We start from the raw sequence: 144,179 nt of genomic DNA, 5'->3' as shown, positions 1-144,179 counted from the left end.
CAAAATTGTAATATAACTAAAGCTATGTGTTTTGTCTGACTTTGCTGGTCTAATGGGGCCAGTTAACGGTGTCCAGTCTTTTAACGGTGGCCAGTTACCACCAGTTACATTTTAGCAAGGCCACCCCTTTGACAGTAAAGCAATAACAGGACAATTTAATTTATTTATTTCAGCTACAAAACAGCAATTGTGCATGTCTTAAAATGTAGCTATATTAAATAATAACGCAATTCCAAAAAGCAACTCAATGCAGAAACTAAGTAATATTAATTTCAAGAAGAAAGGAAATAAATTAATGAATAATTTTTAAAAAAACAAGAGGGGTCAGTCTAAATGACATATTCGGAAAGGAGTATAAGCTGAGATAACAAATATTTAGAGATTTAAGTTGTTTCTTGAAGTGTCCAGTGGGATCAATTATCTCCAAATTTGCCTTATTGGTTAATCCTGTTGTCCTTTTATAGTAGTGGTAACATCGGTAATTTTGATGGTTTTAACAGTGGAACATTTTCTAATGCTCTGTAGTCTGGTCGATGCAATCAAATTTATTTTTGAGACTAACTTGGAGGTATAAATAGTACCGTTTAACATCCTGTTAAATAACAGTAAATCGGCTTTAATTTCTTTCTTTCTTCCAGCGTTTCAAGCCCAAAGATTTCACACACCACTCGTGATATGATTTGTTATTATTGTAATCCACTCTAAAAACAAACGTAGTGTAATGTTTTTTTTGGATATTTTATATTTATAATTTTTGATAGACTTCATGGGGAGATCAAACGTGTGAAGCATGTGCCTAGGGCTTGCTTAACACAAATTTTAAAAAAGAAACATGAATAATGCCAATTGATTAAAATCTCTGCCTAACTCTAAGAAAACCTAACTTTTTGCTAGCTACCTTTACAATGTTTGAGACATGAAGATCAAAGGAGAATGATTCTCGATTATGAAAAATTCCGCTTGTTTTTGTGTCTGTTTGCCTTTCTTCGTCTAACGCTAGAGATATGTCTGATACAGTCATTGATAAATCCATGAGCGTAAGTAATCCCAAAGATTTAAACAGATGTTTCTCTTCAATGGATTCTATTATCTTTGAAAGTGTATTTAATTGACAACTTGGTCTGTGGTTGTTCGGTAAAGAGAGTCTCCTTTTTTGTATATAGGGGAGACAAATACCCCCTTTTTTTTTTTTAATTCCTTGGAGAACTAGTGTGGATAATTTGAATCTGCAACTCTATAGCATGGTACAAGGCAGTTTATTACTTCATTAATGATTTGATAAAATAATAAAAACAGTCTAGTGCTTCCGAGGATCATTATTTTTAAATAGGAATTTACAATTTCAGTTTTTGAATACACAATTGAAATCAGGCAATTACATTTTATTAAAATTTAACTTTTGTTTTTGTACCAGACTGGTGTAGTATATTTAATTAATATCTTCTTTATAGAAAAATATATGGGACTGTGATCTGATTTAAATAGTTTTATTAACTTGTTAACCATCAATGGAAAATTAAATCCGAAGATTAAATCCAATTAGTATCTAATTTCTAGTTGGAAATTTACAGTTCTGATCCAAAATTAAAGATAAAAATACGTTTTGAAATTTTCCTTTCAGTATCTAGCCATTGGTTTGAGTGGCATTACATCCACTGTAGAAATATAACATTAAAGTTCCATGAAATAATCAAATGAACCAGTCCAGATGTTGATCACAAGTTTGATCGATAGGGTTCTCAAATTCAACTATTAGAAAATTATCCAATGTGGAAGGTAGATGAGCGTAATATATTAGGAACAAGGACCACTGCCCAATTATAACAAAGAACCTTCACTTTTTAGTTTGTTGTTACAAATCTTATTCTTACAAATAAACACGAGCCCAACACCTTTCTTATCCAGCCTGTCCCAATTTACGAGAAAATTGTCTCGTAAATGATTATTATTTTTCAAGACTTGTATTCTAATTTCCCGTATTTTCTTGACTGTCTGTAATTGCTATTTATTTCTGATTTCAGCATTATTGGAGGAAAATGCGTTGAATGAATTTGTCCCTCTTCTAACATTCTGGCGAAAGGCAATATCAGTGCTCCTTCAGTCCAATTATTAGTGTCTGTCGAGAATTTTTACTTCGTGGTCCATTATCTATACGAGATGTGGCAATAAAGTTTCTGGACTAGGTGCAATAAAAAGAAAACAAAGTGAAGGAGCTCAAAAAGGTTTTATTTTCAGCCAGTTTCTGAAAAGATTCAGTGAAGGCATCCAAACAGATGACGTTCAGTTTGGAGGTTACATTATTCTTTACGTTTTTCATTTTTCTTGACGTTTTTCTTTAAGTTTTCCTCTGGTGCTGGATCAGACAAGTAGGGTGGCTGGCTGATCTGAAAAATGCCTTGTTTCGCCAAAAATGTCTTCACAACAACTGTGGAATGGGAGAGGACACTGTCGTGCAACAAGAACCAGCTGCCTTTTATCTCGAAATTCGGTCTCACACGGGAATTCAAGTCTTTGAATCACCTATATGTGGAATGCAGCATTGACTCTCTCCCCTTCAGGTAAAAATTCCTATTAAATTACACCGCGTTTGTCAAAAAACATGATCAGCATCATATTGATCCTGGACTTGATACGGAAACACCCAACACTCACCTCCAGTGATAATACAGTCGTGGAAATTAGGATTGTCTTGACAAGTCTGGATGAAGTCTTCTCATGATCTCTTCATTTCTTCTATTCAGCAGCGAGACTGTGGGGCAAAATTTTTGCACAGACCTTCCTTTTGCCTAAATCTTCATGCAGAATTTGTCCTTATTCATATCCAACTCATCAGTAATCATTCTGAGATCAAACGACGATCTCATTCAGCGGAGAGCTGGTTGGGGGTGAATCCCCCAACCAGCTCTCCGCTGCACTCCCAAGCTTCTTGCTCTTCCTTCGAGGCTACATTTGAAAGATCGGTTCCTCCCTTATCAGAAGCTTCATCTAGTTCAATGGATGCTGACTTATTTAAAATCATAGATGATAAAAAGTATAGACGGCTCATCCTAGATCTGCACGCGGTCTCCACAACTACCAACTGATTTCAGATCGTTACGGTTGGACAAGAATCCTACAGAAAACCGAACTCAAGGAAACTATCTTTTGTTATCGCAATTTGTATTATTTTAGTTATTTATTACTGTATTAGTTTTCTTCCAAGTTAATATTATCTGCTCTAAGAATTTTTTTTTATACATAATGTACCTATAAATAATCTTTAAACATCCGGCGAGGTTATCTCTACCGCTTGTTAACCCTTGGCACGTTGCCGTGAAGGGTATTGTAAAGTCGTGTACCTGCGTGTACCGGTGAACCTTACAATAAAGATCATATTTATTTATTTATTAACATTTCATACGTTTCTGTTGTAGATTTTCCCAGTTTAAAGCTAAATTTTATATTCTTTCGTTAGTCTATTGCAAAATCTTGACATGGAACGTTAACGCTACTAACTAAACTGGTTGTTACTTGCAACTTGTCAGCCAACTAGACAGTCTCTGTACCACCATCTGTTGGAAAAGTTTGAACTGCAAAATACCAGTTCCATGTATTTTCAAACCCATCGAACATGACCGCAACAGCACCAGTCCAGGAACTTTACTGCCACACTCCATATGATACTTTAAAGGGTGAGTACTCCTGAGAAAATCTTTATTTAAGTTTAGTTACCTTAATATTTGACTTACGAAAGCTGTTAATGTAATCTTGTAATTCTCTTTTGTAAATGTGCTTCCTTTTACATTCAACCTCATTATGTTTACGTTTTGAGGTTGATTCCCTGGAAATTTTAGCTGAGCCTAGATGCGTATGTTTTCAGTATATGTAAATATATCACTGTTGGACTGAGAACCATTAGGAATTTTCAAATTCTTCTTGTTTACATTATTAATAATGTATTAATATTTCCAAAAGCAATTGAGAAGAGCCAGTGTGCATCATTAAAAATTTGTTCGTTGTTCAGTTTGGTTTCTAGCTCTATCCAGTTCAAACAATTTCACTTAAAAGATCAAGCTATGTCCAGTTCAAAGAATTTGGATTAAAAATCAAGTTGTGTCCGGTGACACAGCTTACATGTGTTATATTTTTCGCATATAAGAACTTTCATTTCTTTCTTTTAGTGATAACTCTTATTTAGTAAACTTCGTAACTGAGCACGAACTCTTGCAGATTTCAGCTGTGTGACTAAAGTAGGTAGAAAAACAACAGGCAGCTCAAGACCAACAGCGGAACAGCAGGAATTTCACAGTAGTGCAATACACAGGGTACAATGCGAGATAGAACAGAACACTCTGTAGCACCACTGTTCGACGTACTGTCCATCGAATTGGATATCAGAACAGCCCTCCCTCCTGACACTTGCGTCTCACCTGGTTCCGCGAACACCGCGGATGAACAGCGGATGATTGGAAGAAGATGTGTTCTGGTCCGGGGAATGTGTTCTGATGGACACCGTCGAATCCTCCGATCCGTTCAAGGGCGTTTGGCTTTACATCTAAATAAAAGATGAATATTGCATATCAGCATTAAATCAAAAACTAAATGAATATAAATTGGCATGCATACAATTAAAAATGGCGCCTCTGTAGCCAGGTGGGAAGGAGCAGCAGTGCGTCGCACACGCTTCTTGATTAGACCGGGGTTCGAACCCGTCACCACCAAATACAGAGGATGCGGAAAGGTCAGGGAATGACCACCGCATATCCCGGAGCAATATGGCCTTAGTTGCTAATGCTCCTAAAAAACCAAAATAACAATAACAATTAAAAATCTCTTATTATACACTGAACGAACATCGAAATAGGACCACCTACCTAATATCGAGTCGGGCTTCAGTGAACTCACAGAAGTTGCATACATCGTGGTGTGGACGGTATAAGGTTCTTGAACACATCTGTAGAGATTTGAATCACCATGGTTTCTGTACGATGTCCGGTTTAAAGTCTCGCATTAGAGGATGGTCGATCTACGTGCATACAGATTACAATCACCCAGCCGAATTTTTATTCCAGTGTTGGAGACCACTTCTTATCATTAGAGTGTAGGTCTCGCAAAGTTTATAGGCGCAGAATTGCTTGAGGCAAGGAGCCTCCGTAGTCAGGTGGGCAGGAGCAGCAGTGCGTAGCATACGATTCTTAATTAGACCGGGGTTCGAGCCCGTGACCACCAAATACGGAGGATGCGGAAAGGTCAGGGAATGACCACCGCATATCCCCGGAGCAATATGGCCTCAGTTGCTAATGCTCCTAAAAAACCAAATAACAAACAAACAACAAACAGCTTAAGGCAAACACGTGACTTAGATTCTTCCCGTTATTACTCTAGAGAACGACGTATTTCTCGGATTTTTATCAGATTTGCTTAATTTATGATTACATTTATGATTAATTTATGATTACAGTAGCATTTGCATTTTCAACAATGATTTCAACTTACTGCAAGAAAATAAAATTTCTCTAAATTTAATAACTTAATTGAAATTTTCGTTATTTAAATAATTCAATGAACTGAACTGAACTAAATATATTACAAACTAATTTGCTGTTTACTGGACGAAAAACCCGAGTTTCTGGGAGAAAAACCATGCTATCCTCGCCTGAGACCGACTAACTCAGCCACGTTGTGAAAAATACCCATAAAAATTGCTCTCGTCATTGACAGAATTCGAACTGCCGCTTTTCCACCCGGTATGGGGGAGGACTGTGATTATACCAACTGTGCTACCACTAGGGCTAGGTGAGGTTATAGTGTGGGGCTATTTCTCATGGTACGGGCCAGGACTTTTGGTAGTTGAGTAGAGAAACCATGCTCCCTACGACGTGGAATTTCTTTCTTATAGACTCATGTTTGTTCCAGCGGGGTACTGTTCTTATGCTCTGATGCTGTTTGAAAATGCTTTGTGTCCATGAATCACTAGTTCAAGAATTGGAATGGCCGGCACAGGGTGCTGGTTTGAACACATGGAACACCTATGGGATGAACTGAAACGTCGGGTGAGGGCCAGTCCAACACGTCCGACAACGGTAACTCAACTGGTCGTTGTTCTCGAAGATGAATAGAGGACTGTACCTGCTGCAGTCTATCGTCCATTGGTGGAAAGTCTGCCTTGGAGGGTGGAATGTGTAATAACGGCCAAAGGGGGAAACCAATATGCTATTGAGTGGGTGGCAGGAAAATTTCTATGAAACGATGTGTGCCAGTTACATTTCGGAAAAATTCAAATGTATTCAGCATAAAGAATGCTGGATATATCCAGCATTTCGTTGATGAGCTCCACGATGCTCATCAACGAACAGCACCGTGGAACATTGCTCTTTGGTCCAGTCAACATGTTCGTGACACCTATCAGAAAGGGCTTTTTGTGTCAAGGAAACACAGATAGTTGGTCGTCGTACGTAAAAACTTCTCTTTTTAAGACCATCTTCTGTAAACGGTATGCCTGGATACAAACCTTCCTGTAGATCCGGCAACCTCTGAAGCATATTTTGATACTGGATCCTCATTCTGCTTACAACTGCGAGTTATATTCAACCGTGTGGCCACTTGACGTTTATCGTTCTTGTTGCTCTCCACCTTAAGGAATTATCTGTGCGGTGTCCTGTGACAGTTTCACAATGATGGCGGGGACCAAACATACATTTTATTGCATTCACGTGTACAAACTGAAATGACAAGTTAACGTGATAGTATTATGTATTGTAAATCAGCAAAATAAGTCCTCAATATTTTGTTGTTCCTCCTCGAGCTGCAATTACAGCCTTGTGACACATAAACGAAAAATACAGCGGTTCCGAAAATAGGCTGCTTTTATTTGGTTACTCGATTTGTGTTGTAAGAGATTGGGCATTTTACAGCACCAGACAGAGACCGGACAAAATATTAGTCACTTGTGCTGTTTAGGCAAATAACAGATTGAGCACGCGCATCCTATACGCTTTCTTTCTTAAAGCACTGAAATTAGAGTATAAGGTTAACTCATTTTCTATATTTGCAGGTTTATCAGCTGTGACTGAAGGAGCAATGGCTTCCACCAAGGACAATGACAAGCAGAAAAGATGTTAGTGAGTGGCAAAAAGGATGATAGAATTTGGCAAATCTCGAGGACATTCTGTGAAAGTAGCCGAAATTGTGATGTTTACAACTGTGCATAAAAAGCCAGTCTAATATGTGGCACAAAGCATAAAAACTGGCTGCTGATTACCGGAAAGCAGCTGTAATATGCTCTGACAATTCAGATTTTAACAAACCATAGATGCTTAGCTACAGAGTTTAAAGAAGAAGCAATAAGCCGTTTCATACAGACTGTGTGCAAGGTGTCGTTAGCTGGTGATGAATTAGTGATGCTTTGGGGATGTGTTAGCTATTATGAACTGGGTCCCGTACTTGAAATACCATCCAGGATGAATGAGGTTGTCTATACAAATATTCTAGATGATCAAATTGAAATATCTTTTGTCGAGGAACATTCATAATTTCGATACTCCTCTATTCCTTTATGACAACGATAGTTCATACAGTCCAGTTTTAAACTGCCACGAGGGAACGGTAGGACATTTAAATTGACCAACTAAATCACCAGATTTAAATTCTATAGAGAATTTAACTCCTTTTTTCTTTTTAAAATACGAAAGTAAAAATACAACGAAACCTGAATGAAAGATGGGCTAAGTTGTTTGCATCTGCAAACAACTTAATTAAACTCCATTTCATAGATGCAAACTATTAAATGGCGCTTATCCCTGATGGATAGCACAGTTGGTAGAACCACTCGTCCCTACGCGAGTTCGAATCCCGTGAATAAGGCGAGAAATTTTTAGGGTATTTTTCACAACGTGGCTGAGTTAGTCTGTCTCAGTTGAGGGTATCGTGGTTTCTTCTCCCGGAAACTCGGGTTTTTCGTTTAGCAAACAGAACGACCATAGAAATTTACAGACATAATATACATGGCCTAAGTTGTAGATGCGCCTAAGCCCTACAACAACAATTGATCTTACTGAACCTCTATAAACGCAATTCATGCGTTTCATGGAGAGCTCTCAAACTGTTAATTTAAAAATTACGCCATATTTCGTCAATATTTTGGTATACAGTGGCGGACAAAAAAACTGCATTACTTGTGAATTTTGAAAATAATGTGTCTTGCGCTGCATTGTGGGTTGCAGAAATGTTCTAAATGCATTTGTTAGACGGGATATCTCTGTTAATGAAATCCAATAAAAAGACTTCACCTAAATGCCATAAATATCTTTCCAAAGGGTAAAATGCGTAATTAATGGAAATATGAGAAATCATTGTAACAAAACATACATTTTATTGCATTTACGTGTACAAACTGAAATGACAAGTTAACATAATAGTACTATGCACTGTAAATCAGCAAAATAAGTCCTCCATATTTTGTTCTTCCTCCTCCAGCTGCAATTACTGCCTTGCAACGATCTGGCATAGAGTTAATCAACTTCTGGATATGCGGTTGCCCAATTTCATGGTACCACACCCTTACAATGCTCTCCTGCAGCTGAATCTTACTTGTTGGCTTCTTCTGAGCAATTTTAGACAACATTGTGTACCAGCAATTTTCAATAGGGTTCAAATCTGACTATTGCCGGGCCAGTCCAACACTGTAATGCCAGCATTTCTCAGCTATGACTGCCTTAAGGGAGAAAAACGAGGGAAAACATTGGTGTAAGTATGTTTTAAGCCTTGTGAGAGAAGAAGACAAATTCATCATTAAATCTAAATAGCATAAATCTTACCAATTTTGCTCTGTGGCAAGGTGCTGAGCTTGTTGAAAAATGCAGTTTTGGACGTCTGTGTGTTGATCCCTAATAACGGGTTTCAGGCACTCCTCCAAGATAGCAGTGTAAGTTTCTGCATCCACCGTTCCGTTAATAAAGTTAATTCGCCCCACCCCTTTACTTGTTATGTATCCCCAGACCATCTGACCGGGGGAGAACTTTACAGTCGGTGTTATGCAGTCAGGAAGGTATGCCTCCGATTTTCGTCTTAAGACATATCGCTTCCCATCTGAGCCATGCAGGTTGAATTTCGATTCGTCAGAAAAGATGACGTTTCTTCTTTTGACCATGAAACATACGTTTTATCCCAAGCAAGTCGCTTCTTCCTCATTTGTTGGGTCAACAAAGACCTTCTTGGGCCGATAGGCATGCAGACCACATTCCAAAAGCCGTCTTTGGACAGTTCGTGCACTTGTTTCAACACCAGAGACCATCTCAAAGCCAGTTTTAGATTAGGAGCACTAGCATGGCGATTACGAAGGCATAGCCGTTTCAAATATTAATCTTGGGAAGGTGTAGCCACTCTCTGATCCATGTCTTCTCTTCACATCATCGGTTTCACGCTTTAATTTCAGCACCCGGGATACTGTTCACTGCTGGCAGCCTATTTTATCAGCGATACCACGTAGAAAGTCCTTCCTGGGACAGAGCAACGGCTACACTTTTTTCTTGGTGTCAACTGAACATACGGAGCCATGCTTACACCTCCGCAAAACAGGATAATTTGAGCGTGTATACCCTTGCAACGCCGTATTTATAGAAACGGCTGATGCAATACCTTGCAATTACTGTCTGATGCAATAGAAGCGTTTTCTGACGCAATTCCTTTGTTTTGCGACAAACAAAATGACTAATCAAACAATATCTTACACGTTTCACTACAAATGTTACTTTTTTAAGGTGATGCAGTTTTTTTATTATAAAATTATTTATAATAATTTTTTTTTTCCAGTTTTTTCTTTGGATTGTTAATGAGGCAATAATTAAGAAGAAGGAAATTTTTAAATGAAATGATTTTATAAAATTAAATATCCTCAGTGTTATAAACACGATAAATGTAAGATTAACATACATAGATTCTTGGAAGGCAGTTTTCGTGCCAAAGTATATTCAGGATTGCGTGTTTATCAATGTTCACGTACAGTAAAGTAAAGGGATTTTTTTTTTAGCAGGTTGCGTTATTAAAGTTCGATCCGATACTCCCCTAAAGACATCTCTCGAGTAATTCTCCCTTACAGCTGCGTAAGAAATCCGCCAAGACATATCGGACGCACACCTACAACGACAACGGCGGCTGCAAATAAAATTATCTGGGCTGAAATTAAGCGAATAAAGTTACATATCGAGCAGCTTACTGAAAGACAAGCGATCTTATTCTAGATTTCTTGAAGAAACGTACTTATGGGGGAGTGAATATTACAATTTATACAACTCTGAGAAGCAGTTCGTTAAAGTGCCTCGAGTTCCGAGTTGATAACCTCACGTTGGCAGCTGACCAAGAATTTCGTTCTCTATATATAGAAGTTTTGCTCTCCTTTGTTAGTCCTAAATGTCAGGTAGACGAATATATCGCTACAGAAACGGTTTTAACACGGTTGCTCTTCACTCTGTTTACTAGATTATTTTGATTGCACTTAAAGAAAGCTGGCTAAATTACACGGTGGTTATTGGTTGCGAATATTTGCAGTTATTGTGGACGCCGTTTTAGCGAATGAGACTTCTAAAGACCGGCCCGGTGCAAAGGGAAAAAGCAGCTCCAAGAATAACCGAAGTAGTGAAAAAAGCAGTCTTGAAGACTGGTTAGAATATAGCTCAGAATTTTTATCTGTGCCGAGAAGTGGAGGGAATGTGGCACAAATTATATACCGGCTCTAAAAAAATACGAGTACCTAATCATCGAAGATAAATATGTTGGGAAAAACATGATAATTAATAGCCATCTTCTCACTTCAAAATGCACACCAAGCAACAAAAAGTCCGGGTCTTGCTGTCAATAATTTCTATTCTTTGTGATTGAATCAAAGTGGCAAGCGTTTTACATTCACTCTTTCCCACGTAGCAAAATAAATTTAAAGCTATTTTTCCGGTGCCTGATCTGATTATCGCGATGCTTTGACGAGCTTGGACCAGGGTGCCAATGGTGCACCCGGATCCAAGCTCGTCAAAGGATTGTTCGAATCCCTTTCCCCACGAGCACTTTGAGGTCATATAATTTAAAGGGCGCATTTAATTAAGCTCGTGCAGGTGGCGAGGGGTGCTGAAGAAGGTGGGAATGCGCAAAAGAACACCTGAAGCGGATGAGAATTGTAACCCAAAAAGGACAAGGCAGTCATGTGACTGCGATTACTTCGCCAATTTGGTTCTCGGGTTTCCGTCCGTCCTCAGATGAAGCGTTGGTCATCACTCGATTTATAATCCGCGAATAGACGCGGCAACCCTAAACAGGGATCGTCATTTGTGGCAAATTTCCAGTGTCTGTCGCCAGGCTCGTGCAAGTTGACATCCTTGATCACTGCGGTCAGGGACGTTGATATCAGTCAATGTTTTAAAGACGCTTTCCGTGAAGTGAGTCCCGTGGCTTGGAAGAAGGTCAAAGTGTGATGCACTGGGGTCAGACCTGTACGGTAGCGACGGAAAACTTTTCATTCATTCAACGACGTCGCGCTACTGTGAAGGAAGTCTCGACAGAATACTGATGCAGCATTCGTTCCCAGAACCGGACGATTGGGAAGAAACAGAAAAATAAAAATAATAATAAATAAAATAAAATAAAAATCAAACTTACAAATACACGCTTCAATATTCCCATCTCTGGAAACTGCGCGACATTAAAAACATTTTCTAGCTTTGCCGATTTCTGGATGCAATAATCGATCGTGGGAATCGCTGCAGACTTTTGGTTACCATAACAACGACCAATAGCGATTTCAATTAAAATGCGCTACCTTATAAATGTCTTTAAATATAGACCTCGGTTGGGATTTGCTCTACCGCTACTATCCGGTCAACGCAGGTAAGGTGGCTCCGAAAATACCGGCGATGATAAAGCCGGGTGCCCCCCCCCCCCCCAATAACTAATCCGTATTTCACAACGAACCCCTAAACAGCTTCTTCCCACTTAAGGATGTCTTAATTCAGGGGTCTTGTCCAATTTGCAAATAAAGATCTTCCGAGATGGCAATAACAATAAACTGTCCGATGAGATATCACGCTATAAATGAATAGCTTTTAGATATATACACTACCCTCCAAAAAGAATCCGGTCACCTATGTTTTCATTGTCCATTTGACCTTCCCGGATAACTCGAATCGCACTTTAACGCGAAAAATCTTAAACCCTGCATTAAGACGAATCTGTTCATTCTTTAGTGGGACGTAACTGCTTTCTTTAAAAGTTCTTAACGCACTTTCCAAAAAAAAAAAAAATCAAGTTTGTTAACTTTGTCTCAATTTGCATATAATCACCTTAAGCGCTTATTATTGTATTATTACATTTTGTTTATCGTTTTTCATTTTGTTCGTTCGGCAATCTTTCTTTCTTTCCCCCCCCATTTTTTTTTCTTTCGCAACATCTTATTTTAAGGTCACCGACCCTCACTGACAATGATGCAGTGCTACTCCAAACATCGTCACAGAGAAGCAGCTCTTCCGCAGAAAGCAAGGCGAAATATAGAAAGATAAACTACGCATTTCTGTTTTTATTTTATTTTCTTCTTTCCTCGATGTTTGCTAAATTAACTAATTGGAATTGCGCGCGTGTGTGTGTGGGAGCACGCGCTCACCGAATATATTTTCGCCATTTCGCTAAAAAGGCAGAATGGGAAAGTTATTGCCAAAGCACTGCTACACTTCGCATTGATCAAGTCACAGCGATCTCCAATATTGCGGTTCAAAGGATGAAAAACGACTTTCGAATTCAGATTGATTGACGAAAGAAGCGACAATCCCGAGAGGATGGATGCTTTGCGAATATAAAATCACTCCTCGGTTGTATCGGCGTGTGGAAAATTCAGGAATTGCGATTCTCTGGAAATATCCATGTGCGGACAGAACCGATCATCAAAATAATATAAATTAATCGAAAGAACAAATCGTAGCAAAAAAAAAAACCAAAAAAAAAGATCGAAACAGCAATATTCCGTAGAATATTAGATGTCTTTTAATTTTAACATTAATCTAGCATTTAAGATGCTTATTAATGATATTACTCAAGTCGTTAAAATGAAAATGCGTGAGAATTTGGAGCCCTTTAAAGAATGGCGCCCCGGACAAGAGCCCCGCTAGCTCATACCTTAATCGGGCATTGTCTCTGGTGATTTCAAAATTTATCACGTGGTCACCAAATTTTACAAATGATGGGGTAAAAAAAAAAAAAAAAAAAATATATATATATATACACTGAAAGGACAGAATTCGTGGATACCTGATTCCTGGGCAACGGGACGCTGTAATCCCTCTCGCTAGTTGACCAACCCACCGCTTGGCAGGTATATAGGTACACTACATTCACGTAAACGGTAATTCGATGCAATATGGATAAACGTCGTGAGTTAACCGACTTTGAAAGAGGGACGATAGTGGGTGCCCAACGCATGGGTCACTCTGTCGCGGAAGTGGTACAGAAATTACACTGTTCCCGTTCGACACTATCTAGAATGTATCGGGAATGCGCCATTTCCGGAATAACATCTCATCGTGGACAACTCTGTGGGCGGAGAAAGGTGGTGGTGGATGACCGTGGCCGTCCACGTCTATCTCACATTGTTTCAGCCAACTGGAGAGCGACAGTGGTACAAATCACCGCAGACTTCAACGAGGGAGGTGCCAGAAACGTCTCCACCAAGACCATCAAACGATCATTAGCCGCAATAGGTTATGGGACCCACCAGAGTCCCATTGCTAACACTACGACACAGGACTCTACGCCTAAACTGGGTGAAAGAACATCAGCGTTGGACCTTAGATGATTGGAGACGGGTCCAATGAATCCTGGTCCGATGTCCCGTTTCCAGTTGTTTCGAGCGGACAGGAGGGCGCGTACGAAGCTATGCACCCGTCATATCAACAAGGAACTGTTCAAGCAGGTACGCGATCGGTAATGGTCTGGGGCATGTTCAACTGGCACACGTTGAGACCTCTGGTACGTCTAGACGCATCTCTGAACGTTCCAGGTTTACTTGTCCATCCTTGCAGACCATCTGCATTACTTTATTGTCATCGTGCACCCACAGAGCAATGGATTCTTCCAGCAGGACAATGCGCCTCCCCACAGAGCCATGATGACTAGAACATGGTTCGAAGAGCATTCCTTTGATTTTACCACCATGGAATGGCTTCCCCGTTCAGCGGACATGAACCCTGTGGAGCATCTTTGGGATTGTGTGGAAAGGTCCGTTCGAACTTTGGATCCTCTACCAAGGAATGCGACGGAATTATGGACAGCGGTGCAGCAAGCAAGCATGGATAGAAGTAACTGTTGAACGATTTCGTGAAGTAGTGGACTGAATGGCTCTCCGTGTGACTGCCCTTATCCGGGTGAAAGGTGGGCCTACCCGTTACCAGGTAGGTATCCCATGATTTCTGTTCACTCAGTGTGTATATATATGTATTTGAATAATGAAATATAGTTGAAAAAAGGTGGTAAAAGAAATAAAGCAATCATCAGAGGCAGCAAAATGTATTTTCCTCTACACGATGCCTAAAATATAACTAAAAATAAATTTAAAATAAAAACAGTCGATATGGGGCATACTAGTGTCAGTCTATTTTTGTTAATTTGGTTTTATTTCATTGTAGTTAGCTGCAATAGGTTACCACTCTATTTGTAATATTTCACGCTATTTGGACCTGGTACCCTACTAGGATGCGCCGTTAAATTTTTATATAATTAGTACTAAAATTTAATTGATTTTTATGATTATTAATTGGATTTTCTAAATTATTCTGGAGAGTTTCTACTACAATTTTTAGTCTTGTTACCTTCCCTGTGGATTAAATTATTTTGTTTAATTTATTATTTTTTTCGCTCTACAATTTTGGCATGCTATTGGCATTAGTTTTTATTTTAAATTTACTTTTAGTTATATATATATATATATATATATATACAGTATATATTAATGAGTTGTAGTTGTAATAAGTTTGTGTACATTGTATATCCTTTCGTCTTCATTTTACATTACTTTTTTTTAAAATTCCCCTCGTGTTGCTTGCTATTATAATTTTAATTTCATTATTTCATTTTATCTTGCTTTTTTACTTTTATTTTTATTTTAGATTTTATCTGGTTTTTAGTACTTTCCGTTTCGGTCTTTGTCGGGTCGGCTATGAAATATACGTCAGCTGACTTTTTTTTATCTCTTGTTACATTTCATATCAGAAACAGAGGCCTTACTTCTTGCTGTATTTCCTATGGTTTTGGCTGCTGACCCTTCATGAAGAAGTTGAAATCATCGGATCTATAGCATCAAGTACTATTTGTATTGTTTATTTTATTTTATTTTACTTTTATTTTACAGGTACCTATTTAATATTTTCCATTGTAACTACATCTGATGTGGTCCGCATTTCTCCGCTCATACTCTAATCTACTTATCTATTTTAATGATATATATACACTGAGTGATCACTGAATTATAACCACCCCTATGAATGCTGAATTCGACCCGTTGACCACGTGAGGTAAGAGAATGCGGAGGTAGTCGAACTACGTAGCATAGATAAGCTGTCAGTGGTTCAGTAGGTAGTAAAATTCCGAGCATGATGGGTAAAAGGAAGGATTTATCGGACTTTGATAAAGGACAAATTGTGGGTGCTAGGCGAGATGGTGCCTCGATTTCCCAAACTGCTGAACTGGTGGGGTGTTCAAGAGCCGCCGAAGTTAAAGTGTACCACTGGCGTCAATATGGTCAAAAAACGACCCGACGGCAAAACTGCAAAGGTCAGCGAAAGGTTGATGTTAGAGGTGAGCGCCGGGTCCGACGACTCGTACAGGCGAACAGGCGCAGCACTGTTGAAGAGTTGACTACCCAATACAACATGGGCCAACCCGGAACAATATCTGGCATGACCATGCGTCACATGTCGCACGTATGAGCTATATCATCAGTAAATAACGTGATGAGTCACGTTATTTACTCCACACCGTGTATGGTCATATACGGATTTGACGTCAACAACATAAGGCTCTGCATCCATCATGCCTGGCATCAAAAGTGCAGGCCGGTCGAAGCAGTTGTATGGTGTGGGGCATGTTTCACCGGCAGGAACTTGGACCCCTGGTGCATGTAGAACAACGTATCAGTGGTATCCGCTATCGTCAACTGCTTGCTGACTGTGTACACCCCGCTATGTTACACTTTTTCTCTAATGGCGATGGTGTCTTCTAAGATGACAATGCGCCGAGCCATCGGGCACTTGTGCAGGAATGGTTTGAAGAACACAGTTCTGACTTCCAGCATATCGATTGGCCTCCGAACTTCCCCCCAATATCAATCCCATAGAGCACTTGTGGGACACTATGGAAAGGCATATCAGGTGTCTGGATACACCAATCACCTCCATACCTGCATTGCTGACCATACTGCACACAGCTTGGTTGGCCATGCCTCTCGAACGTTTCCGACATCTTGTTGAATCAATGCCACGTCGGATAGTTGCTGTACTGAGGAAAAAAGTAGGACCTACGAAGGATTAGGTAGGTGGTCATAATTCAGTGATCACTCAGTGTATATATATATCCTTATTAAAGTGGCGCCGAAAAATCTTTCAGCCCTGGTTACAGAAATATCTTGGTTCGGCCCTGACTAGAGACGATCGTGAAGGGAAAATTATAAAATGATGAATATGCAATACACTGCCATCCCAAAAGCTCTCAGACATCTCTATTTTTATTGTCTGTTGGACTTTCCCGTATAAACAACTGACTCAAACCAGTAAGTATAAAGGGAAGGTATGCTCCACACAAGTTTTGTTTGTTTGTTTTGTTATTTGGTTTTTAGGAGCATTAGCAACTAAGGCCATATTGCTCCGGGAATATACGGTGGTCATTCCCTGACCTTTCCGCATTCCCCGTATTTGGTGGTGACGGGCTCGAACCCCGGTCTAATCAAGAAGCGTGTGCTACGCACTGCTACTCCTTCCCACCTGGCTACGGAGGCGCCTCCACACAAGTCTTGTCATGGCACAGAGTCAAACTGATTGCTTCCAGGGGGAAGTTATTATTGCTGGTTTGTGGATTCCTGAAATTTCTGACAGCCACACCATCTAGAATTAGTCGACACTGATGTAATGAAATGGAAATTTTATTTTAGATTTCTCAGCAATGCACAGAAAGACCACGGACACTCACTCCACGTAACCAGATGGTATCGGGGTGCGCGACAGACAACCCTGCAGAATATCAATAAGGTGTTTAACGCATCAATGAGGGTTGATGCCCGTACGAACATACTATGTACGTAGCTCAGCTTCGGATTTCATGGGAGAGCGGCGACGCATAAGCCAAATATTGCCAACCACAATCAGCGTTTCTTGCGTAGCATATTGCAATGAGCATCGTGACTGGTCCAAAGAGCGGTGAAAATCGGTTCTAAAGGCGAGCATCTTTAATGTTACTCTATTTTACACTGAGTCTTAAAAGCAAATGCGATGCGAGTTGATAGGAGTGCCGGATTGCTGTCTTAATATTTCGCGATTTTAAAACGTTGTTTTTTTTGTAAAATGTGCCGAATTCCAAAGAAGTTTACTGTATTTATATTAATAACACGATGTTACGACCAATTAATGAAATGTCAGTAAAATGTGAAGAGCGTAGTAACAAAATTTAGGCGGTTTTTGCTATACCTTACAAGTGATTTGACTCTGTAGTTTTAATTTAGCGCGTGCTTGTGCACGCGTGACTTTTCTATTTGTAGTTCAAAGTGCGGTTGAAGAAAAACGTTGTTTGGACCCCCTTTAAAGAAACGTACAACCGGAGAATGCATCTTCAACGTAAACAAATGCGTATTTCGAGAAAATTGAATAGACTGGTTTCTTACTTCGGCATCTCCACCGATTTCGACAAAATCGATGACGCCAAATTTGCTCACCACGAAAAAGTTGCATCGTGTACGTCTTGCATTCTCCGTATAAAATTCCCGAGACAGTCTCAAGCTCTCGCATTAAGGCGCGTGACTGAAGTAAACCCAGTATCGAACAATGCGCCGGAAATAGTGAATTTTCGCCACCGCTGTCCTCTAACTAATTCTCAAATAGTTCCAGTATTATTTGAAGAAATGGTCATCTTTCAAGGCTCTCTACTGACCAAATGCCTCTCTCTCTCTCTCTCGCGAAAATACATTTGCGCTTTCTAAACAGTTTCGGTTATTTTTGTGACTCGCAAAAATAACTGGAACTGCTCCTTTTACTTTGTCACTCGTACGCAAAAAGAATTTTCCAAAGTCTTGCATATTAAGGAGATGTTTTTAATTCATTTTCTCTCTAAATTATGCTATAACTGAAATGTTTAGCTTTTTCTTTTCAAAAGGAATACAATACTTCTGAATCTCTCTCTCTCTCTCTCTCTCACTCTGTGTGGTTAAACCGGCAATCAAGCAACTTCCAAAATTACACCGACTAAAAACGTGAAGCACGTGCCATCCTATTGTGTTTTATGTTTATGTCACCGTTATTTATATTCAAAGAATCCGATAGCTCGTAATGACACGTCACTGTTACGTAAAAACTTAGGTATGGCCGGTACACCGTAATTTGCTATTTGACTTCTTTTTTTTTTTTCTTTTTCAGCTTCTCTTTTAACTCAGAGTCCTGGCGCTGCCGCATCGTACGATGGTTCGCCATTGCTGACCATTTGTTCTTTAACCTCTGTTAAATTTATTTTAGCTTTAATCCACACTAAATAAACATCAATCGCAACAAGGCTCACTGCACCGGCCACAAATTAAATTTAATTTGTTAAATTTATTTAAATTATTTAATTTGTTAAATTTATTTTATAAAGGTAATTTTTTTTTAGTTTTAATCCACACTAAATAAATATCAGTCGCCACCAGGCTCACTGCACCGGCCACTGTCTGGTTGTGAACAACTCTGAATTTTCCCTCACGTTGGCAATGATGATATGTTCCCAGCAAACTGTAGTGATCTGTATTTTAGACACTTTGCCAGGAAAAGCGATTACTTTAAAAAATCAGAATTTAACTGCCAAAAGCGAAGAGTTCGTTTTCAGTTTGTGTAGCTTTTTTAATTGTAATACCGCCATTGCACTTTTCCCACTGTGCATAATTTTAAACATTTTATGGCCACTATTATTTTTTAACTTTTGTAAATATGTATTGATGAACTTGGATCCAAACGCCATCAATACGCTTGGAAGCCCACCATGTTTTGTGGCTGGCCCGCAAGCGTATCATTGGCCGTTAATTAAGGAATGTCTGTTTATTTATTTAAACAGTTTTAAATAAACAAACAAAACAACAGGCAAACATGCTTTAATGTGCAGCAACAAAAATAAAGTTAGACAGCTGCAAAGCAGAGAAGTGGAATACAAATTTCATCAGGTAAAAAACGAAAAAAAGTACATAAATGAAGAAAAAAATGCAATTTAAATGCTCAGGTAACGGGCCTTTAAAGGCCGTTAAAAATTTCAGCTCTTTTCGGTGCGTTGAAGTTAATTTGTAAGACGGAGGTAAGAGCAATTTACGGTACTATTTAAGCTGGTTAAATGGGGGTATATCGGCTTTGTGTCTTCTTTCTTCCAGCGTTTCAAGTCCAAAGAGTATACACCACTCTTGGTAAGATTTCTCAGTATATTCTAATCCACTTTCGAAACAGATGTATTGCATTACTTTTTTTTGGATATTTTCAATTTCTAGATTTTGGTAAGCTGCATGGGACCAGACCTGGGAGGCATATTCTAGGTCTGGCCGAACAAATTTTGTAAATAAATATGGATAGTGCTATGTCTGGCTAGGCGTCCTCACAATGTTTGAGACATGGACATCAAAGAAGAATGATTCTTTAATGAAAATACCCAAATTTTGGTAGAACTAACTTTTAAAATCGCCTTGTTGTTGATGCAATAAGAAAAGTTAGAATCTTATTTAGTAGAAATGTAGAATCTTATTTAGTAACGCAGAAAAAGATTTGATTCCGGCTGAAAGCTGAAAATGAATACGAAAAGGAAACATCCTCGTACATCCAAAGGAATGTGACCGACCAACTCAAGAAAATAAATTTGGAGGAATTTCAAGAATGCTTTTCAATGATTTAAAGACATTTATAACAGGTGTACAAAGTGATCATTTATTTACAGTTTTATTTCCAATAGATTCGTAGATTTACCTACGATTCGGCAGGTAGGACCAATCGAATTTTAGTTATGTAGTTAAAATTAAAGAAACTAAATAAAATTAAGTTTTTAGAGGGAGCAGTACAAACTACTTGTCCCGGTTGCTAAATTAGTTAGTCACGACCTTTCCAGTAGAACCCCGCGTTTTTCCCAGTGAATAAATCAATGTTTTTAATTGATTTACTCATCTCGATCATTTCCCAGTGAATAAATCAATGTTTTTAATTGATTTACTCATCTCGATCACATGGTGATAGTCAGGGAATAATCTTAAGTATTCGCAAGCAAGTGGCGTCTTCCCACCTTTTCATTTTGACGCCGTGCTTCGAATCGCCTGAAATGGTGCGATACGTGGGCACCCTGAAATGATACGTTCGCGTGTGCGGACTTGCCATTTCAGCTTGTCCAGGTACCAGGATGCGTTCTAGATTCTCGGCTCCACGCGCCAGTTCTGTTTTATTTCTACGTTATGCTGGTTGTTAAAAAACCAGGAAATGCGAATCTGTTATCTATACAAATTAATAAGAGAATCATTTATACGCGCTAAGTTGAATAGACAAAACTTCTTTCACATTAATTAACTTTTAATTATTTTTAGCGAACAGCAGAAGCAGGAACAGCCTTGAGTTGACATCAAAACAAGTCTGCTGCACGGTGTTACCCATCAAAAATAATGTGGAATCTTTTTTCATTTTACAGAAGTTGTACCGGATCGAGATTCTGTTTAGCGAATATTTATTTCCTTTAGGCATATTTGTGTACAGGTGTGTACATGTACTACAGAACACTACGAGGAAGTTTGTATATTTTTAACAGGTGTGCCTCCAAATGTCGTAATACTACTAAGCAGGTTTCAGGCACGCAGGAAACTTTCAACAGGAATCCACCTAGGCTAAGACAAAATCTATCCCACGAATGCAGTTGAAGAAAGACCCGGTGGCACTAAATGTAATGTTCCTTCGGTCATAATATCATCATTAAACTTATTTTCACTTTTATCACGTTTTCGAAATTTAATCTGATTCTGATAACTCTTATATGAGAAAATTCACATCCTGAATACGAGTTCGTGCGTCTGATTGTTCAATACATTGCTCGTACCCACCAGATTTTGTTTTTATTTCACCAGTGGATCAGAGTGTGTCTGTTTATAACTTGGCTTCCGGTTTTCTTTATTTCAAATATAGTTTTTCGTCTATTTAGAGAGATGCTGTCACGCTCACCAGAGGCCGCTCAAAGTCGAATAACTTAACCACATAGTTTTAGGAGAAGCATTCAACATTTAAGATCGCAAATAAGAGAATCTTTTTAACTATCAAAGTATGTTTAGGGACCGAACCGACTTCGCCTTCAACGCCATTGTGGACACGCACGCACACACTTTTATTTTTGCGCTACCTGCCAAGGTCAAACTACGGAGATAAGTTGCCGCTGTCAGCATACCATCCAGCAGCACCAATGCGTGTAATATCCAAAAATAAAGCATCGGCATACCCCCCACCCCCGACCCCCACGCATCCCTTTCTTCCAATACTTCAGACAAGCGGCAAAGATAAATTAACACTTCGCGCTCGTTAACTACATGACGTAGTTCCTAAAGGAACTCTTGACTAGAAATCTGCTTATTCGATTGTGAACCAGGCTCTCCTTTTCCGGTTTCTCCTTTTCTACTTTTTTGAAGCAGTCACGAGCTACAAAATGGAATCAGTCGGATGTCGGGATTTTTTCTGCAACCAATCTGACCTTCGGAGATACGTTTCTTTGTTTTCTTCATTGCCTTTCGATGTCACTACTTCTATAGGTCTACATGTAATCCAACGCCGTGAATATTGCTTTCTTTCTCGTCTCTTCTTTCTATCTTCCACCTACAGTACTTTATTCTAACTGTCCCGTCCTGTCCCAGTTAAGAAAGTAGAATTTCAGGTAGCTGTTTATTCACCGCAACATGCTAGCTCTTCCACAAGACGAGCTACTAAATTAGCTTGATGGATGTTGCACGTGTACCACCCGCTCCCATTTGAAGGTGGAATAGTTGCAAAACGTACGTTGTATACAAGCTTAGAAAAGAAAGTGTGTATGGCGTCATTACACACATTTAATCCTACGCGAAATGTCTTCGTGTTCATTTATCGAATAATTTACCTCGGTGGTTGCAAACTTCTCTACTGTAGTCAAGAAGTGTCCACCAAAACTCCAACAAGCGATGCTCCAATGATGGGTAGACAGGAGTTAGGATTTTTGCAATAGTACTTCTTAATGGGGAAAAGGATTAATCTATAGACACGAAATTTGGTACACGAATTCAGAAGAATATTCTAAACAAGGAAATTTTGAAAACGATTGCAAATCTCATCCGAACTCTTTATCAATCAAGTAACAGAAATTATGAATAATTACACTCACACAACAAAATTACGATTCCTACTCGTAAACACAATATGATTTGGTATATTCAAGTATCGAATTAGACACTCGTGGCCTTCGTGGGTAGCGGAGTTAGAAGAATCGCCGTCTTTCCCACACCGCGTCGAAAAATTTTTATGGGCCATTTTCAACAGCATGGCTGAGTCGGTCGGTTTCAGGCGAGGGTAGCATGGTTTTTTCTCCCGGAAATTCTAGTTTTTCGTCCAGTAAACAGAAAATCGACCACAGAATACATGCAATTTACAGATAGTATACTCGGAGCAATATGGTCCTAGTTGCTGATGCTTTTATAACAACAACAGCAAGATACCCGTGTTTCGGAAAGAATTTTCTTCTCCGATCACAAAGCAATCACATTTTACCTTTCTGCGGAAAACTGAAAAATAGACAAATTAGGCAAAAATTATTACAAAGCTGACTTTTTAAGGTCTGACTTCTTTTGTTGAATTAAAGAATTCTAAAAAATGTCCACTATTTCGTCAGAATTAAAGCAAATTGGGAATCGCGTGTTAATAAAAGGGACTATAAAAGAAACTGTTCCTACCATTAACTCGAGATTACCGATCTGCGTTAATTCTTATTACAAAAAGAAAAAAGCTCACCGAGAATTTAACAGAACGAACAACGCAGTTTCCAAAAACAAATTCAGCGCACTAAGAAAAAAGGCAAAACGTTTACTAAATACATGTCGCCATAATTACGCAAATTCACTAATTAAAAGCGTATCAAATCATAACAACACTAGACATCTCTGGAGTTTAGTTAACTCAACTGGAAATAATGGATAAATAATATCCCGTACCTAAAACACAATAGGAGCGTTGCGCAATCAGCTGCAGACATTACCAATATGCTGGACAATCATTTTGAGGACATTTACAATCTTCCAAGTAACTCAACAACACGGACTACAGCTCAGATGCGTATTCTCAGATACGTTAGCTCAGATGCGTATTCTATTATTATTATAAATGAAGAGGATTTATCTGCCGCAATAAATCACTTGCGCAATAATTCAAGGGGTCCTGACGCTATTCCTGTCACATTCTGGAAAATGCGTCAGAAATCTCTTAAAAGTCACCTATTCCTGTCATTTTCAATAAGTCAGTAAATGACAGCATCTATCCCGATCATCTTAAATCAGCATACTTATTTCCCATCCATAAAAAGGAACCATAAAGCGAAGCCATCCACTACAGACCAGTAGTGGATGGCTTCCACTACTGGTCAAACTAGTGGACAGACCAGTTTGTTTGAGTTTAGCTAAAATTATTTGTAGCCTGTAACAATCTTTTAGATTGCATTAATCTACAGATCGCTAAACATGTCCCTCTCGTTGGCTTTGGCAAACAACTGAATTATAAACATCAGTAAATTCAAAGTCGTATCACTTAGGGATCCCAGAAAATCTATTATTTCATACAACTACAAAAATTGACAAAGCATCTCAAAAAGATATTCTATGACAGATTTGGGTGTAACTTTGGATTATAATGGTTCATTCGAATCTCCATATAACACAAATAATTAAAAAGGTTTATTGGAAATTAGGATTTATCAAAAGATTTGCGGGTCAACTTCATAATTCGAATCTAACAAAAGCTTTATACACTACTCTTACCTACCTCAAATCGAATTTGCAGCACAAATATGGTTATCTGTCTCGCAAAGTGCTGAGAACCAATTTGAAAAATACAAACCAGTGTGATTGAATACATGCTAAGGCAAGACGGTATAAAGAATTACATTAGCACTCGCTACCATTCTTACCTAAACAAATACGATATAAAACCAATAATTATAAGAAGGCAAATCCAAGGACTGAAGTTGTTACATAAGATTATTCACAGTCTCTGCATTAGTTCATTGATATTATCCGATATCAAACTAAGAACACCCTTGAAATCACTCGTAATAAAGCTACTTTCCATCTGACATATCGGACTAATTATGGCCCAAACAGGCCACTTAACATTCATGGACCATTACCACACAGATCCTTTTATTCCATTTACATCTTAGTGATGCATTTGCTCGTTGTTGACTGATTGTTTCTGTGATTTTTGATCGTGACTAATACCGAACGCTGCTGAATTATGTACAGGGTGATTTTTCCTTCATTATACTATTTCTTTTCTTGGCAGTTTCGCAAACGTCAATTTTTTTTTTATCAACAAATCTTTGCACTGTTGAGAAAGCCTTGGGTATTTTGTTGGTAACGCTGAAAACTGCAGGAGTTGTTCTGGAGTTCCTTGGTGAAGTTTTTGACCACAGGGCGGTTTCTAACAGCTACCCTGGCGTGGCCTCCAATGTCATCTGATATAAACCCCATGCAATTTTTTTTATTTCTGGCTCTTTCATGAATTCTTCTAAAACATCTGTTTTAGAAGAATCCGCGAACCATTTCTGCGCTGAAGCGATTGAAAATAATTTTTCCTCCGGCGTTTTGCTTCAACGTTTTCCTCACACACATCACAATCTGTGTGGGAGGAGAACATTGGAGCATGTTCTCCACAACTTCACACCCCGCCGGTGAAACAACGTAGAAGACATATGAACATGTTGCGGCATAAATTTCTCAATACTCCTAAATGCACTTCAAATGTTAATTTCTGTTTCCAAACAATATTCCATTTTTTTTTTTTTTTTCAGATGAATAAGCAATCACCCCGTGTGTATGGTACCTCAAGCCCTTTTTGGTGTGTAAACGGATGCATATGGACTTGTTTACCAAACAGATTTAATAATAATAATGGTGTAATTCCATACATCTTTTTAATTAACAGCACGATTTCTTCTTTAGGCCATTCTGCGCAGACTCTCTGATCATGGCCAAAATAGTACCAGGTTAAATATTCGCAATACGGACATTTGTTTTACCAGTCGTATGCAGTTTACTCCTGGGTGGTTAAATCTCGCGAACATCATAATACGAGAGAACTTCGACAGCTTCTACAAAATGTTTTGGTCCAAAGTATTGCTTTGGGTACTTTCATGGCCGGCCGTTCATTTGATTGGAACCGTTAGGAATTGTGATTTTTCCATGAATCGCTTTGGATTCACAGTGTTCACGTGACGTGTATAAAACTAAATACCAAAAGTTTTCTAACGAGAAGTGGGGCACACTCGTGGAAGCGATTTAATCCATCCATAGCAGCAAAATGCGACGAGTGTTGTTGGGGGATGCATTCGAATTGGTAGGCATGCTCCGTTAATGGGGGAGGAGGGCACGTGCGCTGCTACCGCTTATACATTTTAGCAGTCTGGACGTACAACAGCAGTTCCTCAAATTCTTATTTTCTGAAGCCGCTTTTACATGTGCGGATAGAGAAATGACGAGGTCAGTTCGACGCGTGCGGCTTTGACAGAGTTAAAAAGGAAAATATCTCCATACCCTAGCACGATTAATGGGGAGGGCTGTTCATTCAAAAATGGAGTGCGCCCTCTGTCCACGCACCAGTTTCCAGATGACGGCTTCGAAATGTTGTGCCAGCTTTGAAATTGATCTCCGTAAATGTTTAGTTGGCATGCGAGCCAATGTTTTCATGACGTTTTTTGAACTAGATATTAGGAATTCGTAGTTTTCGGCTCGTGGCAGATCCAAGGAGCAAGTCTGGATTGTATTGTCTTATTTTACGTCGCAGTTCCTATCGATGTCGGCCAGTTAGGTAATTCGTTATTGTGAAGTTCCAGTTTCGTCAATGCATGGAGAAGTTACTCGCACAATTAAACAGGTAATTCTCACCGTTATTATAACTATCAGCATTTGCATTTAATATTTTGTGAAATCCTCTAATCAGTCCACTGTGACGAATTTTAGGCGAACACTTTCGAATCGCTAATTTCTTCTTTACGGAAGTATTGGACTTTAAGAGGGTAGAGTGAAGGAAAGTCAACATTGAGCTTTCACTACTGAAAGCTCCATGTTGACTTTCTCTTGATTAAATCCCATTTATCTTGGGATCTAATCGCAGCCACTCAAGAATGGGCTTTCTCGCATTTAAGCACTGTCCTGCACGATATACTGACTCTGCCATGGTATGAAAAAGCCCATAAAACTCTTGCGATCGGTGTTCTCTCACACTGTGGAAAGCCCAGGTTAGATTCCTCTCAAGAAATGAGTAACTTCTGTCCTTTCTCCACACCGTTGCCGAATTAATCAGCCTCAAGTTGAATATTGCCTCTTGTAAACTCGGGTGTTTCATCCCACAGGCAGGAAACTCTACTGCAGACTACGGCTGTTGACTACATCTGTGTAGGCCGAAAATGTGGCAAGTCCGAAGAAGCCATTCTTACAACTGTGCACAGGGAAAAGTTGCGCATTGGATTGTTTCTAGACAAGAGTACATATTTACCACACCAGAAAGTTTTGTCGTGTAATTCACGTCTGTTTCTATAAGTGTGCATCATAATTTTATTCAAATTACGGAATTTTAAAGAATCTTTTAAATGAGAATATGCAATGCACGCACTCAATGTGTTATAATGGAAAAATCTCTCGAAATGAAGTTGAATGACATTTTTATATTTGAAATGTGTCCAGTGGAACGTCTCCGTAAATCGAAGGTCCAAACTAGTTACTACACCTTCACCTTCATCGGTATTCGTGTGCAGTTCACCACAAAGCTAGTTTCCACTGACCCTGACAGTAGAAAATGTTGTCAGTCAGCTTTCTTTAGTTAATAGAACATTTTTTGAATAATTACGGGTCTCTTACCAAATCTCCATCACTGATTACAACCCCAAGGTTGGCCTCAGGTTGTCTTACCCGGAAGAGCTGGCCTCCTGCCAAGTACGCTGCTGTCGCACGAGATTGTCGCATAACTGCACGGGACAAAAGTAGTGGTGGCCACCGTGTGTCTGCTGCTATGAATGCGCTCCATGGCGAGTTGCTGACGGTCCCATCAGTTTCCCAATGGCAACGATAAAAAACATCGTACGATTCTCCCCTTAGGAAAAATTACCAGCAAGGACAGAGTGCTTTGCCGAGAAGAGCGGGCAAAGTGTGGTCGTCATCGGATGGATGATCGGTTAATGCGGAAGGTGGGGAAAAAACCGAGGATGTGACGTGAAAGGGGGGAAGAGGGTATGCGTACAAAATCATTACTAAAAGATTCGAAAAAGGAGCGTTAACGTTATGAAAACAGAATTGATTTTGGCAATACAAAGGTGTGTGCTATTAACTTTCAGAGCACCAATAGCAGAAACAAGACTCGTTCCACTTTTAAAAAGAAAGATATTGCCTCGATAGGCGACTTAGGAGCCAAAAGACAGAGCAAACATGAAAACAAAAAACTTGGTCGTAATTTAAACGCTGAAAACAATTATCTTTAAAAGAATACTTCAGCAAGCATACTGTCCAAAAACAAAGCTAGTTTGGTTTTTTATTTATTTAAAACGCAATTACTTAAATTTGTCGTAAAATTTTTCTGGTGTAATTTAATAAATCTAAGGCGAATCCTGAATTTCCCCATTGGATTAGAAATCAGTAATATCAGTGCGCTATAGAAGTACTACTCGTTCCTAATTCAACACGGTGAAAAATGCATTCCATTAGGTTTTCTTTCCGCAGAATGCCGCTTAGATTCAGAAGTGTATGGCTGTTGAAGGTGTCAAATATAGTGATTTCAAGGTTACGTCAACAACGTCAGAGGTACCACAAAGGCATCTCACTTGTTCAGATTAGGCTAAAGTTTCATCAAAAATCGTACCATCGAATGGTATCCATTACTAGCCCTACACCCAAGCTGGTCCTCGAACTCTGTGGCCACAGCAACGATAATAAACGGGACTGTGCGAGGTGACTCGTGGTTTTGTATTCTTTCTCCACTCAACATAAACTCGTTTGATTTGATTAAACAGCGCAATGAAGATATAGATCACTGTTCTCTTTCCAGGGGTCAACTTTGAAACTGATTCTTGACCTCATTTCATTGAGAGAGCATGGAACACTCTTCAGAGAGATAAGGACCACTATTGTGATGAACAGCTGTACTGGAACTCATTTTTGAGGGAAGCAAGTGAGTGCTTAGATACGATTTGCTTGAGCCTAATGCGATGCTTCGCAGAGGTGCCACATGGTCTGAATTCATTTTTAAAAGTGATCACGCTCTTCTTCGTATTGGGCGTGGTTGGTCGACGAATTCCTTTATTTAAAATGTGGATATTTTGTGGCGGAGTGGCTAGTAAACTCGCTCGACTTGAATCGAATAGAACATCTTTATAAGGATTTAAAGAGAACTGAAACCCATCCACCTCCCCTCAGAACTCTCCATGACTTTGTAATTTCCCTTAACCATCTGAATGATGCAGGAGCGAATGGTTATGATCTCGTGGTTAAAATTCATGACAATAAAAGCACATTTTTTTTCACTCTCACTGTAATTCAGTTTTATAATGATAATTTTCACGAAACATTTAAAGAATTTTATGAAGTATTTTTATTGATATATCGGATCTTACGGTTGTAACCTAACATTTGGACGCCCATTTGGTAGGAAAAGATCAGCATAGCACTAAACGTATTTTTATTCTAGTAACTTTTTGCCATTCTGTTGGAATCTTTATTGTAAGGAACTAATTGCATTATCACCGGTTCCAGCTCGTGGATGACGTTCTACTGGAAAATTAGATTAGTCCATCAAGGAAAAACTTGACTTCCACATTACGTATGAAGATAATTGCATTTGCATAATATTAGTGTCCACGCTAGTGTTAAAGTTGCTGCTGTACAACCCTGTTGTAAATTATTGTCCGTATGTCATAAAGCTGTATTGATGAAGGGAATTCTACCGTTCTATTTTCATTGGCTATCTATCACTCCCAAAGATAGGCCTGTCAGTGCCTCGCACCAGGTGGTTCGCTACTTGTATTGATAGTTTACCATGGGTTAATATTAAAAAAACAATGTGTGCATGCAGTTTCCGCTTTAACTTTTGACCTTCTCTAAGAACAAATCCAAGCCACACCTGTGCTTTACGATCTACAAAAATAATGATCAAAACCATTCGAAATTTAGCTATCGCTAGAAAATTAATCCTTCCTTTTACAAGTCTAGGAAATTATGAATAAACATTAGCAAAGGGAATAAATTATATTGGTTTTTTTCTGATGTCTGATTGTAACGAAAGTTACAAAGTACGAAAGACTTCGACTCACATTTCCCTGGACTGTCAAACCTATCCAGAACAAAAATATCTAAATGTCATGGTTATTTAAAAACAGAATAAGGATATTATTCTCTAATATACTAACAGTTGCAATGAATTTTTCATTTTGGTGTATTTTTTAACAAAATCTAAGTTAATGTAAAAATCTCTTCCAATTTGTGATACCAAAGGTTAAGTTTTTGTTAAAAATTAAAACCCAGTTAATAATTGATTAACAAAATAAAAGATATTGCTACATTCCTTCCGTATTCACAAGCTGTTCCGATAGTACAAGGACTCATTACGTTTTATCCGTTGCTCCAATTCTCGGAGAGGATTTTAGTACTACATTTCAGAGGCTACATTGTGGGATGCTTTTGTTTTCTTCCCCCAACTACTTAAGTTGTAGCGCGCCAATTCACAGAATCGTAAAGGGGCGAGATAAGCGAGACATCAATACCAAAGGGAGGACAAAACTGTAGGATTTGAAAAATATATAAAATTGAGTGCGACAGCTAAGATCAGCTTAAATATGGCCTTTATCGAAGAGGTCTTTAAGAATCCCTCAAGTCATCGAAGGATTTGAACCAAAATAAAGGACACTTTGCGATCCGAGTTTTATTTTCCTCCAGAGAAGGTAGAAAAGAAGGATAAATACAATTAAAGCCAACTTGAACTGAAAGGAAAAGATATTCAGTGAAAGCTGAGGTCTGCTGTGCTTTCCTCCTATTCATTATTCAATGTTTTCCGAGATATCAAACGATGATCAAAATTTACAGGAAAAAAATAATAAAAACGGAGTGAAATCTTCTCCAAGTACTGTTGAAGGTTGTTTCTTTTTCTATAAAACGTGTAAATCAGGAAAGTGTTTCGTATTATCTGAACATATCTGGCGCCAGCAGAAATTCAGTATTTCAAGTGTGGCAAATTGTGGAATGTTAACATCCTGGTTTTCAATAAGAGCTAATTTTGGGTTGTCTCAAAAGTGCGTTCGACCCTTGTTTAATTTTATTCTTCTATATACTTGGAACTGCAAGCCGTTTTGATTAATTTTTACTTTTTCCGGCGATTCACTTTAATTTGCGTTGGTGCAATATTCGTTGGAAAATGGACTTTTGAATTGAAACCTTCCCATTGGTGAAAGGGGATTCATGTAAAGTTTCGTTGCGTTGGCTCCTGGGGATTCGTTGTGCATACAGAAACGAATATTATTCTTTACGTAAAAGTATTGAGAAATTGGCACTCTTTTGCTGTTTCTTTGTGTGATTAAGTTGAATTTTAGTTTGACTTGGAATAGTTCAAACGTTTGTCAAATTTTTATCTAAAGATTTACCAGCGTCCCTTCTTTGAATGTTGCTGGAAGCATTACTTGTGACAACTAAAACGTAACCCGTATCAATTTTTAATAAAATTTAACTGGATGGCATCATTTCGAATTGGTGAACTTTAAATACTGTATTTATCGGTTTTTGTGGCAAAATTAATTTTGTTATAATCGTGTACATTAATGCTTTCACGCTTCTTGTCTTTTAATTATAGTTTTCTCAGTTTGAGCATTTTAAGTCTTTGTGTATCCGAATTAAAATAATTGATTTCATCACCAAAGACAGAAAAGTTAATAAGCTTTCACAAAGGACTAATGTACAGAATGTATATAGCGTGGAAAGAGTTTTAAGTGGAATATTCGTAACATAGAGAACACAAATCTACATAAATTTCAGTGATAGTTTATTCCTTGATTGATCTAGTGATACAATGCATTATATCTAACACACACAACACAAAATTTGATTCTGGACACGTTCGGATTCTTGCTGAATCCTCTGCGGATAGAATTTGTAATCCATGATGTCTCTTGCAATATTCGCCCGGAGTCAAATTGCTCAAAATTCAAATGGCCTGAGGTGTGGCTTAGTGACAAATCGAGTTAATCAAATGAGGTTTCCCTAAATGAGTGAAGGATATAAATACATCTCTAGTATCTTTTAAGTTTATTCTCCTAGGCACACGCAATTTACAAGGTAAAACCGAGTGGCTTTAAATGTCTTGGCATTTATCTTACAGGATGAAGCCCTTTTTTAAGAATAAGTAAAGTCGTATTAAGTGATATTGCTACGCTTTTTCGTTTGGGTGACCTTTCATCAGCTGATTACCACTCAGTGGATGCAGTGACGAACAATCCTGGTGTCTTCTCTCTCGTGCACGTACATGACACTTGTAGAACTGCCTACCCTGGAACACAACTCCTATTATTATATTGGTGTCGTTTCTCCGTGATTTCTGGTGATAGTTTCTCCGCTCGTTACGATTCACACCGACTAGGGATGAACGCAGCAGTAAATCTGAAGTGTCTTCGCGATGCAGCGATGCAAGTCCTGGCGGAATATGAAGAAACCTCCAAGGTGTGACGGGTACAGTAACGTTTCGTCGCACAAGCTGATAGCGACACCCTGAACATGGTAAACAGGCTCTAGGTGATGTGCCGTTGGAATGAGATGTCGTTTGTGAGAAGTTTTTCGCTCCGGGGTTTTCTGGTTGTCCACAACTTGAGGTATAGTCGCTCTGCCGAAAATGGCTCTCGTGCACAGAGGACCTACGCTGTCATGTCTGGAAAATAATAGGATCACAACGTAGATAGGACAAGAGAAGTGAACTCGATTTTCTTAACTGTTCAGCTGTGTTATGGGTGACTCGTGATGAATTACACGTAATTCATTTTATTAAGAGAATAATAAATCGTCAACGCAGTTATCATGGAAGATACTGGATTAATATTCTTCATCCACAATTGGAGTGATCTTTTCTGGCGAAATTAACTACAACCCACAATTCTACGTTGCTATTCTTGAGTGATATTAATTAATATTGAATAGATTTCGGAACATCGTTGAACATCCGCTCTCCACCGTATTCGAGAAGTCTGAATTAGCTGCGAGCATTTTAAGTCTTGGTAAAATTGTAATTGTGGGTCAACGTTGTTATTTGAGTACTAGTTCAGATTCTTCTGATGCATATCTGATTACTCTGTGCCCTGGTAAAAGTTAATACAAGTATTATCAGTGATTTTTATCACTTGGCAAGGATTTTTAATGTAAGTTTTGTACACTGAGATAGATAACAAAGATGGAGTCCTTCCAAAATTGAATTTTTTGATATTTCATTTACAGAAATAAGCAAATAGATCTTTATTTGTCCTACCATTAATAAATAGATAATTGTAGTGCGAGTGTGTGGTAAAAAAACACCGCAGTAGATGTCAAGGGATTGACAAAGACGATCAACTGTCTAAAAATGTATATTGGTTAATGTGAGTTTGTAGTAGGAAAACTACTATCTCCAATGCAGATATATACAGTTATACCCAGTTATTTATAAATAAATAACTGGGTATAACTGTATATATCTGCATTGGAAACTATGGACCCCAGTACTCCAGGCCCATTTGTCACTAAAACTACTATCTGTTAATCTTGTGGTTATTGTAAAAAAAAGTTCACGTTAACAACCTGTGAGATTGGTTCTCAGAATTAATCAATGCTCACTATTAAAATTGAAATTAACAAACTGTTAAAAGGGTGCACAGAATTGTTTACGCAAATTATATGAGCCTTTCAAGGTTAATTCCAATGTTCACTAGTCCTTGTATGGACTCAAGTGTCCCGGCTGGTATAAATGCGTACATCATTAACCCCATCATTGCAAAACGGAATCGGCAGAGACAGTAGAGGAGTTCAGAAAAGATTTATCCCTTCTGGGACTCCAGTATGGACTAGACGTTGGAAGGTTTGATCGCCAGTATGCTGATATATGGATCTGTAAGTTAATAGCGACTGTGGGAAACTAGCGCGTTTTGTTTTATCTGGAAGGCCTACTTCAACAGGTGTAGTAATGCGGGTAAGTTGACTTCAGAAGGCTACATTTATGTCCACAAATATTATTTCAATTTCATTTCTGGCTTGGAAAGCGTTGAACATCACGATTTTAACTATTAAGGAGATTAGTAATAGTCGACCTTTTGGTTAATGAATTTGATCTAATCTTTCAACTTCGGCAGTAGAGCTTTCTCCTGTATTTTTCCAGTTGGCTAATGGGAAAATACCGGAGACTGAACCCAATCTCCCGTTGCGTATCGTTCTTAAAACAGGCTTCGCAGAAAAAGTCAGAACAGGCTCGCATGAGCCGGACAGAGCCTGTGGCAGCACACGCTTAACCCACTCTGCTTTTAGAAGTCTATTTTCCCTTTAAACGCGTGTAAATAAAGGATTGATTGTGGCGTAACCTTCGAAGTTGTACGAAAAATACAATCGGCACGCAGCAGAGTAAAGATAGACCGGTGTTACAAGGGTCAGACAGCGCACATTATCGAAGGTGCACGCTGGCCTTGGCAGTTCACCCATGTTCTAGCGATATCCACATCACCGGAAGTGACCAATCAAGTAGAAGGACAGCAACAGATCACGCTCGTAGTTCAAAAAATGTGAACAAAGTTGCACTAACTGGATTCGACTTGGTCCGCTGCAATGTTCACCACCTTCTTGCTCGAAAGGATTGTTTCGTCAACCTCAGCGGAAGATATTCCCCAGATGCGCTTTTTTATTAATAAATATATGTATTCGTAACAGTTTGAAGGTTTCCTTTCAAGACAGAGCTTTAATTTTTTGTTATCCGCCTTTTCGAACTGCAAGTCGACCTTCCTCGTTCTTGTCTAGGAGCGAAAGGGAAGTCGCGGCGTTAGACTACAAATATCTCGAAGCTGACACGTTCCCGTGGAGCCATGTTGTTGGTTATGAGAAGGGAGGGCTATTTTGGCGTAAGGCTCCATTCGTTCTTTCATTCTTCTGTAATGAATTGGTGTTCTCTCTCTCTGCCTCCCTCTCCCCCCCCCCTTGTGATGGAGCTACAGACCACTTTTGTGCCCGTAATCCTAGAAAGGGTTAACATTCTGAGAACAAAACTGGAAGATCTATAAATCGTGGCATTTTGAGAATGCACCCGTGACCTTCATCATTCCACTCTTCGATGGAAATGGCTACAAAAGGTTTCTTAAAATAATCTTTCGAAAAATACACTGACGGCCATTTCGTTCACAAAATAACTCGCGACAATTTTTGTCTCCAGCGATGGGAGATCAATTTTAGCCACCTCTTTCGTTTTATGACCAACAGCAAACTTCCAGAAGAGTTCGTAATTGTTTCCTGTTGTTGAACACACAGAAATCTTGCGCGCAGATTTCCGTCGCTTTGAGAGTAAAAACAGGAATGAAATGGAATAGGGTGAGATTATATCTTGGACAATTTTGGGAAGAGGCCTATACTGAAATATATATCGATCGTTTAGGGTTCCTTAACAATAGCGATTGGCTGATCAACCTTCCAAACGTAATACGTCTTGTTTGTTCACTACGAATTTTTGTTTGCAGAACATCTCTCATATTCATTCACTTCCTTTAAGTCAGCGTCCCCATTATACACCACAGTCGTTCTTAAGGGGTTGTATTAGTTGGTCTAAAGAGTTTCAAGTGGTTCTTTAGAAACATCACCCATTATCCGGGGCACGAAGCGCTGCCATGATTGGTTTCGGAATTTTGTTCCATCCATCATCAGATAGCGGGTTGCCCTTTTAGCAACCTTGTGTCGAGCAATGGATGTATCGAATATGAAAGTTTCTAAAGAGGATAAGCCGAAGCGCGTTAATTGAAGTGGAGAGACCAAGCATCCCTTGACAACTGACCGCATAGAGGCGTTATTTTAGAACTGTTTCAAATTATGTTTTGTTCTAAGCGTTAGTGTTTCGCTTTATTTTTCTTATTCCTAAATCCTTCCTATATAAACCAATATAATCATTTTTTTGACATTTTATTATTCTTCTATATAAAAATAACCTCGGAAGGCCAAATCTTACAATTTTAACACTCAATAGGGAGATATTTCTCTCCCCTCTCTCCTTCCCTCGCTTCAGGAGGTTTATAACTCTCCACCCCTCTGAGGAATGTCAACATCCGATTCACGAGAAAGCCATGAAATCAAATACTGCGAACCACAACTGTCTGGTAAGTTTCCTTATCGAGAAACGTGTCTTTGTGTTAGGTGTAGTCATGCGAATGGGCCTATCGAACACTAACGCCCATTACTGTTGTTGCAGAACAGATCATGCGTGTCCATAAGCAAATTACTGTTATTTCTTAGATGAATATGCCTTCTTTGGTGTAAATGGACCTTCGCAATAGCAAATGTGAGCAGTAGGAAGTGAACAGCAACGTCCCCTGCTGTCATACATGCCCATAACTGAGGAGAAAAGGGCCACCGTCATATTCCCCCTCGAAATGAATAATTAAAGAGTAAATTTCCACTTTGATTATTTCGCGATTAATTATTTTAATTAGCCAAAATAAAGCGTAAGTGCGAGCAGCGGTAGAAGCAATTAAAATATTCTGGGAATCCGTTCATTCATGGCTCCTTCCATAACTCATTCTTAAAACACTCGCACTACACCAAGCTCGAACTGGCAGCGTTTTCTGCTAATGACCTCATATTTTTTCACTTCTTTCCATGTGTACAACCACACTGACTTGGTTTCATCATTAAGTCTCCCGCTTTCTTTCTGCAAGTCGTCTAAACAAGAACTCCGGAAACACTGTCGCCATGGCAGTTACAAATTAAGACTCCGTTGACCGACGGCCTCGTTCTCCCAACCTGACAGTCCGTGCATGTAATTTGTATAAATCAAGGTTACTACCACTGCAAGGTTAGACCGCTTACGATTTTCCTAAGACTTACTACGGCTCTCTGAGCGCGCGCGCGCGCTCGGTTGACGTAACTGTCACCAGTATTTTCCGATTTGGAAGAAGAAGAAAAAAAAAAAAGTTAGCAGCCAGTTTTGTGTTGGCGTGTTTTGAAAGGAGAACTTCCTTTTAGCTCACTGCTGGGCTGGCAGCTAATGGCGGACCGAAACGGGTAACAGAACGAATGTACGTCAGTAAATGCACAGCAACTACCCTTTTGGTTCTCCTTTCTCTCAGATGGACTAAACAAGCTGAAGATGGATTTTTCTCTTGAAATGCGTGGATTACTTTTAGCCTTCGTCGCGCGCTGACCGCAATAGGCTGGCTACTTATTTTTGAGAGACAGAGAGGAAGAAATTTCAATTGTGTTCTTCAGATTGTCCAGAAGTCCTGTTGTCGTGTTAATGGATTCCTTTCTGTATTTTCGGTTCCGCTTTAAGTTCTTTTGATGGAATTCTATGTTCAAAGGACATTTTGAAAATGGTGGACCAACCGGAGTAGAGCGTTGAAGAACGAACAGTATCGAGCTTGGAGGCTCCTGAATTCTGTCAAGAAAAGCAAACTGGTGACCACTTTCAGTAAGGTTTTGCAAAGTTGAGACTCCAAACATGGTGGCAGTCTTAAGATGGAAACCAAAGTTGCTTTTAAAGGGCGGTGCTTCTACTTTTATATTCTAATTATGAGCACCTCATGGAGTAGCTGGATTGATGCACCTTTCTGTGTCAAACATCCTTACAAGTTAAAGTGACATATAAAATTATTTTGTTCCTTACACAGCCCAATATAAAAATATTTGAAATAAATCGTACAGCAGCAGAAGCAACAAATATGTTAGGCAGCGCTCACAGCTTAAAGAAACCCTGACTTTCCTTATGCGTAAAGGATGTGTATTTTCAAGTATCACAGTAGACTAAACGAGTTTTAAATTAAATTTCATATGTGTAATATACCTTCAATATTGCCCTACCATTAATATCAGGACACCCATATCTACAAATAACCTTCATTTACTGGAAAACTGATAATGTGGACTGAAACCTGTAGCCTTTATAATAGCTTCTAGTCTCACTGGAACACTTTCCACCAGTTTTCTTTTTGTAAATGTTGTCCGATATTTTCCGGCATTGGCCTTCAAATCAGCGAACAGTTCGGCTCTGTTTTTTGGATGGTCTCTTCTCACACCCACCAACGATCTAATCCATCCTTGAAGATCTCTGTCTGATTGAGGTCACGGCTGTGGGCTAGCCAGTCCAGCTCTTCGACGCTCATGTCCCCAATGCAGTCTGTCACAAAGCAAGCAGTATGGCGTGAAGCAACGTACTGCACAACTTAAGTAACGCATTGTTGTCCGGGACATCTAGACAGACCTTAAGTAACGCATTGTTGTCCGGGACATCTAGACAGACCTCAGCATTTTGGCTTTCTCCAAAATAACCAATGGTCCCAGGCCAAACCATGAAAAACGGCACCAGACCATCATGCTGCCTCTGCCAAACTTCATTGTTGGGACAATACAGTCCAGCAAGTAGCTTTATCCGAGCATACACCCCTAACCAGGCACAACTGTCAAACTTTGAATAGACTCTACACTCTATATTGCTTGCTCTGACATTATTTCGTTGGATCAATTTTCAGTGAATTGAATAGGTTTAATGCATTACTTGGGAAAAAAATTCTTTGGGCAGGAGAGGTTGGTTATCAGAGATCATAATGGTAGATGGGGCTTGCCATGACTGCGTTCGGCAAGTGGGGTAGAGGATGAGGCCTTGAAGACTTGAGGCTTACTGGCTACCACTCCAGTAAGCATTTGAGAAATTAAGAGATGTTGTTCGATGCTATGCGAAGTCGCCAGGGTTAGTGACGTTAGGTTTGTACATAATACTGCTTTGGAGATGGTGAATGGGTTGCCTATTACCATATTCATCCATCTCGCTATCCACGAGGCTGTCAATTAGGGTAGTGACTCGATGAATTAGGAGGTGAGTCTGTGAGGGGTCATTTGAAGTTACATACAATTTGAGGTCGTCTGCGTAAGATGAGAAATCACTGTACCTTTAGCGGAAAGGTTCGAGAGCGGCAGCGAACAGTTAACCGGAAAGAACTCCACCCTTCAGTACTCCCCGTCTTACAACTCACACTTGCCCGAACGATTTCTGGCTGATAAGCAGCTGTCTGGGCTGTGAATTAGGTTGATGATTTTTAATAGGGTTCCCGTAATGCCAAGGTATTTATCCAGAATATAAATCACAGCAGGGATTGAGAGCCTATCATAAGCAGAAGCTATATCAAAGAAAATTATATCCAGTTGAGATTTGTTGTTCAGTTTGTTTTGTTTGTTTGCTTAAGAGTTTTGTGGCACATTAGCATCTGTGGCTATAATGTGCCAAGTCAAATTGTTGTTGAGTGCAATTTGTATTATAAACAGGGTGTCAAGTAGGTTAGTATACGCAGATCTTTGCGATCGCTGTACGAAGATGCTTAGGTTTGTGAGAGAAACAGTGAACAATGAGCTGTCACGATACTTTCTCAAAAACTTATAGCAAAGTCTATCCCAATGCACTGAGATAGGTCTAAAGTCATTGGGCTCTTTAGGGCTTCTTCTTTTGGCTCTTTAGGGCTTCTTCTTTTGGCTCTTTAGGGCTTCTTCTTTTGGCCATGGGTGAACCCTGCAGTGATTCCATATGGTCGGGATTGTCCCCGATTTTAAGATCTGGCTAAATATAGATAAAGGGGCTCCACAATGAAGGCACTACACACTTTAACCAAAAACCGCCATCTGCACCAATAGTAGGCGAGTTTGTAAGTTTGTTGATGGTACTTATAACTAAAGAGCGTCTTTTAAGTATAATCGAAAGGGCTGGACTAGATGACGAAATTTTTGAGGTTTCTAGTTATTAGGTCTGTTGGCGCTTGGTTAAAAGACAACGATACCGTTCCCTTCCCTTCATGTGAAATTCCTTGTTACATTTGGGTGTTATTCTTTTGGAGTGGTTTATTCTGTTGAGTATTACCTGCCGGATTGTGTTTCGCTTACATTTGAGGAATGTGGTCCGCTCTTTCTCGTACATGTGGCAGTCTGTCGAGTTATTAAACTTTTACATTTCCGGAAGGCTTTTTGTTTATTTCTGAAAGATTTTCCGATTTCAGCGTTGAACCATGGATTAGTCATTCTGGATATTTTTATTTTCTTGGCAGCTCCTTGGGTGGCAATATTGGCTAGCTCGTTTGCCAGGTTTTGATATGGCGATGTATGTTGATTGATGATGTAGCTTTTTCCAGTTCACTTCAGTGAAATGTGCAAGAATGATTTCTGGTTTTAAGTACTTGATGAAGTACCGTTTTGGTTATCACATCGTCATCACCTAGCGCTCCTCCTGCATTTGAGTCATTTGGAACGTTGAACTCAAACGTGATAAAAGAATAATCAGAAGAAAAACTGTAGTGTTCTGAGGTCAGATTGAGATGAGGGAGATTATGGAAAAAGAGATCCAACATCTATTTTTCCCGAGTTGGTGATATCATCTGCTGGACCAATCCAAATGACACACTAACTCTCGCAATATCTTCATTAATTGGTATTTCGACTGTTTGTAACTTGACGAATATAGTAAAGCAACACAGCCGCCACATCTGGAGCTGTGGAGGCTGAGGTATGAATAAGGCTCAACTAAGAGTAAGAATAGGTGCATATATACTTCCATGTACACCGATGCTAGGAGTATAGTAAATAAATTTGATGAATTTGAGGTGTTCATCAAGACAAAAAAGGCAGATATTGTTGGGATATGAGACGTGGTGTCACACAAATATTAGCAAGACAGAATTGGAATTTGGGGAGTACAGGGAGGAGGGGTCATACTGTTAGTTAAGAAACAAAATCTAAGGAAGTGCATCTAGTTGATATAGATGGAAAGTGCAATGTTGAGTCAGTTTGGTGCGACATAAGCATTGGAAAAGCAAAAATGAGAGTATGTTATAGGCCTAACGACTCTAAGTACAACCAACAACTGTACAGACAAATAGTGGGCCAGTAAATGAGATTGTCTTATAATGTGGGATTTTTAACTTCCCAGATATTGACTGGAACTTGTGGTTTGGTCACTCACACACTAGCAAAGCTTTTGTGGAATTATTGGATGATTGTTTTTTACAGCAACGTGTTCGAGAGGCAACCAGAGGGAGTAATACTCTTGAAGTACAGAGAAGGGCAAGAGATTAGTGAGTGGGACAAATGTTGTTGTTATTTGGTTTTTAGGAGCATTAGCAACTAAGGCCATATTGCTCAGGGAATATGCGGTGGTCATTCCCTGACCTTTCTGCATCCTCCGTATTTGGCGGTGACCGGCTCGAACCCCGGTCTAATCAAGAAGCGTGTGCTACGCACTGCTGCTACTTCGAGTGTGACAAAGGGTTGCTGTTACCATGAAAGGCATAAGTTCTGCAAATTGCAGTGTCTGGAGACTAGGCACCTTTGACGTGATCTGACTGAAAGCTCAATGCTGATGGGATTCTTAATCTTGCCCAGATTAATCGCCTGAAGGAACATCAATTCAAATTGAGGAAAGACGTTTGTAGTATAGATTTGCGGAAATTTGCCTTTAGCAAGCGTGTTGGTGATTGCTGAAACAAACTTCCATCTGTCGTTGTGGAAGTTGATAGCTTAAATAGATTCAAGGAAAAACTGGACAAATTTTTGGAGTGTATGGATTGGTAAAAAGTTTTTTTTCTCTGATGCTGTATAAGCTTTTTCTTGCATCATATGCCTGTGCTAATGGTTAATGCAGTTTACAGATCTGATGATCGAACATCTGACATCCTTGGTTTTGTTTATTGAGTTTGAGACTAGTGTCATTTCCGTCTAGTAGGGTGCTAGTAAGGTAAGCATTGAGACACAAAACATTTAATCGAGTTACACAATCGTAAAACAATTAATATTGCAGAACATTATATTGGTAGTTCACATGAGAGAGAGATTGATTGATTTTTGTAAGAGGATTACAATAACATGGTCGTATGATGTTGAAACAACCGTCATTGCCCGAGTCAGGAGCTCACATTAGAATTTCTTTCATTTTATATTTACATTATTTAGAAGATAAATTAAAAATCTTGCTCTAAAACGAGAAACAAACGCAGAGATTTTTTTTTCCAGTCACAACGTTGACTAGTACCACTGCATTGTGGTAGAGGATTAGTCTTTACTTGTATGTACATCTCGTGGACAATGAGTTATATTGCAAAGAACTAATGACCATCGTCACGGGTAGGGCCAGCCCTGATGGGGGAATGCAATGGAATGGATGCACGTACCCAGCCCTAGATTTCAAAGGGCTTCTAAATCCAAAGAAATGGTGTTCCATTAATCCGGGAAAAAAAAAAAAATAACGACCGGGTGGTCTCAAGAATTCTTGCATCGGGTGCACTGAATTCTAGGACCGGCATTTATCAGGGATGTGAACTTTTTGCAGGATAGCGTCAACGAATATCACTGACTTTTGTGTTGCACATTGCTTAGTAATGGTGTCTAAACTGGGAGGCGAACACAGCAATGGCATGTTGGCAGTAGGATAAGAGCACGTAATGGGACGGGACAACATTCCAGGGAGCCAATCTTATTAGCCCGTTGTGAACGAGCTACCAGAATTTTCTAACCCCAACGGTACGGGATTGCCGGCACCCGTAAGGCGTGCACCACTAGGTGCAGGATTTAGTCCATTAAAGACAGTGTGTGAATAGTTGTGGCCGCCTGCTCATGGCGTGGATGGGCCTTCCTGCTGATCGTTGATTCCTGGTAGCAGAAACAACACACTATAGTCGTTTTTTTCCGTTTAACAGAGTTCTGCCTCATCACAGTAAACCACGTTGAAGTTGAATAAACATTCAGGAGCCGCCCTACACAAGACATGTCCATGCCACAAATTTCTTGTAGATTTGTTGGTAAAAAAAAAAACGATAAGTTGTCAATGCCCTTCCATGTAGTTTTGTTTTTCCAATGAATTCTTTTTCAAGATGTCTTTTTATGATGAATGTAAATATGGCAAAATAATTACATTACTGGGCAGTTATCCTGTATTTTTCAGAGGACTGATTAGGAAGAGGAAGTGCATGTGGCAATGCAGCCTTGGATTAATCTAGGTACGGTTCTCCCTGGCAGCAGGCGTGCCTCATCAAACACCACAGAATATCGCGCAGTAGTCATGTTGCGATTCTTTCCCTTTGTTGTCCTACTTTGCGCCTGCTAAGCAGAAGCGCAGAGAATGCGAAGATTGTAAAACAACAGGCCGGTGGAGTTGTTGGCAAACCCCAATCCGCGTTTACTACCAGGGGTTGACTTCTGTATAAGTTCTAATCTAATCCCAACTGTAACTTGTATTAAACCACCTTCTTTTCATCCCCATTTCTGTTTATTTATCTTGTATTTATTTATTATTTTTTAAAATATTTATTTACATTCTTTATTTACATTTTTATTCTGCCACAGAGGGCAGCACAGATGGCCGTCTCCGTATGTCAACAGACGGGAACTAGCCAGCGAATTTCCAGGTAATTTTCTGCTGGTTGGTTGCTAAGTGTTCAGTCATGCAACACAACACTACCCTAAACACACAAACCCACACAACACGCATGACTGGCTATGCAGACATTCTACAACACAGATGATAGCGGCGGAATGTAGGGTGATCCTGGAAAATGCATGCATGCATACAGGGGGTGGACAAAATAATGGAAACCTGTGATAAAAGTTACAGGTATGCACTAATATGGCGTTGCCCCACCCTTCGTTTTTAAAACAGCTTGTATTCTACTTGGAATAGATTCTACTAAATCTTCAACTGTCTTAAGAGGAATATTGGACTATTCTTCATGGAGGAACGTTTCAAGCTCCTTGAGTAATAAAGTCGGAGGACATCTAGTTCTCACTCTCCTCTCCAAATATGGCCACATATATCACCACCCTGAACGGGCGAATTACTTCCACTAACTGACCTTGATATTCTGAATGACCAGTTTCATGCTCCCCAAGCCACAGTTGGACACATCTAGCTGTGTGTTTTAGAGCATTGTCATTTAGAAACATGGCATCATTTGTGGGAAACAATATTTACACCATGGGATGAACCTGGTCATTCAGAATATCAAGGTCAGTTAGTGGAAGTAATTCGCCCGTTCAGGGTGGTGGTGATAGGACCGAAAGAATACCAAGATATTGCTGCCTAAACTATTTATATTGATCGTCCTCCATGTCTGACGGTTGGACAAGAGGCAGGATGATGTACTTCTTGGGCATTCGCTAAACGTAAACTCTTCGATACAGTTGCTCTGGATAGATTAAACAAATCAGCAGTTTTAGTCACTGATGTTCCTTATAACGCGCACCAACAACTTGACCTCTTTGGAATTCAGACAAACAGGATGGTAATTTTCTTCGTGTCTTTTTATATCACCTTTGAATGAACAGCAGCTTCTATCAGCTTTCCTTCACAGTACTACCTGCAAGAAACAAACAAAAAACATCACTTCATGTTATAAATACGTCATATAGCCATTACAAAAACTACTACTGTACTTTCATATCAGATGTTTCCATTACTTTGTCCACTCCCTGTACATCCTTCTTGGGCTTCAGATTAATATTAGATTAAATCGATTTTTTGGACCAAATATGAATGTAAGTTGATGAGGAAAAACAAGTTTATATTCATTCAAATTCATGTAGCTCCGATGGTTAGTTAGGAGAATGTCCCGTACGACATCTTCACGTGTGGATCTTGTATTTATGGAATATTTGTAGAACTTACCAGAGCCATTCAATGGTTATTTACCTTGATATAATAAAAAGGATGATCACGCTGGCATAAGTGGATGCACCAAATTTAAGCATCATTAGATTTATGACAAAAGAAAGGAAATAGACCAAATTTTATTCATAAAAGTAGGAAAGCGCCATTGGTGATGCTGTTTCCTCTCTTCCCTTTGAATACCAGATGAAATTTTGGTCTAAGCAGTTTAAATGGGATTGAGAATCCATAGTAATGTTCACGTCAGTTGGTTATCATAAGCGGGGATCAAGAAATGTAGGACCAGGGTATGTCTGCCAGGGGCAAAGGTTGATGACGTTGTAGAGCGAATATCATCTTTTAAGGGCACAAAAGGTGATATAGTTGTACACGTTGGCACTAATAATATTAAGAGTAGGAGACCGGCAGAATTACTTAACAAGTACAGGTCACTGTTGAACAAAAGCCGAGAATTAGGGTTGAATTTGAAAGTGTCTGCAATTCTGCCCAGACACGATAGGAGGGAGTATATGATGAGAGCCTTGTCGATCAATTCGGCCCTGGAAAGATTGTGCAAGGCTCAAGGGGTAGAATTTTTTTCAGCCTGGACTGTACTTGTTAACAGGAGAGATTGCTTCTACAGGGATGGGATACACTTAAATAGAAAGGGTGCAAGAATATTTGCTGATGCTATCGAGGCAGTGTTAGGTGGGTCGGAAAACTGCTAGCTTGGGGGGAGACAAAGACCAATAGATTGACAGTAGCCACTGGCAGAGGTGAAAGAGATTCTTGCACTGCTTCTATTAGAATGAGCAGAAGCCTGAAAAACAAGATGCATGGTATTTCAGAGACTGCTGGGAGCCATTGCGGTACAAGTAAACACATGGGTTGTGTTAGAGTAGCTAAGAATAGAAACAGGTGCAGGTATACTTGCGTGTACACCAATGCTAGGAGTTTAGTAAATAAATTTGATGAATTTGAGGTATTGCTCAAAACATCAAAGGCAGATATTGTTGGGATATCAGAAACGTGGTGTCACACAGATATAAGGGATGCAGAACTGCAATTTGGGGAGTACAACGTCTACAGAAAGGATAGACAGGATAGGAAGGGGGGAGGTGTTATGCTATTAGTTAAGAAACACATAAAAAGCAAGGAAGTGAAGCCAGTCGACATCGCTGGACAGTGCAGTGCGGAGTCAGTTTGGTGTGACATAAACATTGGGAGATCAAAATTGAGAGTAGGAGTGTGCTATAGGCCTAATGACTCTGATGAGTATAATAAGGAACTGTACAGGGAAATAGAGTGGGCCAGTAAATCAGGGTGTCTTATAATGGGAGATTTTAATTTCCCAGATATTGACTGGAATTTGGGGGCTGGTTACTCACACACTAGCAGGGCTTTTGTGGATTTATTGGATGATTGTTTTCTACATCAGCATGTTCGGGAGGCAACTAGAGGGAGTAATACTCTTGATTTGATTATCAGCAGTGATTCTTCATGCATTAAGAATCTGCAGATAAATGAACCACTAGGTGGCAGTGATCACAGTGTGCTGAAGTGGGATTTACTCAAAGAGGTAACTACCATTAGGGGTAAAGGGAAGGGTTATTGCTTCCGTAAAGGCGACTACGATGATCTGAGACAGTATTTAAATTCTATACAGTGGGACCAACTGATGATGTTACCAACAGCAAATTCAAAATGGGAAGCATTCAAAGAACTTATCTTGGAAGCTACTAGGCTTTACATACCAACTAAGAAATATTGTTCAAGGTTTAGGCCAAAATGGATGTCAGATGAACTAATGAGGCATATGGCAGAGAAGAAAAATGCATGGGATACATACAAATTAACACATGACACAGAAGCCTATGAAAGATACAAGTTGATATGCAACCAAGTTACAAAGGAGGTTAGGCGGGCGAAGGCAGATTACGAGAAATCCTTGGCAAGGGATGCAAAGAAAAACAGCAAAGAGTTCTTTACTTATGTAAACTCTAGAAGAAAGGGGATGAATCAGATTGGTCCACTTGATATTGATGGGTCAAGTGTTGATGATCCTGCTCAGGTAGCTAACAAACAATATGAATATTTTGCATCGACATTCACACATGAGGAGTTATTCAGCGAGGGGAATGCCAGAGGTGTATTCAACTCTAGCAGTAAGCTACAGAATCTTGAAATAACTGGGAGTAAAGTGGAGGAGAAACTGTTGAAGATAAACACAAGAAAGGCACCCGGGGTGGATGCTATCCAGTTATATTAAAGGAGGCAGCAAAGGAAGTAAGCAAACCCTTAGCCATAATTATGAGAGCTTCCTTGGACTCAGGGGAGGTACCCATAGACTGGAAATGTGCAAATGTGACCCCAATTCACAAAGGAGGATCAAAGGCTGACACAAGTAATTATAGACCTGTGAGCTTAACTTCTGTTCCAGGAAAATTAATGGAGGCACTGGTTAAAGAAGCACTGCAGGATCATTTAGACAAGACTTCAGTTATAGCTCAGACACAGCATGGTTTTGTTAAGGGGAAGTCTTGCCTGACCAACTTGATTGGATACTATGATGCAGTCACAAAAGAACTGGATGCAGGGAATAACTTTGATATTATATACTTGGATCTTAGAAAGGCTTTTGATACTGTTGCACATGGAAGACTGCTACACAAATTGGAGCAGTGTGACATTGGAGGCAAATTGCTGCTATGGATAAAGGGGTGGTTGAGGGGGAGAAGACAGAGAGTGGTAATCAATGGACACTGCTCATCGTGGACTAATGTTATTAGTGGAGTCCCTCAGGGCTCAGTGTTGGGTCCATTATTGTTTTCTGTATTTATAAATGATATTGATGATGGTATATCGGGCTTAATGTCCAAGTTTGCAGACGATACAAAGGTTGGCAGGGTTGTCAAGGACACTACTGACACTATGCTGCTGCAACAGGATCTGGAAAGGTTGAGCAGATGGGCTGAGAGGTGGCAAATGAAGTTTAACATTGACAAATGTAAAGTACTACACATGGGAAACAGCAACCCCAGAGCAACGGATCAACTCTGTGGTACAACACTGACAGTGGTAGAGAATGAAAGGGACTTTGGGGTGGTTGTGCAGGCAGATATGAAGTTCTCTGAGCAGTGCAGACGGGCTGCAAGAGTAGCTCATGGAGTATTGTCAATGATATACAGGAATTTTTCCAGCAGGGATAAGGAGGTGATTATTTCATTGTATAAGGCGATGGTCAGGCCACACCTAGAGTACTGTATACAGGTCTGGAGGCCTCATTTCAAGAAGGATGTAGAGCTGCTGGAACGAGTACAGAGAAGGGCAACAAGATTAGTGAATGGAACAAAGGGGTGCTCTTACGAAGAAAGGCTTAAGTTTTGCAAATTACAGTGTCTGGAGACTAGGCACCAGCGAGGTGATCTGATAGAGGTGTATAAAGCCTTGAATGGTTTAAGCATGCTCAATGCTGATGGGATTCTTCCTCTAGCTCAGAAAAATCACCTGAGAGGGCATAAATTCAAATTGAGGAAAGACAGATGTAGGATAGACGTGCGGAAATTTGCCTTTAGCCAGCGGGTGGTTGGTTGGTGGAACAGACTTCCATCCCTAGTAGTGGAGGTTGATAGCCTAAATAAGTTTAAGGCTCAGCTGGACAGGTATTTTGAACGAACAGAGGGGTGAAGTGGAAGTGGTTTTTTTTTTTTTTTTTTTTTTTGGCTGATGCTGCATAAGCTTGCTTTCTTGCATCAAATGCCTCTGCTAATGCTAATGCTAATGTGACCAAAGAAACTGAAGACCTGCTTATGCAGAATAGACGTATTAAAGCGTCTGTAATTGGCGGACAATAATATTTCTGAGGAATCAGTACTTTGCCATCCTCCATGAACACTTGGCCAAGTCAAAGTTGTGTTCTCTAGCTGCCAAGAATGCTCGCACATTTTCAGAAAGAGTACGGGCTCAAATTTGTGAGGAAAATTTACATATCATGGTTCAAATCCACAAGGGCTTCTTTCGAGAATTATAATTGGCTATCAAACATGAATTCATCAGTGGGGCCCAGAAACAAGAGTATATACAATGGAAACACCATGGGTGATCAACAGACCAAAAAATTCTCGACTCAACCATCTGCTCAGAAGATCGTGGCTACCATTTGTAGATATGGAAGAAATTCCTTCAAGAAGCTATATCACACATGAAAATGATCATCGCAGATGTCTATGCTGTTCTCAAAAATCTTAAGATTATCCATAAAGGAACAGAGAAGAGGAAAATTGACAGGGTTGTCTTGCTTATTCGTGACACTGCTCACGTACGCAAGTCCCATAGAGCAATACTGCTCTCAGACATAAGATATTAATTACAACATTTACAGTTTTGAATAATATACTAGTGTACAGTTAAAATACATGTACCGCCTAAAAGTTTGGAATCACAGCATATTTTTCGCATACAAGTTTCGTTAATTTCTTTTTTTTTAAATTGGCTTTTAATACGGTACAGTTTAATACATAAAAAAACAACACATTACAAATAATTAAGATTTTTTATTAAGCTTTGAAAAATTCGCAGCAAAATTGATATTAATATTAACAATAATACTGATTTTTTTCATCAGAATAACTGCCACGAGATTTTGACTGCCTTATAGAGACGTGGCGATTAATTTTATAATAGTGTCTTGGCTAACATTATTCCAAACAATCTGCAAAGTTTCCCATACATTTTGTGATGATTGGGCAGACTCTGCGGTCTAGATCCCATAAAAGCTCTATTGGGTTTAAGTCAGGCGATTGGGGTGACCACATTATAATCTGCAATACCCACCGCCTGTTGTTTAGTTGCTAGAAAGTCCCTGTACAGCTTAGAACTGTGCTTCGGGTCATTGTTGTTGTAATAAAAAAAATCTTCCACAAAGTCGAAGTCGGGGGATATTGCTTGATGTCCAAGAATGTTTTTATAGCCTTCTTTGCTTAAAATTCCTTTAATTCTACGATATAACCGCTCCAGAAAAACAGAAGCAACTCAGATCATGATTGTGTTCCGCTAAGAAAGCTGAAAAACTCTATCTATTCTGTCTGTCATCACAATATCTCTCTCTATCTCTCTCTCTCCATCAATTTGGAAAGCACTGAAAAAATCTTAGCGTATGTGTTAAGTTCCAAAGCAACAAAGTTTATTAAGACGATGGAAGGATTTCCTGTAATCTGTTCAACCGTCTCAAAATCTGGTATTCTAAGTTCGCAATATTTCAACTCTGTGTAGGAGGGATCGGACGACGATATCGCGAAATATACAGCGGAATAAGTAAGAGGCATCTCTTTGCAAACTGTATATGAGTTCTGAATTCTCTGCAGTTGTCTGGGGGACCCCATTGCTGAGTATATTTCAGTTTTCACCTTAGCAACATGGTTGGAAGTTGAGACCTTACTCCTAAGCGAACTGTAGATCGCAGTGTGGCTCAATTCTATTGACTCTTCTTCCAGTGATATAAATTTTCGTAAACTTAACTTTGGCTGCTTTTTCAGGACTCAATTGGAGGCTTAGCAGCTTCCGATAACTGTTCAAATTGGATTTTCTGCACATTTTGGGCAATTGACAGATTGGCAGCAGTTATGAGTCAGAGGAAGTGATGAAGTATTTGGAGTACAGATGGAGGTGAAAATTGGGTGACGCATAAAGGCTTGCTCAAGGCCATGGCAAAGAGTGTTAAGTATAGAATACTACCTTAGAAGATTCGATAGACAATGGTGTAGCAGCATTTGCCATTTTCAGATGTCTTGGCTTAAAGATTGCGTTTCCTGTGACATTAATTTGGATGTGGTTCTCAGAGGAGGGATTGGAATTTGACTTGAATCTCCCTCCCAGCTCCTCCCCATAACTAAGGGCTACCTATTTGAGCTTAGACCGCTTTAATTTTGTTCAAATCGCTCGATGCGAATTTGAACCAGTCTGTCGCTGACATTGTTTGGAGGGGATATCCCAGTGCTGTCGTTTTCCCCACGACATAACCTCTCCCCGTGTGTGCCCTAAAGAATTACACGATGCTGTACTAATGAAGTGTCATCACTCAGCGGTTTCACTTTTAATCATTAAAATATCAACCGATAAGATGCTTTCGATTAACTCATGAGTAATTGAATAGTTCTCGTTTAGGGTGTGGCGACTCCCTCTTCCCTTTCCTGCTCAGTACTTAACAACAGTCTTACATGCTGCTGTTTTAGTTTATTCACTTTCTTTTTGTCTATCTGCTTATTTCATTAAAGCATCCTATAGAATCTGAATTAGTCCATTTATTACAAACCCGCAATTTGGTTTAGTTAAAAATTCGTGGTATACGAATTTTTAACTAAACTTTTTCTCTATCCACGGGCAGCATGCATCCGATGAGACTCCTGATATAAATTCTTTCAATCTTGATTTCGGCCATGACTTGGAAATTTCGCTTGAAGTTCGAGAAATTTCAATGTCCAGCATACCTTGCTGAATAGATTTACGATAAGAAATTTGTTAAAGTGTACGGTAATTATTCTGCAAGCTGCTGTACTATATTGTGTAATTTACTGCTAGGTTATTTCCCATAATATAACCAAAGTATGCAGCAAAAGGGGTGTATATTGAAAAGAAAGCAAACATCTGTAAAAACAATCATATATTAACATGGCAGTGACCATATATTATCAATAGCAATCGATAGTTGAATACTGTTGAAACTGATGAAGGACATTTACGCTCAATATTGATCCAGCCTTATTAAAAACATTGAGAAAAGGCTAACTGAAAATGTCATGTAAATCTTTATGCGGACCGGAAAGGAAAGGGTTCATCTGAGCCAATCACAGCAACATTACAAGTTTTTGTTCTTTACATACTTTTGATCTAAATGGCCTTGGCGAAGTCGTTTTAGGTAGCTGCTGATTCTTTTAACTATATTGCGCAGAGGCAATACCTAGAATTACCTTTCGTGTGTTCGGTTTTCGATCTCATTTTGTGTACTGTGAAATGTATCGATTATAAGTTATTCCCTACAATTAAATACCTTCTTACCATTTTCTTAAAGAAGTTTACATTTCTCAGCTTATATAATTCACAATATGAGGAGAAATATTTAGTAGTATTGCTTAAAATTTGGGCATAATTTTCAAGAATGAATTGAGTCGTATATTGCAATAATTTAAGTTCACTCTAAGGAATAACATTGAGGATTGAGACAGATTTGCGTGATCGCAGAAAGCGTTCGGCCTTGTAGAATGCCCACAGAAATTGCATGAAAATCTAAACTCTAAGACAAAAGTATGCACTATAGAGCTAAACAGGTTTAATTAGAAAATTAAGGACCTGTTAATAAATTAGTATTAGCCATGCAGTGCGAGGAAGATCCAGACTTTTTCTGCAACTGGTTTTTTCTACCGGAAAATCTTGTTTCTCGTCCGGCAAACAGAAAATCGACCACAAAACATACAATTCACAAACAGTACACATGGAGCAATATTGCCTTAGTCGCTGATGTTCCTAAAAACCTACTACTTTTGCTACACCAGCCAAAAAAAAAAAATAATAATAAATAATAAAATAAATACCTATACATTTCCCTCTTCACGTAGGAATCTTTAAAATTTCTCTTCGCTGTCAGCCTCTACCACCGATGGAGGCAGCTTATTCTAGTTTTTAGCTGGCTGGCTAAAAGAAAACTTCTTGCAATCCACTCCTTCACCACCAAGATGCGGTCTTACAATTGCCTTATACAGTGGGATTACGACCTCCTATCTCTACAAGCAAATCATCGATAGGACACAGTGAACTTCTCCTTGCCGCCTGTCTGCAAGGAGACAAATTGTATCTCTCCCTCCCCAAAATCTCTTTCTTCATCTAATTTTATTTTTAATTCAGTCCTACCAAATGTATAAGTTTTATTTTGAGGGTTACGATTCACCAAGTGTAAGACCTTGCATTTTATTGCATCGCACTACATAAAGCATAGCTGCCAAATTTCAGCTAATTCATATAGTCTGTTCAAGTCATCGTGAAGATGCACTGAACATTAAGTCTTCCAATCTTTACATCTGCAAATTTTGGCATCACACTCGATATCCCTTCACAGATATCGCTTAAGAAAATCGCACTACAGTGGACCATGTACAGATCGTTGGAGGAACTTACTTCTAACATTAGAACAATCTTGAAGAGTTACCAGTAATCCCAATTCTCTGCGTCCTACCTTGCCATCCATCTATGGCTTTTCCCTGATTCCAATATGTTCCATCTTATACAGTAACCTCTCGCGCAAGACACTGGTTGATTAAACATGATTTTCTGTTATAAAACCGTGTCGTGTCATTCCTTTAGAATTCCATTTCTATATAAATGATCGTGTATTGCACTCCTCATCATTGCTTCCATGATTTTTCCTACCATTGAAGTAAAACTCCCCGGCCGGTAGTTACCCACTTCGGTCTTACTCGCTTTTATGCATTGGCGATAAGTTTACACTTCTGTAGTTCAAAGGAATTTCTCCCGAGTCCCGGTGGTATCGTAATTAATTTTAATAGTTCAATATATTTTCTTGTCGCCTTCTACAAAATAACTGGGATTATGCCAACTCCTGGAGCCTTTTTCAATTTCGTGAACAATCTTCAATGTCGTGTAAATTTTCTAGTGAAGAAATTTAAGGCTTCCACCCCGAAAGTGAGGGCTTTAAATTTCGGTCGTTTTGGTTTTATTGTATCGAGTGACTTCCATCACCCGATACAATAATACCACTTTGTTCAATGGGGGCTTGAACTGACTAAAATCATGTTTCGTCTCCTCCATCCCTTCTTTCGTGCATTACAAGTCATCGACCACCACACTGAACCTATTAATAACTCTCGGAGGCATCCGGATCAGCTAGCAAATTATCTCCCTTCCTCTACTCTGTCACCTGAGTGGGGTGAGTCTGAATAGTGAGTATGCGAGGAGGGGGAGAGCTGCCACGCTATGTTAAGGAGTTATGTATACTTTTCCATGTGTATGACATAGCTAAACGATTCATCTCCTCCCCACAACTTTTACATTTAATGCGGGAACGTCATCAATCAAACATCTATAGGATGAACTGGAAAGGTATTTTTGTCAACATAATCCTCTGCCCACCTAGCTTCAAGGACTGTTCCAATATTTCTAGTGTCACATTTTAACGCCTCTTGTAGTCAAAAGGATTCGGTCCAGCAGCAGTCTCCAACACACTGTTAGCTAATGGTTCTAATAAAGTTGCCAGGCAGTGTGGAAATAGGACAACCCTAATCACTGAAATAAAGCTTTTATTCTTTAACCTGCCAAAATCTCTTAAAGTGAATAGCTGTTTGTTTGCCACAGATCACAATTTCGTGATAGTTTATTTTTAAAATTGAGCTCTGTCTCATGGCCATTCTCAGCTTAGGGTCATTGCATCTGAAGATGGCAAAATGGGATGTTCTGCTTGATAAATAAACTGAGGAAACTACGGAAGTGTACGTTTTTAGTCAGCGTGTTGTCGAACACTGGAGTAATCTGCCTTCCCAGGTGGTCCAGTCTTGCAAAGTTTAATCGTACTCTTCCCATTGCCAAAAGGTACTTGACCAGTTGCCCCTTAAAGGACTAGGGATTTATTTTTCCTGCTGTTGCAGCAGGAGTGCGGCTTCGTTGTATCTTACTGTCTGTGCTAATTTCAGTTCCTGGTTTCCTTGGTTGGGTTATTGTTTTAAATCTGCCGGTCCTAGTATTTTTGTAGATCGTGTCACTGATATTAATCTTAACGATAAAAATCATCTTTTCCATATAAACGATTTTATCCACATAAGATCAGAAATACCAAGAGAGACACTGAGAGAATCTTCTCTTGGATTCTTGAAGAAAATCCTCTTCAGAAAGACATTGGAAATCCATAAAAAGCAGTTTTTTTAAAGCTATTTGGGATAAGAATAAAGCATATTCAATTAAGTGGTATCCAAATTTCCAGCTTTATTTTCTGCCTGCATTAAAACTCAATATCAGTAAACAAGTTAATTTTAAATACAAAAAATAAATTTTGAAAGCTACATAGGTAGAAAAGTGGCCTCTTTCAAGTAATAGAGCGTAGCCTTCTGGTCTCTTTCGAAAACTACTGGCCGCAACTTCTATCCCTTCGTACTTTCATTTGCGTTAAGTCCCAATTGTAGTACTGCATCTTCATATAAAAATAAAGCTGACTTTCCAAACAGATCTTTTCCACTCAGTACTTCTCCTGGTCTGCCTTCAGAAAGACAGAAGAATCCGAAAAATGCTACGAGGCCACTTTCCTTTCACCTTTGCTTAGTAAAAAAGTAGTGGGACGGGAAACCACTGTTTCCAAGTAACTCCTGTTTTATGCCTTTTTACATTTCCTTATCTCTCGTGGCTTACAAACTACCTGAGTCTGTTGTCCAACCAGTAAACACGCCAACCGACCACAGATTACACAAAGTTTACAGACATTATTATACAGTAAAGTTTACAGACATTATTTTGTTCGCGGTGTTGTTTCTTCTTAGGCAGCAATCAATTCTAAACAAATTTGAAATCCGCCCTATCCTAGAATATTGTTCTTCCTACATCTGGGCGTTGACTCTTCCCAGACCACTTAAACTCCTTGATTATTAAAAGCAGACAGTAAGGTTAATTAAGGTCCATTTCTTACAAACTGATTCCACCCCCCGTAACATAGATACTCAGTTTACGCGCTTTGTCTTTTCTGTAGATATTTCCACGTGCAGTGCTCTTCTAAATTGTATCTGTAATTCCACCACTCGCTTCCAAACTAGTTCGGGAAACCTGCCCCATCTAGTCAACGTCCGTATCATCCCTGTTCTCAACCCGTACACGGTACTAGAGTACTATAGGCTCCAATAACCTTTCGTGTTTGGGATTTACCAAAAAATATTCACCATAATACCGTAGTTTGGTAATTACAGGGCACCCGAACTTAACAATCCAAATGATTAGCACGATGGGAAAGACGAAGAAAGTTTACCACTGCCTCTTCTACGATTTACTTTTTTAGCAATTCTGTGAGGCCGAAGTCTCAGTCGCGAACATATGTTTTAGGTACGCTAAGTCTCTGATTACATGGGTGCGCACACGCACACAGTTGAGGTTGGATGGGGGAGGAAGAGCGAGAAGAAATGAAATGCGTTCATTGCTTTTAAATTGACTCCCTCACTGACTTTCAACCATGAAATTACCAAACTTTAGACAGTGAGCGGAGTTAGAAATCTTAGTGAACAAGAACAACACTTCGGAGTTGTTGACTTTTGCTAATGGTCTCGGCAAGACAAACTAGCAAAGTTCACTGTTGTTGTACTGTTTAAATAGCTACGAAAGAAACTATCACACACAATCAGTGAGAGAGAGAAAGATTCCATACTATTTCGGTGGTGTTTAGAGTGGTGGGCAGCGTGTCCACAAGACAGTTTCCAGAAAAACTTAACCTACCATGATGAACTTGCCACGATCGTATTATTATATTATTGCGGGTAGTGTTAAAGTTAACGCTTATTTTTATACTTTTATCTAACTATGAAAATGGGCATAGCGTCCCGAGATCAGAAAGGTTGCGTTTTGTAGGGAAAAAATGTTCCTTTCAGAGCGAAACCTGTTAACAAACACCCTAGTGGATAGGCAGAACTTGGGTTTGTATTAGGATTCACGGTTGTTCCTCTTTTAAAGAAAATGACTTCAGTCTACGGGCCTTGCCAGTTAACTTTAAAAAATCTTATTTAGCATGCCATGTTTATTTATTTATTTTTTTCCAGATATAGTATTATCCATAAAAAAGAAAACAAAAAAAAATAAAAACGTTTGAAAAAAAGAGGATAGAAAGAGGGCGAGTTTCACAACACAAGACGTGGACATGTTGTGTAACGTAGGACCACTCCTAAAGCTAGTTAAACTCCGCCATGGTTCTCTGTGATGATATGAAGAACTCTATAAGATGGCCAGAAATGAGTAGTGCCACGTTTGTGATTATTTCTGGCTACGAGGAGGAAGGGGGCAAAAATTATGCACGTACCATCCTAAATGGACTAAGTACTATCTAATGCCCATAGGACTTTCCCTACATCTTATGGGTTCCAACAATCCCTTACTATCACGTACAGTGGTCAAAAGCACAAAGAATTTCGCATCCACTGGAGATGGTGCAATACCAGTGGATGTCAGCAGCAGTTTCCGTACCCATGAATCCCAAGTCTGGGTACACGAGCAAGTGAATAATCCCACCTCTATAAACTGGAGACCAGCAAAGCTTACTACCGAAGGGGCTAACTTTAAAAAGAATAATGAAATAGATAAATAAATAGAAACGAAAAATAAGTAAAAATCTTGCCCCAAAAGGTACTATAATAGATAAATTAAGTTAAAATAAAAGAAAAATAGAAAGGGTTAAAGCAATTATGAGGAAAAAGCAATTATGAGGAAGCCGAAGTTACACTGAACTTCGTCAGGTTGGAAAAAAAAATCCTTAAGGTAGCTAATTCCAGAAACCTACTCGGTCATCGATCCAACTGGCAGCTCAAGTACTAAGTGCATTGAGTCAGGTCATTAAATGCAGATTAGAAGTCTGTAATTTCTATCCAGGCTAACAATTACGTTCAAGAGAATAAGGTCGAATCAAATTAAGCATCAGTAAAAAGATTTGCATCAAAATAATTCTAATTTGATGATGTTCCAGAAGAGACCATGTCAAGTGATCCATGCCATCTACTAAAAATCTGTGTGGAGATGAAAAAGTATTTTGATTTACAATAAGATATCTTTCAATTCCAGGAGAAAAATATGTACTTTGCTGGATAATGTTTATCTTAAATCTTGGTAATAAAACGGTCAAAAGAATAAGATATGACTCCAATCTCCAGAGAAGTCGGAAAAACAGGCATCTGTCGTAGTCGGATTGAATTTAAGAAGACGGGCCTTTTAAAGAACTATGGGCAGTTATGTATGATGTAAGAATTCTTGGGTAAAACCAAAACTGAATATTTTTTGAGGTAGCGAATTCAATATCAGTTTTAAAACAAGTGGTCACTGATGCTTTGATCAAGGAATTCCATCTCATTTGCCATCTTTTTTTTGTAGCTCAGTCCAACATTTCCCTTTTTCAGTTTTTAGATCGGCGTGGGGATCATAAGACAAATCAGAAATGCGCCTCCGATCTTAAGAAATGAATTAGACACCTTTCCTTTATGTATACGAAGTGATGAGACTTAAATGCAGTAGCATAAAGTGTCAGACCTTGAAATCCCGGCGTCTTACTTTATTTTCGTTACGGGGGAGGGGAGGGGGACTCCTACTGTTAGTTCCGCTATTAGTCAAACGAATTCTTCAGCGAAATGCTTGCCGGTAAAGGACCTTCGAAAACGCGATGCTGTTCAGTATCTGCTTCCTCATCTGCTGTCAGCAGATCAGAAATTCAACATTTGCATTTCGGAGTGCAATGCGATGGAATCTCGTGATTTTTGAAATGCTTTATTTTCTAGAGACATTCAAATATTTCTAAATCTAGAGAAACAGGGATGTAGAATTAGGGGAAATTAATTTTTAAACGAGGAAGAGTTGGGGAGGGGGAATTGTGAGACAAATCGACAGATTAATCAATCTACTCTTTCATCACTGGTAATATATGAATGCTTTAAATCATGTGACCACATCGCACGTTCCATTGCCGACAAATGCATCAAAATATGGGCATTGTGGGAGATAAACACGCACGAACTTCCTCACCGACATCGCAATAACGGGACGCGCAGTCGTACTGGCGTTTCGATAACCCTAACTATTCTCTGTGCATCTGACAACGCCTCTTTACCTTTTTAACTGCTGCTAATGTGTGTCAATACCGCGCTTATTAACCGCAATCGAAGTGCTAGCTTGTACTGTGGAAAAACGCGCAAAGGGGGAAATATTTTCTGTGTTTTTCTGCCACAGAAAATCCTCGTGGCAAAGCGCATTATAATTCCATCGCTTTGTCCTTGGAATAAACGAAAATTTTGCATACACTTCGCCTCTGCTGCAACAGCAATAAGGAAACCCCTTTCGAATGAGTTTTCTGTCCTCTAAATATACGGCCGCTTAAAATAACATTTGACCTTGGGTTTAAAATGTCTTCCTCATGTCGTTCTCAGCTGTTCGGTCTTTATCGTAACCTTTTTGTCCTTATTGACTCTTACGAGGGATGGGAGGCGGCTAATTATGACTGGGAACCTCTGCTGAAAACCACTAGGGCGTCATTCTAGGCTATTTGTTGTGTAGGCTAACAGGGAGGTGCGTAACGGAACACCGAGGAGGGTGTAGAAGGTATATGCTGGCATGCGGAGGTGTAGCGTCACTACAGCCGCCTGTACTCGAAACTGCACTCGTCAAAGTCCACAAAAAAGTCTGCTTCCAGGCGCATTAAGAAAACAAAAAAGCAATCCCAAATCAGTGCCGAATTTCTTCGAAACTGTGCGATAGGAAAGGGACCTAAACTCCCGGACCGAATATGATGTCAGAGGTTAATTCATCTTCCTGCTTCGGGAATCCTCAATGTACTTCGCAGTTTACAGGACAACAGTCCTGTTAAGGTCATTTTCAAAATGGAAGCTGGAGTTACTGCGCGCAGAGAATTGCACTACTAATCAACTATTTCTAAGGAAGTGATCTGAAGAAATTGTGGCTTTGTTCTTTCACAGTGGGATTTTTTGAGCGTCATAACCTACTGAATAAGGCCAATTTAGGTAAAGGGTGGATTACAGAGAACAGGCGATCCGATGTAACACATTTCTTAAAGGCGGAGGGAGGGAAAGCTATTAAAACACCCCCCCCATAGAAAATGAAAATCCAAAAAAGGATGCTTTAAGTTTATTATTAAATCGTTTATTCGTAATAAGGTAAAAGGTTAAGTAATTTAATACACGTTTAGTAGATTAAATTAAGATAATATTAGGGTTAAGATAAAGATTAGTAGTAACGTCCGTTTGTGGCCAAACGTGGTCTCATCCACGTTATGCCCAAAACTTGTTCGTACGAAAGCCAAGTTGTTCACAACAATGATGTAAAATATAGGTACATATAAAAAAATTATCTTAAACAACAAATAACCAGTTAGAAAAAAGACTGAGTGATATAGTACTTTAACTGGATGGTAATACACCGTCAATGAGGAGGGGTGTCTTCTTTCAAAAGGACTTCAAAGAGATTCTGCAGCCAAGAAACACTGAATCTTTTTCCCACCTTTGGTGTGGAAGTTCCTGAGGTCCTCCGTTACAGAGCAGTGGTTTGGCCATTTCTTATTTGTTTAGAGAGGTACGAATAGTTCCAAAGACCTCTTTAGTCAGAGCTCTAGTTAGCCGATCTCAGAGAGGGAAAGAATCCATCCTAGTGAGTTATTCCAAGTTTTTTGTCCCGTGCAATATAGCCTTATATCTTATATCCTATATAAATGATAGCAAACAATAGAAGCGATTCGTGGCCTTCCACTTGACTAAGTGAGGTTCTTCCAGTTTGGATAGCTTATACCAGTGTGTAACAACTCTGTATACTTGGGCAGTCTTCTCCATAAACAGCGACCATTTATTCGGGACTGTTTTTGGTGTTTTTCTTGCAGAAAGAGGAACCAAATCACTGATTTGTATTCCACTTTATCCATTGTGACACTTCACTTCGTTCAGCGATGACTTGTCAGATCAAAACCAAAATTTGTATGGTTGCTATAGAAATCTAAAGATATGAAACAAAACTATTTTCATCCTTCTGTCACAATTAGTTCTGGGTGAATAAAAGTCTTTTTTTTTTTTTTTTTTTTAACCCCTTTCGAATGTCTGTAGTTTTCGTGGGGTCAGACCCAGCTTTGACACAAAATATTGGGCTAAATATGGAGAAGGGACCCCGCTGTCAACCTACAGCCTTTGACTAGGGAGTTTATATACACACATACATATAGCATTTTGATATCCATAAAGAGGCTTATAATACTTATTAATTCAGTGATACTTGTTAATTAAGAGACCAAACAGACTTGATTTGGAATGATGTGTTGCAGGCATGGAAATACATCAAGACAGGTAGGTCTGCAAGTATAGTTGAGATAAATGGAGAGATGCTGAAGGTGGGGCAAAGGTAGTTTGGACATACAGACTGTTTCTCAAGATCTGGGATGAGAGAAAGGTGCCGAAGGACCGGAAAGAAGGTTTGATCATTCCGTTGTTCAAGAAGGGGGACAGAAAGAAGTGTTCAAATTATAGAAGCATCACATGTGAGTAAGCTGTACGAGAGTGTTGTTGCGGAAGATAAGAGAAACGATTGAAAACAATATGGCCGAGGAATAGTATGGCTTTAGGTCTGGCAGATCGACAGTGGATCTGCCAGGCCTAAAGAGAAACAGAGAAACCTTGGGGATAGAGGAACATCTTGTGGAGAGAATTGTTAATATCTATACCACCACAGTAAGCAAAGTAAGAAACAGTGGTGGGGTTGACGGAGAGTTTCGAAATTACATCAGGTTTAAAGCAAGGAGGCGTCCTGTCAACACTACTATTTATAGCTGTTATGAATGATGTGCAATGTAGAGTGGCGGAACAACTTCCACTTCCGATGGACAAAACCAGATGAAAGTCGTACTCTTTGCAGATGACCTCTGCATATGGGGAAAGAGCAGAGAACAAGTGCAACGGCCAGTTCACATGTGGGCTAGTATGGCCAATGAATTTGGACTAGTTTTCAGTAAGGAGAAGAGTGAAGTAATGGTTTTAGAGAGGAGTGGCGAGCCTGACGGATACATTACAATGGAAGGGAAAGAGCTAAAAATGGTTAACAACTTCAAGTATCTAGGAAGCACCATCACAAAGACTGGAGTGACAGACAAAGAAATAAGTAGAAGGATACAAGCCGATGGGAATTTCTATAGGCAGTCAAGAGATCTGATCCGGAACAGAAACATACCACTGAAGTGTAAGAAGGCTATATACCAGATCTATTACGTACCAATTGTGACGTATTAATCTGAAACTTGGACTATGGTTGAAAGGTCACGTTTGAAACGGTTCGGACATGTCAAGAGGATGAACGAGAGACGTTTGCCAAGAAGAATGTTTGATTTACAATTAAAGGACAAAAGCAAGCTGTACGGAGAATAAGCTTGCTTTCTTGTATCATATGTCTCTGCTAATGAGGTGACAGGACATGATAAAGACCGATGTCATTAAGAGAGGAGGAAACTACAGTGAAATCAACGATGGAGAGAAGTAAACGAACAGAAAATGGTGGCGAGGCTTCTTACGTCGACCCATGGAACAGCGGAACGATGACTGATATTGTTACATTTAAAAACAACGTATGAATAAAGAAAAAATAATAGACTATTTAACCATATTTACAACAAAACATTGCAGCTACTACAATAATACGAAATAATATACAATGAGGACTCTACAGTTCATTTTACTCTTTTCCGCATGACTTCTGCGACTTCACCTGATGGCATTAACTGTATTTAAGGGCGAAATCGGTATGATTGAATTTAGAAACACTTGTGGCCTGTAGTTTGTGTATAATCTTTGGATCAAGCCGAAGTTGTTATAGATCCCGAGAGGGCTGGACTTATAACAGCTGTTATAGGTCCAGCTGTGTGGATGCACTTCCGAATGAGTTTTGCTTTACTCATTCCCTTTTCATGACGTAGGGACCTAATGGACTGCGTCAACAAGATCTTCGACCAATCGATTCTCCCAGTTAGAAGCTTTGCGACTGTTACAATAATCTATTTGGAGTGATGATAACCAAATTATTTAGGTTAATAAAGGGATATGACTGAGTCATTTAAGAATGAACTGGATGTACAACTTAGGGTTTTGTATCTCCCATCAGCTTTTGTCTAATTGCCCACATAGATAGATTGTCTTTGGCGTTGAAGTGTTTCAGGAATGTAAGACCCTCATTCCATTTCAGACCTAGGGATGAGGATCTTGAGAAAATTCGACAAGGATAAATTACAGGCCTAACGGTGGGTCTCATTTGAGACCCAACGGCTAAAAGACCAGATGAACAACGGTACAAAACATTACACACCACAATATCCATACATTTTTAAACCTCTGGCCTCTACAGTGTTCTGTATCACACCACAATGTATACTTGTGGATTTATATACTGTTTTTTTTTTTTGTTTTCTTTACTGAGAGTTCTTATTTTTCAGTCAAGACAAAGATTTTCTTTGACTTGACTGAAGAACTGCGTAATGTACAGGGCACAATATCCAAACAAATCAAGCACAGTGTTATGAGGCTTTTCTATCGTCAACATGAACCTCTATAAAGAAAGAAAAGTTCTGATTTTTTTTTTTTTTTTTTTTTTAACAAGTCTTCAACGGCTTCTTCAATCTTCGTCTTAGCTTTTGAACGATATGTGCAATGCTGCATTAAGTATTTCTTCGGGAATTGCAGAAATTAAAGACTAACCAATATCTAAATTCACCACAGCCATTTTGGAAAATTCATCTAAAAACACTATAGCCTTGCAATAAAAGGGTATGGCAACAGTGCAGTTATAGATCCTGCATGGTTATAGGGCCATGCAATTTTATTGCACGATAATAAAACCATACGGACCAATTCTTTAGCCTGAAACGGGATGAATATCTCAAAATACTGTTTAAGGTCCTTTTTAAATATGTTATTTTCATTAAAATCAATTTATATCAATTTTAGTGTTGCAGCGTTGTTTCTAATTTTTATTTATTGAGGAACGCTACGTAAGGGATGAAAAATAAAGTTACGAATAGATTTTAAATTACGAATAGCAATAATAATAAGATCAATTTAAATGCGTAAACAAATTGTTCGTTTACACTTTTATTTTCTGAATGGCTGAATTCAATTGGACAGGCTTTGTTTGATGCTGAAAGATTAAAAGTTTGTGACCAAGTGATAAATGGTTCTTATAAGCAGACAGTGTTACACAGTTATAAAAGTCTTCTTCAGGAACGTGTCCGCAATTATCATCAACGTTAAAGTAGTAAGTCCAGTTCCTTGGTGTTCTCCTGAACAGCAAAGGAAGACTTCACGTATAGGACCAAACTGGTTTTACGGAAGCTTTTAATAATTCATGAGGTTTTTTTTTTTTTTTGGCATTAAACTCGTTAAAATTCCTTTTTATATTTTAGATGGGACAAGATTACTTCAAGGCCTCTATGATATGTTGGTTTAGCAGTCAACAATTAGGAGGGCGCGTAGACTTTACCAATTTCCGATAAATGCAGATTGATATCCTACTTCGAAGCTTTGCAGTAACTTTTTTCACTTCAATAGAAATGCCAGTCTTTTAAATACGAGAGCTGTTTGAAAAGCAAGGTCACGTGGTTTTGTGAAAAGACATTTGACCATACACCAATGGAACGACATGAATGAAGCAAGGTCGCAAAATTCCGGGATTCTCTGCTTCAACCAGGTTTCAAAACATCGTTTAACATCATCATTGCCGAACTGGTTCTCTAAGATGTTTATCTTTATGGTAGAAGTAGATGCAATTCGGAAGGGGAGAGCATGCAACTCCCATCCCTAATGCTGTAACTCGTGAGCAGACTGGGTAGTACACAAAAAACTTTGTTACTTGGAGATTACTGCTTGATCCACAGCTTGCGGTTGCCGATGGATTTCTGTGGACTCAGTCCTGGTATGGAGAAATATCATATGCGTGTGCACACCTCTTCATTTATCCATGTTTCGATCAGAGCTACCATTTTGGTTTAGTCAACTAATGTCGGCATAGTGTAGTCTCCTGTAAGAATAAGAAAAGAAACATTACACACGTGAGTCTTACTATACCCCCACCATTAAAACTGTCATTAATAAGAGTGGTCTTAGACGTATCACAATAAATTACAAAAACAAACCATGGTCTCATATGAAGGAATTAAAACTTCTTAAAGGTGTCGCGGATTATGAATTTTCTTGAAAAAGGTGGTACCAAAAGTAGGTTACAAATCAGATTTAAGGTAGTGATGAAACAATAGTGAGTAACTTAAGATAATATGGGAACTTGAAATACCTAAATGTGTTTTAGATTTGGTTATATCTCAAAGTTTAAGTAAAGTTACTTTTGTATTTAATTTTCTTTGCTTATGTAGCTAATATTACGAGGGATGGTCAAAAAGTTCTGAGAATAGGATATATAAAGTGTATTAATAAATTATAAACTAGGCTATTTTGGTAACTTTAATGCCTTATAAAATTGTATGCCATTATCTTATACAATTTCTGAAGTTTATGTTGGTAGGTGGAAGAAGCATGAGCATCGTTGAGTAATCAAAATTTTTATCAAATAGGACAAGAATGCTAAAGAAATCCATGGAAGAATGAATAGGGTGTTTAGGGAAGTATCACAGACACTGTTGCAAGATGGTGAGAAGGGTTCAAAAAGAGGACGGGATTCAATTGAGGCTCCAAGCGACTTATTTATTCATGAACTTCAGGTTTCATCTTCGGGAAACTCAATTTAAAGATGACGAAATGCTAAAAGCGGTTGTGGAAGCCTGATTTCATGTACAACCTGAAGATTTGATTTTTAAGGCTTAAACTCCTTGCAGATTCAACTTCGTAGTGAATACATCAATTTTTAAAAAAAAAGTAAAAAAAATTATTTCTTCTATAATCCCTTCTCAGGTCTTTTTAACCACCTATCGTATGCACGAAATCTTGTTTTCAAAAAAATCCCTAGCGCAAGAGGTATTAGAATCAGTATTACTTAGTACCGTGGTTGAGAAGGTTCTTGTTGACATTAGATTTGAATTTTTGAAGGTTGTTCCAGAAAACGGAAGTTGAATGAATAAACGAGGAAGATGAAAAGTTGGTTCTGTGAGTTTGAAGTTGGACAGTAAACGGATGTTGACTGGTTGTGGCACGTGTTCGGACTGTTTTGAAAGAGAGCGGGCATTATAGAAGACAATTCAGAAGAACAGCCCATGGAAATATCTGCAGAAAAGGCATGCAGCAGAAACAATGTCTGAGACAGAGAGTGGAGAGACTCTTAGAGACGAGTCATTAATTAACCTAACTACTACCCTCTTTTGAATGGAGTCTAGAAGCCTGAGAGATCATTTTGTGGGCACCTCCCCAAATGTGAGAACAGTATTCCATGGTAGCGTGGATTTGAGATTTGTTAGAGTGAACAGCTGTTTGGAAGAGAAGTAACACACACACACACCCACACACACACAGAGATTAGAAGTCAGAATGATCCCTAATAGAGATACGTGATCTTGTCTAGAAATCTGAACATCATCGAAAATAAGCATAGGAGCAGAAGACGAATCCTTTTTGCGAGATATAAGACAGGACCGAGTTTCAGAAGGATTGAAATCAACTAAGTTATCTTTGCCCCACTGGAGAATTACCTGAAGATCGGCATTTAAGGAATTGGTAGTGGATATTCAAGAAGTTGAAGCTGATTGAGCAGGGCAAGGGAATATTTGATATAATAGGCATCCTGGCGTGCAAATGCCTATAGAAACACCCTCTAAATTGGGTTGCGACTACATCACTTAATTTCCGTTTTTTGACTTGCGCAGTGGGATAGCCTCACATCCAGTACTCAGTATGGCAAGTTATCGTAGCTTAGATGATTCTATGAGATGTCGGGCAGTCGCAGGCGGAGGTAGCATGTTAGCTAATGTGTTACACAGGTCGTCTCGGCACTATAAAAGCAGTTTCAGGAGACAGGAACCATTGCAAGTAAAGCTGGCCAAGGTCGTCCGAGGGTTGTTGGGATACTCACTCTTGCACTTCTCCATGTAATTGATACACATTTATAATTTGTGTACAAACTTGTTTAAAAAATGGTGCTCGAAGGCATTTAAAATCTCCTCAAAAACCAAACCGTGGTTCTGCCCTGAGGCAAAACATGCTTTCAATCTAAAACAAAAAGCCTACAGAACTTGGAAAAGGTCTGGATCCCTGCAAGACCACATCAGTTACAGTAAACAAGAGCGAATTTCCTGCGCGTAAGGAGGGCCCGTCTTCAGTATATTCAAAGAAGGCATTCTAAACGCATCGCTACTACACGTGGACGTCAGGTGGTAATGGATGAAGAAATCTTCAAACAATGGATACAGTCAACCTTCCACCCTGATCTGAAACAACATCCTCCCCTCCGTGTAGCGGCCATCACAGATACAGCCAGGACCTCACTTTCGCATGTTACGATCTTGCGAGATATGATAACGAAAGCAATTAACAGCCTACCCAACAAACCTACAGTTGGTCCCGACGGATTTCCATTCTTTTATTCTGAAAATTTGCAGTGTCTACATAATCGACCTTTTGCACAACATATTCAACCGCATTCTCCAGTCTGGTTTCGCACTCACAATGTGGAATATCTATCACCCCCCCCCCCCCCACCAATAAAGAAAACTAACATACCCAATTTCCTAAAAGGCTACAGAGCAATCTCGATATCTTGCGGGCTGCCAAAAGTTTTTTAAAGAACGATCGAGCCCATCTTAGTCGAACACTGTTTCAATGGACGACCATAGCGTCTCCATACTGTTATTCCTAGAAGGTCTACGCTATCTAATCTCTTAATGACCAGCTGGGCAACCCAAAAAGCCCTAAACGCTAAGAAACAACTCGAAATCGTATTCCTGGATATAGAAGCAGCTTTTGACACTTTTCACGAGGAGAGCTGATGAAAATTTTGAAATATTACTTCAGAATCGAAGGATACCTACTTGTTATCCTAAACCAACTTCTTAACAACAGAAAAATTATTATCAAATATATACGTTGGAAAGCACCATCATGACCTCTGTCGGCATTCCACAAGAGTTCTTTGCCACTGCTTTAGAGCCCTTCCTTGCGAAGCACCCAAACTTCCTCTCATATGCTGGCGATCTCAAGATGCTCGTCACATTAGATGATCCAGCAAAAGTAGATGCAGTCGCCTTTAAAACACAATGTCCTGGTTGAACTTCAGGATTATCTACGATGTCTCGGGCTAAAGTTGAATCCTCAGAAAGCAGGTCAGATGACCTTAACAAAAAGGAAGACAAAGAATGAACTTACCCTCAAAATCAACGGGACCGTCATTGAAAAGGTTAACTCTCACACTGATTTGGGGTTGAAGTCGGATGACAGACTAACCTTCAAAGACAACCTCAATATGACCAGGCAGAAAACGCTTGCTGCTCTCCGGGAAATCCGACAGGAGCTGGTCGGCCTTAGGCCTCGAGGGTTCCTTTTGGATTACGTTCAAATAAATTCAATTCCCGTACCGCTCTATGCATCTGTGCTTTGGTCAGATGCATGTTGAGCAGGGAACTCCCCTGCTCAACTCAAGAGATTCCGTGGGACAGAGTATTGGCTCCTGAGATGGTTAAACTGGGTGATGGGCCACCCTTTTACCATCTCTCGGAGCGTGCTCTTTGCAAACCACTGCCTGAAACAATGGGAAACCATCATCAAGGAGTGGAATCTGCACATATTGGCTCAACTCCTTTGTGGCCGAATGGATTCACCCGACATCTGGGAAGTGACGACAAACTCTCGGACCATCCAACGAACCCGGTGCAGTGCAACACCTTGTCCACGATCTTCACTGCACCGGGTTTGTTGGATGGTCCGAGAGTTTGTCCGGAGGATGCGGAAAGGTCAGGGAATGACCACCGCATATCCCTGAGCAATATGGCCTTAGTTGCTAATGCTCCTAAAAACCAAATAACAAACAAACAAACCTAGAATTAGTGTTTCCGGCAAATACGGTCGGAAACACCATATAGCTCCCTCGGAATCGATGCCTCAGCTTTCTGTAGCTCGAATTGCTACAGACAGAACATTACACTCTGAAAGAATCAACTGTCTCTTGGGGTTGCTGTTGCCACAGGTAAAAACATTTCCAACCGGACTGTATTTAGAAGGCTCAATTCAGGTGGACTCTACGCAAGGAAGCCAGTAGTTTGTACCTCATTAACCTCAAACCACCACAGAGCTCGTCGAAACTGGTGCCATGAACATGTGAATTGGAGCCCCACAAATGGGATACAGTTCTGTTCTCTGAGTCCCGTTTTAGCCTACAAACATTATAAACGTTATTTCATCTGGAGACAACGAGGAATGCGATAACTTCACTCCAAAATCAGAGAAATTGACACTTACGGTGGAAGCAGTGTTCTCGTGTGGGGCGCAATAATGATCAACGCTCGCACTCCCATGTTTTTGATGGGGTATCAAGAACAGATCCTCGAACCCTTTGTGTAACTTTTTTAGGGGCCCAGATTTTGTTTTAATGCACGCCAACGCCACAACGTATAGAGCTGAAGTTGTGGAGGAATATCTTGAAACTGAAGATATCCAACGACTGCAGTGGCTAGTACGATCAGTAGACTTAAATTCTATTGAACATACGTGGAACGCCCTTGAGTGCCTTTGTACAGCGACAGCCAACTCCTCGGTTACTGGTGAGCTAACGTCTGCCCTAATGGATGAATGGGATTTGTTGCCGCAGAATCTTATCGACACCCTTATATCGAGCTGAGAAACAAAACGTCCCCAGGGGAAGATCTCCTAGAGCCAGAGATCATCAAGAAAGCAGTGGACACTATCCCGGAGGAAATACTGAAACTATACAATAAATGCCTCAAAGAAGGCTACTTCCCGTGCAGTTGGAGGGTGGCGACGCTCCGGCTAATCTTGAAGAATCCCACGAAGAGGCAGGACCTCCCAGGGTCCTATCGCCCGATAGCGCTCCTGACAGTTCTCAGCAAGCTTCTTGAACATCTCCTGCGAAACAGGATAGAGAAGCACTATAGAAACGCAGGCCTAGAGTCACCCAAACAATTTGGATTTCGAAAAGGATACTCCACCACCGATGCCCTACGCAGCATCATCAACGCTGCAACAGAAACAGACCGCAAATACTTTCTTGCCATCGCGGTTGACTTTGCCGGGGCGTTTGACACCCTCTGGTGGCCAAGCGTCCTCAGCAGGCTCCGTGAGGCCAAACTCCCAAGTAATCTATACAATTGCATCAGCAGTTACCTATGCGACAGGTCAGTAAAAGTCACTGCTCCTTACTGTACAATAACCAGACGCATCTACAGAGGATGCCCACAGGGCTCCGTCCTGGGCCCACTGCTCTGGAACGTGGTCCTGGACGGATTCCTCAACCTCAACCTCGGAAATGCAACCTCCCATGCGTATGCGGATGACCTTGTCCTGACACTGGCAGAAAACTCCAGGGCACAGCTGGAAAACACAGCAAACCGGGCGCTCGCCACTCTACAACAATGGGCTGACGAAAATAACCTGAAGATATCATCCACTAAGACAAGCTCCATCCTACTTCGGGGAACCCTGGACACCAGGATACCCCCCCCCCCCAAATAAAAGTACAAGGAACCACCGTCAAGCTGACCACAGAAATGAAATTTCTTGGGGTTGTCCTTGATAGAAACCTATCCTTCACTCCCCATCTTAACTATCTCAGAAATAAAATCAGAAATTACTCGTCACTAATCACCCGCAAGGACTGGGGCATAAAGAAGAAAACCCTTGCTCTTTTTCACAAAACTGTGTTCCTGCCAGTCATCCTCTATGCCTCGGGTGTCTGGTACAAGAAAGCAACCACTGCAACTAATAAAAGAAAACTAGAAACCATACAGAGGTACATCTTACTGACTATCTCACGAGCTTGCAAAACAGTGAGTACACACGCGCTTCAGGTGCTCACGGGTGCCCTCCCCTTGGACCTGGAAGTGATACGCAGTGGACTCCTCTACAGCCTTTCCAGAGGCATACCGGATACCTGCCTAAATTTCACATTAAATGTAGCCAGCGAACCGAAAATAGAGAAAAGAAGACTAACTGTACATCTTCAGCAAACCTGGCAAACACGGTGGCAAAACTCAACAAAAGGGCAAATAACGCGAAAATTCCTCCCAACTGTCTCGGCCGTATACCCAAAATACCCAAGCTGGCTCTCCCCAGGATTGCTAGCCACGTACCTCCTAACTGGCCACGGCGCCATCAGATTCAAACTAATGACCTTTGGACTGAGCAACACTGCCCTCTGTCATTGTGGCTTAGTGGAAACGTGGGAGCATTTAATGTACCACTGCAAGCTTTATGAAGACCTCCGATGCCGACTAATTACAGAATTACATTATGTACCAGAGAATCAAGAGGAACGCTTATTGGAGGAAGAGCATAGCTACAAAGCACTGGCAAACTTTGCACAAGATCTTTTTCACAGAAGGTATACTCTTCCGCCCCCACAGCCACAATAGCGTTTCTCAGGCCCACAATATATGACTTTGCAAACAACCATATAAGGTGCACGGACAGTCACCATCAAGACAATCCACAAAGGGATTGCATCCCAGGAAGCAACAGCATTTAAAAAAAAAAAAAAAAAAAACATCCGGACTCGACAAACTCGGATCCAACAAATGGACCCAGGATCCAATAACTAATGACCATGACTCCAGATAGAGACATAAGTACAGACTGGACTAAATACCCACAACTACGGACCTGACTAAGGCACCTGTCCTGCTGCCAAGTGACAACCACAGACAGGAACCTACACACGGATGGGACAACAAGGACTTGACCCAAGCAGACATGCAGCCGCCAGGCCATATGGCGACCTGTGCCGGCTCCCTTGCCGGGCACACTTTCCTCTCTTCCCTGGCAGAGGGGGAGGCGACAGCCTTCTTGTTGTCTCCCCCCTGCCATCCCACATCTTTCTCTCTGGTGGGGCAAGGGCATGCCCCATTGGCACATGCTGGGGTCGTCTACTCTATTGACCCCAGTCTTTCCTAGCTATCCCCCCCTAGCCTTCAGTCTCCTCCCCTCTCTATCTCTATGCCAGCGCAAGACCCACACCAAAATTCTAGCTTCTCTAAGTTATTTCGCCCTCTCCTCGGCCATTAAATTTTCAAATGCAACCCCTTAAAACCGGGAAACATGTATGTGATCAACATACAACGTGCGAATTTTTTTTTTTTTTTTTTAAAGTCCTAGCCACTGAAATCTCAGGAAATTAGGTGGCAGGACCTGCCAGAGTAAATTAATTATAATACTGGTGTCCCTGGTCTGCCTCCACGGGGCGAAAGTGGGGCAACGTTGGGCCTCAGTATGGGTCCAGCGGCTAAATGACCAGATGAACAACGGTACACGACACTACATATGAACAATATCCATACACTTTTAAATCTCTGGCATTTCCAGCAAACTGGTACACCCATCACAATGTAAACAATGCGGAGATGGGGGAAACCCCTGGTGCCGTATGACCCTAAATACACTTTACACGCACTTATATCGAGCATGGATCACCGCTGACAGGCCTGTGTAGCCGTTGGAGAGGATCATACGCCGTACCGATATCACGTGACCATATTTTAGAGCATCTTGTACCGACTTCTGTACTGTGACCTTTTCGTTTGGTAATCCTTATACAACCCCTATAAATGTCCCTTATACCTCTACGAAGGTTATTGCTGTCTCCTCCTTTCATCGTCATTCCAAATCGTGTCCCGCTTCATCGTAAGTTGCACCACTTACACCACGTTTTCTACGTGTTCTGTTAATTTTGTTAAGCAGTGTAGTTTTAACTAATTGCAACTGTTGCGAACATTGACGTAGGCAGAAAATGAGCACGGATATTTGGATAAAAGGCAATTGCGACATGCAATACAGAATTTTATTTCCTGAACAGCCTTAGCGCATTTATTGGAAAACCAAGGTTCAGATAAAGGACGAGATTTTAAAGTGGAGTGTGGAATAAAGGATTTCGTCTCTAAAAGAATAATTTCACTGACACGATCTGAGAAAACGTTTGCATCAGAAGATTTAAAACCGTAATCCAACCAAGTAAAAGAAGATGAGGATTCTCGCGGATCGTCCCAATTTTCAGTCTTATAATGGCAAGCAAACAACACTATGTTGAGAATGGCCACGAGAGAAGCACCATTTGCGAAGAGTCCATCGCCTAGAGGATCACTCACCTCGACAGTGACTGGGAAGGATCGTTTGTGAGAAAAAAGATGCTTGCTGTTGGCCGTGTGGTTAGGATTGTCTGGTATTCTGGTAGGTAAATGAATAATCTGTACGAGGTCTGTTGTAGATGTAATTTTTGGATATGGCGAAAATATAATTCGACTACACTCAAATTAACGGAACAATCGTTTGTAGAGAGAACAGTTGTAATTCCACTATATTAGGAACTATGAGAATTTCGCTATTGAAAACAATAGTGAAAGACTGTGCTTGGGTACTCTGTCCGCGTGCGGAGGTCACACCAAAAAAAAAAGACATCGAAAGTCCCAAGGACGGGCAACACGCCTGGTGAAATTGACTAACGAGCACTCACGTGAAAATGGACTTCGAAATGTGGGTTACAGAACTTTGTACTTACAGGAAATTTGATTGAAACTTAATGTTCTCAGAGGGAGATCGAAGGGGAAAATTCATAGTATTTAATAATTTTAGAACTAGAGGGAAAAGCCTCCAAACCAAAGCAGAAAATTGCAGTTGGATTGTAGGAAGGTTTTCTTTAGCCAGCGAGGTTTTATCGTAGGCATAAGTTTCTCCATGGATAGTTGTTTGACACTTTCCGGAAAATTCATGGTGTATTGAATTGTATTCGATCAGTGCAGGATTGGGTCCAATATGAGAATTTTTATAATGTTTTATTGGCCAAAGTTCCAATAACATTCATTGCTTATTTCTTGGGATAGCTATCCGTTTTACCAAAAAAACATTTTAGCTATCATTCTGGTAACCACCGAATGACTTTTTGGAGAAAACTTCTATTTTTATTGGGATCAAACTGCACGGGTTCGATGGGTTTCTCGTTATTTTGAAATTTTTACTTCCTAAAAAGACTTATTAGTCTGAACATATGATAATCGTAATGTGCCAAATTCGAACTGTACAGGGGAGGAAGCACTTCCCATTTTTGATACTTCGGGGCATTCATTGTTACTGCGGCTGTACGAAGTCTGGCATATTCATGATGGAAATAACTAACTTTTCACGTCTACGACGATGTTGTTGGCTTGACCTTTCCTAAAAAGTAGAGCGAAATGAAACCGAACTAACAAATGGATATTTCGAAGGAGACTTTTTCGCGAGATCACATCTACAAGTAGCAGTTGGGAGGGGTGGGGCTTCCGAGATACATTGATCTTTTTTTGATTGCCGAAAAATTCCAAGCCAAGCGAGAGAGAAAGAGAATTAGTAAGAAATTCGAAAAGTGCATAAAAAGAAAAAGTGCTGTCATCAAAATGCGCTCGTGCTTGCATATGTGAAGGGGGTGATGGGTTTCCTTTGATCAGATAGGTGGTTATTACACTATGTAGAACTGAAATGAAAACAAAACACAGGATGGAGGACGTTGATGCGCTGCGGATGTGTGCACCTTTCACGAAGAGCGAATTATGCACTTGGTTGGGCACGAGTGTTACCTCCTTGCATCAGTATGCAGAAACTGAACAAAACGCAATCAATTTTGACGTAGATAACAAACCAGGCAGCAGGACATCAATCGAAACATTTTAACATGTTTGAAATTCAAAAAAAAAAAAAAAAAAAACTTAGCGGAAACATAATGGGATTATTTTCGGATCTATTTTAGCACGGGGTTAATGTAATGGTTTATTTCAATATTTTATTTCTCCGCGAGTCTGTTATTATAAAATAACGGGGAGTCTAACGATAACGAAATCAGTCCTTGTGCTTCTAATTCTAAAGCCAGTGATTTATTTATCTCCTCTAATTCCTCTTTAAAGGTCGTCAAATCTAAAACACACTGGTCTTTAGATTCGACGATTTCATCACAAGAGCATTTGCTTCCCCTTCGTCAAAATGGCATTTAAATATGCCAAAAATTATACCAAATACTGCATTATGATATTACATTTAATATGAAGCCGAGATAATGTGAGAAGGGGAGCTCGCATAAGGGCACTGCGTACCGTGCTCTACATTCCGGTGACGTAGTGTGAGGGCTGAAATCTTACTTTGCAGTGGTCCAAAAAGATCCGATGAAATGAGGTAAGTGGACAGATGTATACGATTTTCCTTTGTCTGGATTTGCGCTTTATTTTTCTCCATTCCTGCATTTTAAAAAACGGCTGTTTACGCGCCATCCCTTCAGCATCCCGCAAGTCAACAACTCCACTATTTATTTACTGTTAGGCGAAGTTTCTATTTTTAAGCACTAGGAACTAGGCCTAGACAATGAGACGCAATAATCTTCGCTTTTTCTCTCTATCTTTCTTCCCTGCAGTTAAACTTCGTTCTCTCTTTTCTGTTTTCTCATCTATAACGAGATGTGCACTTTTGAACTTCTTTCGTTTGAGCAAAATGCTAATTCTTCGGCTCTTCCGGTGGTGAATTGTTACCAAATTTCTTGGACTATCAGAAAGCTAATTTTCTTTAGCTGATAGTCTCTCCAAATAAGTAGCTTGTTTTAATTTTGTTCCGCAACAGCGACAACTAGAACTTTATTTTACCCAGTACATTCGAGATTATGCATTTCGAATGTACTGGATAAAAATTCTTCTAATAACGAAACCATTTAAAATCGACAATAAGTTCGCCATATTGAATCTTGCTCATAGTTCAGTCTGTACGTTGTAGCAGTGGCATGTGATGCAAGAAAGCAGGTGTATGAGCTTATGCAGCATCAGCCAAAAAAAAAAAAAAAAAAAAAATCTCACCATTCCCTCCCAAATGCCTGTTCAGTTCCTCCTTAAATTTATTTAACCTATCAACTTCCACAACGACAGATGGAAGTTTGTTCCAGCAATTAACACCCGCTGGCTAAAGGCAAATTTCCGCACATTTATTCTACATCTGTCTTTTCTTAATTTGAATTTATGCCCCCTTAGGTTCGTAATCTAAACAAGTGGAAGGATCCCATCAGAATTCAGCGTGCTCAATCCATTCAAGGCCTTATACGCCTCAATCAGAACCCCCCACAGGTGCCTAGTCTCCAACCATTGCAATTTGCAGAACTTAAGCCTCTCTTGGTAAGAGGATCCCTTCATTCCCCTCACCAATCTTGTTGCCCTTCTCTGTACACGCTCAAGCAAATCTACATCCTTCCTAAAATGAGGCCTCCAGACGTGTACGCAGTACTCAAGGCGTGGCCTGACCATTGCCTTATACAGAGGACAATCACCTCCTTTTCCCTGCTAGCAAAATTCCTATATATCATTGACAAAACCGCATGACCTGCCCTGGCAGCCTGTCTGCATTGCTCAGAAAACTTCATATCTGACTGCACGATTACTCCCCGGTCTTTTTCATTTTCTATCACCTTAAGTGTAGTACCACACAGTTGGTACGTTCCTCTGGGGTTGCTTCTACCCATATGCAGTACTTTGCATTTGTCAAGGTTAAACTTCAGTTGCCACTTCTTAGCCCATCTGCCCAAATTATGTAGATATTTTGCAGTAGCGCACTGCCATTACTGTCATTAACAACCCTGCCAACCTTTGTATCATCTGCAAACTTCGACACTAAGCCTGATATACCTTCATCAATATCATTGATAAATATACAAAACAACAGAGGACCCAACACCAAACTCTGTGGGACTCCACTAATAACATTAGTCCACGAAGAGCAGCACCCATTAATTACCACCCTTTGTCTTCTCCCACTCAACCATCCATTTATCCATTGTAGCAAGTTACCCTTAATACCATTCTGCTCCAATTTGTACAATAGTCTTCCACAAAAGCTTTCCTGAAAGCCAAATATATGATATCAAAATTATTTTTTGCATCCAGTTCCTTTGTAACCACATCATAATATCCTATCAAATTTGTCAGACAAGACTTTCCGTTAACAAACCCATGCTGTGTCTGAATTATTGCTGCAGTCTTGTCTAGATGATCCTGTAATGCATCTTTAACCAGTGACTCCATTATTTTACCCGGAACAGAAGTTAAACTAACTGGTCTGTATTTACTTGTGTCACCTTTTGAACCTCCTTTGTGAATTGGTGATACATTTGCGCACCTCCAGTCCGTGGGGGACCTCTCCTGAGTCCAAGGATTCTCTCATAATTATGGCTAAGGGTTTGCTTAGTTGCTTTGCCGCCTCATTTAATATAACTGGATAGATCCCATCCACCCCAGGTGCTTTTCTTATGTTTAACTTCAACAATTTGTCCTCCGCTTTGCTCTCAGTTATTACAAAATCATTAAGCACCCTGCTACAATTTGATAACTTTCTGCCATTTTCAAACCTTAATAATTCCTCATGTGTGAATGTAGACGAAAAATACTCATATAGTCAAAACCGTTCCTGAACTGTTTGTTCACGATATTGACCTCGAGTTTTGCATCTACGAAGATAAATCGTACTGCACATTATTCGAGAAGTCGCAACCAGAAATCGAGTTTATGAATCCGAATTTAATGTGTTAAATTTTAAATACCAAATTAAGTAACTAATACTTTTGTGTAAATGAGCGAACGTCAGATTCGAATAATCCACTCAAATGTTCTTTCATTAATGGATTCAAAGGTCGCGGATTCGAATCCCGCCTCGGGCTTAGATCAGAGTAAATGCAAAAACCTTTGGGAGGTGCATTATTGCCACAGAAGCCGATGCACTAACAACAACAAGAAAAAAAAAAACATTAATGGATTAAAGAGTTTCATGTGTGTATTTATTACTTTGTGTATACGTGACATGTACGCCTATACCAGTAATAAATGCAGTGTTATATATGTAATTTATTATTAATATTCGGAATATCAATAACATATTTTAGAAGTAGATTTTTATATAAATTTTTTCGAATTGTTTCGCGAACGAAATCCCTCTAAAGAGATATCGCTAACGATCCCTTTGAAAGCGTTCTACGCATGAGCAAAATCGTGACGAGCATCCTGGCAGAGCGTTTTACGGTGTTAATTTGAATTAACCCTTTCGTGTGTTCGAACCCGATGTATAGTTTTGAGAGTGGCGCAAGAGAAAAAGCCTCAACATACCATTACAGATGTACGAAAACTTTGCAACGCAAAATTTACGTCTTCCTAAATCAGTGGGTTCCTAAATCAGTTATTAGCTGTAATAATGATAAATGGCTGGAAGTCAAGAGAAGAATAAATTTTGGATGGATATCATTCAGGAAATATAGTCACATACTGAAGAGCAATATCCCAGTTTGTCTGAAACGTAAAATAATGAACCAATGTATACTCCCCACCATGACTTATGGAAGTGAAACTTGGGCACTCACCAAAAGAATGGAAGAGAAGTTGAGAACTACACAGCGAAGAATGGAAGGAATTATATTGGGAATCAGACTGTTAGATAAGAAGAGAAACACATGGATTAGGCAGCAAACTCAAGTAAAGGACATTCTTATCAAAACTAAAGAACTAAAATGGTCTTGGGCAGGACACATAGCTCGAAGACATGATGACAGATGGACTAAGAAAATAACAGAATGGTACCCAAGAGGAGCTAGAAGGAAACCTGGAAGACAAAGGCGGAGATGGATAGATGAAATTCATGAGTTTTTGAGTAGTAAATGGATGGCCAGTGCTCAAAACAGAAGGAACTGGAAAGTTGCTGGAGAGGCCTTCATCCTGCAGTGGATTGAAAATGGCTGATGATGATGATGAAATCAGTGGGTGGCTAAGAGAATAAATCTTCCCAAATCAATGGCTAAGAGAGCGTACAATTTGCATGAAAAAAAAAGGAATTCATAGATTGGATGCAGTTTCAATTCAGTATTTGTTAGCTTTAGACAGTTCGTGCACACTTCACGTGTACTGTTATGCGTGACTCGTGAACGTGATGTCACTTGTAAACAGATAACATACATAGAGAGAGAAAAGACTTAAAAAATAAGAGTAATAAATATTACACAGTTGTAATTAATAAACTTTTACGTAAACTGAATGTTTATTATTTATACCAACATGTTAGAGAAGGTATTAGGGTAAGAATATTAGGGCAGATGATGTAAAAATTCTTGGCTTCGTCATTATTCACGAATCAGATGACATTACAGGAACCATTGACAGGTAGCGATCACGCGGTCGTTAGTGTTGGAAGATGAAGAAAGATGTTGCAGTAGTTAAAGACAAAGGCGAATTTTATTTTTCGAAAAACAAGACTATGGCAGTATAAGACGCTATTTATTAATTGGGAAAATACATTAGAATCGTGGAATACCTTCGAAGCAATAATCACGGAAGCCATGAACGCATACGTACCATTAAGAAAATATGGTATGAGGAGGATGCCAGGATGGATGAATACGAACCTGGCCAGCCTAATAGAGCAGAAAATGACAGCATGGGAGAGTTACACGGCGATGAAAAGTACTAATACATACAATAGCTACAACTTGATATTTAATACCACAAATAAGGTTGCCAAGGCCGAGTATGAAAAAACCATGGCTAATAGGTGCAAAGAATGGGGTCAAGTAATTTTTCATGTACGCAAATACAAAGAAGAGAACGAATCAGATCGGACCTTGTGCACTGGGTGTGGGAAAGTCTCTTAGATAACCCTCTTGGTGAACTGAACAGGTACTTCGCATTGGTCTTTACTGACGAAAGAACCTTCATCCTGAGAAGAGACTGAAGTCAAGCTGAGTCATGAAATTCGTGATTTTGAAATTATAGATGACTATTTATTAGAAAAACTTTCGAGTATAAAGGCGAGTAAGGCTCCTGGAGTTGATGGTATACACCCAAAATTTTGAGGGAGGCCGCCAGGGAGTGTATTGAACTATTGAAGTTAATTATGAGGGTATCTTTGGACTCGAGGAAGATTCCTTTTGGTTGGAGGAGTACCAACAATACATAAATGCGGTTCTAAGAGTGAAGTTGGTAAATACAGACCAGTTTGACTTCCGTGGTAGGGAAAAACTTAGAAACAATGATTAAGAGTACCATCCACGGACATTTTGATAAACATGGCATTCTGAATAACACACAACATGGGTTTATTAAGGGCGGTTGTTTGACTGTTGTTTGGTTTTTAGGAACATTAGCAACTAAGGCCATATTGCTCCGGGGATATGCGGTGGTCATTCCCTGACCTTTCCGCATCCTCCGTATTTGGTGGTCACGGGCTCGAACCCCGGTCTAATCAAGAAGCGTGTGCTACGCACTGCTGCTCCTGCCCACCTAGCTACGGAGGCGGCTGGTTTTTTTAAGGGAAAATCATGTTTAACTAAATTAGTAAGTTATTTTAGCTCGTGAGTAATTGTCTAAATAACTTAGTAAGCTATTTTGACACAATTACTCATGAACTAGATGTGGGGAACAATTTCGACATAGTTTATTTGGATTTTAGCAAGACATTCGACTCAGTCACTCACGAGAGGTTATTGTTTTAATGGAACACATTGGGAATACTGGAAAATTTCTAAGATGGTCGCTGGGTGGCTGCAGCGCAGATGATTGTGATTAATGGATATTATTCATATTGATGAAATGTCAGGAGTGGGGTATCCCACGGATCTGTTCTTGGACCATTGTTGCTTATAATTTTGATAAACGACATCGACGAAGAGATAAAGGGCGTAATATCAAAGTTGCAAACGACATAATGATTGGGAGAGTCGTTATTGGTCAGTTCCAAGCAAGCGCACCTTCAGGATGACTTGAACAGGCTTGCAGAATAGTCAGAAAAAGTGGAAGATATGTTTTAATGCAATAAAATGTAAGGTCTTACATTTGGGGAGTAGCAACTCCAAATTAACTTACTACTTGGTGAGGTTTGAATTAAAAGCTGAAACTGGACTCGCGTCTCATCCATGGGCACAAACCTTGCATGAAAATTTGCTAGATCAGCTTGAAAACGATGCAAATGTTCCTTTCACTTTAACTCTTGTGCGTTTTTTATCTGTTGCCAACAACTTTGGGATCCGTCATGCAGTGTATCGAATTATCACTAATCGATAACTCATCACTAGCTCATGCATACTGTCAACTTCTGAAGTGATGGGCGTTGCAGATGTTTCACAGCGTGGGTCATCTTCCAGGTTCTCCCTCCGTCGTTTGAATTCTGCGGCCAATCCCTTTTCTTCCAAACATTGGATGATTGCACATTAACTGATTTTGTCTATCTTTCCTCATTCCCACAACTTTGAGTTCAGGACCTGTAATTAAAAAAAGAAAAAAATATATTAAAACTGCGTGAAACTTGGTGGGCTGCTATTTGAAGTGCTATACATTAAGTACAGAAACGTTATACCACACCCTTTCATATTCATTCCACGAACTTTTCAAACGGCATCGTATATACCATGTTAACACTTCTTTTACGCCTGTTGGCATCCCGCGAACTTTCAATAAGAAAATAAACTGGGTCTTGTACTATAAATACTAATACCTCCATTAGACGCAGAAATGTGTAATCTCTTTCCGACTTCTCATTCTAACAAATACGAGTCTTCAGCATGTCGAAAATTCGCTGCAGGCATGCACATTCGACTTGAAACTATTTACTTTTCTTCAGCCCTTCTGTTTATTTATTACAGCTGTTGTGTTGTTCAAAGCGAGAACAACTCAACAACGACCATTACGTCTTCTAAAATATGCATTCAGATTCCAGAAGTTGTCGGGGAGGATATAATAACCGTTGGAAGCCAGGTGAAGCATCCGCGACAATTTTAGCAACATCAGTCATTCAGAATAAACAGCTTAACTACAGCAGAAATAATACCGTATAAACAAAATATATACTTTTCTGGGTAATAAGATTTAAAATTACAAATCAAATGTGCAAAAAGTAAAAATTGTAAACTCGCTGGGCTGAGGTTGTCACAGTGCAGAAGAAATTTTATTCATTTCTTTTTAGACAGCAATTGGTTGAAAAAACATAACTAAACGATTTATCCCCTTATTACTCGGAGCATAAGGTATGTCATGATCATGCTACTGAACTGCACTTGCTCGTATTTTATCCACTTTCATTCCTTCCAGTTATACTCCTCTCCAGAGTGTAGAGAATATCTTATCGGTTGCAAGTCAGCTTTCAAAGCAAGCAGGTAGCTGGGGCGTGACAGACCCCCACCTAAGTACTTGCGTTAGTGATAGCAGCAATCAAACGATTTCTTTGGTGTTGAAGACACGATTTTTATCATTTAACTTCTTTAAGTAACAATTTAACTTCCTTACATCTTGAAAAACGTTGGAACATGTTGCGTATAAAATTACATTCTATTTGATTTAATGTTCTTGAATCCCACGAGCAAGTTAGACGGCCACGGAGAAAGTTTCAAGCTTTCTTCCTCCCGAAAATTCGGGTTTTTCATCCAACGAAAATGGCAAATCCATACAATTTGTAGTTAATACACACAATTTCCCATGGTTTATTGCTTTATAGTTAAATTTTAAGTGTTTTATTAATATTTGTAACGATTATTAACAATTTTTCTGTTGGTGTAACATTCCACTTGAGTAATAATATAATTTTTACAATCTGAGTGTTAAGGCTACGTCACCAATATATAAACAGAGTATAGTGAGACAAATTCAAATTACGGGGAAAGAAATTAGACAATATTGTAGGATTTTTTTTTTTTTTTTTCTACTGTCAGCTAGTTGTTAATTAGTGGAATAAGATACCTCTGTGTGTGATTGATGATGACGAAATTCTAAAGTCAGCTGGATAGTTAGTTACCTTCGTGAGAAGGGAAACACAAGTTGGTGGATCCGTATATTAAGTAAATTACAGCAGTTAGTCAATTTTTGGGCATTTCCTGATTTCATCATTATATAGAAAAATAGATTCAGAAGTCCCAATAGGTTTTGTATATTTTCGGACAAAGAATGGAATTCATTTAATCATTATCAGCTTTAACTGGACCAAAGCTCCGAAGTTATGGACTGAAGGGATGCCCATGATATCTAGGATGGAAAATCCGAATGCAAACCATGTTTGGTCGGTGGAAGTGTAACGCAGGTCAGATTTGCTGGTTGTGTGGGCAAAAAGGCTTGAAATAATTCATTGTAAACCCTTCCCCTCAACATGATCGTCTTAACTACAGCCCTGATTGAAGAGGCCTAAAGAATTCCACCAGATGTAGAAGGGAATCGAATCCAGAACTATCCAAACGAGTGGCAGATGCGATGTACCGTGCCGACTTCAATGCAGCCATATTTCTATGGAAAATGCTGTCTATTTGTAGTGGAATACTGAGACAACAGGTTGCGATACCCTCATAAAGTGAGAGAGAGGGCAATGACACTTTACTATTATATACTTCACTATTTATAATGATACTTTTGCTATTACTGTATTTACTGTGTGTTCTTAGTGATTTCTTTTGAAACGGGGACAACTTAAAAATATTTCAATGTAGCCAGTTACATTCCCAGAATTTGTAATGTATTCGTTAACAATTCAGTGAAAAATTTCCACCTTGTAATAGAAAGGCCTATACGGCTGGGACTATATAAATATATCAAGAAAATATGGATATATCACCAATCGAATACTATTAAATTCTTCATCGCGTGTTGGATTGATTAATAACAGTAGAACTACGATAATAAAATCCGTATTCGGGATTTAAGAGAAAAAGAAATAGTAACATAAATATGCTCTTTTTGAATAGAGTTTTTAATGTCTGTTGCTGACGATATTCATGGCGATTAACGACTGATCGGATTATGATACTTTGTACAAGATCTGGATAAATTGGGCAGATGGATTGAGAAGTGGCAATTGAAGTTCAATATTAAGGAAGAACTGGACAAATTATTAGGATGGACATATCCAGTTGGAAATGTTCATGTGGCACTGTATAAATTTGCCTCCTTACATCATTTTGCCACTGTTAATACTAAAAATTAATAATAATATACAGCTTATTATTTAAATATACAAATTATAGCGGAGATGTCCAGTATGTTATTCTCAACCAGACTGGGACTGATGTATGCCTTTTTTCGGCAAATCGATATAAATCAATCCCAGTCTGATCAGAAAAAATATTCCGTTGGCCCACAGTTACCTCTGACAGGTATAAAGTATTAATCGGTATCGTTTTTTATTGCGTAGTTTATTTTTACATTAATTTTAGAGAAGGTAAAGAAAATACTGCTGTAAACATTCAGTGGACGATGTCTGAATTCCCAGAAACGCAGCAAAACTACTTGGAGCATAGATTAAGTACTACAGCTTAAAGTAAATTTTGAGAACTGTTCTTACTATAATATAACCTTAATTTTACAAGGAAATAGAACGTTGTAGTTGTCAATTGGCTTCCTACATTCGTTAGGTTGTCACAAGCATTTTGGTCTCTGTCTTACTTTATCCGGTATTTAGTGGTAATTTTAAAAATGGCGTTGTTTTGTAGTTACGCGTTAAAGCTAATTATAGTTTTAGTGGATAAACACATCATGAAGGGTGAAGACGTTTTGCCTCGTTGGGTATAAAGAGAAAACGGGTCATCTAGAAGATTTTGGAAAAGGTCTTATGGTGGGTGTACGTTTAGCAGGAGCCACGATGATGTTATGACTTTCATTCATCTTCTGAAAACTAAGTAATCGATATTCGAATTACCTGGAAATATTATCTCCCATTAAGCGCACCACTTTTAAAACATTTACGCATTTTTGTATTTCATAAAGAAAAGTAGTACGTGGGGATTTTATTTCTCTAATAATGTTTAACAAATATAAAAATATATATATATTATTTTATATATTTATTATAACCATCTAAACATTAAATATAATAATTTTATATATAAAATTACCTATACTTTAAAACTAATTTTAAATTAAAATATTTAAAATTTAGTCGATTTGGGGTCCCAAAAGCAACGCACTTTCACTACCCTGCCTTTAATGACGCATGAAAATTTCCAACTCTTTTCGTCTCAGGTATTCTAAAGAGACTTCGCACTTTTATTGGCTCAGGCAAGCGCTGTATGAAAAGTCACATTTTAATTCACAAAAGAACAGTTTACGCTTTAAAGTTTATGGAATAAGTTATAGCATGGATTCTTAAACATGAATACTATCGTTGGACCTTTTAATATTTCCGAATCGGAAAATACTCTTTTTTCTCTCCCCCCCCCCCCATAAAACGAATTAAATCTTAAAATTTAACCGTTTTTTGGACGAATAAATATTGTTTTTTTTCAGGCCTTTAACAAGAGTCTTTTTTCAGAGAAGGATCTTAGAATTTCCGTGGTTTATCGCGCAGTTTCGAAGTTACGGGCGTCGTACTGCAAGCATCGATTTTTCAAGTCCATATCTAAGAAATACATTGTTGGTTTAAGATGTAAACATTAAAATCAGGGTGAGGTCACGTAACGTTGTAATTACAATTTGGATGATTTTTCGAGCTCCTTTGTTATAGGGGAATCCGCTTTATTGATTCTCACGATGTCCATGCGTATTTGAAGCAATCGGAATTTCTCAGCAAAAATTCTTGTTCCTTCTGTGACTGCGCAGTTAACACCTTTCCATCGGCAAACACGCGATGTCTCAGAAAGAAGTTTCTCGCGCTATTAACGATACGAATAGCGATCGGAGGACTTGACCGTCGACTTTACGTTTGTTAGAAACGTAAAAATCCACCCGAGTTCGGAATTAGTGTCGCAAAGAAGCAAACGATGAACTTGTACGAGAAAAAAGTCGTGTTCCCCTCGATGCGACCGTGTACGCGAGCGGAGTTACATGCTAGGACAGACCGTTTGATGCTTGACTTCCGTTGCTCGTCATTAGTGCAAGTCCGCGATTTCTGGCCAAGAGAGAACATTAAATCCTCAAACCTGATGACTACTCGCTTGGTTGGCCACTTGCCACATCCCCTGGCTTAATGGGAAGCGGAACGTTGACGATCTGTCACTCATTGATTCGGCCGCAGTTATTTGAACTAGCTGATAGCGGGGGACTCCGATTCGCAGTGATTTGCCCTCTCTTAGTGCCTCATTAAATCGCGATCCGGATAAACCGTTAAAACTATGTCAATAGCACGCGCCGAAACGCCAGTTACTGCTCCGTAGATGGCTGCACCTGCACAACACTCATCGCTACACACAAACGAGCGGTTAATTTCTACATACAGACTCGGGATGTTGTAAGTGGACTCACCTTGGTGGCGATTCCTCCCTTGCCATTCTGGGGTCATCTTTTGGTACCTCTTACGATTCTTGGGTCAGCTTTTGGTACTTCTTACGATTCTTGGGTCATCTTTTGGTACCTCTCTTACCATTCTGGGGTTATCTTTTGGTACGGAACTGTTTTCTCCCTGTCTTACGAATATCGACGAGATCCCGTCCAGAAAAAAAACACGCGCTGTGCGAGGCGTCTGGGCCGCCGTGGAGGAGGAGTGCTGGCTGCCGTTGGACTCCCATTACACTTCGCTCCGAACACTTTTTTTTTTCCCCCACGTTTCGAAACGCTGACCGATCGAGGTGGGCACGTGACTGCTCGTGTCAGCGGCTGCCTTGTTCCCGCGACGTTAGTCGCCGTAAACAGAGTGCACGAAATATCGTATGCCAAGGTGTAGTAAAAGCGATTAATCGCTACTGCGCGCACATGGTTGCTGGGGGGCCATTGACAGCCGCACACACGCTCCCTGCACGCGTTCCAACTGCGGCCATGCCAGAACTTCCAACCAGTGCCCGAAAGTTCTGCCAATTATTCCCGCGAAACAGACGGAAACTGTCTGCGAGTGTTATCGTAAGCGGATTTAATAATTTTTGCGACGCCGCCCCTTTTCAAACGGCCAAATAATTATTAAATCGCTTACGAAACGGAACAGAAGCCAACACGAGCCCTTAAGGAGTGGTGAGGCGGGATCAATAAAAACAGCGGCCTTTTTCAGTCGGATTCGGATCGCACCGCACAGTCGGCTTTCCCAGGAAGCCGCGCAGATCTTGTTGCCAAAACAGCGGTGAGTTGGACGATGTCACGGACATCATTTCATTACCTTACGATGTTTGCTCGAATTTATTTCCGGCTTCAATTGGAGTTCATGAACCGTATACGGAGCGATGATGTTTATCAACACCGAGAAACCCCACCGACAGCGAACTCGGGTGGCTGAAGCTCGAGAGTTAATTGCTGACGGGTCTAGTAATGCGCTGCAGATATTCTTCATTCATTTCTGCGTTGTATTCTGTTCATTTTACTCGTGCATCGAAAGAGGCACGTGAAGGAGGAGCAAGAACTCAATAAGCACCGGGTAGTGTGCCCACCCTCACGTTTTTGTAATCTTTTTCTTAAAGAATTTTCCACTTTATGTACGTTACTCGCAACATCATATTCTTCCCAACCAGAGGAATACGTTTTCTTACTGACAGTTAGCAAATATCTCAATTTTAGGTAACCTGACCTTATTACGATTGGGTTATACCTAAATGTGATAATCGGTAGTAGTTTTTGAAAATGTAAATACAGTGTGGAAATTACAATCTATTAAATGAGGTTAGGTTACCTAAAATTGGCTACCTATAATAGGATAATTAGTCCATTATTAAACGAGTCGGGATTATCTAAGTTTAAAGACATAAAGGAAGTCTGATTTCCTTTAGCTGTCAGTGATTGGTAGAAACCAATTAGAGACCAACATGATTCAGAGACTGTCACGCTATCGATCTATCAAATGGAAGTTAACAGGACCTCGTCAGCATAAATACGGCCATTTTGAGTCAATACTAGTCATAATTGCTGATATGCTTATTGCGAAATGAACGCTTTATTTTATGAAATTCTGTTACAGTTACTTTCCATAGGGAAAATGGGAAAACTAAGTTTAAGATAAGTTATTGGGAGGGAAAAGAAACACTTTTTATGCAATGTCTGATAGGATAATTATTAATTTAGGACCTGATATAATTTTGGAATATAAGATTTATATCTCGAATACTCTTTTACTGTAATAATTTCAATAAAGAATATTAAGAAGGCGAGTATACGACTTAATTTTTGTTTTCTTGGACATTTAGGCACTTTTTAAGACATTTAGAAGCTTTTTTGTTTTTTTTTCAGCTGTAGCACTCTCAATGTTTATTTTGTTTATAAATGTATATTAAAGCACAAGAGAGCCCCTGTACATTTTCACAGAGATTTGACTAATCAGATAATGGTCCCACGTTAGCGCAACAGAATAGAAAAAAGCTTAAAGGGCATCGAATATGAGGCCCTTTTCTGTGTATTTGTGCAGTGGAAACCACACACGAACTTCGTGTACATCCAAATACAACCATTTCGTTTGGTACAGAAGGCGACAGATTTTCATTTGAGTGAGCCCGGGACAGAAATAGCCCGCAGCAGCTACACCAGCGACAGGGCCTCGAAGATAAAGATGTAAATGCAATTCGTAGTTAAAGGACGGGGGAGGTGTTATAAGCGGGCAGGGAACGTATTTAGATGCCGATTGGAACGATTAGCTTTGAGAGCGCACAGATACAAACACAAATAACGTTGCTATGGTATTCGATACACGCTTTGCATTTTATGACGTTTAAAACGTGGCAATAATTAAAAATCTAAAGGGATTGGTGTAAAACGAATGCGACTGCGCACTGTTACTAAAGTAGGAAACCGAGCCCAGTGGACTCAAAATTATAGATGCGCGGTAATAGGGGGATATAAGGGGAAACTGCTCCCCCCAAGTTCGGGGGTGGGAGGTAGAAAGATTATATATGGCGAATAAAGTTTGTAACCAACCAAACAAATATGTTCAGGTATTATTTTTCGAACTTGTTCAGTTTGAAATTAAAACCGCACAAAGAGGTTGAATAGCGCAGTTTTTTAGGAAAATATTGTAGAAATTGGTGAAACTGATAATTCTCGCAATGTTCTGCGTATAAGATGGCAAGGATATTATGATTAGCATAAAAAGGCTTACCATTAGTTTTTCTGTGTAATATTATATGTAAAATTAATTGAAGAACGTTAATGTTTAAGTCGAATGTTTCTTGGGATTATTAGCTATCTGTATCACAAGCATCTTCCTCCATCATACCAATTCAGTCAAGTTTGCGCAGTTTCGTAATATTGCATGCCCTGGAAGAGGTCAGAGGACTATTACGTCTTCAACAAATTAGCTAATCGAATCGGGAACCTCACCATTGTGTTTCAGGAAGCTGTTAATAATTGGCCAACATTTGGTGAGGTGTAGAAGAAGAAATAATGTAGATAAGCGGTTAAAGCTAAAGGAACTTAGAACGTTCAAGATTGGAAGTCATGTTTTCAGATGAATTTCAAATAATTCGAGGGGAAAAAAAATCTACAACCATCGCCTTTTATTGGCGTAAATAAATATTTGTTCATTATTAAGCCTTGACCTGAACGCTGTCGTGAGAAGAGGGAGCGCGCAGACATTAATATTCCAATAACTAAACGGCAGGTGCATCCGGGTGTTTATCAGACTAATCAAGAACCACATATTCCACGCACATGCATTGCTCTCAAATACCTTCCATTCGCGGCCAGCTGATAAAAATAACGCCCAGTGAAACGCGTTCGGAGATCCGAAAAACCAACATTCGTCCTGAATTTTTTAAAGAAACGCATTAAAAATCGCCTCATGGGGCGGCAGTTACGAAAAAAAAAAAAAAAAAAAAAACACAAACAGGGGAGGGGGAGAATATCTCACGTGAAGTAATCAACGCAGGAATATCTCGAATACTCTCCAACTGTGCACCCACAGAGAACATTTTTCTGTGCAGCTCGCGCTCTTTTTTTCCCACGCCACGTGAGTCATGAGGGACTTTTTAAGTCATGTGACGTGTCTATATGATAGCTATCTTATTTCACGAGGGCTATTTTTGTAAGTGATGAGGGAGGTAGGGAAGTCTCCCGGCTTTGTTGCTGGTAAACGCGGTACGTGTGCTAACCAACAAATGTTATTTGCCACCGGGAAACGAGCTCCAACTCGGTGTATCGTGCCGAAATACTAACATCTCTCGAGACTCACGTGACTAATATTCTCGCAGCTTTATCCCTCTCCTCCTCGAACAATTCGTTTCTGAATCGAACGAGTCATTACGGAAATTTCTGAGTTTTCCTACTTTTCCGTTTAAAAAAAAAAAAGGCAAACTTTTAAGAAACACTCATTACGAAGTCCGCAGTCTGTTTTATTTCTTAAAAACGTTTTTGTGCTTCTTACAGTCCTTGCTGAAGTTGAGCAATATAACTTCATCAGTTGTCATTGGTTGCTGATAAAGATAAAAAGTTGTTTTCTCGTTGGAAGGACGTTCCATCGATTTTTCTTAGAATGTTGGCGCTGTATTTAAAACCGTAATGATTCAGCATAAAGCAGACACGTAATAAGGAAATGCTCCCCTATCAGGATGTGGAATGAGCTCCTTCTCATTCAAATCCCAGATTATTAAAAACACCTTTGGGATACTTTACATAAATGCGGGAAATCAAAAACAGATGCGTGACGTTAGTAGGATTAATGCCACTTTTCCTGTTTGCGTCAACCCCCTCCTCCTTTTCTCCCCACTCCCTAAAAAATCTATTTAGTTTCCATAAATATCTATTCCGCTTATGTTGTTATACAAAGGTATACGATAAACTGGAGATTCAAGTTTTCTTCATCTGAAATCCAAGTAAAATGCTTTTTAAATATTACAGAATAATAACTTAGAACTTTGATTATTATTATAAAAATAATCAATGTCATTATTTGTTATTAAGAATCCATAAAAAGAAGTCTCATTTCTCTCTCTTTATTAAGATTTTTGCAGGACTCACATCAGAACAAACTTGCCTTTCCAACGAGTTGCGCTAGTATCGCACTGATTTTAAAGACACGTCTCTATAAAAGGTTAACTGGTCATTTGTCTAAAAGATGAGATCGCAGTGTTTCAGGACGAACTGCTCCCTCATCAGATAACAGGTGGTCATTAGCGACAACACGAAGACAAAACAGCTCTGAAGTTAGAACTGCTATGCGACATATGAAATCAGTTTTCAAAGTTGTAAAACAGAAAAAGCTGTTTGTTAAAAGTACAATACCAGGGCAACTCGTTACAAAGGCAAGTTTGTTTTGTTATGAGAGATAGTTAAGATAGTCATTATAAATGTAAATCTCCGATGTTGCATTCTACAGAAAGAGCCTAATCAGAGATACAGATATAGTTAGACTGATTTATATATTGTGATGGTTAAAACTACTTTGACATATTCTAATTTGGCACGCTAAAATCAATATTATTCAAATTTCATCTAAAACTGAGTACGTTTCGAAGACGCTTGTGTATGAACTTTTGAACCTCAGTGGGCAGTTACAAATGTAATGTTCAATATTCTATGTGAGAATCAAACAGGAAATCATGTGAAGAGATGCTTCCAGCCGAACAACACTGTACCTGATGAAAATCTGAGAGAAATAACTTGGACAGTCATCGATGAAATTCGAACCACAAACTAGCAGTCGTTTATCTTCACCTACTACTCTCTGAAGTCTCTTACAGGACGGTTATTATGTAATAAACGTAATGTATAACTGACATAACTTTTCATCTGAGCTGCTGAAGATTTCGCCTCCAGAGCCGAAAGAACAAAACAAGGTTGTAAAGTCAAGTTTAGTTGATTGCAGAGTTGACCACCCAGTAAGAACACTTTCCTTTTACTCTCTTAGGAAAACCGGAAGAAACGTGCAAAATACGACTCGCGTACTTGACAATATTTGCAAAGTATACAAGCCTCAAATTATTTCCTTTTTTGATGAAGTATTCTAACTTTACTACAAAGACGAATGCAGTTCTCTTCGAGAGCGAGAGAGAGAACTTTTATTGTAGAAAAAGGAAGCTAAATATGCTACGAAAATAATACAGCAAATTAATGCTAGAACTAGCCCGAGTATCGCGATATAAATCATCAAATAAGATACCATGATTAAAAAAAAATGTTAATTCTGTTTTTTCGATTGTTTTCAATATTAATTTGCTTATTGAATCTGGTTTAGACCTGTTAATTGCCTGGACCGACGTTTAAATTTCGTTTGTTATGTTTGCTTATTTAAACTACAGAGGGCGGTGGACACGACATATATTACAATTTTGAGTTCGTTTGGACAGCCTTCAACGACTGAAATGCGATCCTTTTTGGAGTCAGCAAGGGCTGATCTTCTCGTGGACAAGCGAGTTCGTCTCTACCTATCTAATAAATTCCATTTTTTGTGAAAGTGGCACCCGTACACACACTGCCAAAAAATACGAACCTTTAGTCAGTATCGAATCGGGTCGCCTTTTGTTTCGAAAGACAGCAAGTGTGCTGCGCGGCATGGATTCCATAAAGTGTTTTAGTATGTTTTGGTCTAATTGTAACGATTCTTTTAGCAAAATATCGCGCAGCTGCGACAAAGTTGAAGGAAGAGGACTTCGTAGCCAAATGGCTCTTTCTGCAACCTATGCCACACACGTTCTGAATAGCAGTGAAATCAGGTGAATGTGGGAGACAAGGAAGATGGTGGAAATCTGTGTCATGTTCTCAGAACCATTCTGGCATGATGCGCTGTTGCATTGTCATCCATAAAGTGGCTATCACCTTCGGGATAAAAATGTAACATTCATACAAAATTCAGGTACTCCCTGGATGACATTCGACTTTCCACTGGTAACAACAGAAACAGTCCGTGCCAACAAATCATTCCCTTTACCATGATACTAGGTGCTTGGATTGTCTTAACGAGGCAAGCAACAGGGTCCATCGCTTCGTGAGGCTCTCGCCACACTCTGTGCCCACCATCAGTGCAAAACGAACTATCGAGATTCGTCTGACCACATGACTTTCTTCCATTGTTCCACTGTCCAATCACGATGTTTTCTGCACTTCTGAATGCTTATATATATATATATATTTTTTTTTTTTTTTTTTCCCTAAAACAAGTGGCTTCCGAATAGGCAAGGGACTGCCAATTTCTTCAATTCCTTGAGCATAGTTCATGTCAAAATAGGTCAGTTCTGGGCTTGGTTGTATTCAGATGTTATTTTCTGCACACCGGATGTCTTCCTTTTTCCGTACAGTCCTTACAGTACGCCGGCTTCTTTCTTGAAGTGTTGTTTTCTGCCACATTTACGCCTTTGAGATGTGGAAGAACCGCTTTCTTTCCGTCATTAAAAAACCTTTGAGTGGATGTCTTTGAGAAACCAATTATGTTTTTCGGTTCTTGAATTGTGGCTCCTGCTAACGTGCACCCACGATAACACCTCTCTCAAATTGTAATAGATCACGCGTTTTCTCCATTCGGTTTTCTGATTACTGCAATCGAACAGCCTTTTCTCCTTCGGCGGGGAGCCCTGTGTTCCCACTGCCGAGGGTGAGTATTGCTTTTTTTTTTTTCTATACTATTCTTATGGATTTTATTTTGATTATTGTAGCCAACAAAATTTAAGCTTTCCATTTTTTTCCACACGAAATATGGTTCTCTTGGATTTTGATGAGATGAATATGAATTCAGCAGTTGCCACCCACAAATTTAGAAAGGAATACAGGTTACGTTTCCGAAAATTTTAATTAGTTTTTTTAACCAGTTTTTTACAAAAAAAATATTTAAATCTTTTGTTCTTTTATAATGATCAAAGAGGCTCCTGATCATTATAAAAGAAAATCAGAAATTTCCGCAAACTCAAATCCCACGATTCAACTGAAACATTTGATCACCAGGACATCCTGTCCACTGGTGAGACTGAACGGAAACAGCTGGTTGTAGTCACAAATAGATTCTCGCTGTCGGAAACTGCAGTTTCAGATAATATCTGAGTTTATTTTGATTTTTATAAATAAATAAAAATAAAGTCTGGGATAAAATAATTTTATCTTCTCACTCTTACATCTGTTTGTTCACGTAGAAATCCACTGATATGCCATGCTGATGATGTAAAAATAATTAACCAGATAAAACCTACAATTGTAAGCAAATCATTACTGCTCGTCTCAATTAATTCTGCGTTGAACACCTAGGCCACTTTAGCCTTAAGATAAATTCAGTCAAATCAACATAGATAATCTTCTCCTTGAAGCAGACGTTATCGTAGATTGATCGGAGGAAAATAACTTCCAGAAATGGATATGCGCACAAGCTTGATGCTGCTCTTGATATGAACCAGTTGAGTGGAAGTTGACAATCAGAATTGCTTCCACAATCAAGTTCCTGTCAGGTGTTACCAAGCCTAATCTCCAAGGGAATCTGTGCATGGAGAATCCCGGCACGTCCCTTCCTTGTTGCCTATGACAGACTCCGTCTCAATAACATGTTTCTATCATTTGAACATTGTCGTTCCAGCGACAATAAGGGTCGATAAGGAAAGCAGTCTTCTACATTTAGCTCTTCTTCCCATTATTACTCTCTCTCTCTCTCCCTCCACCTCCTCCCAGCTAATGCAGTTTTTTTCCACCTCTTCTTACCATCTTCTTCTTCTTTGTCTTTCTCTTGGTCTTTTACCTCCCATTTTCTAACATTCATTTCTTTCGTTTCATTTCTAACATCCCTCTTTAGAAGTCTGTTATCCTCCATTTTCTTTACATGTGCAAACCATCTGTCTGTTCCTCCCACTCTTTTCCTATAATCGTTCTTTTCCCAATTTATTCTGAATGGCCACATTTCATATTCTTTGTCTTTCCACACGCATACCTCTCAGAAACATTATTTGCATTCTGGTAATATCCTTCTCCTGCATTACCCATGCTTCTGCTCCATAGGTTATTATTGCTACATAGTCTATATAGAGTACCATCTTGCATCTCCAAATTGAGTTCGAACCCCGTCGATGACATGAGCAATTTTTTGGACCACAACGTGGCCCATTAATCAGGCGAAGGAGAGTAACGTGGTCCAGGAAACTTGGATTTTTCTTCCAGCAAAAAGCAAATTGTACTGAATACACGCAATTCACAGACATAACTACACACTGCGCAATGTGGCCTAATTGAGAATGCGCTAAAAAGAGAACCTACAGCCCATTCTTTAAAGATCTTTTCTTCCTTGGTCTGCTCGTTTACATATCTCCTTGTTAAATTTTCACTTCTTCATGTACTCCGTAAATATCCGAAACTATCCACTTCTTTCCCTCAATAAAGATTAATTCCCCTCTTCTCCCTCCTTTGTTCTCATTGCGCTACTCTTAGCATCATTAAATTTTAAATTGTATCTCTTTGCCTCCCCATCCAGCTTTTCATCTGCTCCCATACCTCCTCCTCCTCCTCCTCCCTATCCCCATAAATCAACAAATCAACAGCAACCATCATCACTTGCATTTTTTCTGCCCCAGTCCTTTTCTCGTCTCCTCAGCATTTTCTATAACATCCATTCCTAGTAAGAATAGTAGAAGTGAAAGTGTATTATCCTATCTCAGTCCATTATTAATTTCTATCCAGCTTGCGTTTCCAACCATTCTTTTCACACGGCTTTCAGCCCCCTCTGTATAGACTTTAAATACTCTCTATCAACGATTTCCTTAACAATATAGCTATCTATTTTATTTGTCTCATATTTAAACTATTTTACAGCATCCTATCCTGATATTAATTAACTCCAAATACTAGCTGCCTTGCAATCACAATATACGCAAATCCCCTGGTAGGACGTGGTCCTTCATGGTCCACATTACCCATGCGCAATGAAAATGAAAGCAAACAAGAATCTCCAGGCTTTTGTCTGCCTTGAAGGGAGAATTGTATGCTCATATTTTTCTTTAATATTCATAAATACAGGAGACAAATGTTGTGCCGATGAATATACACCTCTGGACAACGTTTGTGAGTTATACAGTACATTCCAGCGTATAAGTCTACTTCTACCTGTTTTTGCATTTAGTCATAAAAGTAGCCGCCTCCCCTTTTGTTTTTTTTTGTACTCATCTCTAGTAGCGATGTATTCTGGTAAAATCTGCATTAAAAACTACACTTTGCTTTCTAATTCTATTATTTCTGGTCTTTAAAAAGCGTAAATTGACATTTTATTATACTGCACTATAAACTATAATGAAAGCGGTAAGCGTGTACTTTTATGTAGACAATCTCGAAACAAAACCTACACAGATAACGACGTAACATTTACTTTTATTGATGCCATATGTGTACACGGGGAGGTTCTAATTATGTAAAGCCATTCCTCTTTGCCCGTTTATTACTACTGTAGTGCAAATAACTTTCTCTGTAAACTGCCTTAATATGGAAGTGCGTTTAGCATCAAAAAATTGACACTCAAACTCGAAAAAAACTTCCTATAAATTGTATGAAATTGTTTTCGTCTGATAAAGAGCAACAAATTTGTGGGTTTTAAAAAGAGAACAAAATCCATATTTATATAAAAACACAAATGTAATGAATAGGAAATGCATTGTTGTTAATGGACATCTTTCTAACCCTAAAAATAGAATCGAATTAAATTGACTCAGCGTACGAGTTGATCTTAAAAAAAAAACGATTTTTAAGATCAACTTTTTTTAAGAAATTACCGCGCTGTAAACTGCATTATGCAAATATTCTTACCAAATACATAATTTTGATTTATTTTTAATACGAAGTGACTGACCTTAGTTATTTTTAATCAACAGCCGTGTACGAATAATGTCTATTTTGGAGTTAACTCGGAGTTAAGTGTTATTGGAGTTAAATAAATCCAACTATAGCTCTCTTTTTCTCTAACAAGGTGAAAATTCCGTCGTGGTCTAGATCACGTACGATAACATTCGCTAATGTGCCTTCTTCACTTCGATTTCCGTAATGCCTAATGCGAGCGCCCGACTCGGTGTAACAGTCCCTTGATTTGTCCCACGTTTTGGTAAAAATTTAACCATCAGTGCCTTTAAAGAAAGAAATATAGCCGAAACTGTTTTCTTAGTAACAACGCAAGGAGGCATTGACCAGGCAACAACTAACTCTCTTCCCTTCCTTTTTTTGTCACTGAGGACATTGGGTTAAAAATAGAGGGCGTTATTTTCAAGTTAGCGCTACAGCAATGTTATCGTCATTCCGTTTGGAATATATGTGAACGAGGAAAGTTTTGTCTGAATTTATAGACATGACGGAGGACAGGGTAAGCTATTTTAAGAGTAACATGCCAACAGGGGTCACGGATAAGTAGAATAAAATGAAAATTTCACAATTAAATGTCTTCTGCTGCCTCACAGCTCTTCGCATCCTAATCACAGAAGCATCACTCAAACACGAAGCGGTGTTTAAATGATGTAAATCGATATTGAAACTGATGTTTGCAGTTGTCGGCTTTCATTTTCACGGCCATTATGATAAATACTTTTATTATCTGCGTAATAATTTGCTCGTGTCCCTCTTCAGAGTAGAAAATACTGAAGCAAGACAATCTTCACATTTGAAGATTGTTTTGCTTCAGTATTTTGTACTCTGTACAAGGCCAGATGATCTGAGGTTGTGGCCAATGGCAGGAGGAAAGATCCAAAAAATTACCAGTGTCATTTCCGTAGTTAAAAAAAAAGATAATGTAATCAAATGGGGCTAAGATTATTTCCCCGAAAACCATATCGTAATTCTTTTTCGTATGAAGACGAAGGATAAATTGTCTTCAAAGAATAGTATTGATAAATCCTTAAATTCTCAAGTTGAAGTCACAGAAGAAATTCTGAGTAGCCCAATGGGTAGAACCAAGCCAGCTAGGTTCGATTCTTCTCAACTACCTCGAAGTCCAGGTTAAACTTTTATGCACCTTTTTAGGCAGTAGCTGAGAAGTGGACCTAGATGTTTTTCTCCAAGTCTTTTTTTTTTATTATTATTATTTTAGATCTTCTGAAGCACAAACCAGCCAAATACACATTAAACATCACAAAATTATAGACAATATGCTGTATACGCGTTAGCTGATGTAAGGATGAATAGGGCGCTTTTCAGCCGGCCTTTGAGGGTAGTCAATTTTTCAAGGGATTCTAACCTTCCATCAGTCTAGAACTAAATCAAAAATTATTAGAACGTGGTTGTTGTGTTTATCTTAGGAGGGTGAAAGTTGCGTATTAGCGATTGGGAAAAGTATGCCCTCAGATAAGGAGGGCATAATCTTCCTGCTTATCATATCATATCATATCATATCATATCATATCAGCTTGCGTCTCCGAGCTGAAGAAGCGAATGGAATTACTTGTAAAGAATCCAATTTGAATCCAATACACATTGGTGTCTTTTGAAGCAAGGATTTTCTTGCAATTTTCCCACTTTTTTTTTTTTTAAGTACACAAATAAGGAAATCGGCCACAAACGATTTCCAATCACTTCCCAAGGACCTGTCTCTGATGTATGAACACCTCTGCGCTGCAAGGTTACTTCCATGGTCATGATGACATCCAATACATAAAAACCACTGAAATGTATTTAAAGCTCTTCAGTATGAACTGTTATGGGGAGGGCTGATACTGCAGCGCTTAAAAAAACATCAAGAAAAATGTGTTTATCTTGATATAACCATCAGTACTTTATGCACACCAAAAACAGTTGTTTAAAATTAGATATACAAAGTTCGTATACAATAGGATACGATTTTGTCAGACTATAATTATATAGAATGTTCTTATACTATCTTCTTCTTCGTCTTTTCCAACGTTATATGGGGTCGGCATTCAATGTTCCCAATTCACACTTTACATCCTCTTCTTCTCCTCTAGTTGGATTAACTTCTTAACCGGAACACATCTGTTGGTCTTGGGATAGTTTTTACGACCGGATGCCCTTCCTGATGTCAACCCTCACCATTTATCCGGGCTTTGCATTTAAGCTGCCGATCTACTAAACCTGCCGCAGCCATATAAATGGAGTAGCTCTTATTCAGTGATGAAGCTTCCTCGTGATGTCACAATTTAATAATTTTGCGCAATTTATGCCGAATTTCTAGTCACCACTGAACAAGCAGGTGGCACAGCTGTAGTTCTTTTATCTCCTGGAAACATCCAAATGGCTGACTCGTAGAATTACCGTGACCTTGAAAATACCAATAATGTTTAACTCAGCAACAAGTGAGTATTTTTAAATACAATTTGGTATCCTGAAAACTTCTACATCAAAGCTATCAGGTAGCACAACTATTCTACTAAGAATTCCCAGTGACTGATTATAGTTCCTTAAAAATTTAATGACCTTGAAATTTCTTATGTTCGAACATAATAATGATAGCCATTTTAAAAAAGTTCACAGTCCAAAAAATAAAACCACCTTTAGGTCCCAAATCTTAACCTATCACTCACCCACACTTATTTTATCTAAAAATAACTTCTTTTTGAGCAACACTCCTGAAAACCTTCTTTATTAATTAATTTTAATAGCGCACTAATTTAGCTAGCATGCAGCTGGTGCCACCAGCGCCACACCTATACTAACTATATTTCACAAATTTAAGTAGAATTTGTGAAATATAGCTACTAAGAACGAATTCTTAATATTATTAAGAATAAGATGATAATTATATTGATTGCAGTTATCATAATAATTCTAATTATTATAAGAAGAATAAATAGCCGAGAATAAAAAAAAAAACATAAGTCTGGTTAAAAGAAAAAGCAGGAAAATTGCCGGCAGTTTTCCTTTCGAGTTATCACTTACTTTCTGGAAACCTGCTGATTAAATAAGTGAAACACTGGAGAAATACTACAAAAAGAAGAAGAAGAATCAAAAAAATACCAATTCTGGGATGTAATGAGCTGTGCGCTTACCTTGTTTCAGAAAATGCCCAGTTTCTGTAGTAATTACAGCGAAATAACGCTTCCTGTTCGCTCTGCTGAACATCTTCTCAAAACCACTACTAAAAACTCCCACACTTCACTTCCTCATCGGAAATGCGGTTGTAAAATGAGCAACAAGTGATACTGGCGAAACACCATCTGTTCATTTGCTGTTTTCCCACATTTCTGTTGATTTTTCCCACCATTATTTGGCAGCAGCTGCATCGGAAAAGGGGGAAAAAAAGGCCCTCGTCTGCACGAGTTGGAAGTTGACCTGCACTCTAATGGGCGAAGTGAGTCACAAATCTTGGCTCGTGCACAACATGAAGGCTGCGTAACTTAGCAAATACACCATTTGGAGCACTTCTATAAAGCATTAAATACTGGTGGGCTTGCAGTTGATTTAATCAGAGTCGCGTGAGAACTGGTCCAAATGAATCGCTAGGGCAACCCAAACCCTGACGCAAAATAAAGTGCGATGGACACCGAGTGTTTAAATTAGAAATAAAAAGGAAAGAAATTTATACTAGACACGAAGTGGCTGTAACTCTCAAAATATAGGCACTTCCATAGACCTCACGGACTGAAGCGCCTAGTTCTTGAACCATTCGATTTGGTACAATCAGATGATGTTCAACAAGGTTCTTGCAACAGATGATGGAAGACGCCATGCTGGAGCTGTAAAAACCTTGGCTGAATGAATAGTATGGTTGAATGCGTATGACCGTTTCACAATAAAGAATTATTAATCTTGGTATCATCTCAATATACCACGAACGTGGACACAAAGAGTGGGGAGGCATGCATGCTATGAAATTCAGTGTTTGTCCATTATGTAGTCCAATAAAAGTAGGCAGGAAACAATAAAAAAAACTAATGTCATCTAAAATCTAGGCAGAAGGGGTGGATTAAGATTTTTCTCTCTTCAAACACGATCAGTTTTTCAAAAATAGTTTTAAACCAGTCAAATTGTTTAACCTGTCGTAACTGTATCTGGTTCTCCAGTTAAATTTCTATCTCGGGTGCCATCTTTGAATATAGCAGATTTTCGGATTTAATCAATGTCTTGAGTTGAGATGTCCACAGATCTTGTGCTGTATAAGGAAATTGTTTATGATGTGTAGATTAACCTGTTTAACGAAGCGCTACAGATTAGGAGTTAGTGGACTTGACTATTAACGGAATTTGGTTTTTTAAGCGACATACTTGGAATGAAAGTTGACGAGGAACAAAAAATCAACATGTAGAGGACTCTTCCATCGTATAGTTTCGTATTTTAAGCCAGTAACATTTGAACAAATGTGACTAGTTTTTTTCGATGTACGGAAATTTTCTTCTTATAGATTTCTTTTCTTAATCTCGCTGAATATTAATTGCAAATATTAGTGGGAATATTATAATTAATTAAAAAAACTTGTTAGTGCATTGTCAATAAGTATATTTAAGAATATTTCTGTTTTCTGAAATTAACATATTTTAGCAGCGAATCCCCTGAGGTCTACCTTTACATCCTGTGCATCTTTATCCTAACCCCAAACCCCTGCATATGTTTGCTTATTACTTGACACTATTTCTCCATGTTTCCACCTCCCCTTCCACTTTAACTTCCGGTTTGCTCAAGATAACTGTTTATTTAATGTGTAGTTCAGTTTTTTCCCCCCATTACGAAACCTGCTTGTGGAGACGCGGACAGCGAAGATTTCCTGTTGGAGTGCGCCATTCGAAGGAGCAAAATGCTGCTCCTACGATTCTGCTCCTGCTCGGGGAATTGCAGCTGTAAATGTGGCGGGTCACTAACTGCAGTAATGAAGCTAAGCAGATTAAACCTTTTTAGTAACGTCGCCTAAAAAAGAAAAGGGCTATTCCGGAAATTAAAGTTGTCGATCTGTTCGAGCGATAGTTTTCCATGCACTGCGCCTAGCTGTTGTTAGTTCAGAGCTGGAGTTTGTAGTTTTTCCTGTGAAATCTTTCTCTTCCGCTGCTTCAAGGAAATTTCAAAGAATGCCACTGAGTGCCCGAAAAGGTTTATATTCCGTTATGGTGTAGATTTAGATTTCTTCAGCACTCGGTCCGTGATAACAGCCATGGAAGGCTGAGCATGTCAGTGCAGGTCTCGCATATGGGCTATGGCCAGTCATTCTGCAGCAAGAAACTCTTCTTCTACCGCCTTGACGCCTGCACAACTCTAATCTTGGGTAAATCCACATTCCACGAATTTCAGCACGCACAATATGAAAATGAACCGGAAACACGCACGCACACACACACACACACACACACAGACGTAGTATAGTGGCGCAGTGTGACTTAAGATGCTGATGCGGTGTAAAACCAACAGAGCGCTCGGTGTTATCAAACATTACGAGGTAGTTGATGTTTCTGCTCACGCATGCCCATATCACCAAATTACTTATTGGAAGCCTCTAAGGGGAGAAGTAGGTGGCAGAAATCGTGAGATCAAAGTAAAGTAATGTTCTTTAACGTTACGAAGGACATCTCAGCAAAATCGAAGATTCCTGGTATTTAAAAGATAAACCTTTAAAACAAATTCAGAGACTAGCCAATTGCATAGTCGATTCGAATGAACTAAATTCGAAATTTTCTGAAACCTGCTGACCAGCAGCTTGTACAAAGCTTTTGGTTCTAGATTTTAGGGACCACACTCAGCCCACTGTGACTGGAAGGAGCTTGTAATCTGTCAAATGGAGGGAGGAACGAAGAGACTGCTTAAGCCATACTTTGTTGAGGAGTTCAGCATTACTCCACCAAGTGAATGATATATCAAAAAATATTTCTGCACCTCACTGAGTATGAATAAAACGAACAGCTTATCTGCGGGATGGGGAGTGACCTAACAATTCCTTGTTCTTATTTCTAACTCAGCGAAGTCCACTTCATCTACGACCTTACTTTTACTGATCTAACCTAGCCAATCGATCAGTCACCACTCTTCTAAATGCCTTGTCATTTGGACAAGTAATAACTTAATTATCCAAATGAGAGTCCAGATGATGCTGATCCCACACTGAAACCATTAACCACAACTTTGGTTCGATACTTTACCTTTTCTAAATAACGATACCTTGATCTAATGAAATCACTGTACAAATTATAATTAAGCACGAAAGAATAAATCATTCCTGCAACACGAAACACTTTTCTCAATGCTTCCTGGTTTTCTCCTACCTGAAACTCGAAGGCTTTATTCAGAAAACCGACTACAGAACTGAAATAATAGTGCCTCAAGGCCTTGTTTTTATTGGGAAAAAAATAACTCCTCCTCTTTCTCTCCTATGGGTTTTTGACAAAAAGCATTAAATACTGAATAATCCTAACAATAGCAGATCTTGGGGGTTTAAAAATGCCTTATGACCATTCTTCAACTGATCTTTAAAGCTCTGATCCATAGAGAGCTCCTGCCGTTTCGTATTTTGAAACGTGCTTATTATACTGATTGAAAATTTTTGATAAATCTTTGATATCCAAGTATCATTTCCTTTTACTTCAACTTCTTTAAATGTACAAATCCATTGACACACATCTCTTATACTAGAAACTTTCAAGCCAGTAAGGGACTGGCATTATTGCTGAGGAGTGTGTGCATGGGGGATGGAGGTTACATTTACTTATTACTCATCCGTCTTCAATTCCACGAAAAAATTTGAATGCCTTCAGTATTTCTGAAATAACAGCTCCAGAAAGTTTGAAGTGGTTCGATTGGAATAGCACAAACATTCTGTAAGCAAGCTTCTACTAATGATTCATCTTCTGCCTTTTGAAACTCGCGATGATACGGGCACCTCAATGTTTAGATTATTCTATGTGAGAATTTCAATAACTTCAAGTGAATATGCATTAACTGAGTTGATTCTGTTGGTTTAATATAAACATAAACATTATATTAAACCTTGACAACGCGACTATGAGAAAGCGATGATCCTTTCTTCCCCTGCATATTCATTTCAGCAGCATAGTGTCTCGTGTTTATGCGTGAGAATCCATCTCGATACTCTATTACGATACCAGTTGGATGTGTTTCCTTGACGGTGGCGCACGCAAACTTTTACTGCCCCGAAAGTTGTTCCATTCATTCTACATTAAACCGGTTTCCTCCTCACACTTTCTGTAAATCCTTTAAACTTTCTGAAGTCCCTCCAAGCTATCAGCTCTCCTTTCTCTCCGAAAGTTAAATACTTTTCCCACAAGATCTGTGATAAATGGCCCATCTCCTTCCCTTTTCTTAATGTTTTTAAATATCAAATACACATCTAAACTCGTATTATTGTCTTTTTTTTCCCCAACTTTCTGCCTTTGATCTCTTGCATGTTGTCACCTCATAATTTATAGACGCCGGGCACTTCCCGAAACTGTTCCTCAGCTTACTTTTCGCTGATCTTGGCTGTTAATCAGCATCACTGAGCAGCGATTCTATCACCCGCTAAAGAGGAGAGTTGGGTTGAATGCACCTCAGTGTTAATGCAATGAAAAGGACTGATTTTCTTCCATCTATTGCATAACAGCTGAACTTTAATAATCTAGACTATCCGAATTAATTATTTGAACGACTTTCATTTGTCAGAAGTATTCTAGACGCTTCTGAAATTGCTCTAGTGGAACCCAAGGGATACCAACTAATGCTATTAGATCCTTAACAGTGGTTTTGGTTAAGTTATCTGATTTTCTTCCTCTTCAGAGTAGCGGGTGACGTAATCTTTCATCTAATGCTTGTGATTCTTCAAGAGCAACCAAGAAAAGCGTCAAACAGACTGAAAAACATTTCCATCTGTAGATTAAATTTCTGGAAAGTGGTTATTAGATGAAAATATTTTATTATTCTACACTACCTAAGCCCAAACCTTCTGTTTTAAAAGAACTCATCTCCAGATCCAATCAGGAGAATTTAAAGATAGTAATTTAAATAACGGAGTGTCGGGAAATCGCCTGAGTAGACGCCATCATTTTATTCCGTGATTGAAAGCAAAGCCCTTTTAAATTGCTTGTCTTAAAAAAAAAAAAAAAAAAAAAAAAATCATTCAGTAATCGGACATTTTAATAGATTCATTTAGTTTCTGTACCAGAAAATTGCTAATGATTCCTGACTTTTATTTTAGCATTAAATTAGATTTTAGGGAAATAACAATCCACCATACAAAGAGACGAAACCATTGGGGTGGAGGGGGAAAATCTGCCATTCGATTATAACTTGAAAGAAGCGAACACAGGAATCGAGGTCCTAAACCTGGCATCATTTTGCATTGATAAGTCATGGAAACCATACAGGTGATTAAGCCCGTGGAGAACGATGCCTTCTCCATAATGAGCTCTTCTGAACCTATTGAAGAAGACATCAACGTTAATCATCATGGCTGATGATAATGTATCATGTCAACTAAGCTTCATGGAGGACGATTTTCATTCTGCAGATATCTTTGATTCAACTGAGAACAGCGTGGCGGGTCAAGGTCCAATCTACATGCTGGGAAATCCATTGCAGGCGCTGCCGTCTTTTACTAACATTGAATGAGATACGCGCTCCTATATCTCTTTACATATTAGCCATACGCCTATAACCGTGAATGATTGGAGCTTATGGTTCTGTCATATATTGAAAATATCGGTCTTTAGTTGTTATTGAAACCTACAGAAGGCCAGAGTCAATGAATTGATTCCGCATCTAGACACCACACCCTGTCTGGATGCACTGGATGTGTCTTCAGCAAGTTACCTTGCCAGAGACTCTTGAAAATTTCTTTCTTTCGGGGTGACAATAGCTGTTGACGTAATCGCCCTAAAATATCTAAATTGTTTAATTTCGCGATCGTTGGTCCACCCCGAATCTAGCCAAAACCCATGCATGTTATATCCATTCTATGCAAACAATTAGTGAAAAAGTAAAGGAGCAAATGCAGACATACCCCCCCCCACGCAACTAGACTAAGTAATTTGAAACATAATATTAGATTACATAAAGAAATTAAAGAAGAAAAACATAATACATGTGAAATAAGTAATGGAGGTAGAAATTAACTAGACAACAACACCGTCAGTCTCTCTCTCTGAGGATTAATTGATGCTAACTGTGAGCTACGTTTAAATCTGTGAATGTCCCAGAAAGGAGTGACCAGTAGTTTTATTGTACCAGAAAGGTACAAACCCCTGCTGTTTTTCGTTTCATTTGCGGACTATTTTTCTTACCTGAGAGCAAAAAACAATTTGAACTGCATATTCGAGCCTTGATCGAGTCTGTGAAGAGATACAAGAGAGGGGAATAAGAAAGCAGAATGATTGTTCATGTTGGGTGAGCGTTCTAAATAAATTACAACACTTTGAAGGCAGCTTCTGTAACCCTAGTAATGCGCGAAATAAATTTATGGTTTGAATTAGAACATAAATCTTTAATGCTGTCCTCTCCTTGCAGTTTTCTATTGATGGCACAAAGTCACAAGGCCGGCTCATTCTTCTCTCGAACTTGAGCAAACGATAAGGCCAAACTTTTGTTGATATTAAGCCTGAGTTCCCACCTGAAAATAACGCGAAAATTTTAACAATCTTTGTTAATTCAAAACAGCATCTACTATTCACTGTATATTAAAAAAAAAACTGCTTCACTTTTATTTTTAATAATACAGTAAACCCTCAATTTAATGGACTAATAGGGGAGAAGGGGTGTCCGTTAAATCGAATGTAACCTGGAGGGGGGCATTTTTTATTGTTAATGTAAAAAAAAAAGCTTTAATACAATATTAAATTATAATAAGGAATATGTGATATAATAAGTTTATCTTGCGCACTTTCACGTGTTTTCTACCTCCCTCTGTAGAATCACATTTAGAGCTATCAACACTGCATTTTAAAGAAAAATTGCAATTTGGCCTTTGATTTACGGATATCAGAAACTGTTTTTTACGCCGTAAATTTCAAATACGTGCTACTGAGACGCCTTGTTCTAATTTCTCAATTAGCTCAAATTTCTGTGCCATATTTAAGTTTACACGCTTTCTTTTAATTCCTCTATCACTTGATGCCATTTTAAATTGTAAGAATTGCAAAATTATTTAATAAATAAAGTCACAATTCAGAAATCACAGAAACACTCTGTATACAATCTGACTGCACGATAGCTTGAGGCAGACTAAGACCGAAACAAAGCGAGTCGGTAGACCTGCAGTTAAATGTTCCGAGTCACGTTCAGCTCGCAAGTCACCGCCTTCTGTTATCTGGGAAAACAGCTATTTGAACACGTTTTCAGAAAGAATAAAAAAACAATTTCCTGAATTTGTTTATAAAAATAAAAATAGGTAATTATCAAAACAATAATGGAAATAGGTAATTATTGTTAATTTTTAATTAATAATAACACTGAGGTTTTGTATAACCTAAAAAAAAAATATGGTCGAGATTAATATGTACATTACTGTATTATTATTAGTCCAGTCCGTTAAATCCGAAATCCGTTATATAGGGGTCCATCCATTAAATCGAGGGTTTACTGTATTTAGATTTCTTTTCTGGAAATTACATACTGTAGTTCAAATATGTGAATTCTAGTAAAGTTAAATCGTACATACCCTAAATTATTTAATGTTTTGAACTATAATACTAGGCATTGTCTTTTGTTCAAGATTTTTCTGCTCTTAACAACTGTTAAAAGTAGTTTTCCAATCCCTCATTAAATTTAGATAAGCTATCAATCTCCACAAGAATAGACGGGAAGCTATTGCAAGAGTTGGTTGGTTGGTTGGTAGGGTTTGTTTTGTTTATTACGGCAACGACGTCATAGGGCAATTTCAATAGTCAATCGCTTCTTGACTAAAGGAAAATTTTCGGACATCTATTCTACAATTCTCTTTCAATTTAAAAGCACACTCCTTGTGCATCTCGTGTGACTAAGTTGAAAGATGCCCTTGGCGTTTATTTTGCTTCACCTTTTCAAGGCCTGAAACAACTCCATCAGGCCATCCCCACCACGAGATGCCCAGTTTACAAACATCATACATTACAGAACTAGAGTCGCTCTTGATAACAATATCTTATTGTACCCTTAAATACCCTTTCCAACAGACCCACATCTTTCTTAAAATGGGATCTTCAAGCCTGTTGGCAGGATTCAAGATGTTAGCTATTTGTTCTCACATCCGGGGTATTTGCGCGAAAACCTCAAATTCCGTACCAGTATCTAAAAGAATAGTCAACTTGGTTAGTGATTCATTCCTTTATATATGAGGGAAGTGCACACATCGCGCATCTAACATAGTGAAACGATGAAACAGACGTGGAAAAATAAGCTACATGACAACCGGCATTAGAATCATAACTTCTGCTTTATCTTCCCATTCTGACAAATACTCTGGGTTCGAGTCTCGTCGGGATAAGAGGGATATTTGTGAATTAGCAGCTGTCTGTTGGATGAGCAGCGCATGGTTGTTTTCTCCCAGAAATTTGCATTTTTCATCCAGGCAAATCGACTACGGATTACCACAGTGCAGTGGTGAACTTCTTGTTATTTGGATAATTCCCAAACAACGGATTTTTAGCTGTAAGACTGATAAAAGGGCAGTGCGCAATATGTCACAGAAGTGCATGTATCAAGAGTCAATTGTAATCAGTTTAGAATTAATTTTAAACTGATTCAATTGTACTATAATCGAAGTAGGTGGCTGCACAATTTTGGAAGTAAAATATTAATATAGTGGGGGAAAAACCTTTTCTCTAGGACCAGATGCATATCTGCTCTTAGACTAAAATAGGCCATCTTTACTTTTTCATCCGCAAAGATGATTAATGCCAAAGGCAAGCGTTAGTTTTGCTTTTATTCACGTAGCTGCAGGCTACAATTAATTGGGTGTAATATGCGAACACACACTGTCTGTTCATGTCATTGGAGGTGCTGCAATAAACGAAGTTACTTTCACACTTCGAGGGATCGATATGTTTCAGAAAAAGGCTGTGGTTTATGTAAAGGATGGAAGAGTCATTTCGCTGTAAACCGAGCAGAGTAATGGATCTGGCCATAGTGCGCTAATGTGGCAGAACGAACTGTGTATAAAATGCTTTACGACTGTTTTCATGGCAGCTTCCAGAACATTCATTTCGCAAATAAGCCGCTACACAACGCTTGGACAGAGGGGTACACCCTTTACCCGGTCATGATGTTTCCACTCTTCCTTCTTAAGTAGTTTACGCCCAAAATGCGGCCTTTGTAATCTCTTCATCATTCACAATTGTATTTGGGAAGAAATTTAAGCTTCCCTTTCGCCAAGTTGCATCAAATTGAAAAGTTACATTCCTGTAAGCATGTCTTTTAACTCTCTAATTTCTTTTAAGTAGTCGAATCATTCCCACATCCTTGATCTTATATTATCTCTTCACTAAAAGGCGAACATCATCGCCTTATATTTCTGACCAACCCTTTATTTTATGTTTTGCTTAAGGCTTTTGGGAAGTTCTCTCCGATTTTAGGTGCTTCTGTTTTAGGTGCTTCTTTAAAGAGAAAGAATTGGCGTATCAGGGCACCTACGCGTTGGAGTTTCATAGCAATTGTATGGCTGTCCAGGGATATCTCCTTGATCTTGCAGGTCAGTGAAATATTGTGAGTAGAAACCATGTTACTCTCATAGGGATGCTTGCTGGTAGTGGTCTTACGATCTTGGCCTTTTATTCCATGTGGAGAAGGGTTGAATTTTCGAATCTCATCAAGATGGGATTCGAAAATTCAGGGGGCTCCTTTCAGCCGAGGTAAGTTGCACGATTCTCCCTCCCACAGAAAACCGACCATAAATACACCACGCTACAGACACAATACAGTGCCCTCCTGGGTAGTACAATTGGTATTATCACCGCCCTCTCCACACCGGGTGGAAAACACCCGATTCATGTGAATGACGCGAGGAATTTTTATGGGTCTTTTTCTCAGCGTCGCTGAATTAGTCTATCTGCATGATTTTGCCTCCTGGAAACTGGAATTTTTCGTTCTCAAACAGCAAACCGACCACAGAACACGCAATTTACAGACATATTATTATAGCGCAGTACGGCCAAGTCGTTGATGCGCCTAAAATTCTAGAACAACGAACCCAACAGACACAATACATGGACACCTCATAGACTTGTTTTCTTTGGCGCAAAATCAAAACTTGGTCCGTTAGGGAATCATTTAAGCAACCTATAACAGTTCTGTAATTGTGCTTATAACGTAGTAGCCTCTACCACGCTGGAAGGCAACTTATTCCAAGGTTCGACAACCCATTAGTGAATCTCATGAGATCCAATCTTCTGTTATTCTCAGATTTTGTGTTCCCTGGTTCGTGCTTAACGCACAAGGGAAAATAAACCTTCCTCATTCATTTTACTCAGTACCTTTTTTAGTGTTTATGCACCTCACTCAGCTCTCCCTTTAAATGTCTGGTTGTTAAACCTTTTAGTCAACACCTAAGCCAATTTTCATCGATTTGCCCTTCATCAATCTGGTTGCACTTCTCTGAACCTTCTCCAGAAGTTTGCCTTTTTTTTATTTAAATAAACGAATAAATGAAAATTTAAATCAAACTAAGAATTGTTCATTATTCATCTGCGAGCGGCGATGAAGAAGTAGTGAAATGAAAATGTGTTATAATACTCGGGAAGTTAAATTGTTAGTTGTGATTCTAACTATTCTATTTAAGTTAAGAGTGGATTAAGGTTAAAACAAAGATTCAGCTGCGTGTCAGCGAGTATTTAATAAGCGATATTTAAATGAAATACAAAACTATGAAGTAGAAAGGTTGAGATCTTTTCTCTGGGAGACGGCACAAAAGTTTGCAATTTTCCACATGACCACTCCACCTCTGAGTTACCATCGTATTTGAAGTGCCCAGTGTCCGATTCTCATTAATTCAATGATACAATCGTGAGAGTTCCCTCACGATGTACTTTACTTTGTCTGTCTATAATAAAGTAGTATTATAGAGAATATTGGAAAGCAGCCTCTTCCTGTAGGAACAAAGTTTACAGCCGATTTATCAATTCTAAAACCAACTTTTTAATTCTGACAAAAGGAGAAAATTAAATTAAACTTTTGAGGATCGTTTTTACTAGTTGGAAAGAAATATCCCGCTAGAAATATTCGGTTAATTCTTTCCTTTTTCAATTATTCTATTTCGAAACGATATTTGCCTTTTATATACCCGCGAGGCTGTATTTTCGAAGTCAAACCACATTTTCTACTTTAAACGCGCAGCTGGTGTGCTCTTTAAATGTACAGCCTCGAACCAGAAGCTTTGTTTAAATTTGATGGCATACTAAAGAGAATTAAGTTACATTAATCTAAAATAAGTGTTCATACAAACGTAGCAACAGAATGATCTCGGTAACAGGGCCAAGTCGGCGCGACAAAAATAGAACAGCCGGTGACGTCACACGCGGTGAACATGCAGTATGAAGAGATGCAATTACACTTTGATACACACGAAAATACATTGCCTCCGATAAAACAGATCGTAAGACGAATCTCGGGGATCAATCGAATTGCCACGCTGCGCTCATTACTTAGGGGGGTTTGGCATCGTAAAAACTCCAAAAGTTCCCTTTCCTCTGGTTCCAATCGTAATTTTGTGTCTAGTGTGTAACTGTAATGACACAATAAAAAATATCCAAGATGAGACACCGAGTCGACAGTCCACTCGTATGAATCAGCATTTGTCCATTAAACTGCTGGTTCATATTAATGCGGTGTAGTCATTGAACACGCTGTTATTGTCAAAAAAGAAACGTTAACTTTTCTGCGATTTTCACTTATTCTTTTGATGAGTTGTTTTTGATTTTTAATGTTGTTTATTTGTGACGTGCCTCTACCAGTTCCATCTCTGTTCACTGCTGTTTCTAATACAGTTTCCATAGCGCGAGGATCACTTAAAATAATTTGAAGAACAAATCGTATTGTGAGATCGTGTTAAGTTTAAACATAGCGCGAGTTTGTAACGACACGTGAAACTTGCCAGTAGATATCCAGACTTAATTACAAGGGGCAGTGACTGAAAAAGAATCGTGTTCTTGTTAGTAAGGTTGACTTCAGTGTCAGCTACTATTGCTCAAGAATATGTAACGGTTCAAATGAAGTCAAGAATAGGCGTATTTTGACTGCGCTTTAAAAAATATATATATATTTTAATCATTGGAATACATATTGAAGAGACGAACACCAATGGAATGCATGCTTATACAATATCAGAAAGAATATTAACGAATGTACTTCAGAGAAAGAAAAAAAAAACAATTTCGCAGAGAAGGATAAAAACAAGTTAATGTACGCAGAGCGTTGCATCTCAGACGCTTTCGATTTTTATTTTAAATTAACCGCTTTTTTGATTCTACCGTGATTAATGAAGTGAAAAGTAAATAACTAATTATCTTGTTACCAATTAACTGATAATGTATAAAAGTAATTATTTTCACTTCAGTGCGCGTAGCTCATAATGTAATATTCACTCCAGGGCATTTGTAATGCTTTATTTCCTCCTGGATTTTAAAAACAATCGAAACGCATTTCAAGTTCTACTGCGCGGGATATAATAAGCAAATATGAATTATTAGTGTTTTATACAAACTGAATTGATTTGTAATATCGTCTACAAAATTTGATAATAGGCCGTGTAAATCATTTAAATCACGAAAATCATTTAAGAAAGAGGAACGTGATATTGGGATCTGAATTTATCTGAGGGATACGATTCTCTCGATGAAAGACTTATTTTTTTAGGGCGTTTAATCCTTTCAGAGGATTTGAAATTGGATAATAACAAACTAATAAAGAAAAATGTGTGTTGTAAGAAGGTTTTTAAAATTAGAAGTCGTGCCTTTATTTAATGAAAACAAGAGATCCATGTAAATACCAGTTTGACATATGATATTGAAATATTAACTAACACTTTCTAGTACATAAATAAGAAGTCTTAAGTTATGATATCATAAGAAGTTTAGGACTAAAAAGATTCAAACGGCAAAAAAATTCAACTGACATATAAGTAAGTGCATTAAATGCGCTAAGTTATATGTCAGTTGAATTTTTCAGAGGTGTGAGGTTTTTTAGCCATAAGACAGTAGGTTTTATGGGCCTTTTTCACAACGCAGCTGAGTTAGTCGGTCTCAGGCGAGGATAGCATGGTATTACCTCCTGGAAACTCGGGTTTTTCGTCCAGCAAACATAAAATCAACCACAGATAAAGCGCAATTTAAAGACATTATACACGGATCAACATGGCTTAGTCGCTGATGCTCCTAAAACTGTATTACAAAAACACCATCAACTGTTTACAGACATTTTGATAATGTAGTAAAATATACGTCCGTTATTATTTATGGTTTTATTTTATTTAGTTTCACGACTTTTATATTAACTTAATTTCTATCTAGATATGTTTGCGCGTCCACGCCACGCACCATAAGAGGTATGGCTGTTATTGAATACCACAAACAACAAACACCATCCAGAGGTCCCTAAGCAAGTGGCATGCAGGAGTATAGTAGCACACTCGCTTGGGTTTACCGTAGAGCCTACGTCGGTACTAAATAAAAGTACAATAAATTGTATTCATTGTCAATGATTAGTCGCAAAGTCTTTCGATCAAGTGATAGTGAAGGAGTAGAACTTTTAGAGATTCGCACGGTATTGGTTTTCTTTAAAGTGGTTAATCAGAAGAAGGCTGGAAACCAATTAGTGTAAACTTAGCAAAACAGTTGAGAAAAAAAAGCAACTGTATGAAAAATACCGTGTGGAGTTTTAGGCGTACGCTTCAGTATTTGGACTAAGGTTGAATTTAGGAATAAAAAATAGGTCATGTGCGCAACTCGCACAGATGTATAAAACTTGGTAAAAACCATACGAACTACCAGACTTAATGAATTGGCAAATTATGACCAAAATAGTCAATGCTCCAGAAATCCAATAAAAAATCTCCAGAATAGACAGACAACTAACTCTGTCTCTGTAACAGTTAAAGACACAAACTGTATATATTTAATAATATATACACACAGTGGCCAAAAAATACGAACCTTTATTCATGGATTCTGTAAGCTGCTTTAGTGCGTTTTCATCTAATTGTAACCATTCTTCCATCAAAATATCGTGTAGCTGTGACAAAGCTGAAAGAAGAGGACTCCGTGGCAAATAGCGCTCTCTCTCTCTCTCTCCCCCCTCCATAACCCAGACTTTCTCAGTAGGAAAGAGATCAGATGAATGTGGGGGGGACTGAAGAAGATGGTGGAAATCTGTGCATGATGAGCTGTTGCATTTCAACCCATTCTTGCATGATGCGCTGTTGCATTTCAACCATAACGGGGCCATCACCTTCGGGATAAAAGTGTAACATTGCAGGATGCAGTAGATCTAATGCAAAATTCAGGTATTTCCTGGATGACATTTGACCTTCCACCGGTATCGACGGACCCAATCCGTGCCAACAAAACATTCCTCATACCCATGCCATGATAACGCTTCCAGATTCTAGGGTTGTCTTAACAAGGCAAGCAGGGTTTATCGCTCGGTGAGAGGTTATCGCCATACTCTCTGCCTACCATCAGTGTGCAAAACAAAGTGTATCGCGATTCGTCTGACCACATGACTTTCTTCAATTGTTCCACTGTCCAATCATGATGTTCTCGGCACAACTGCAGGCAGAGCAGATTTTTCTGCTCTGCTTGCAGTTGTGCCGAATTGAGTAGGCGACTGTCAATACCCAACGCCTGCGCCATAGTACGGATTGAGATAGGGTATTTCTAGGCTTTTATTGACTGCAGATTTTTTTTCCTGCGGGGGTTACGCTCTTAAGTATTGTTTTTCTTCCACATTTACGCCTTTCAGATGGAAGAACCGCTTGTTTTCCATTCATTAAAAACCTTTAAGACGAATGCTTTTACGAAACCGGTTATGTCTTTCGCTTTTTGAACGTGCACCCACCATAAGACCTTTATGAAAGTCTGATAGAGCACACATTTTTCCCCCATTCTGGCTTCAGACTATTGAAGTCGAACAGCCTGCGCAGTCTTTATACTCAACGAGGCCACACGTCATTACCCACATCACAGTTTTCTTTGCTTTATTTGAATTTCTTCTGTCTGTGACTGTCTTCATACAAAGGTGCGTATTTTTTTGCCAATGCGTGTGTAATCGTTTATATATTTTTAAATAAATATTTAAAGATTTTTATTAGGTATTTCCAGTTTATTCTGGGTCTTCACATCCTTTCACAACAACCTTCAGCATAGCTCAGTTGTTTTTAAGAATTGATCATCTCTATTTAATATACGAAAATCATCCTTCTGTCAAAGAGAGAGAGATATTTTATTTTAAAGACAATCTGTGCATAAAGTGTAATGGAATAAAGTGAAGATGTAACGTAATTCGCGTGCTCATTTTCAGTCAACGCTTGTTACATATTAGTTCCCCTGTCAATATTGCACTGCCCTGAATAGTTCGTAAAGTTGTAAAGCGAAAAATAGTGTAAACATGCGTACTGACACCAATACGATCTTCTCATTAATATATAAATAAATACAAGAGTTATGGAATCTCCTTACCATTTTAAAAACAAAAACACGAGCGCTTAAATGTCATTATTTATTCACATTTGCACATCCAAGTAAAGAAAAAGAGTTCATCGAAGAATCAGTCTGATAATCATCATTAAATGTGTTAATTAAAAAAAGAAAGGAAATCACTCACCTGCTTTCAACATATCTCCCCATTCGCGACGCCCGTCTGCCAGCCATCGTCAAAGAAGATGGTTTTCAGAAATTCTTTTAATGTCAACCTAAAAATAGAGTAACCTGTAATTTAAAGTAGACTAATGATCTCCTCCAACAGAAGCAAGAAACAAGCTTACAGTGACAGGTTTCCCTGTGATCTCTACCCGTTCCTTTAACATCACTGCAACTGGGAGTCCACTTAATCGTTCTATAAATACTACTGGCGCTGCAGAAATAGCACTAGAAGATGTCTGGTTTTCTGTCAGAAACTTGTTTGCTCTAACAATGTAACTTATGCTACTTTACCTTTTGAATCTTGAGAACCCGTGTCGTGGTTGACAAACTGTTACACTAAGAAATAACTTGGAGTGTGCATCATGCTCCCTTAATCTTGCCTCTTCCATCTATTATGGAAACTTATTGCTACCACCGCAGTATTTTCATAGGTTTTTGGGATTTGGCAGACCATAACCTGTTGTAGTCCACGGGCGATTCATTTATTAATGGGCAAATGCTAAATTTCAAAAGGTTAGAAGATAGAGAACCAAAAACCTCTTAATCCATCAGAGAAGTGGTAATAACCAAACCAAAATGAATAATGTCGATGACCAGTTAATCATAATGGAATCTGAGTTGAGGAAACAGTGGCTATTCTTATTGAAAGCCACCTAAGATAAATTAGAAAACTAATTTTTCCGTTGAAAAAGCGCGTAGCTCTTTTATTTAAATCTTTTTATAACGTCCCAAATATTTCAAAGTAGGGCACTTCGTGGGACGAGAGAGAGCAAGACGTTTAGTACCACAAGGAGAATAAAGTTTTCAAGAAACCTAAAGAAACTTTACGAGAAACATTTCTGGTTTAATTTTTGTATGAGGCGAATCTTTACAAAGCGCCTTTCAGTGTACAAAGGGTACTGAAACGAATTAGTTAGTTCGTTTCAGTACTCTTTCAGTACTACTTGTAAATTTTCACTAAGAAGTTTAGCACGAAGGCTAGAACTTTTCTAAGAAAGTTCTAGTCTTCATTCTAGACCTTCTCTATACAGAGAGGGTATCAGCAAATGATGCAAGAAAGCAAGCTTATGGAGCATCAGTCCAGCAAAAAAATAATCCCATTTCACCTATCCATTCCTCCCTCCAATAGTTTGTCTATGAATCTATTAAAACTATCCACTTCCACAACAATGGATGGGAGCTTGTTCAAGAAGTAAACCACGCTTGGCTGAAGGCAAACTTCCGCACATCTATTCAGCACCCATCCTTCCTCATTGATGCCCCTCATGTGCGTAGTCTGAGCAAGAGGAAGAATTTAATCAGAATTGAGCTTGCTCAATCCATTCCAAGCCTTATACACCTCAATCAGATCACCTCTCAGGTGCCTAGTATCCAGACGATGCAATTTGCAGAACTGGGCCCGTTCTCGGCAAGAGCATCCCTTTGTTCCCCTCAAAAGTCTCTTGCCCTTCTCTATAACCGTTCCACGAGCTCTATATACTTTCTAAAATGAGACCTCCAGACCTGTACGTAGTACTCAAGAGGTGGCCTGACCCATTGCCTTATACAAAGGAATAATCACCTCCTTATGCCTGTTAGCAAAATTCCTGTATATCATTGCCAAAACCCCATGAGCTGTCCTGGCAGCCTATCTGCACTGCTCAGAGAACTACGTATCTGACTGCACAATTACCCCAGGTCATTTCCATTTTCCACTACCCCTAAGTGTACTTAACACACATTTGATATATATTACTCTGGATTACTGCTACCCATATGCAGTATTGCACAAAGTATCATCTGCAGACTTAGACATTAAGCCTAATATACCCCCAGCATTAATAAATACAGAAAACAATAACGGGCCCAACACTGAACCCTGTGGGACTCCACTAATAACATTAGTCCATGAAGAGTGATGCCTATTGATAACCAAATTGTCTTTCCCCCTCAACCATCCATTTATCCAGAGCAGTGATTTTCCCTTAATGTTACAATGCTCCAACTTGTACAGCAGTCTTTTATGTGGAATCACTATCAAAAGCTTTCCTGAAATCCAAGTATATGATATAAGAATTATTTTTCGCATCCAGTTCCTTTGACACCGCATCATAGTATCTAATCAAATTGGTCAGACTAGATCCCCCCCCCCCACTTAACGATCCCATGCTGTGACTAAAGTATAAATGCACTATTGTCGAGATGGTTCCTGAATCACTTCTTTAACCAGTGATTCCATTATTTTACCTGGAACAGAAGTTAAACTAACAGGTTTGTAATTAATCGTGTCACCCTTTGATCCCCATTTATGAATTGGGAATAGATTCGTACATCTCCAATCCACAGGAACCTCTTCTAATACCAAAGATGTTCTCATAATTATGGCTAAGGATTTACTTTACTTCCTTTGCAGCCTCCCTTAATATAATTGAATAGATCTCAGTCCACTCCAATTGCTTTTTTTATGTTTAACTTCGATAATTTCTCTTACACGTTCCTACCGGTATTACAAAATCATTTAACTCCCTGTTAGAGTTTAATAAACTTCTAGCATCCATTTCCCTAAAGAATTCCTCATGTGTGAATGTAGATGCAAAAATCCTATTCAATTGTCAGCCTTGAGTAGGATCATCAACTTGAGCAGATCATCTATATCAAGTGGAGTAATGTGATTTATCCTTTTCCTTCTCGTGTTTCCATAAGTAAAGAAGTCTTTGCTGTTTTTCTGTGCATCCTTTGCCAAAGATTTCTCGTAATCTGCTTTCGCTTGTCTAACCTCCTTTGTGACTGATTGCAGATTACTTTATATCTAACATACGCTTCTGTATCACCTGATAATTTATGTGGGGCAGAGAAGGAAAATGCATCCCATGCATTATTCTTTCTGCCACATGTCTCATTAGTTCATCTGACATCTATTTACGTCTAAACCTTGAACTATAATTCTTATTGGTATGAAAGGTCTAGTAGTTTCTTTAATTATTTCCCTTAATACTTCTTATTTAGACTTTGTTGGTAATGTCATTAGTTGAAATTATTGTATATCATTTAAAAACTGCTTGAGATTAATGTAGTCTCCTTTACAAAAACAAAAACCCTTCTCCTTTACCCTTGTTAGGTCTTTAAGTAAATCTCACATCACTACAGTGTGATCACTGCTAGTGATGTGAGGAGAGGCTAGTGTTTCCTTCATCTGCTGATTCTTCATGCATGAAGAATCAACAATATACTCCGGTATTACTCCCTCTTGTTGTCTCTGCAACATGCTGCTGTAGAAAACAATCATCTAATAAATCCACAAGAGTGTAGCTAGTGTGAGAGTGACAAACCTACAAGTTCCAGTCAATATCTGGAAAGTTAAAATCCCCCATCACAAGACATTCTGATTTACTGGACCATTGTATTTCTCTGTGCCGTTGATGGTTGTACTCGTCACAATCATTAGGCATATAACACGCTCCTATTGTCCTTTTTGTTTTCCCAGTGTTTGCCACACCAAACTGACTCTCAACATTGCTCTGGCTAACATGTCACCTGGATGCACTTCCTTAGATTTTATGTGCTTCTTAACTAAGAGCATACTCCCTCTCCCCTCCTTTGTTTCTGCATACATTGTACTCCCCATATTCAAATTCTGTATCCCTTATATCTGAGTGACACCACGTCTCTGATATCCGCACAATCTGTATTTGATGACTTGACCAGCCCTTCAAATTCATGAAATTTATTTACTATGCTCTTCCTATTAGTAGGAGCATAGTAAATAAATTTCATTAATCTACAACGTGAATCTATCGGTTCTACAACATCATCATACCAACTATGCCAAATATCCTCATACTCTTTACATTGAACATACACAAAAACAGTCTCCTTCGCTGTATCATGTCTTGTTCCAGATGTTTCCGCAAACATCAAACAAGTAGTACATTTCGTAAGACCATGATTAGGAGGACATCCGCCCTCCCCTCATTTATCTCCTGAGCCACAGCACTCCTGTTACTTTGAGTCCTTTGAGGCATGATTTACGTTCAAATTCAATTTACTATTACACTGAACTAATATAGTTAAATTCAATAACAACACTGCGCCGGTTATGTAGCAATAATACGTATTACGTTATCCAGTTTACGTTATTAAATACATCTTATGATATCAAATTTTCGTTTTATGTATTACCCTTCATGTGTGAATGTAGATGCAAAATTGCTGTTTAAGGTTTAAGTTAATTAGAACAGATAATACAATTATCTAAAGGCAACCTACGTGATTCGAACTTTCCAGATTCATTTTTTTATGAAAACTCCAAACACGAAAAGGTATCAAAACCTGTAGTACCGTGAATGGGTCGAAAGAGAGGGGAGGGGTGGGGAGGAGATGCTAGAAACTTTGCTCTGCAGACTAAACATGGCTTTTACCGTGTTTTACCGCAATTAAAACAATAGAATTCTCCTACTGCAAACTACAGTGGAGAGAGAGCGAGAGCGGGTGACATGAACCAAATCACCCCCCCCCCTCTCTCTTTTTATAAACTCTCAGCTTGGTATTTATACTGTTGTCTTGTGAACCTACTGGAAAAATTCTTAATTTCGCCTGGAAAGAAGCTGTAGTCGTCGGGTTCTAAACATTCAGATATGCAGCTGAGATAAAACACTGACGCACAGTTAATGCAGCTAAGGTTCTTAAGGACTTCGTAGGCAATAAGCACTGTTCCTATCTGAGGGCAGAGTTTAGCTCATCTTAAGTTCTTGGCAAAATGTGGCAACTTGCATTTCGTCTACCAGAGGCAGCTCGGGAATATTATATAGGGATGACAATTTGGGAATGGAATGGCCTGGATATCTGAAAGATATCCAGGAGAAGAATTTCATGTGAAGAGACCTGGATATCTTTCAAATATCCAGGTCTCTTCACTTGAAATTCTTGATTACTCAAAGCCAAAGAGAAAATCGTGCAGTCCAGTATGCATCTCTAATAGTTTCATACGTAGCTTTAATGTTTTCACTCTCTCTCTCTCTCTCTCTCTTTCTTCTCGACTAGGTAAGGGATCTACAGCTATTAATTTTTAAGTGCCCTTTTTATATGTTGGAGGGCTGATATCGGGTACTACATTCTCTTCAGGTGTAGCATGGTCCATAGTTTTGTTTGGGCTTAATCGAACTCTATTTTTTGGTGTCCCGATTGTAGCGCAATTCCTGGAGAACATCGCAACCTCCACTAGTGGTTATCCCATTTCCATCTGACGATCATTCAGATGGGAATTGCCTATGTTTTACAGTCCTGTAAAAGAAAACATCAGTTTCTTGCCTTTTAGACGATCGCATATCGCAAAACATATTAGTTTTTACACACGAATTTGGCCCCAAACAGTAGGAAAGTTGTAACTACCTTTAAGCAAAAATATATATTAAGGTATACAAATGTTAACATGTATGTTTATCATCAACGACTGATGGGCAATTCTGGCAAATTCTATAAGGGCAAGTGTCCAGGTGGGATGGTGGACCGGCTAGTTTGGAAAATCTAACTAATAACTACGAAAAATATTTTTACCATTGTAACTTCCCTTTACAAAAATAATATACGTTGTAAAATATTATCTGTGTGAGTATTATACAGCTTGCCGATTACCTATGCATAACGTTTTCAGTCTTTGTTTTCTCTTAATATTCTTAATTCTCCGTGGATTTATTAAAGACATGAAACGAACTCGTTTTATACAAGCTGAACTTTTTTATTTTTTTCTTGATATTTCTTCTTAACCACTCGTTCTTTAGCGGGTGGTTTATATATATAAATGGGTGGTTTACTTAAAATACCAAGGTCGATTTCTTGTTCCACTCCGTTACTGTACGTATCTTTGTATGGAATAATTTCGTCCGAAGGATACCAGTTAGTAATGTCGAAATTGAAAGCATCGCGGTGCTGAGTACTGGCAGATGCGATGACAAAAGCTACAAAACTTACTTTGTACATGTTACTAGGGAGTTGTGACAGAAAAATCAGAAAGTAGATATAAATTATGCCGGAGGAAGGACTCAATGAAGGAAGTGAGGAATTACAGTGGACGAGATATTCAAATATAGGCCAATGGAGGTCAGATGAAGATTTAATGGCAGTAAAAGCTAACTTTAAGAAAGTATTTTAAATATTATATCATCCTAATTTCTCACAGGGGGGTTGTGATAGCACAGAAATCCCGAGGAGATAAATAGATCACAAAGCGCACGTCAGACAGTGAAATAGCTGTCAACAGAAGTGAGCAGAAATGGGCACAGTTTTCAAGGAATGAATCGCGAATATGGAATAGGAAGCAGGAGGAATGTGGAAACTGTTCTCACAAGCAAACGATCTGAAAAGAATTAACATCTAAAGAATTAACATCTAATGACCCCTGGAAAGGGAAATAATAAGTAGAGTTAAATAGCTTGTATTAAAATCGTTCCAAGTGGCACATGAGGTATTCAAGAGACAAACTCTTAGTATAAGATGGAAATAATGTCTTCGAGGATAGATAACAATATGAGATTAACTCTGTATTGAATATATTAAGCACCAGCTATGGATTTCCGAAAAAGCTAAAATATAAGGGACCTTCAATATCACGCAAAATGGAAACACATTTTGCTAACTTACCTCACTGATTCGTGAAACAGTCAAATCAGGAGAACGGACTTGTCTCCATGAAAAAAACAATCGCAGAAACTTCATAATCCACTCTCTAAACGTAGCCACTGTTTTAATCTTATAATAACTCATTTATATTTAGAAGTCTGAATATTACCTCCTGTTTTTCATTACCAGACTCTCAATCATTTTTCACAACTGTCATTCGTTTCACTTGATCGAATTTGTCACTATATTCTTCTATCCGATTTAAAGATGGATTTACAAATATTCCTTACCAGAAACTGAAAATTTCTATTCTACAATCTCTCATTTTTTACCTCCTTTGATTCAAAATCGAAGTAATGAGATTTTGAATAATTTATTTTCCGAACTTATCTCAAATCTACTTCATGTGTTCAGATTTATTATTATTTATTAAATTTTTTTGTTTTCCTTTGGACCTTGATTTTCTTTAAATTTTATTTATCTAACAGCAAGGGCCTTGTAAAATCCTGGCTTCTGCTGTCAATCGGACATTTTACAAATTGTTCATTTCCCTACAAAAATACGAGATATTTCTATCGTCGTCTTTTGATCTTTTTCCTCACCAACAGTCCTCGCCCCGAATGCCAAACAAGTGTCCATAGCGATTTCCAAAGCGATTTGACAGCGTCTTCTCTCAAATTGATTAAAAAGAAAATTAAAGTCATTCAATTTACAAAGTTATTTCATTTTTAGCTCCTTCCAAATAAACAAGTAAGCTTCCTATCAAGAAAGGAAACAACTTTCCTTTTGTATACATAGCTAACTTCATTAACAGACCAACCTCGTATTGCTTGGTCAATGTGACACCACTCTTGCCTTATCGAAAAAACATGGACTCCTTAATTACAGCGACGTAGAGCCTAGGTGAAGAATCATCTTTTTTTTTTTTTTTTTTTACCTTCCCGCTTTAGACCTACTTACTCGCTTTCGCAATCATAGATTCTTTATCAACGAAACCTCTTAGCATCTCTTATAGTCAAACGAGGTTTTCTCAAATCTCCTTGTGGAAACATCTCATCCCAATCATTCTAGGCAACTCCCAAAGCAAACGATCTTTGGAGGCCTTCCAATTTCTGTAACTCCACACAACATTAAACACCTCTAAAGGGGTATCATTTCGGAATTGGACCTCCTTGATGTTCCCGAGGAAGAAATTACTGAAGAACTTAAAAGCACAACGTGTCATCAATGCTAAACGAATAATGACGAAACAGGATAATGTTCTTAATCCCACAAGGAACATTATTCTTGCCTTAGACTCGAAATCTCCCTTCGTCAGTTAAAGCTGGCTGCCTTTCTTGTAAGATCCGTCCACATATTTGAAATCCATTTATAGTAAATGCTCTAAATGCCAGAAGTATGGACACTCCCAAACGCAAGTCAAGATATTGCTATTTGTCCCTTGTGTGGGTCCGAAGACCACTACGTCTGAATTCACTGCTGTAACACCACGATGTCCCAATTGTCAGGGTGCTTATCCTACATATTCCACAGCTTGTGAATCATGGAAAACGGGTAAGAAAATTCTGAAGTATAAGGTAAAACAAATTCTTATACTAAGAAGCACGCAAACAGATAAACCTGATGTCTTCCAAATCATATGCCAATGGCGTCAAAGACAGTAAGGAGTTTTCAACACAGACTGATATTATAATTCCTGCTAAAATATTTTTCTCAGTGGGTCAGATCCGTATTCATGGTTGGTGAGACACTAACAGCAACGAAAAAAAAAAAGAGTACATCAAATTTTACTAATACCAAGCCACCTGACGATACCCGTTCTCCCCCCCCCCCAAATCAGAATCGTTAACAAAGGAGAAAGATCCAATCCGACAGTGAGGAGAGTCCTGCTACATGCTGATGACAAGGTAGGTGTACCGTCCAGTATTACCAAAACGAGACATTTAAACAGGATCGAGGGGAAATAAAGCAGTCACACCAATCCACTAAACCTAAAACCAAATAATGTAGAAAATCATTCAGAGGAACTGTAGAGGCCTAAGAAGCAACCTAAATGAATTAAAATAGTTAATGCACCAGCATGATTCTGCCATCATTGGTCTACAGGAAACATTTATCGTCATTTTATGGTTGCCAGTTCTCTTTATAATCTACCAGACGCGAGCGAATTCTTAAATCTGCGGCAAGAGGAGGCATAGTAATTTTAGTTCGTAGAAATCCATCCAAACCCATCCAGCTATGCACTTCTCTAGAAGCAGTGGTCGTCCGCATTATTCTTGCAGTTATTTTCACTCTTTTTTGCTTTTTATATTTTACCAAACGTATAATGCTTCACTGCAGAACTTTACAATCTATTAAATCAACTGCCCTACCTCCTATGTCTTCTTGGTGATCTAATGACTCAACCCAATTTGTGAGGTTCTCTGAACATGAGTCGTAGAGGACAGGTGATAGAAACTGTACTTGCAATCAACAGCTAACATTACTGAATACAAGTGTACACACGTATGTTCATCTGCCCTGCTCGAAGATCTAGCTCTGCTCTAGACCTGTCCATATGTTCTTCGTCCAGTTATCCTGGAATTGAGTGGACAGTGTTAACCGACCTTCAAAACAGTTTCACTTTCCTATACTCGTAATTTGAAAAATATAGACTGATACAAACTAATTGTAGATGACTCATCAACCAGTGCAATATCATCACTTTGTTTATTGGAGGCTTAAAATGGTGGAACCCAAGTTTGGTCTCCAGAGCAACGTTCCGGCAAAACTACCCCCATCTCCATCTGTTCCATCATGTAGTCTGATTGATGGCTTTTGTGGTCATCCTGGCAAGATCTTATCTTCCTTACATTTAGAGGATACAGCTCCAAAACGGTGTTCGCATGTCGGCCGCTAGACAGTTCACCAAACCAAACCTATTGGTAACTGTCTAGGTGGCTTTCAGATTAGCTAGTGTATAATCTCGCTGCCTCTACTCTGCTAGATAATGACTGGAGGGAGTCCGAGTGGTGTGTATGCGGGAGATGTTGTCTACGCCACGTATGTCAAGGAGCTAGGTACATTCTTGCCATGTGTAGGCCATACCCAAGAATTTCATTACCTCGTACAGCATGTCCTCCAAATTTTTATTACTACTAAACACATTATGAATTTCCACAGTAATAGAATAAACTTATCTGCGAAAAGATCGAAACCTCCCAAAAACTTCCTCGTTCATTTCACAAATATATGTGATTTCAGCTCCGATCTCAATGTCCATTTCCACTTAGTCTGCCAAATCCATGTACTCTTTCTGACAGAATCCCATTTATCAAAATTATTCGCTGTATGATTCCCTTCACTTCAATGTGGTACTTGTGCATATGTCCACTCTGGTATTCCCTGTCAGCGAATTAGCAATTTGGAATCTCCTCTTTTCGAATCTTCTCTGGCTTAAAATTTGTCAAATTCATTTATTGCCGCTGTCTTTCCCACAACTCCAGTAATCCCTTGAAACTCTTTGACTTCCTATCTTTGAAACTTGACTTTCTCCAGTATAACGTTTCTAACAGTGAGGTAACTTTCCTTGGTGACTTTAATGTTCATAACTCCAAGTGGCTTCCGTTTTCTAGTCACACGGACCCAACTGGTTGAGATCTTGAGCCTTTTACAATTACTAGTGACCTTGCACAGATTGTTCATTTACCTACCAGAATACCGGACAATCCTAACCATACAGCCAAAACGCTTGATCTTTCTTTTTCTGACGAACAATTCATCTTAGTACACGGTCGAGGCGAATCGACCTCACCTCAGATCAGAAATTGGTGATGGTCTCTGCTCCAATGGAGCCTTTCTTTCGTGCCATTCTCAACCTCCTGTTACATTACAAGAAGGTAAACGTGGGATGATCTGCGAGATTTATTTTCTCCTTGGTCGAATTACTGTTTGAAACCTTCTGATGTCAACTTTTACTCAGACATGTCAGGTGAAATTATTCTTGTAGGGATGAAATCCGTTATTCCACACTCCCCCTTAAACTATTGTCATTTATCTAGACCTTGGGGTGCCTCCGTAGCCAGGTGGGCAGGAGCAGCAGTGCGTAGCACACGCTTCTTGATTAGACCGGGGTTCGAGCCCGTGACGGAGAATGCAGAAAAGTCAGGGAATGACCACCGCATATCCCCGGAGCAATATGGCCTTAATTGCTAATGCTCCTAAAAACCAAATAACAACAACAACTAGACCTTGGTTTTCCAATAAATGTGTTAAGGCTCTTCAAGATAAGAATGTTGTATATCGCAATTGGCTTGTATCCAAATCTCCAGATTCATTTTCTGCCTACACCAAAGCTCGCAACTATTGTAAAGCAGTTATTAATCAGTCCAAACTAGATTTCAAAAAGGCTAAGAGTAACAAAATTGCTTCTTGTCCAAATTGTAGTCGAGCAATCTGGTCTCTTGCCAAAGCTATTGGACACAACTTTTGCCCATCTCAATTCTAACTCTGTCAAAACCACATGGTTCTATTGCAACTTCAGTCAAATATCTATTACCAATTCGTTATATTCTGATTTCCAGGTAATAATCTAGTGCGGCAAGGATATAAAGCTAACCTGGTAGCATCCTACTTTTCTTCTAACTCATGATCTTGGTAAACCACCAACTATCATTTCAAGTACACTGCATTCAATGCCCCTTGTGGTCTTCCGTCAAAAGGATGTCAGACGGATTTTGAACAACCTTGATGCTAAGAAAACTAGGGTCCTGATGATATTTCTCTACTTGTACTCAAAACCTGTGCTCCCGAGTTAACTTCAGTCTTGTGTCGCCTTTTTTTTCACATTCTTATTCCAAAGGTGTTTTGTTTTCCCTTTGTTTTCTCATATCCTGCTACTTCCTAAAATAATCGTCCCATTGCAATTATCTCCTTTCTAAAGTAATGGAAAAAAAATCAATTCGCTGCCAACTCTTAAACTATCTAGAAACATTCCATCTGATCAACAATTGCCAGTACGGATTCCATCAGTATCGATATCGATCCGCTGGTGATATGCTGGCTTATGTTACCCATCTGTGGAAAAATTCAATGGAAACGTTTGTTGAAACTCAAGCAGTTGCTCTTGACATAAATCTTCTGATTGTGTTTGTCTTGAAGGTCATCAAAATAAGCTTCCATCTTATAGTTTTCCAAATGCTTTTGTAATTGGGTATCAAACAGAGAGCCATCTACCATCGCCCGCAGTGAGCGATCAGAGATCGCTCACTGCGGGCGATGGTAGATGGCTCTGCTTTCTAACTTCCCCACTAATGCTGATATTTCCCAATGTTTGGTTCTTTCTCCCACCTTTTTCCTCTTGTATATTAATGAACTTCTTCCGCTGACTGGAAATCCTATCCATAGTTTTGTTGATTATAGCACATTGCATTCCACCTTCCAGTTTGGGAAACCTTTTCCTTCACAAACAGCTTGAACTTCTCGAATATCCACAACTATTTCCTTAAATGCTGATCTCCAGATATTTATCCAGTGGGACAAAGATAACTTAGTTGATTTCAATTGTTCCAGAACTCAGTCCTGTCTTATATCTATCCTGTCTTATTCGATCATCCTGCTGAGATAGCTGATAATCTGAATGAGTATTTTGCGTCTACATTCACAAATGAGGAGTTATTAAGGGAGGGAAAATGCCAGACGTTTATCACACTGTAACAGGGTGCGTAATGATTTTGTAATAACTAAGAGCAAAGTGGAGGAGAAATTGTTGAAGTTAAACAATAAAAAATCTATCTAGTTATATATAAAAGAAGAATTGACTTCTCCTGAGTCCAAGGACGCTCCCATAATTATGGGAGCATCCTTGGACTCAAGGGACTTGAAATGTGTAAACGTATCCCCAGTTCATAAAGGGGGATTTAGGGTGACATGAGTAATTACAGACCAGCTAGTTAAACTTCTGTTCCGGGTAAAACAATGGAGTCACTGGTTAAAGATGCATTGCAGGATCTTCTAGACGACACTGCAGTAATAATTCACACACAGTATGGGTTTAAGGGAAAGTCTTATCTGACAAATTTGATTGGATACTATATGTGGTAACAAGAGAACTGGATGCAAAAAATAATTTTGATATCATATATTTGGATTTCAGGAAAACTTTTGATACTGTTGCGCATGGAAGACTACTGTACAAATTAGAGCAGAATGGCATTAAGGGTAAATTGCTACAATGGATAAAAGGGTGGTTGAGCGGGAGAAGACAGAGGATAGTAATCAATGGGCGCTTCTATTCGCGTATTAATGTTACTATTTGGAGTCCCCCAGTGTTCGGCCCATTTTTGTTTTGTATATTTGTCATTTTTTACATTTTTACATTTGTCAATGATATTGACTGAAGGTATATCAGGCTTCATGTCCAAGTTTGCAGATAATTATTATTATTTTTTTTATCGGTTTATTGATCAAACACACACCCCTATACAGAAGTTATTTAGGAGGGTGGCTCATACATACATCGAACATAACTTATTAAATAGGAACACGTACACTGATGAGCCAAAACACGACCACCTACCTAATATGATGTTGGTCCTCCACGTGCAGCCAAAACATGACCACCTACCTAATATGATGTTGGTCCTCCACGTGCAGCCAAAACAGCTCGTACCAGGCAAGGCATGGACGATACAAGATTTATAAATGTGTCTTGTGGTATCTGGTACCAACACGTAACTAGCAGATCCTTTAACTCCTGTAAGGTCCGTGGTTGAGACACTGCAGATCGGAGTTGCTGTTCTAACACAAAACACAGATGTTCGATGGGATTGATGTCTGTGGAATTTGGAGGCCAGGGCAATACCTGGAAGTCTTCCTCATGTTCCTTGAACAATCTGGGCTGTGTGGCATGGCGCATTATCCTGCTGAAAGACGGCACTGCCAGAGGGGAAGACCGTTTCCATGAAAGAGTATACCTGGTCAGCAATGATGTTTAGGTAGAGTGCCCGGCATATGGATGACTGGATCCAGGGTATCCCAGCAGAACATCGCCCAAAGCATGACATCGCCGCCGCCCTTGTTTTCGTCCCACGGTGTATCAAGGCGCCATCACTTCCCCAGATAAACGACGCACATGTACCGGGCCGTCCACTTGGTGCAACAGGAAACGTGATTCATCGAACCAGACGACCTTCTTCCACTCACTCAAAGTCCAGTTTCGATGCTAGCGTGCCCATTGTAGGCGCTGTCGCTGGTGAACCGTGGTTAGCATGGGAACTCGGAGCGGCCTGCAGCTATGCAGCCTCATTTTCAGCAGGTTTCGATATACTGTGTGTGTTGTGACTCATTACTCTTGTCACCAGCATTCCAATTACCGGTGAGTTGCGCCACAGTCTCCCTTCTGTTGCCACGTGCCATCCGGGGGAGCCTTCGCTCACCTCGAGCATCGATGAGCCGTGGTCGTCCAACACCTCGCCGGCGGTTCGTGAGTTTTCCCTTCTCGGACCACTTCCGGTAGATACTACTAACCACGACTGACCATGAGTATCCCACCAACCGTGCCGTTTCGGATATGCTCTGACCCAGTCGTCTGGCCATTTACAATTTGGCCTTAGTCAAACTCGCTTAAGTCCACTGCCTTTCTCATCTGAAGAACAAGAGTAACACTGATTAACGGAGCTCAGTATCAGGTGTTTTTTATAGAATGTCTCGACCGGCGCATGCGCCGTACTTCACCTGCAGTTGCTTCGGTTTGCATAATGACTCGCTGATCATAATGTTTTGGCTCATCGGTGTATAGTTACATAAAATAAAATATCAGAAAATACATAAATAATAATAACTACAGTCATTTTTCTCATGAATTGAATGTCATAGTCATTCTGCTTAACGGAATATCGTCAGGCTATAAGTCTTTTCAAGACTTTCATAATGAAAGCATTTATTACAGTTTTTATTAGTTCATGGGCTTTTGAAGGCTTTTGCGATGAACAAAACTCATCCTTTTCGATATGCATTCTTCATTATGTAGTTTTGTGTACAGATGATAGAAGGCTGGCAGGGTTGTTAATGACAGTAATGATAGTATGCTACTGCAAAAGGATCTAGATAATTTGGGCAGATGGGCTAAGAAGTGGCAACTGAAGTTTAACCTTGACAAATGCAAAGTACTGCATATGGGTAGAAGTAACCCCAGAGAAACGTACCAACTGTGTGGTTCTACACTTAAGGTGGTAGAAAATGAAAAAGACCTGGGAGTAATTGTGCAGTCAGATATGAAGTTTTCTGAGCAATGCAGACAGGCTGCCAGGGCAGGTCATGGGGTGTTGTGAATGATATACAAGAATTTTGCTAGCAGGGAAAAGGAGGTGATTATCCCTTTTATAAGGCAATGGTCAGGCCACGCCTTGAGTACTGCGTAGAGGTCTGGAGGCGTCATTTTAGGAAGGATGGAGAAGGACAACAAGACTGGTGAGGGGAATGAAGGGATCCTATTACCAAGAGAGGCTTAAGTTCTGCAAATTTCAGCTGCTGGAGATTAGACATTTGCTAGGTGATCTGATTGAGATGTATAAGACCTTGAATGGGTTGAGCACGTTGAATTCTGATGGGATTCTTCCATTTGCTCTGATTACGAAATTGAGAGGGCATAAATTTAAATTCAGGAAAGAGAGTTGTAGAATAAATGTGTGGAATTTTGCCTTTAGCCAGAGGGTGGTTAATTGTTGGAACAAACTTCCATCTGTCGTTGTGGAAGTTGTTCTAGCGTTTTGAAGGTTGAGAAAGTTGTTTCAGAATACTTCCGTTTTCTGGAACAACTTTCTCAACCTTCGATTCGTGCACTGTACTAATATTATAGGTTGTAATACATCTGGTGCTTGTATTCTCATAAAAAAAATGATTTCATCAACAAACGGAGATTTTTTAAAAATATTTTAATGAGTTATAGTGCTATATATAACATATACAAATTTCTACTCGATAATATTACAAAATAATAATATAATTGAAACAAGGGCCGGGTAGAGGTGACAAGAACAGCATTTGTGCGCCTATAATAAGCTACCGCTATGGCGCCAGGTTATTAAAGGCATTACAATGGAGGCGCGTGCCTTAAATGGAAAATGCTTAGAGGCGCCTGCGCATGTGAAGTCGGTCATAACCACAGATACGTTACACGGCGTAACATGCATTGACTGCAACAAAGTACTTTTAGATATTTAAAATGATTTTTAAACTGTGATTAAACATACAGCAATCAATCAATCAAAAAAAAATCTCATTTTCGTTTGTGATTTTCGAAAACTGATTTTGAACGTTTTGTTTTAACGAGTATTTTGGAAGGCGCGAGGGAACGATATATTATAATGCCAGTGAATGAAATTGGGTAGACTTTTTTAAAATATAAATGGAAGGACAATAATATGCCTTATCTTAGTGGAATTTGAGTTTTTACAAAGACAAATAATTAACATACATTTAGATGATCTTGACCTAACTTTCACCTCTAATGGCAATTCCACTGACCTTAGACACGCGGACCTCGAATATGAACGCAAGGGTTTCGTGTTAATTATTTTTATTTGAGAGTTATAAGTAATTAACATAAACGTTGTTCCAAATAAAGAAGGGCTCCGTCTTTTTCGGAAGCAGAAGCCCTCCTTCCCCAGAGGCTCTACGGACGACTTATCAGTCATAATTCAGAAAGTGGGAGGGAGGAGTTGGAGACAGAAGCAACTGCTGTGGTCCGTAATCGCTGTTTTGTTACTGTCAATGTGAAAACCCATCCTGATTGATTTTTCACGCAGTCAGATAATGCGGATAACGTTAGTCACTGAAGCGCTGCATCATGTACTATTTGCAATTCCCATCCATATATTACTCTTTAAACTGCTTCGATTTTTTTTTTTTTTTTTTTTTTTTTCTGCGCGAAAGTTTATTCTCTTTATTTTTATTGATTCGCGCGGCTATTCTAGAAAAGGCTCCAACATTACTCTAGACAAATTCGTCGCAGGCATTTTTAAGCGCAATGCGAAATAATTTTTTTTTAAGCGCCACATATTAACGAATTTCTAATTAGTCCTACGATCTTTTAAAGTACATTCATTCAACAGCGAGGGGGTGGCAGCAGGAAAGTAAATAGCAGCTATGGATAGCGATGCGCAGATACTGCTGGTAATACGATTTATGCCTACTGATGTTTATTTAAAAATTGAGTGGCCCAAATTCTGGCTGAGAAAACAATCGATTATTATTTTTCATTCTTTGAGGTTAATTAAAATGTACGATTAAAAATTGAAATGCGTGAAAATGTTTAAAATAATTTTTATTTGCGCTTTTTCTTCAAAAGAAAATTCTAGATTCGATTGTATTCACCCAAATGGGATTCGGTATACGAATTTTAAAATTAACGAGCGTTTCTTTCCCTCTGTGGCCAGTACAGTCGGACATCCCTCCTCGGACTTGTGTGTATTAGGCCAGTTGTTAAGTATTTGGCTGCACTCTTCGGAAATGCAATAACTAAAGCAAAGAGATTTACAGGCAAACTTTTTTTTTTTTTCCTTTTTTTTTACGTCGTTCTTGCACTTCTTTTATTTTATGGCTTTCAAAGCCTTATGGTTAGGATAGCGAACTGAAGAGCTATCCCTTGATTACCGGCAGAAAATGTTACAAACACGTGCCCGTCACGTGGTGAAAGTTGTAAGTGCTACGATACAACCGATCAATAGTAGGCAAGTCCATTAGACTTAGCAGGGAAGGGCCCCCGAGCACTCATTCTAATATGCCGGATTGTTCGCTTCTTTTTAAGCAGTCTCGTGGTTTTTTTACTTTATTTTTTCTTTTAAGCAGTGGGCGCACATTTATCACAAACAACACAATACATTGCAAACAATTAAAGTCAATTTATTTTAAAAGATGCATTTCATTGATCTGGAGTAAATCCTCAGTCTGGACTTACTACATAAGCAGCGATTTTTCTTTTTCTGCTTATGCATCGTTGCTTTTCCTCTCCCTCCGTCTGCATTCATCTGAATCTCTGTGGGAAGTCTCGATCTGCGCTCTCTCTTAAGAAGTAAAGTGCATCATGGGCCTGAACTTCACTTCGGGCAGATAAAAGACAACTTAAAAGTATTTACGCTACTTTTACAATATTCCGTCGTAATCTGTATGAATTCTACGCTGACAGTTTTAAATATTAATTTATTTTGTATTTAACAGTGGGGGGATTCAAAACTTAAAGCCTGCCCCCGTTCCTGTAAGATCCAAATAACTGAAATTATGATAAAACGTGGTAATTATAAATATAGTGACTAACTTTTAGGAGATCATAGTGCTAATAGCAGACCAATGGCTGCTTTGCATGAATTTCTGTTCAATGATCTTTTACACGTAATCGTTCGTGTTACTTTAATTTTTTTTTTTTCATATTAATATTTAAGGTGTCGCCCTTTGACAGTAGGGATTAAGGGACCCACGAAAATTGATCGAGACAACTTATGCTTTGCAATACGTGTTCGCCAATTTTATTCGTGCTCACTGTTAGACTCAGAGGTGGTTCAGTGGATACGCCGCTGTGCAACTCCTTTGGATAAAGGTCTGAGGTTTCTTTTCCATTGCCACGCAAGAAATTCTCTGTAAGGGCTTTTTTAACCCTTGTAGTCATCTTATCTCAGTCGGAATTGCAGGATTTTTCTTCCTCAAGCCCAGTTTTCCAACCTCTATGCAAATCATCCTATAATTGAGCAAGATATGTCGATGCTTTGTGTTCCAGTTTCCTCTACTTCCCGCAAGTTTAAGGCTTAGATAATTGTCTGGGACTCGTAAGATTGTAACTTTGTGAGCTTTGGACTGCTTCAAACGACGATTGTTAATTGGAGCTGCACGTGGACCACATTTTTTAACAAAAATTCGAAAAATAAAAATTCTTCTTCATTACAGAATGGATGAATTAAAAAATAATTTTCCAGATGAGCATTTGAATTGAAACATCAGTTTCGTTAATAGTGGGAGAAGGAAAGCAAACGGTCGCTTCTGTAATTGTGTTTCTGACGCAGCAATTACGAATTAATGGCGACGTCTGTTTTTGCCATTAGTCGGAAGAAATTAAGATAAACAGACGTTAATTTTCCTATCAACCACTCTAGGTTTGATCTTTATCAACAACCGTCTCCTGCGCGTGTGCCTCCTGCAGCAGGATTTCCGCATAAATCCTCGTTCGGCAGAACGAAGGAAGAAAAGACGAAATAAAGTAGCGATAAAATATTTGATTGCATCTTTCTGTCCGCTAATTGTCTAAGTACAGCAGTAATTAGACTACGCAGCCATTGTGAATCATTAAAGAATGGTAGAGGGCGAAAAAAAAAAACCTCATAAGAAAGTGGTATCTTATGTGAAGCATCGGGGACTGACAAAATTGATGATATTGTACAAATTCCCGTTAAAATTTTATCCTACTTCAGACCTCTTTTTTTTTTCATTAACCCAAAAAAGTGTTTTAACGTGCTACGAAGAGCCTGACATAATGCATAAAGCTGTCGCGCGCGCGTATCTGTCTGTCCCGCTTTCGAAAGTGGAACATGCTTTACTCGGCGATCTGAGACAACCGAGCAGCATGGGGCCGAAATGTCCCTGAAATGCATTCCACCCTCGCATAATTAAAGCGTTCCGTCAAACTTTTTTGATTGCCAATCAGTGGCATAATTTTCGGTTGTTTTGAATACGTGAACTTCGTTGGTTTATAAAGGGACTGACAATACACCCTGTAAAATTTCTAAAAAAAAAAAAAGAAACAATAGGATTCTCTCCTGTAGATCATTGTCTTGTTGGATGGATTTTGCGCAGTTAAAACTTGAATTTCTAGCCTCCGTTAGACATCCCCGTTTCATAGTAAAACGATCCACTTAGTTGTAATGGGTGACCTGAATCCAAATACTTAACGGACAGTAAGATCTTTCGTTCAACTCTCCAAAAACACGTTAAAAATGTTAACTGCATTGAAAAATATAAAACAAAGTCCCTTGTGTGTTAATGCCTTGAAGAGTCATGACGTGCATTGCGCCTTATTGGATAAATCAAGTGTGATTTATCCAATTAGAATCGAGAAGGGGGGGGGGTGAGAGATGGAGACAAATTCAAGATGGATTCATCTCGTGTCATGCCATCCTTATTTTGACAAACTGTTTTTATAAATGGGAAAACCACGTCCGTTTTCCTCGAATTCGTGCTACGATGTGACGATTATACACTGTTAACCCAGTTAAATCATCAATGGCCAAAACATAATATGAATCTTTGTTGTAAGACAGAATAAATGCAAATAGATGCAAAGAAAACTGTGATGTGGGTGATGACGTGTTCCTCGTTGAGTATAAAGACTGTACGGGCTGTTCGATAGTAGTAATCTGAAACCAGAATGGAGAAAACGCATGATCTGTCAGACTTTGAAAAACGTCTTATCGTGGGTGAACGTTTAGCAGGAGCCACGATTCAAGAAACGAAAGACAACTGCTTTCTCAAAAGCAACCATCTAAATGTTTTCAATGAGCGGAAAACAAGTGGTTCTTCCACCTCAAAGCAGTAAATGTGTGAAGAAAAACAATAGTCAAAGAGGGAAGCCGTCATACTCTAAGGAGGACTGTAGAAAACAAAAGGATACCCAATACAGTAAATAACATCTGAATTTAATCTAAGCCCAGATCCGCCCTATTTCGACCCATACCATGCGCTGGGAATTGAAAAAATTGGGTATTGGCAGTCATTTGTCTCTTCGGAAGCCAATTTTTATAGCGAAAAAAAGAAAATTACGCTTACAGTGGTGCGGCCACGAGCTGAGTCTGTTAGTAACAGTGGAAGGTCGAATATCATATCATCCACGGAGTACTTGAAATTTTTATCACATCTACTGTACCCTGAAATGTTACACTTTTATCCCAAAGGTGATGGCCACTTTATGGATGACAGTGAACACTGCATCGTGAAAAAATGGCTCGGAGAGCATGACACAGATTTCTACCATCTTCTCTGGTCTCTCCACATTCATCTGCTTCCAATCCTATTGAAAACGTGTGGGATATACTGGAGAGATATTCGGCAAAGAAGTCCTCTTCCTTAAACTTTGTCGCAGCTACACGATGTTTTGCTTGAATAATGGTTACAATCAGACCAAAACGCACTAAAACATTTTATAGAATCCATGCCACGCCGCACACTTGCTATTATTGGAAACACAAAAAAGCGGCCCCATTCGATATTGAATAAACGTTAGTTTTTTCTTTTTTGGCCAGTGAGTGTAGTTTCTCTGTAGCTCTCTCCATTCACACGACTACTTCCAACGATGCGCAGCTTCCAGCAGCGATAACAAATTCTACTGCTTAGCATCCCCAACAAGAGAATGTGTGTGGTCAATTGCGAAATGAACCTGGGATGCTAAACTATGACAATTCTTAATTTCCAAAGAAATTATGAATAAAATATTAATTAGGGGATTCTTCATGGTGTTTCTGAGCGATGGGGAACTTGGATAGTGGAAGGAATTCAGTAACCTGATGTTATAGTTCAAGGAAAAGGCATTTTTTGAAAAGTACAATCTTTGATTGTTTAAATCTAAGTTTTTATACGCCCCCGCCCCCTTTGGGTGCATAAAAAGTCTTATATATTTCTATAATTTGATTTATACGATTACACTTCATCAGTTAGGGTGTATTCTAAGGCTTTTTTGTCTGTTCCTGAAAAGAGGAAACGACAGCTACCTTAAACAACTTAAGTACACAGGTTGTGACGAGTTTAGAACCTAGAGCTTTGCATTCGGAGGGAAAGGGACAGAAGCTACAAAATTACTCGTTTTAGAGACCGCAATAGACATTTTAAATGAGAGAAATTCATTCAACATATTGCAGTATAGGATTTATTCTCCAGAATGTTTTAAAAATTTATGCAAACAAAAATGATATTCAAAACATTTCTGAGTACGAAATTTCTCGTGGGTTATGAAGTTCCTTTTTCTTTATTATCTTTCCTTTCTTGTCTAAATTAAATTTACAACGTAAAATATTATCGTAATGAGTCCATTTAAAGTTATTTTTACCTTTATTATATTAAGGGTTTGGTCACATTATTAAAAAAATTAAGAGATGTTCTATAAAAGAACACCACCTTAAGTCTTCGAGAAATTTCGTAGTAATATACGGATTTGTGAATGCGTTAAGAGAACCAAGAACGGGGAGGCGGGAATCCTTAGAACTTCAACTCTTGGATTCTGCATTATTGGTGCATCTCATCTTTCAAAACCATGCTATGTCAACTTTTTTGTGGGGCGGGGAAGTTTAGGTTAAGCAGCTCAGGCGCAAGTCATATTTGGCTAAATTAAATTCGTAAATCTTATTAGTTGAAGGTCCCAAATCACTGTCGGTTGAACACTTTTGAACAACCGTTCCATGATTCTTGTATTAGTCATAATGAGCTTTATTCTTGATGTTTTAAATTTATTAGGGTATGTCGGGACACTCGAGCCCCTCGATGAACCCACCATGAATAAGCAATCCTATCCGTTCTAATGGTGTGGCATTTGAGGATATGGCAAGTCCCCAGAATCTAGAGATGCCATATTCTGAGATGTTTGGGTTTGTCATGCTCATCGCATGACAAATGACTGTTACATCCTCCTACCTCCAGAAATGAACAGTTGTGAATACAGCGTCCATAGATACTTTACTTCGGGGGGTGGGGATTATAAGAGCTCGTCCTAGGGAAATAATACACCCTCCATTTTTTTTTTTTTTTTTTTTTCTAATGAATATTTATCAATTGTCTCTCGTAGAACCATAATGTTCAAGAAGAAATATCTTTTGAGTTTGTCGATCCGCAAGAAGAGCGACACATCTCAAAATCTCATTTTCAAGATTAAAATTCAAAATGCCATAAGCTTTTATTAAGAAAAGCATCACAAGTAAAATTGTAATAATAGATGGTAGTGTGATCATGCCACTGTGTCCTATAGACCATAGTTGCAATGCAGAAATCTAGAATAACGTCATTTCTTGGTGGAGTGGAAATTTTCGCGTTGTCATTGTTTTGCGGATGAGCAAGATGTGCCCACAGCTACTAAGTTAGTCATATTGCTTGTTCCAATCCACATGTACCACAAGATACAATAATCCTAATGTATTCCCTATCTTGAAAACTCTCATGACTATGCCCTCCAGGATCATACACAGAATTTTTTAAGGCAGAATAAATTGTTTTTCGTGTAGTTTAGTGTTCCTTGGAATGCTGTTAATAACTATTAAACCAAAATTTGCGACAATCATAACAACCCCCCCCCCCCACAATTTGTAATTTATTATGGAGGTCTCGACGCAGTTTCCAACCACTTGTTTCTTATCTCACGAGCCTCCACTGTTCAATCATGCACAACCAAATGTTCAAAGAGGCAAGTTTCACAATAATTAGACTGGAAATTGAAACACGGTTATATCCGGTGATTTCAGTGTTTGTTAGGTGTCATTAGATTTTCATCTAATGACAAGTTAAAATTAAACAGATATTTTAATATCAGACAAGAAAAATCACGTTACGAGTTAGTTTAGTCTGCATTTATGTTTCAGTTGGCAGCTTTCTGTTTTACATACGTAACGTCATACATTTATTGTCATAGATAACCGTGTAATTCTGCCTTGTTCCATTTAAATTTAAATATTAGTATTTAAATTTCGTTAATTGTTCTGTCATTTTTCCTACTAATTTACATGCGAGTGGTTATTTTTTGTTTCTATTTTTATGCTCTTTGTTTTCCCAAAGGACATTTCCAATTATACTCTTTGGCTTCTTTTTTATTAATATTACATAACATTCTTTTCAAGTCGCAAAGTTCATTTTCTGCCATTAGTACTGCATTATCTGCATAGTAGATATTTATTTTTTCTATTTACTTCATCAATCAGGCTAAAGAGAGCAGGTCTCACCGAGTCTCCTTGTCTCATTCCTTAAGTTATTTGCATTTCTGCTGTTCTAATTATGCGTTTGTTATATTTCTAATTACTTTTATCAATTTCTGAGGGGACGTTATGCAACGTTAAAATTTCTATGATGTCTTTATTTTTAATCTATTATATTTTTTAAAAAAATGGTATATTATACTTTATATTACTGCTTTATCGTAAATATTGCATCTGTGCGCGATCTGTTTTGCCTCGCTGTTCATCGCTAATTTCTATAATTTCATTTAATTTCTCTACCCCCCCCTCCTCCCCTCGGTTCGGTGGTTGGTTAGTAATTTTACACGATCGTTAATTGGAAGTGTATCAGCTATATTTTTAAAGCATTTCTAATAAAATGAGATACATTAGAAAATAAACTTTTTGCGCGCAAAATGAATAAATGTGTATTCTGCCTTCGTACTTGCATAAAAATAAGCAAGTACGTGAAACTTTCTACTCTCCTACCTTTCTCAATACGTTCTAGTAGCCGCAATTTTGCTACAAGCTGCTTTTGGCCGGCTGCCAATTAGAATATAGTGGTGTGTGCGTTCTTATTGCTGTCGAGTACGGCATTGAAATTGAAAGCAGTTTTTTTTTTTTTATTGAGATTAAAATTTAAATGAATTTAAAAAAAAAAAACATATCAGAAATGCTTTCGAAAATTTTACGATACAATAGAATCATTACTGCCACTGACTGCGATCAGTCCCTATGTACGAGAATGAAGGTGGTGCGCATGCTCATAGTCTCCACGCTTCGACGTTGTCATAAAGAATTTATAGCTTCATTTGTCTGCGGAAATATAAAATCGTGTAGAGTGATGATGTCGCCAGTTTTGTCATTTAATTTTTCGGTCTCTGAAAGTTCTCTTATGTACATAAAACAGCTTCACGTTCGTTCTACAAATGTTTTGAACAGAATCGCCCGCATTATGTTACTTTGGAAATGTTTTTATTTGTTTAAAGATACTGCATTACACAATTTTTTTTCTTTTTTGGAAAATTTGATATTCTTAATAACTAAAAATTATTTAAAGATCTACTTGCATTACTCAATAATCAAATGCTATAAAAAAATATTATGCTACATATATCTAGTGCTTGATTGTCCTGGCTGTTTGAAACGTCTGAATAAGTGGTATTGAGCGTGTGCGTGGTGAAGTTGACGAAACAAGGTGGCAAGTAAAATTCCAAAATACAAGACGACTCTAAAGCGAAAATAATGCCCACACACCACTATAATTACATTAAAGTGGTGTGTGTATGTGTGTGCTCTTATTGTAACCTATTGCCCCTAGTTCTATAGCTGTTATTGAGATTAAAATGAGGTCTTATTATTCACAACACCAGCGCTGTGACCTTTAAGAAATTACAGTATAATGCAGTTGCAGAATTTGGATAGCAGAGAAATAACTCCAGTTCTTAATAAGAAATAATAGCAGTAGTAAACTATTAATATCTGATAGAAGATAACAGTGAGCATAATATTTAAATAAATTATGGTAAACTAATTAAATGATGCGCGATAATTTAAAAAATTCTCGAATACGTATAAAATCTCACATTTCGTGTTGTTTGAGGACAGCAGGAAATCGTAGATTCAGATGAAGTGTGCTTAACACCAAGACGGTCTTGTCTTTCATTAGCTTGGATGGCTGCCAATCAAACAACATGCCATCTGCATCTCATTGGTTCGTTCACGATATTGATAGCAAAACTGACAGTTAAAATACTCGTGTTATGTTTATTCCCCTTTAGTACTGCTGGAAGCAGCTAACGGTGACTATTTCCTCCTTTGGCAGTTGTATAAATAATCATTCAGATTTTGTAACATAACCTCGGTTAAATAATATATTATACGATGGGTGTTTATTTTTATTTCCCTTTTTCATTTAATGTGATTGACAGAACCTAAACCAATCTTCTTTCATGATCGTGTGTTAAATATAATGCTATAAATAGCCATTCAAATTTAAAACGTAAGGTAACTTAACTTTAAACACTCAGTTATGTTGGATTTGGTGTTTTCTTTTTTATTTATTATAACATTCAGTAAGTGCCGGTTTTTCTTGGCTGTCAATAACGAGCTAACTAATGACATCTGCTTGATTGGCAGTTGCCAATCCAATAAAATACATCTTCGTGTCAGACTCCTGTTTGGCGAACGATATTTTCAGACTGTCGTTTCATGTTTCCCTTGTAAAACAGAAGAAATAAGTGAGTACAGATAGTGGCCTCTCCTAGCACGAATAATAAATATAGATGAAATGCTAAGGTCATTTTGTTCTGTTTGAGCCAAAAACGTTGGAGAATTGCTAATGTGCCGTAACCTACATACATTGATGAGATACTCTGACCTCTCTCTCTCTCCGGCCTCAAGAAACATCACAATGGATTCACAAATACCACCCGTTCAGCATGGAAGGAACCATAAAATGAATTAAATAACATTAAAATAAAATTGACTTCGTTTACTTTAATGTGTGAATTTAAATACGCTAAAGTTGATCTGTAAGTGAAGTTGATAAAATACAGGAATGGAAAGAGAGAGAGAGAGAGAGAGAGAAGTGGCAAAGGCGAGTGGTTTCTAATGCAATGATAACGTTCGTAACTATTTATTAAAAGTGAAGATAAATTGTCATTCGTGAACAATTCTTACATTAGCACTCGAAAAATATACACTTCTGATTTTCAGGATTTGGTATATCCTGAAGGGTAAGCAGTTGTTTTTAAAGTCCCGGTCTGAGACGATCTGTCCAATTCACTTGGTCAACCAGAAAGAGCTGAAGTGAACGGATCAATTAAGGGAATTTCCTAATGGCTCGACGTAGCACTTTGTTAGCTTTTGACCAGACCTTGTGTGTAGGTCAACTTGCCTATTCTATATAAATATTCTGTACGTGATTATTGAAGCCTCGTCTATGTCTTACAAGACTGCCACAAAGGATCTGATCATTGAGGTTGGGTTTGCCGGGGAGCGTCGGAAAAGCAATGGATCTAAACAGTAATCTTTTTTTAGCTTATGTTTTGTGGTAAACCGTCGACTGGTATTGACATCTAGAAAATTTCCGACTTTATTTTGCCAAAATCGGTATTCAACGGAACAGATCAACACGGGATACATTAGTGAAAACAGAGAACCTCATTTGCAATATTCCTTACAATCAGATCACATCATATAATGGTTTGATTTGATGTTAAAGCATACGAGTCCAATTATGGAATAAATACTCCGCGAATTATGTCACGATGGACTTCTACAAAAGGGTGACCGTACTTCGATTATGTGTGGGCTACATATCTTGGCAAACAGGCACCTACGAGGGGATCTGGTTGAGATTTATAAGGTGTGAGATGGGTTTATAAAATGAATGAAAGCGGAATTTTCAGTGTTATAAAGAATTCCATAACTGGGGGTAGTAAATTTAAATTATAGGGGAAAAGGCTTAAATTAGATCTTAGGAGGTTTTCTTTCAGCTAGCGAATCGTTGATTACTGGAAAGCTGCCTCCGCAGCTGTTTGAGGTTGACACTAATAGTTTGGAGAAATTCGGTGGTCAATTGAATAGTTGCCTACGTGAGGAGGGAAGCGCGTAATTTTTGTTGTCTTATCTACTTTTTTTTTTTTTTTTTTTCGTGGCCAGTGCCTTTGGCTTCTTTGCACTACGTGGTTAATACTAAGAAGACGGAGGTCCTCAGGGTTCTTTACTCAAAAAAAACAACGTGCATTCATTAATTGTAGTTCCGGATCTGAATGAAGGTTACGTTGGTGGTAGCACTGTTTCTAAAAGACCTTAGTATTTCGTGCCATGTTAAAAAAATAATAACCATGCATACTGTTCACGGACAGTTACCAGAGTCAATAACTAAAATTAGTTCTTGGGAACATGGTGTTTCAATTTTTTACATTTAAAAAAAAATGTGCACCACAGGAAGAAAATTTTGTACAACTGTAGCATGACATAATGGACTAGTTCAAGTACATTGCAGTACTCACCGATGGGTAAAATAATGACCCCCATGTTACAGTAACCGCAGTTTTCCAGGATATTACATTCGCCCATCAATTGTCACATGTTTTCTGCCGAACTAACAACAATTCATGCGATCAAGTTTGGATCTTCTGACATCCAAAAGAGCATAATTTTCTCATTCTTTAAGTGGACTCTAATTCGTGGAAAACGCCATAAACATCATTCACTCAAACCTAGTTTTAAAGGAGGCAATGGCATCCTTGAATAACATAGCTGAACTTAGAGAGAGAGAGAGATGCAAACATCTGTTGAAACCCAGGACATATGGCAATTCCAAGAAAGAATGATGAATCTGCGACAAATAATCTACCTAAGTAAATGAACAAGTTGTGTAAGGTAAAGTAAAGTGTAAAATGTGTTTAGGGTTTTCCCCATCTCCGCGTAGTATACATTGTCGTGTGTTACAGAACACTGTATAAAGGCCAAAGATTTAAAAATATATGGATATTGTTAAATGTAGTGTCGTGTACCGTTGTTCATCTGGCCATTTAGCCGTTGGACCCCTATTGGGGCCCACACTCTGCCCCATGGAGGCAGACTAGGTACACCAGTATTTTAAGTAGGTACTCTGATATGTCCTGCCACCTAGTTTCCTGAGATTTCAGTGGCTAGGAGGATTTATAAAAAAAAACTGTAGCATTGAGTACTGAGAGGCCGAGAGGAACTTATACAAATGGAATTTGAAAGTTTTTTTTAAATTTAGACTGTGTTGGGGCTTACGCTGTGAAAGTGAACAGAGTAGGGAGGAGACTGAAGGCTGGGAGTCGATAGAGTAGGTGACCCTCTGTGGTCCGTGGGACAGGCCCATGTCCCACTAGGAGGAAAAGGAGAGAGAAACCATCTCCTCTCCCCTCCCGGAAGTGGAAAGAAAGTACCGTGCAAGAGAGCACAGGTATAGAATCGCCTATGGCATTGGCAGAAGAGTTTTGTTGAGGTCAAGTCCGTGGTAGTTCTTCTATTTATAGGTTGGTCGTCGGCAGTGGTTTTCGACGGCTAGGATTGTGGGTCACTCCTGGAACAAGTACCATCCTTGCTGTTGAGGTTGTGGCTAGCAGTCTGTCGTCAGGTTTTTTAGTGGCTCAGCGTTGAGGATCACTTACTGCCGTGTTCCCGTCCAGAGTAGGTTGTTTTGTGTTGAATAGAAGTGTCCTTTTCCTAGCATGTAATGCTATGGTTCCCGTCCAAGGTAGTTCAAATCATTGAGTCTCATCAAGGGCAGTTGTGGTCACAATAGGTTTGTAAATAAGTAGTAGTAGGTTGTTTTAGTGGTAGTTTTGACAGTTAAGGTTGCGGATAGGTCCTCAGCATATTGTGCGAATATTTTGTAGTCGTTCTCCTCCATAAGGATTAGGTGTTCCTGGTTTCTTGGTGAGTACTGGAGCTGGGTCATCAGTTGGCAGCGAAGATCGTCATACAAGCTGCAGTTGTACATTAGGTGTTCCTATGATTCTCGTTCACAATGGAAGCAAAGGGGGTTTCCTGAGCTAAAACCCCGCTAGTTTTTAGTCATTAGGCCATTAATAATAGGAAAAAGTTGAGCACCTCTAACGTCTGAGGACAATTGGAAATTGAAAGCCAGGTAGAGTTATAGACAATTAATAGTCGGTAAGCAAAACATTACTGTTAGATTTTATTTTTTATCAAATCCCAAACACGAAAGGTATTGGAACTTACACTACTTGGTACTATGCGTGGGTAAGACAAGATTCTTGTTTGTATTACACTTGAATTTTCAGGAAATACACATGAAGTAAGCTTGTTCCAGAAAACGGAATTTGAAAGGGTAAATGAGGAACAGGAAAAGCTGGCTCTGTGAGTTTGGAGTTTGAAAGTGAAAGGACGCTGACTGGTAACAGCACGTGTTTACACTGGTTTGGAAGAGAGGAGGAAA

General features: G+C 38.9%; 1 long non-coding RNA gene across 4 annotated transcripts; it reads right to left on the bottom strand.

Moving 5' to 3' along the window:
* Positions 1-43,029: 43,029 nt before the first annotated feature.
* Positions 43,030-99,147, bottom strand: LOC150078476 (uncharacterized). 4 transcript variants are annotated; one of them, XR_016547619.1, is made up of 3 exons: positions 85,426-85,995; positions 80,077-80,471; positions 63,198-64,100 (listed from the first exon to the last, which is right to left on the bottom strand). It is a non-coding gene; the product is annotated as an uncharacterized LOC150078476 (long non-coding RNA). The 4 variants fall into 4 exon arrangements; XR_016547621.1 differs by lacking the exons at positions 63,198-64,100; positions 80,077-80,471 and adding an exon at positions 43,030-44,031; XR_016547622.1 differs by lacking the exons at positions 80,077-80,471; positions 85,426-85,995 and adding an exon at positions 98,967-99,147.
* Positions 99,148-144,179: the final 45,032 nt, after the last annotated feature.

The sequence above is a fragment of the Mastigoproctus giganteus genome, chromosome 11 (genome assembly GCF_048544385.1).
Source record: "Mastigoproctus giganteus isolate SK-2022 chromosome 11, ASM4854438v1, whole genome shotgun sequence".
NCBI classification, from domain to species: Eukaryota; Metazoa; Arthropoda; class Arachnida; order Uropygi; family Thelyphonidae; genus Mastigoproctus; species Mastigoproctus giganteus.
Note: the sequence above shows the minus strand (reverse complement) of the source record. Positions and strands in the feature narration are given on the sequence as shown.